This window comes from Panthera uncia, chromosome D1 (assembly GCF_023721935.1).
Source record: "Panthera uncia isolate 11264 chromosome D1, Puncia_PCG_1.0, whole genome shotgun sequence".
In the NCBI taxonomy this organism is placed as follows: domain Eukaryota; kingdom Metazoa; phylum Chordata; class Mammalia; order Carnivora; family Felidae; genus Panthera; species Panthera uncia.
In genome coordinates, this window is record NC_064808.1 from 92,076,568 (window position 1) to 92,207,014 (window position 130,447).

At 43.4% G+C, this 130,447-nt stretch overlaps 1 long non-coding RNA gene and 1 other non-coding gene across 3 annotated transcripts; one reads left to right on the forward strand and one right to left on the reverse strand.

Annotated features, from left to right (window-relative positions):
• Positions 1–9,168: 9,168 nt before the first annotated feature.
• LOC125917831 (U1 spliceosomal RNA) lies at positions 9,169–9,330 on the reverse strand. The gene has a single exon (XR_007456310.1). It is a non-coding gene; the product is annotated as a U1 spliceosomal RNA (small nuclear RNA).
• Positions 9,331–60,145: 50,815 nt separating this feature from the next.
• Positions 60,146–110,761, forward strand: LOC125915173 (uncharacterized). 2 transcript variants are annotated; one of them, XR_007455597.1, is made up of 3 exons: positions 60,146–60,916; positions 109,251–109,282; positions 110,308–110,761. It is a non-coding gene; the product is annotated as an uncharacterized LOC125915173 (long non-coding RNA). The 2 variants fall into 2 exon arrangements; XR_007455596.1 differs by lacking the exon at positions 60,146–60,916 and adding an exon at positions 77,367–78,615.
• The last annotated feature ends 19,686 nt before the right edge of the window (positions 110,762–130,447 follow it).

Below are 130,447 nucleotides of genomic sequence, written 5' to 3' on the forward strand. Positions count from 1 at the left end.
TATTGTACTTCTTGTATATTAATTATTTCCCCTCCAATGTCATCTCCTCGAAAATAAACAGCTTCGCCTGTAATTACATAGAGGAACTTGGTTTTTTCTTTTTTTTTAAAGACTGAATGTAATGGTATCTTCATACACCAAGGGCAAGACAAGACCCCTAGACTAAGGGGTAACAGGAATCTGTTTCTGCTTCTGTCTTATATAGGCTTGTATTAGGGTCTGCTAAAACTTGGGACCCCTGTGTCTAGTCCAAATCATAATTCGATTATTTAAATCACAATGAGGACATCAAAATATAGTGTCAAGAAATGCCTCTACATTCTGTGCACCATTCCTGCCCTCTTTCTGCAGGTGGATGTCTTTGATCACCCAAATGGCTCAGGGCCCCAGAATAGGTACAATTTACTTGGTCTTTGAAGGCAGATGACAGATGAGATGGGTGTTATATTTGCAGCCACGTCCCTGCCATTATAACCAGGGTCCACCTGGAAGGAGGGAAGCGTTGTGACCCCTTTTATTGGGCTTCTCAGTGCAGAAATTGTAGGATAGTTGTGTTATTCAAACATAAGTCTCTTACATAATTTGAAGCAGATTTTACAGGGTCATCACATCCCAACTTGCTTTTTAAAAACGTCGTTTGGACACTGAGACATTTTTCTTCCCGATTCTTTAACAAAAGCTTCAGAAAACACAGTCGTATAATTTCTGGGCAAAGATGTACTCTTCACAGGAAATTTACAAACATGATATGTTCTTGTCTTTGTTGCAAAGCTACAGCTTCTCTTCTGGGAAGCATTCACAGATCCTTCTAGTACTTTACTTATGAACGATAGACAATTGTTAGAGTCTGTTAACCTGGACTAATTCCCATAAGAATGTACAACCGTCATATGATGATATCGATGAGTCTTCAAGGCTTCCTTCTAGTTGGTTTTTCATGGTAATAGAGGGCATGATCACGTAGGGTGCTGGGTCTTGATTCAACATGACTGGTATCCTTAAAGAAGGTGAAATTTGGATACAGACCTGTGGGTCCAGGGAGGAAAGGCCATGTGAGGACATAGTAAGTAAGAAGACACACATCTGCAAGCCAAGGAGGACAGCTTGGAAGAAACTAACCCCGATGACACTTCGATCTTGGATGCCTGGTCTCCAGAACTGTGAGAAGTCCATTGTTGTTGCTCAAGCCACCCAGTTTGTGGTCTTTTGTCACGGTGGCTCCGGCCGACTGAGACAGTCTCTAACATGTTCTTAGGCTGTTAGATTTTTTAAATTATAAAAATAAAGTGATCACATGGTGAAGTGTTAAAGACTAGATTGAAACGAATTTACCGCGGGATTCATACCTATTCAACAAACTACAGATAAGAAAATGTGACTCATAGGGCTTGCCTGCATTGTAGTGATCAGAGGTGGCCCTGTGGTGGAGTAGAAAATAGCCAGCTCTTGTAGACATTCAGATCCTGGTCAGAATCCTATATCCGCACTTACCACCCGTGTGGTTTTGGGTCAGATGTCTAAACCTTTCCGAATGTTATGCTTTTCGTTTGCGCGTCGGGGGAAAATAGTATTTGTGGGCAAAGGCTCCATGAAAATAAAGATTGTAAAGGCGAAACGTGTAACTCTCTTTCTGGCCGTAGAACGCGCTTAACAATCACTGGACATAGCGGCCATGGCAAAGACAGCATCCTCAACCGATTCTGGCCGATACCTCCTCGCTAGGATATTCATGAAGCTCTTGGTCAGGGGAATGGCTGGGGAATGTCTTGTTTCGATTTTGGCCGAAATTCTCTCCTCCTTCCCCGCCTTTTTGTGATCATCCTCTGAACTTCCTCTGTGTGCCGCCCAACAGTACCCATCACACGTTTAGCATCAGGTCTGGACACACCAATTGCAAAGGGTCTTGGTTATTTACCCTGGAACTGCTTCAAGTCCACCACCTGGATTTGCATTTCTCTAGACGTTTCTGCTCTTCTCGCATCCCAACCCTCTGAGGATGTGAATTCGGGGGATTTTTAGATTGTTCGACATTTGGCAGGGGAAGAACAACTTCCCGGCTCAATTATTCCTGAGATTTTTTCATCCTACAACGAGAAACTCTTTGCCCCGCCTCTGCTGCCTATATATCCCTCTTAAATATCTGTCCCTCTGAAGCAGCTGGGCTTCAGAAATTTAATTTCTCATTAGTGTCTTGTGGTCTAACTATCTCATGGGCGCATATGTGCAGAGGACACGTGGACGTGAATCGTCTCTCCAGGAGTCAGGGTGTGTTTCTGCTGTCCCTTTCATGCTCGCTGCTAAAGACTCTAGCTATTTGCACACTTACTTCTTCCCTGCTAATAAATCCCTTCTGTCCAAGGCAGAAATGTGCACAGCCTCAGATTAGATCATCACTTTTCCAACCTCTCCTGCAGGTGTTAGTGGCCGGGGAACGCAGATCTGGGCAACAAATTATATAAGTGGAAATCTTTCCTATAAAGTATTTGCTTTCTATGAGGAAAAAGGATAGACATTATTCGTCTCCTTCCCGACTTGAGAATTGCTAGCATGCCTGCAGCTGGTACATTCATCTTGCCGCCCAGAAGCACTGGGCACGAGAGAGAGAGAGAGAGAGAGAGAGAGAGAGACAAGGGTCCTAGAGAATTTGACCCTGACATCACTAAGCTCCTGAACCAGTGCTGACAGCTACTCCCCTTCAGATTTTTGTTGTCAAGAAATTGAACCTATGCTTTTATTTAACCATTAAAATACGAGTTTCCTGTTATTTGTAGGTGAATACTTCCTGCACAAGATTCCTCCTCTCTTCTGGCCCCCCAAAGGATTTACTAAATCATCAAGAATTTACAAGTTGGATGTAAATGGCATATATATATTATATATATTATTATAAGTGTAATATATTATATATAATATATATATATATTACCCAATTATGTTTCTTGGAATAGCATTATATTATGAAATGTGGGGCACCTGGGTGGCTCTGTCAGTTAAGCATCCGACTCTTGGTTTTGGCTCAAGTCATGATCTCACGATTCATGAGCCCGAGCTCTGCACCTGCTCCGTGCTGGCAGCGCAGAGCCTGCTTGGGATTTTCTCTCTCCCTCTCTCTCTGCCCCTCTCCTGCTTGCGCACATGATCTCTCTCTCTCCCAAAATAAATAAACGTTAAAATATACATATTATGAAATGTTGATAGGTATTCCATAATGCAAGGGTTTGATAGCCGAGCAAGTCTGGAACACTGAGATCAACAAGGTTTAATGGGTTTTCTTGACAAAAAGTCTTCTTTTTCTTCTTCTTTAAAATTAGCACCTCGGGGCGCCTTTGGGGGCTCAGTCTTGGTTGAGCATCCGACTTCATCTCAGGTCGTGATCTCACTGTCCGTGAGTTGGAGCCCCACGTCGGGCTCTGGGCTGACAGCTCCGAGCCTGGAGCCTGCTTTGGATTCTGTCTCCCTCTCTCTCTGCCCCTCTCCCACTCGTGTGCTGTCTCTCTTTCTCTCTCCCCCAAATAAATAAACATCAAAAAAAAAAATAAAATAAAATTAACACCTCAATGTTCTTTTTGAATCTGCAAAAGAAGCACATGGTTTAGAATATTTCCCGAATTCATTTGACCATACAGCCCACATGGGTTACCTATTGCTGGGCAACAAATCACCCACAACGTCACAGCTGCAAACCGTGAGCCTTTATTATCTCGCGAGTTCTGTGGGTCAGGGATCCGAGAGGGGCTTAGTCACGTTGTCCTGTCCCAGGGTCTCTCACCAGGCTGCAAGCCTGGTGTCGGCCAGGACCACAGTCGTCCATGGCTAGGCTGATGGCTTGCTCGTGTGGCCGTCGACAGGCCTGTGGACTCCCACATCTCAGCCCGGTCACGTGATTGCTGTCAGGCGATGATTTTTTGCCATGTGGGCCTTTGCACAGGGCAGCTGGCTTCCCCCAGGGTGAGCGATGAGAAGAAGAGAGAGGCCAAGATGGAAGAAGACACAGTGTGTGTTTTTCTTTTTAAGTTACTTTTTATTATGGGGAAAAATATATAACATAAATGTACTGTTTTAACCATTTTAAACGTACAGTTCAGTGGCTTACAAATTTTTTTTAATGTTTATTTTTGAGAGAGAGAGAGAGAGAGAGGCAAAGCATGAGCAGGGGAGGGGCAGAGAGAGGGAGACACAGAACAAGAAGCAGCCTCTAGGCTCCTAGCTGTCAGCACAGAGCCCCACATGGGGCTTGAACCGTGAGATCATGACCTGAGCCGAAGTTGGACGCTTAACCGACTGAGTCGCCCAGGCGCCCCACCATATTCTACTTAATAGAGGCCAGTCAATAAGTCAAGCCTGCCCTCATGGGGGAGGGGATTGCATAGGATGTGAATACCCAAGGTAGCAATCATTGGGGTCATTCCAGAGACTGTCTACCACAAAACCTTTCTTTCATTACAGAACATCTACTAACCCTTCAGGAGACAATACTGTTCTGTCACTCATAATTTGAGAAACCATGGAGCAGGGACACCCTAGGCAGCCCCAGAAGGACCATAGCATTAGCTTTTTGGTTTCCTCATTGCCCTACCCAAATCAGCTAGCCAGGGTGCCTGGAAATGGTGGGCAGTGGACAAAAACGATGACAGCTTTCTTGGAGGGAACAATGGCAAACGACACATAAGAAGAGTATTGATTGGAAAAAAAAAAACCAAACCCAACTCAACAAATATTCACCAAGTGCCAGCTAGCTGCCTAGCATTTTGCCAGGTGCCAGACTTATCGGGGACACATTCATTCATCCATAAGCGAGTCTCAGTATGCTGAGAAGCCCAATAAGGCGGGTGAGGCCACGCACAGACGTCACCTTGCTAAAGTGGCCTGTGAAAACCTTTGTAACAGAAGGGCGTGGGGAAAATGTTACGGGCAAGGAAAGTATCTCAGCGAGAGACATTTTGCCAACACCCCGGGGTAGGAAGTAATCTGTGTGCAGAAAAGAGCCTATTCACCTGGCTGAAGCGGGGAGCCTGTAGAAGAATGGAGGCTGTGTGGAGGCCATCAGAGAGGCTTGAAAGCCTCGCACACATTGATATTCTAAGCAGAGGGAGCCGGCTCAGTCCAAGGCTCCGGGGACCTGACCTCCCCAGGCACGAAGCAGGACATCTCCTTTGACTGCCAGAATAACAGATAACCTGGGCCACCTGTCCTGTTTCAAATGAATGCTTGAAACATTTCATTAGTTTCTATATTTAGCAAAGTGCTACGGGTCTGTAGTTAAAAATCAAATGATTCGAAAAAGCTTATGTCAAAAGACCAGCTCTGACAAGAGAAAGAAAGAAAGAAAGAAAGAAAGAAAGAAAGAAAGAAAGAAAGACCATCCACTCCACACAAGCAGCTCATTGTAATCGGTCAGCTGATTCTTAGGTTATTTCCATCCCTATTTCTAAGTAATATGCCTATACAGCTATTTCTTTTATATCGTATCCATTTGTTATTTATTTATCTTAATTTTGACAGAATTCCCCTGGAAACCCCCCAGAGTCAGTTTCATCCCTAAAAGACATTTTTGCTGGATATGGAACTCTGGGTTTTCTAGGGCCTTCTGAAGTGTTTACGTAGTTTGCACTGCCTTATAGCCATCAGGGTAAACGCTGCACCTGTGTGGTTTGTTCATGTAGTTTTCTCTCTCCCAGAAATTTCTTCCACCTGTTCTTACAGAATGACTCCTCTTTTAAATTATCTTGAATGGGAATACTGGAGCCATTCTCTAAAGAATTTTTAAGCCCTGAAGTCTGGAAAATGTGAATGAGGTCTTTGAGCCACCTATGTGAGATGGTGATCATTAGAAAGGAGGAGAGGTGGGGCGCCTGGGTGGCTCAGTCGGTGAAGCGTCTGACTTCGGCTCAGGTCATGATCTCACAGTTCATGAGTTCGAGCCCCGTGTTGGGTTCTGTGCCGACAGCTCAGAGCCTGGAGCCTGCTTTGGATTCTGTGTCTCTGTCTGTCTCTGCCCCTTCCCCACTTGTGCTCTTTCTCTCTCTCAAAACCAAATAAACATTAAAATAAAATAAATAGAAAAGGGGAGAGGAAAAGGCAATGGTACTTGGGAAGTGGACAATGGGGAAAAGCCAAGGAAAATATTCAGGATTAGAACCTCAGAATCGGTGTAGAATCCTGGCAATAATCTGGGCAGAGATCAGTACACCGAATCTATTTTGTTCCCGTCTGGGCTCTTCTGTGAAATACTCTGGGGCTTGGTCTGTCCATCCACTTGACATCGTCAAGATTCAGTAGCATCATTTGGAGAATATGGGATTTAGGGGCGCCTGGGTGGCGCAGTCGGTTAAGCGTCCGACTTCAGCCAGGTCACGATCTCGTGGTCCGTGAGTTCGAGCCCCGCGTCAGGCTCTGGGCTGATGGCTCGGAGCCTGGAGCCTGTTTCCGATTCTGTGTCTCCCTCTCTCTCTGCCCCTCCCCCGTTCATGCTCTGTCTCTCTCTGTCCCCAAAAAAAAAAAAAAAAAAAAAAAGAATATGGGATTTGGACCAGATGACAGGTGCCATCCCTCTTCCAAAACTTCCTGCAGTTCTAGAATTCCAACAGAGCATTATATAACTCTAGGAGGGAAAGGTCATTTTCACATTATTGTAAATTAATTCAATGAGCTTTCTCAGAAACTGGCATATCCCGACACTGAAGAGAGAGGAGTTTTGATTAGAAAGCAGGAATAGAGTGTGTGATTTGGAAACATGGCGGGGGCGGGGGGGGGGGGGGGGGGGGGGGGGGGGGGGTAGGTGATAGGAGAGGTTAGACTGAGGATGAAGCCCCACAAGAGGGCGCTGGTGAGGTTCTGTTAGCTTCATCTGCTGCAAGAGAAGGTCAAATAACGTGGGTAATGTCATCCAGCTAGCAGGAGAGGTAGTCTGAATTTTAACCCCAGTTTGCCAAATTCCAAAGTGTAGTAGAGAAGGGCTTTGGGGAGTGAAAGTAGAAGGCGGAAGGAGGGAAAGAGGATGAAAATGTCTCTTGTCCAAATTGAAGTAGGAGGAAGCACAGTGCCTTGTTTTTTCCTTCGTGTGCACCCGGAGAGGGCCCTGGGTCCTTTCCCGGGCTCTGCTCTCCTGGCTTAGGACAAGGAGGTGATTTCCCAAGATGCTCTCAGGACGACTTGGGACTTTTTCTGCAGGCAGTCATTTTCTGCTAAGACAAAGCATTTGAGGGAGAATAGCAGATGTACTCAGGTTTTCTGAAATGGGGGGTTTTAGGGAACGCTGAACACATATGATGGTTAGGCATCTCTTGCCCTAGGGTGATGCTTTGGGTCTTAGGGTGCATGGACAGTCAGCTGTGATATTACCTGAAATTGCAAAACGCTAAGTCCAGAGACCGAGTAAGTCCTCACCAGCCCCTCATTCAGACAAGCCTGCGACTGGATGGTCAAGGTCTACGAATAGACTGACCACTGGGTTCACGCCTCACACCTGCATCAGGTGCTGGCTGGTGACAGAAGAGTGGTGGGGACCGTGGCCTTGGACACCCATCCCCAGCCGAATGGGAAGATCTTCTTTGCATCAGTCTGGAAAGAAACAGTTCACACCACTGGGTGGCAGTATAGCGTTCTTCTTTGTTTCTCCTAAGTAGCTGTATTTTCCGGGACCTAAGGAATTCTATTCCCTCTGATCAACCCAACTGCCCTTTCCTGCCTTCGTCCCCCTCTTGCCTTATGTCCGTGTCTCTACACATAATGAGCCTCAGCTGTGTGTGTGTGTGTGTGTGTGTGTGTGATAGTGCATCAGAATGATGAACGTTAGGATCCATCCCGTCCCGTCCCTCCCTGATTCACATTGTCTTTCTAGATCTCTGCAAATGCTCCATTAGGTCTTTGTTTTATTAACAGAGGTTTATAATAGAGAGAGAGAGAGAGAGAGAGAGAGAGAGAGACAGGGCAAGCCTAAACATAATACCGTAGGGGAAATTCATTTCTAGGCTGAGATGTAAAATGCTTCTGGTCACAATATTTGTTGGGGGCAAATATTTAAAAGAGAAACTAAGATATTATTCGGAAGATAAGCTCATGATGCTTGCCAAGGGCCAGCAGGCAGAGGTAGCACAGGTGGAGCCTTAGGAAGTTATGTGTAGAGCTGCTCTGCCATCTGGTGGACAGAGATGCACCTGCAGTTTGTAATCTGTAGTCTCGGGTTCCCAGACTTTGAGATTCTTATGAGTTATGAAACAAGAAACAAAAAAATCAAGCGCAAAAAAAAAATCCCTACCCACAAAAATGCTGAATAAATAAAGCCAAGACATGGTTGCCAACTTTTTATTTTTCCAAGTAATATTTAAAAAAAAAATCTAGCATCTGTGGTTACTATCATCTTAGTTAAAAAAAATTTTTTTTTAAGTTTATTTATTTTGAGAGAGAGAGATGGCAGAGGGTGCGAGCAGGGGACAGGCAGAGAGAGATGGAGAGAGAGCATCCCAAGCAGGCTCCAGGCTATCAGCACAGAGACTGACGTAGGGCTCGAACCCACGAACTGCGACATCATGACCTGACCCAAAAATCAAGAGCTGAATGCTCAACTGACTGAGCCACCCAGGTGCCCCACTATCATCTTAGTTTTAAAGGGAAATAACCCCCACCCTCCCCTAAAAAAGGTGTTTTCACCTTCTCAAAAACAAAAGACAGCCCTTTAATTAAATATTTAGATTAATGGAAAGATCATTACATTTTCTGGTTTTGTTTTATAATTCAGTTACAAAGGGGTGAAAATTTTATCAAGCTTCAGCACTGTCTAAGGATTGATGTTTGGGAATCATCAGTCCAAAACACTTCATACAATTAAATTTTTTTTTAACATTTATTCATTTTTAAGAGACAGAGACAAAGCACGAGTGGGGGAAGGCAGAGAGAGAGGGGGAGACATAGAATCCGAGGCAGGCTCCAGGCTCTGAGCTGTCAGCACAGAGCCCGACGTGGGGCTCGAACCCATGAACTGTGAGATCATGACCTGAGCTGAAGTCAGATGCTTAGCCAACTGAGCCACCCAGGAGCCCCTCATATAATTACTTTAAATCATTTATAATAAATAAATATGATTATCACTCAAATCTTTTCACATAGACACTTGGAGTTAACCACCATATTCATAATTGTCTTTAGTGGCTATTTTTTTTTTTTCTTTTCAGGGGAAAGCGCAAATGCAGTCCCCACTACCACAAATTACATGGTCGAGTTTCCCACATTTGGGGGAATCGCAGGGGTCAGCACATCCGCAGTGCAATGGATAAGCCTGGCCCTGGGAAAATCGCCTTCGTGATTATGGTGTCTCCCCTGCCAGGTAAGTATTTTAGTGGCTATCTTTAACAAAACAAACAAAACAAAATTGTCCTCATTTCAGTTTCTGAGTCTCTGAGATTCCTTTGGGTTTCTTCCATTGGTTCTATCTTTTCATGGTTTAGGAATAAATTGCCTGAATCTAAGAGTATCGCGGTTGCTTACTGGTGGTAACATGGTGCTTCTCTGACGCACTTGTGTCTAAATTTTGATTGTGAAAATAATCTTTCAATACCTACCGATTGTTATGTGTGTATTTATTTTATGAAGCTCATAATGTGCTGTTAGGCACAAAGCATGTTATAAAGCATCCACAGAACACAAAATGTTAAAAAAAAACCACGAAATAAAAAATTCAAGCAGAAGTTCCCATTCTATCTCCAAACCCTCCCATGCTCCCCAATCTCCATCCGCTCTGTGTGTACTGTTCTCTCGTCACTCCTCTGCTCAAAACGCGTCCATAGCTTCCCTGTGTGGAGATCTGATTCTGCAGCATGGCATTTCAAACCTTCTACAACCTTCTACTGAAATCAGTGAACTAAATAAGCATTTGTCTAGCCCTCTCAGGTCCAGTCCTGACCCACCAACCCTCTCCCCTCCCGTTGGGCACGTCTTCCTTCAAGATTCGTTTCAACTGCCCCCTCTGCTGGGAAGGGACTTCTGGAGCCCCAAAACACCTCTTGGGATCTCTCCTTTGAATTTGGATGGAGTTTTTGGTCAACACTGTTGCTTAAGGAAAAGCAGGCACAAGTAGAGAAGAAAAATGAAGCATAACAGCGGGAAAAGAGGCAATAAGATAATCTTCATTGGGGTAGAAAATGTTTGTTCGCTTTGAAGTTGCAAGAAAATCCATGGAAAAATTATTAGAGATAATAGTTAGTAAAGGGACTGTATACCGAATATATATATAATCCAGTGATCTTCATATACACCTGTGATAATTATTTAAAACTATAAGATAATCTCGATCACACTACAATGCCCAAACTGAAGTATCTCGGAATAAAATTGATAAGCAGTGCGCAAGACCCATTTGAAAACAACAGTAACATTTTTACTGAAAGAGAATACTTAAGATGTGGATTCTGTACCGGATTTCTTGGGTTTGAGACCCAACCATGTGACCTTGGGCAAGTAATTAGCCTTCATGTACCTGTTGTACAATAAAGATTTTGACTAGGGGCGCCTGGGTGGCTCAGTCAGTTGAGTGTCTGACTTCGGCTCGGGTCATGATCTCGTGGTTCATGAGTTCGAGCCCAGCGTCGGGCTCTGTGCTGACAGCTCAGAGCCTGGAACCTGCTTCGGATTCTGTGACTCCCCCTCTCTCTGCCCCTCCCCTGCCCATGCTCCCTTGCTCTCTGTCTCTCTCTGTGTCTCAAAAATAAACAACAACAAAAAAAGAATTTGACTTACTTTTGTTCTTGGTTCCTGAGAAGACTCGAAATGCTTGGAATTCTTTCTCTTTTTTAAGTTTATTTAGAGAGAGAGAGAAAGTGCGTGCACAAGCGGGGTGGAGGTGGCAGAGAGAAAGGGAGAGAGAGAACCCAAGCAGGCTCCACACCCAGCCCAGCATGGAGCCTGATGGGCCCCATGAGACCACGACCTGAGCTGAAATCAAGAGTCAGATGCTCGGGGCGCCTGGGTGGCTCAGTCGGTTAAGTGGTCGACTTCGGCTCAGGTCATGATCTCTCGGTCCGTGAGTTCGAGCCCCGCGTCGGGCTCTGTGCTGACAGCTCGGAGGCTGGAGCCTGTTTCAGATTCTGTGTCTCCCTCTCTCTGACCCTCCCCTGTTCATGCTCTGTCTCTCCCTGTCTCAAAAATAAAACGTTAAAAAAAAAAAAAATTAAAAAAAAAAAAAGAGTCAGATGCTCAACTGACTGAGCCACCCACGTGACCCAATCCTTGGAATTTTCTAAGCTTTGTTATTCCTGGTGGTCCCTTGGACCACACCTGAATTTATGCTAATGAGGTGGCTCGGGGGAAGGGGGCTGGTCCTGCCAGAAACACCACCCGTGTGATGAGTACCATGTGACTTCTTCTGGGGAGGAAAGGAGACTGAAGAATTAGCTCAGTCTTATCACCAATGATTCGGTAAATCATGCCTACGTAGTGAAACCCCAGTGAAAAGCTCAGTGGAGCTTCGTGGCTGGTGGACACACTGTTGGGCCTGGCTCCCCAAACCTCGCCCTCTGGTCTCTTTGTTTGATTGGTCCTGATCCTTCATAATGAAACTGCGATCATAGATACAATGTGTTCCTGAGTTCTGTGAGTCTGTCCAATGGATTACGAGACCTAAGGAGATCAGGAGACTCCCTGAATTTGTATCCAGCTGGCCACAAGTGCAGGTGACCTGGGGCCCCCAACTTGGGGCTGGCGTTTCAAGTGAGGGCCGTCTTTCTGGGGGCTGGGCCTGTGGGGTCTTTGACAACTCAGGGTAGTCGGTATCAGAATTGAATGGGTGCTGACTTGCGTAGCTGGAGGAGGGGGCCCCCTGAACAGAAACAGGAGAAAAAGGAGGCGCTACTATTGGAAACAGATGAAGAGCTCAGTGGTAGCCGTGATTTGAGTCGCCAGAGAAATACTCAGCTGGGTAGAATCCAAGGGAGAGCTGGAGCAGGGCTGGGGTCTGATCCGGGCCATGACTCAGGGATGCCTGCAGCATCTGGGTGTGTGGACAGTGCCCGATCCTGGAAGCAAGAGGAGGGAGGGGAACAGCGACTGACCTAGTTGACAAGGTCTGCCTGGCTCTGCTGAGCACTTCTACCGGGATTGTGTTTCAGGAACATCAAGAGAATCACGTAAGACCACGCAATGAAGTACATTTCGCCCTGCCATACGCCTGGGGGTGTGGCTTCTGTTATTGAGACCGAGTTAACGAATAAGAGAAGAATCTGCAGAAGGCTGTGTGGGGAGAAGGGACTTTCAAAGACGCCGACTGGAAAAAGCCTTGATTGACACAGGGCTCCAACGTGCAACATCACCAGGGCCACTGAGAGGCTCCCTGGCCAGTGCTCTATGCCCCGTCTCCCAGAAAGATTTACCAAGTGCTTACTGTGTTTTCCAGTTGTGCTGTTCCAATCCTGATGGGGGAGAGTGGGGATGTCTGGTATCTTGTCACTGTTACATCACCCCAGGAGTAACCAATCTTCTTGGTGGTGTTCTAATTTGTTAATTAAAAGCATTTCTTTTTCTTGTTCTAGAATGTTCGCTTGGGATCAAGCAGAGCCTCTCTCATAATTCGGTGTTCTTGGAGATGTCAGAAGTAGGAAAAGCCTTTGTTTCGAGGGGGCACATGCACCCCAATGTTTATGGTGGCACTATCAACAATAGCCAAAGCATGGAAAGAGCCCAAATGTCTGTCGATGGATGAATGGATAAAGAAGATGTGGGATATATATACAATGGAGTATTACTCGGCAATCCAAAAGAATGAAATCTTGCCATTTGCGATTACGTGGATGGAACTGGAGGGTGTTACGCTAAGCGAAATTAGTCAGAGAAAGACAAATATCATATGACTTCGCTCATATGAGGACTTTAAGAGACAAAACAGGTGAACATAAGGGAAGGGAAACAAAAAGAATATAAAAACAGGGAGGGGGACAAAACAGAAGAGACTCTTAAACATGGAGAACAAACAGAGGGTTACGGGAGGGGTTGGGGGAGGGGGGGATGGGCTACAGGGGTCAGGGGCATTAAGGAATCTACTCCTGAAATCATCGATGCACTAGATGCTAACTTGGATGTAAATTAAAAAAAAAATAAATTTAAAAAAGCTAAACAAAAAAAAAAGTAGGAAAAGCCTTGATTGACACGGTGCTCCAACATGCAGCATCACCAGGGCCACTGAGAGGCTCCCTGGCCAGTGCTCTACGTCCCGTCTCCCAGAAAGATTTACCAAGTGCTCACTGTGCGCTCGACCCTGCAGTACACTGGGCACACAGAGATGGGCAGGCCACTGTCCTTCCTCCTGTGGGAGCTGGTGGGTTAGTGCCCAGGGCACGGAAACCAGTTGCTGTAAAATACATGTGCTCCCAGCCCACAGAGGAGGGACTTGTAACTTGTCCCGAGGTGGGGGAGGTGGTGACATCTGAGATGGGTCTTGAAGTTTGAGTTGGTGTTACCAAGTGAAGGGAGAGGTCAGCAGGAAGGCACTCCCGGGAGAGGAAGAAGGTGCAGAGAAGCACCAAAGTATACGTGACCCTGGCACGCTCAGGATAGGAAGCAACTGGCATGGCTACATTGTAGTGTGGTGTGGTATGGGGGTGGGTGTGTATGCGGCTGGCTGGTGGAAGATGAAGCCGGAAAGGTAGTTTGAGGTAAGCACGGGAAAGGCCTTAGGATTCTACGGGTCTTAGAAACTTCTGGGGGTTTTGAGTTTGAATTCATTTTGTTTTCTTTAGAGAGAGAGAGAGAGAGCGCGCGCGCAGGGGAGAGGGGCAGAGAGGGGGAGAGGAACCCCAAGCAGGCTCTATGCTCAGCACAGAGCCCGACGTGGGGCTCAAACCCACGACCCTGGGATCAGGACCTGAGCCAAAAGCAAGAGTCGGACACTCAACAGATTGAGCCGCCCGGGCACCCGTGAGCACGTGTATTCAGGAACCTGACTCAGGGAATGGATACAGAGCGCCTGCCATTTGGACTCAAGGAAGGCACGGGTTCATCTCCACGTTCAAACTCCCTCAGGATAAACTCACCTGTTACAGTGGAACGGGTCTCAGGGTACAAACCCAGGTGCGCCAAGCGTATCAGGTTTCTTAATTTCCTTTAAATCAGATTGCCTCCGACTCGAGAATCTCCAATCAGCTCGCTGGCAGGAAATTACACCTCAGTCGTTACTGGAGTCCCTCGCTCCAGGAACACGCGAAGGTCCAAAGGTCACCCGGTGCTCAACACTGGGGAGGCCTTTCTGGTTGATGGCTGGCGTCTCTGTGAGTGTGTCCCTTGCTGACCCGTGTTCGTCCCTGCTGTCGCCATACTGCAGGCGCAACACAGGGAGAGCTTACAAGACTTTCGACCTCCCTGTCTGAAGCCCAACTGCGTTAGGTATTCTGCAGAGGAGGCACATTAAGAGAAGCATCCAATACAGAGTCGGAGATCACAGACGGCTTCTTGGAGGAAAGAAAGAAGGCTTCTTTCTGCCAAAGCATTCTGAATCATTTGTTCTTCTCCTTCTGGTGAACCTTCTAGTTAGATAATGTTTTCACTTTTGTCCTCCTCATCCTGCCCCACCTGTTCTGGTCCCTCTAGAATGGCCTTGTTCATCATCTTGCTCTCTTTCCTGCAGATACCATAACTACCCAAGCAAGGCAAAACTGTACAATTTCCAACGGTAAGAGGTGTTAGGAAGCGCTGAGGAAGGAGCGTAAATATAGGTCCTTGTTTTTAAGGCTCTCTGAGTATATGACCTTCTTCTTATTGGTCTTAGGTATCCATCTGCCTAGAAGTAGATCGGGAGTCTTCTACAAGGAACGCGAAGAAGAAAAAGGGAATGAGGGAGGAAGAAGAGAAAGGGCTGACTCCCCCTTTTCATTTTCTCCCTCCCTTCTGAGGCTGAGACATCCAAGACTTTGAGTCTTTGCGTGCCCCATGGGGTCCAGCAAGCCACCCCCTGCCTCCCCACACTCCTTTGGATGCTGCTGCAGAGCAGAGCTGGGAGGCAGGCAGGAGACAGAGGAACCTGAGGGCACAGGCATTCAGTTTTTCATATAGAGATGAAGTATTTTCCAGAGGGACGATTTCGATTGCCGTACTGAGTTCCACTAAATCTAGGTAGACTCGCCTTCCTTCTAAACCATTGCGTTGGGGCTGATGAGGAACACTGGATCTGGTAAGACACGAAATAAATAAGCTTCATCTTCTCTCACAGGTGACTGTATCGTGAGATCTCCAACCTCATATGCCATACAGAGGAGGGTCATGGGATAGATCTCCAACCTCGTATGCCATACAGAGGAGGGTTATGGGATAGGGGGAGGGAATTTTAGAGGCTGTAGAAAAAGGCAGAGACAAGTAAGTTTGGGGGGATGTTTGGAGGATAGTGTGTAACCCAGTTTGGTGGAAATGTTGGGCATATATTGGGCCACGATGGAATGTAGATCCAGAAATTTGGGGCTAATTTGCACCCTGGAGGGAGAATCTGTAGCTGTATCAGTGAGCAATGAGCATTAATCATCAAAGAAATTTAGAAGAGGGGATGTTATTATGGGACAACTGCCCACCTATTAGGCTGAATATTTGGACATCTTTGATGTATAAAAATATGTTCTTACATGGTTCCACCTAACATTGAAGGCAACTATCTTGAGTTCCCATGACAATAAGGCTAATCTTCATCTGTTGGCTCAGGATCCACCAACAGGAACCTCCTGATGGACGAATCTTCATTAAACTGATTCTTTGGAGCCTTAAAACTTTGAAGAGTTCATGATTCCATACTATGAGGCAAATTCATGTAATTCTCAGACACTCAATTTCAAGAAGAAAGCTACACATTATTTATTTTGTAAGTAAGAAATTTTTAAGTAAGGAATCGGTAATGGAGGGGCTAAGGGTAGACCGCCTCAAAATGTACCACTTTGGCAGAGTGATTATTTAAAAAAAAATTTTTTTTAATGTTTATTTTTGAGAGAGAGAGAAAGAGACAGAATGCGAGTGGTGGAGGGGGCAGAGAGAGAGGGAGACACAGAATCTGGAGCAGGCTCCAGGCTCTGAGCTGTCAGCACAGAACCCAATGCGGGACTCGTACTCACGAACCAGGAGATCAGGACCCTAGCTGAAGTCAGATGTCCAATTGACTGAGCCACCCAGGTGCCCCTGGCATAGTGAGTATTTTAAATAAAAGTTACTTAGTAAACAGCTGGTGCAGAACACTCATACCCTCCTCTGTCTCCCCCCCCTCCAAAGAGGAAATACATCTTCCATTTGAAAGATACCCTCCTCTTACTAAGAAGTTAAAAAGACATCCTTATCACCAGAGACAGAGACTTTAAAGCTGAGAAAGGTGTGGAGACAAACGTTGTTACTTTTTTTTTTCTTTTGTAATTTACTAACTCGGCCCAAATTCCACTTCATAATTCCTTGCTAATTAAAGCTCCCAAACATCTATTTTCTTTATCCTGTCAATTACTCACCAATTTGTTATCTCTTTTTTTCCGAAAAGCATAAAAACTGCTTCGGTGTTTCTTTGGGTCTCAATTGCATTATTAGGCCTCCACGTGCACTGAATAAAACCTAGTTTTTTTTCCTCCTATTCATGTGTCCCGTGTAGATTTAATTCTTAGTCCACCTGGAAGACCTCATCTGAGTTTCATTCCAGCCAAATATTGGAACTGTGGTATACTGTGTGCTTGTAATAATTACAGTCTCTAGGTGATGATGTTGTGGAAGAAGGTTCCAAAATGAAGTGAGCGTTGCAAAGAGAGTCATTCAAAACAGGGTCTGGAGGATACTGAAGCCGCGCCTATGCACCTGTCCTGTTGCAATTCTCAGCACGAGGTGAACTTTTGACTTTAATCAATTACATCTTGTCAATTGCACGCCCACCACCTCCTGGAACACAGATTCCGGTTCAGGTTCTGTCTTCACTCATAGCTGAGGGGAGCCTTCTGTCTTCACCCATTCTGAGTTGGAGAGCCGGGTTTCAGGTTCTCGGTGAGTACTGTTATGGGAAATAATTCTTCTAAGGGGACTTCTGATAGCTTCCTGCTGGAACTCCTGCCGGATGTAGGTTTGAGGAATATGGCCCTTCATGCTGTAAAATTTTGGTCCCGTCGGACACATTATCTGAGATGAGTTAGAACTCCATTCGCCAAAACGGGACAGTTTTGATATCCCCAAATTAGTTAATTTGTGTGCATAACTGGAAAAGCGTTAGAAGACCAAACAAAATGAGGGGGAAGCTTATTTTAATGGGTATCTGGAGGCCTCCAAAAGAAACACTGCGTGGGAAGTTTTACTTTCCTTTGGGTGGTTAATTCCAAACTCGAGGAAGCTGATTCAGACCTTCCCGGGAGCCTCTCAAATTTAGAAACGTTGGCTGAAGCCTCTCAACCCCTTCCTCCTCCTCCTCCCCACCTCTCACCATTGTTCCTACCCTGTCTCTACCACCTTCTTCTCTGTAGTCTTCCTTACCGGAACACCCCTTCTCCTCCTGAGACCCTGATAGCCTTCCGATCCTACAGGACAAACTGACTGCTATAACCCACTAACAAGACCTCTCCAAGCGGAGAGCCACTGATAGAACAGACGCCCCTAAAGTGGGAAAAAGACTCTAAAATATACCTAAGACTTTCCCCAAATCTTTTTTTTTTTTTTTAATGTTTATTTATTTTTGAGACAGAGACACAGCATGAGCAGGGAAGGGGCAGAGAGAGAGGGAGACACAGAATGGGAAGCAGGCTCCAGGCTCTGAGCTGTCAGCACAGAGCCCGACGCGGGGCTTGAACTCACGAACTGTGAGATCATGACCTGAGCCGAAGTCGGACGGTTAACCGACTGAGCCACCCAGGCGCCCCTTTCCCCAAATCTTTTGATTGGGAAGATTCAGTAAGGTATTCAAAGGCCTGATGAATCTGATTGTAACTGACTAGAGACCGTCCTTGCCAAAACTCTGGCCTTCTGCCATCCATACAGCCAGCTATACCGTTTTACTTTTGAGAGTGTGAGCAGGAGAGGGCAGAGGGCGAGAGAATCTCTGGCAGGCTCCATGCCACGACCCTACGATCATGCCTTGAGCTGCAAACAATAGTTGGCACTTAACCAACGGAACCACCCAGACACCCCTATACTATTTTTAATTATACCTTTGCTGATGGCTTAGACGAAGAACTATTGTTACTTGTTAAGCAGACTATGCAAACTCCTGATCTCATTAACCTAGCTAATCCAGGAGTATTACTGGAGTTGGGTTCTTGCACCTGAAATGGGGCTGGACCCAGAAGTCAACAGCACAGTCAAGGCTTTATTGGGGCTACAGCTAGAGCTGAAAGGAGACACAACACCAACACGGAGTAAACTAACCTCCACAAACACAGGCGAGGCGCCGCTTAGTTCAAGTTCCTGCTCAGGTGCGCATGGCGATTTCCACTGGGTTTCACTATGCTAATGAGGGAAAAGAAAAAAAAAGTGCCCCATCCTGATTGGTTGAAAAGAGCTTCGTCCTGATTGGTCAATATCGGCAGGCAACTCTGGCAGCTCATTGGTGCTTTTTGGAGCCAGGGTCCTCTTTTTAAGTCCAGCTTGTAGAAGGGCCCAATTTGGTTCCGCCTCGTAATTGAAGGGGTTACGCGAGAGCAGCCAACACGAGGCACACTGGGTGCATAATGTGTTTCACTGGCGCAGTCCCACGGTTCCTGTCGCACTGGCTTGAAATAACCAAAACAGTGAAAAGAAAGCCACGCACATCATTAGCCTTCAACTTGCAACAGCTAACTGTAAATCAAAGCAAACCCCTATTTCAGGGCTCTGCTGCTACTCCAAAGGGTACCTGTTATGACCGCAAAAAGTCTGGGCGTTTTTAAAAAATTTAAAAGGACTGTCTGAAACTAAAAAGATTGGCCCAAGGCAAGGATAGTCAATCTCCTCAATCTCTCTCTCTTTTTTTAATGTTTATTTTTGAGAGAGAGAGAGAGAGAGAGAGAATGCGCTCGCGAGGGGGTGGGGGCAGAGAGAGAGAGGGGGAGACACACAAGTGGAAGCAGGCTCCAGGCTCTGAGCTGTCAGCACACAGCCGACCTGGGGCTGGAACCCGTGATATCATGACGTGATCTGAAGTCGGATGCTTAACCCAGGCACCCCAATCTCCTCAATCTCTTAAGGAAAGGGTCCCTTTCAGCCATTCTCCCCAATACGGCTGCTACGAAGATTTACAGGGGATCTCCCCTTTCTTCCAGACCCATTCTTTGGGACGAATTGACCTAACGTTAGGAGGAGGGATACGTAGGCCCTGATGGAGACAAGAGCAACATTATCGTTTAAAACCTAACCAGCCTCTCCCATCCCCTTTCTCAAGAGTACTCAAACTCTGGAAATGGTTTGGGTTCTTATGGCCCTATGACTTCCCCATCCGGTTCCGACTGGGACCTAGTCAGGGACATTATCTGTTCCTGCTGGTCCCTTTGGCTCCTATGCATATATTGGGTCCAAATTTTCTTAAAACCCATCAGGATGTTCTTCTTTTCCCAAAAGGGGTAAATGTTTTTGAATACCAACTCCCCAAATCCAAAGCTTCAAGAAAATCTTGGCACCTTAATATCGATCCCTGTTTTTTCTGTAAAATACTGTAACACTGAACCCCTCTTGGCTTTTATTCATGAGACTCTTTGGTCCAAGAAATGCCACCTATATTGGGTGTATTTATTCTGTACTGCCCACTAAAATCCAAATGGGTAAAAGAAAGCCTCTGGCCAGTATCAAACAATACCCTTTAAATGCTGAGGTAATCCAAGGAATCAAGCCTATCCTTGATGGTTATTCACACGTTATTCTGTGAGTGGCTCCTATAACACTCACATCCTCCCAGTCCCTGAGCCACATGGACGGAGGAATGGGATTTGTACAGGCTCTTAGGGCAATTAATACTGTATTTTCTTAAAAAGCTACAGTACCTCAAAATTAATTACTGAGCACAGGCTTACCTGTGCTACTGCTTTGGGTTTCTTAGTTTAGAGAAATTAAAAATATTTGGGTCTTTTAGTAAACATAATGAACATTTTATGCCACATTGAGAAAGCATGTATTTATACATTTGCCAGTCCACACTTGCTTACTTCCTTTTTCTTTAATTTTTTTTTAACGCTTATTTATTTTTGAGAGAGAGAGGGAGAGAGCGAGCATGAGTAGCGGAGGGGCAGAGAGAGAGGGAGACACAGAATCCCAAGCAGGCTCCAGGCTCTGAGCTGTCAGCACAGACACCAGCACGGGGTTTGAACTCATGAAATGCGAGATCATGACCTGAGCCAAAGTCGGACTCAGCCACCCAGGCGCCCCACAATTGCTTGCTTCTTAGTTTTTGCTGGGAATTAAGGATTCCAAAGGTAAAGAATTCTAATTAACGTGTAAAAAAATAAAACTACTAAAAACAATAAACATGAAAGGAAACGGACTATATATGAAAACATGCAAGGAAACAGGATGTGTGTTTTTGATAAAAGAAGATACGAGGAATTGAAATGCATTTTGTTGGGGGAAAAATGAAAGCGATTTTGTCCTAAAGTCCCATTTTGGAAATGAGAAGAACGAGGGACAAACTAAAATGGGCATAGGAAGTTGTAGAAAGTTGGGGGAAAAGGAGGTTTATGTTGTATGGTCAAAGCTAAGATTGAATTGACTTATTTATAGGGTTAAAAAAAAATTAGCTCAATAGTGCACTGATACCAAATTAGTGTTTGGTTTCTTTCTGTTAAAACAACAACATTTTCTTAGATTGTTGGTCTGTTCTCGATAAGAAATTGTAAACAAAATTTCTTTAGCATGAATGTAATCTGCCTGGGAAACAAAGATCCTGTGTTTTGTCTTCTGTGTTTTTGTTTTTTCATCACGTATTTAATTACTTAGAAAAACTGAGACTTCTCTATTCAAAAGGAGCTGAGACTTCTGGAGCTACATAATTTTATATATTTGTCCTGGAAATCTTTTTTTTTTTTTAAGTGTATTTTATTTTGAGAGGGACCGAGACAGCATTAGTAGGGGAGGGGCAGAGAGAGAGGGAGACAGAAAATCTCAAGCAGGTTCCGCACTATCCGCGCAGAGCCTGATGTGGGGCTCGAACTCATGGACCTGTGAGATCATGACCTGAGCCCAAACCTAGAGTCAGACGCTTAACAAACTGAGCCATCCAGGTGCCCCTGCCCTTGAAATCTTTTTGTTACTTTGGTTAAGTAAATAAGTATTGTTATAAAATTTTCCGTGATCTTATTTAGCCAACCGTCCAAGCCTTTTGATGTTTTTGACAAACTTCCCAAGTCGAAGTCTTGGGGAGTGAAGTCATTTCAATCTGGAAGAAACTTTGGGATTTTTTTCCAGAGGGCCCTTGGAACATTCCAAAGGATCTATTGAACTACTTAGGCTTATTTACTATGTGAAATCATATAGGGAGCATTGTCAAATAAGTAATACTAAACCTTTTTAATATTGTATTTACATAGGTGTCTGTTAATGTAAGTGTTCCAAAATTTATATGAAATTCCTAAAATTCTGATAGACATTCAATAAGAATCTGTTCTCCTTGTAGCGGATGCCTGATGCACCTGACCCCTGCTTCCTTGGATCTACAGGTGACAAAAGGGGACATACTTCAGTTTTGCAAAAGCTGGATGAAATCCATAGAGAATAACCATACTTTGGTAGAACAGTCTTCCCATGGTATGTTCCTAGGAAATGAAGACATCGAACGTCACAGCCTTCAACCCAGAGACCTGGTTTATTAGAAAAGACCCCTCCACAAAGACTTCCTCTAGCCTTGCCAGAAGGGACCGTATCAGGTATTGCTAACCAGTCCTTGCATTGCTAAACTAGAAGGCATTGACTCATGGATCCATGTTTCTCATAAAAAAAAAAAAAAAGCCCCTCATTTCCCCAGGGGCACCTGGCTGGCTTAGTCACAACAACTCTTGATCTCAGTGTCATGAGTTCGAGCCCCAAGTTGGGTGTAGAGATTACTAAAAAAAAAAAATAAGAATAAAAAAGGTTCCAAAATCCCAACTGGATTACTAAACCAATGTAGACCTTAAACTGACCATACCCTGGAAAAAGAAGCAGACATTTGAGTAGAATGCCTTCCCGAGTCACGACCAGGCCAGTACAATAACTCTTTCATATCTGTCGGACACTTAGTGGAAACTCAAAAACTACTGAGATCTTTGGTCTACAGTTTCTCTGTGGGGGACTTCTGACGTGTTTCTGTTTTATATTCAGTAGGACTTCTTCACTGGTGATTACCAAATCCCAAAGCTTTCTGTATACCTATTGTTCCCTTCTTTTGTTTTTCCCTTCTTTACCTAGATCTCCAGCATTATGAAGGCTATTCATCTTGGGGCGTCTGGGTGGCTCAGTTGGTTAAACATCCATCTTCGACTTAGGTCATGATCTCGCAGTTTGTGGGTTCGAGCCCTGCGATGGGCTCTGTCCCTGCTCCGAGCCTGGAGCCTGCTTTGGATTCTGTGTCTCCCTCTCTCTCTCTCTCTCTCAATGCCCCTCCCCTGCTCCCACTCTGTCTGTCTCTCTCTTAAAAATAAATAAATCTTAAAATTTTTTTTAAATCCTATCAGTTTTTCTCCCTCCTCTTTTCTCCTCCCAAACCTGGAAGGATAATGTTTTGTTCAAATGTCCCCATCCTCAGCCTCATCTGGCTGCCTATTCAATAGATGGGTTTGCCATCATTTCCCCACTGAAAGTTTTGCAAAAAAAACAATAGCCCAATACATGTGCCTATCTCTAATTTTTAAAAGTATTCCCAACTTCACTGTAACTTTTTAAAATTAATTAATTATTTAATTTACATCCAAGTTAGTTAGCATATAGTGCAACGATGATTTCAGGAGTAGATTCCTTAGTGCCCCTTACCCATTTAGCCCATCCCTCCTCCCACCACCCCTCCAGCAGCCTTCTGTTTGTTTTCCATATTTAAGAGTCTCTTATGTTTTGTCCCCCTCCTTGTTTTTATATTATTTTTGTTTCCCTTCCCTTATGTTCATCTGTTTTGTCTCTTAAAATTCTCATATGAGGGAAGTCCTATATTTGTCTTTCTCTGACTGACTGATTTAACTCAGCATAAGTTCCATCCTGTGGTTCCATCCATGTAGTTGCAAATGGCAAGATTTCATTCTTTTTGATTGCCAAGTAATACTCCATTGTATATATATACCACATCTTCTTTATCCATTCATCCGTCGATGAGCATTTGGGCTCTTTCCATACTTTGGCTATTGTTGATATTGCTGCTATAAACATTGGGGTGCATGCGCCCCTTTGAAACAGCATACCTGTATCCCTTGGATAGATACTTAGTGCAATTGCTGGGTTGTAAGGTAGTTTGATTTTTAATTAAAAACATTTTTTTAACATTTTATTTTATTTTTTGAGAGACAGAGAGAGGCAGAGCATTAGTAGGGGGTGCGGGGCAGAGAGAGAAGAAGACAGAGAATCAGAAGCAGGTTCCAGGCTCTGAACTGTCAGCACAGGGGCTGATGTGGGGCTCGAACCCACAAACACGAGATCATGACCTGGGCCAAAGTCGGATGCTCAACTGACTGAGCCACCCAGGCACCCTTCTATTTTTAATTTTTTGAGGAACCTCCATACTGTTTCCCAAAGTGACTGCACCAGCTTGCATTCCCACCAGCAGTGCAAAAGGGATCCTCTTTCTCCGCATCCTCGCCAACATCTGTGGTTGCCTGAGTCGTTCATGTTAGCCATTCTGACAGGTGTGAGGTGGTATCTCATTGTGGTTTTGGTTTGTATTTCCCTGGTGATGAGTGATGTGGAGCATTTTTTCCTCTGTCGGTTGGCCATCTGGATGTCTTCTTTGGAGAAGTGTCTATTCATGTCTTTTGCCCATTTCTTCACTGGATGACTTGTTTTGTGGGTGTTGAGTTTGATAAGTTCTTTACAGATTCTGGATACTAACCCTTTATCTGATATGTCATTTGCAAATATCTTTTCCCATTCTGTCGGTTGCCTTTTAGTTTTGCTGATTGTTTCCTTTGCTGTGCAGAAGCTTTTTATTTTGATGAGGTCCCGATAGTTCATTTTTGTGTTTGTTTCCCTTGCCTTCGGAGACATGTCAAGTAGGAAGTTGCAGCCTAAGTCAAAGAGGTGTTTGCCTGCTTTCTCTGCTAGGATTTTGATGGCTTCCTGTCTTACGTTTAGATCTTTCATCCATTGTGAGTTTCTTTTTTGTGTCTGGTGTAAGAAAGTGGTCCAGGTTCATTCTTCTGCGTGTCGCTGTCCAGTTTTCCCAGGACCGCTTGCTGAAGAGACTGTCTTTATTTCATTGGATATTCTTTCCTGCTTTGTCAAAGATTAGTTGGCCATACATTTGTGGGTTCATTTCTCGGTTCTCTATTCTGTTCCCTGGATCTGAGTGTCTGTTTTTGTGCCATACCATACTGTCTTGATGATTACAGCTTTGTAATACATGTTAAAGTCCCGGGTTGTGATGCCTCCAGCTTTGGTTTTCTTTTTCAAGATTGCTTTGGCTATTCGGGGTCTTTTCTGATTCCACACAAATTTTAGGATTGTTTGTTCTCGCTCTGTGAAGAATGCTGGTGTTATTTTGATAGGGATTGCTCACTGTAACTTTTGATAAGAGGCCTTCCGCTATACCCACCAAGTCCAAGTTTTCAGCCCCCAAACTCTCATCCCATGCTTTATCTGGATACCATTCACCATGTCCACCTTCCCCCCTATAACAAACTCCTGGAAGGGGGGTTTCCAGGCTCTTACTTGTACTTGTAGTGCAAGTTCAGGGACCCACCTTTCCTAACAAGAATTCACCAATCTGTGAGACTTCCTTTTATTTTTATTTTTATTACTTATAAATTTTTAAAAAAACGTTTTATTTATTTTTGAGAAAGAGACAGAGTCTGATCGGGGGAGGGGCAAAGAGAGACAGAGAGACACAGAATCTGAAGCGGGCTCCAGGCTCTGAGCTGTCAGCACAGAGCCTGATGTGGGGCTCGAACCCGTGAACCGCAAGATCATGACCTGAGCTGAAGTCGGAGGCTTAACTGACTGAGCCACCCAGGCATCCCTGTAAGACTTTCTCATGCAATCCTTTCCCCTTGACCATCCTTCCCCAAGCTTGCCAACTTAATGAAACTTTTGCGCACCTCCCCAAAACTGACCCCTGGCTTGAGCTTGCTTTTTCTTCATTGCCTGCTAAATAATCTATACTGTCAACCTGTCTGGTTTGCTCTGCCTGCCTAAAGGATATATTATTATTTGTGGATATGATCATCAATCTTGGGCATATGAAGATCTTGATAATTGGAGGGGCTTTGGGGGCCCATATTTTCGGGGGTCTTTGAATATCTCCCTTTTATTTATTCTCAAAATGGCTACAGCCACTACTCCCTAATTTCACCGAGAAGAAAAAGGGCCTTATCAATTGTAGATGATTACCCTGGTAAGGGCCCTTCTGAATATGAAGACAACTGCTGTGGCCACAGTGAAGGGTGTGACCTTCTTGCCGGACCTTCTAGGGATCAGTTTTACCAATACGTTAGAAGTCTAGGTTCATGGCTTGGAGTGAGCACAGCAGGCTTAGAAGTTAGCATGAGAAATCTTACCAGAACTGGTAACAGAGTGGCGCCTGGGTGGCTCAGTCGGTTAAGCTTCCAACTCTTGGTTTTGGCTCTGGTCATGATCTTACAGTTCATAAGACTGAGCCCTGCATCGGGCTCTGTGCTGACAGTGTGGAGCCTGCTTGGGATTCTCTCTCTCCCTCCCTCTCTCTCTCTGGCCCTCCCCCACCTGTACTTTCTGTCTCAAAATCTATGAACTTAAAAAAAAAAGACATGGTAACAGAAAACCGCTCGCTCCACCATGAGAACCATCAGAACCCAGCAAGGATCTTTAGATTCCCTATAGTCCTTGACAACAGGATTGCTGTAGATTTCTTGCTCACAGCCGAAGGAGGGATTTGTGCCACAGCCAATATATCTTGTTGTATTTATGTAAACACCTCACAATAAGTGAAGTAGAAACCACTGAGTTACTCAGACTAGCCACATCCTTAGAAGGACATTCGAGTTTTATCCAGGGTTGGTTTAATTTTAAGTTTTCTGATATTTTTAGCCGGCTTCCTTCAGGAACGTAAGAGCTCTCTTAGGTTATGTTCAGGCTTACAAATTATTATTGAATATTATGTTAATTTGTGCCCTCTCTGCTATTTCCCACCTGCTCATTTTGTGTATTGTTTGTTGCCATACCACTACTTAAAATGTCAAAGCCATGATTGCTCCAAGACTTAAGGCCATTCATCAGATGTTCGCTTTGACTAAAAGAAACGAGAACCTAGCTGACGTCTAGACCTCATTTCCCCAAACCGCCTTGTTACCCAAAAGTGGCCGTAAGACCGTCACCTAGCATGCTTGTTGAACATCTCAAATCCCAACCAGCTGTGAAACTGCCCCCTCTGAGGGGCATGATGGCCCGAGAGCAGGTTGCCAACCATTCCAGCAATGGGATGGATACACGGTCATGAAATTGATCAGCGCCACTCTCCTGCCAGAAATATCTTGATCAAAAAGGGGGGGAATGTGAAAGCAGGTTCCAAAGTGAAGCAAAGACAGTCATTCAAAATGGGGTCGGAAGGATATGGAGGAAGCAGGGCCCACGTACCTCTCCTTTTTTAATTCTTAGAACTTTGGTCAGTTACAGTTTGTCACTGCCGTTCTACCACCTGCTGGGAGAATACAGCTCTGGACTGAAATAATGTGACACCTGTTAGCTAAATAGCCAGCCTTGTATTAGTTAGTGTAACTGCCAGCACCAATCATAATTCTTCCCAAACAACTTATGTAACCTTTGGTTTTTGGCTTGAAAAGCTTGCACAGCCCGCTGCTAATAGAAATTCAGGCTCAGTTGTGCACCATGTATGCCTCTGAGTTCTGGAGAAATAAGAACTAAAACGTCAAGATGGGGAAATGGGGTAACTTCTGTAGGAGTGAATAGATACATAATTGGATACTGTCTCATCAGTCAGTGCGGCTTCGGCTTCGGGCCCACAGCACAGGCTAGCGGATCAGAAGTCTCAGGCTTAAATTCTGGCTCTGTTAATTTACTGGCTGTGTGTTCTTGCACAGATTATTTAATCTCTGTGTGCCGTGGGTCTTCACCGATAAAATTCAGAGACAGATTTTCCCCCGGTCTGCCTTCCAAGTGGGCGATTATGAGTACCACCTGGAATAATGTATTTTCAAGCATTTATAAGCATCAGGACACCAATGAATAAAATGAAGCTTTCTTTTTATATTTGAAGTTACGCGTTTGAAAAAGTTATCAGCCAGCACTCTCCTGGGTCTCGTGTTTTAGTTGCCCAGGAAACTTAAAGCCAAAAGGTTGAAGGTATATAATTAGGAAATTAAGTCTGTTCCAAAGAATTCCGCTGTGTCACAAAGTCCCATCAGTAGGACTGTGGCAAAGCATTGTGTGTCACAGTAGCCTTTTCAAGAAATGTATATAGTTTCTCACATGTTTTTTCTCTTTTCTCCTTTTTTTTTAAATTTTTTTTTAATGTTTCTATTTATTTTTGAGAGAGAGAGAGAGAGACTGAGCACGAGCAGGGGAGGGACAGAGAGAGAGAGGGAGACACAGAACCCGAAGCAGGCTCCAGGCTCCGAGCTGTCAGCACAGAGCCCGATGCAGGGTTTGAACTCATAAACCACAAGATCATGACCCGAGCCGAAGTTGGATGCTCAACCGACTGAGCCACCCAGGGGCCCCTCTCTTTTCTTCTAAAGCAGTGGGGTTCTTTAAAAATTCTTTTAATGCTTATTTATTTTGAGAGCGAGCACAAGCAGGGGAGGGACAGAGAGCGGGAGACACAGAATCCAAAAGCAGGCTCTGGACTCCGAGCTGTCAGCACAGAGCCAGATGTGGGGCTCAAACTCATGAACCTTGAGATCATGACCTGAGCTGAAGTCGGACGCTTAACCAACTGAGCCACCCAGACGCCCCTTAGCAGTGGGGTTCTTAAAGTGTGGTTCCTGCGGTAACAGCATCACCTGGGAATTTGTTAGAAATGCAAGTTCTTGGATCCAGGCTAACCATTTTAGACGTTTTGGGAGTTTCTATGTTTTAACAAGCTCTTTAGGTAATTCGGCTGCTTGCTAAAATTTGAGAATAATTATTCTAGAGAAATCTGAAATTACATGATGCGGGCTCCTAAGCAAATGTAATCTTTAATGATTTCAAGTAAAAATTAATGTATTTACTAACTACTAAATGCCAGGACTTTCTGTTTGATGCTTTCTATTTAGTTTTCTGACATGTGGGTTACTACCGTCATTTTAGAGATGTTTATTTTATGAAATTATAGATGTATAGATTTTAGAAATATAGATGTATAGATAGAAATGTATAGATGTATAGATTTTGTAGATGTCCATTTTCTGAAATTAAAGTTCAGAAAGTATGTAACTTAGGGCTGTGTCCACTATCCTAAGATTTATAAAATACAAAAAATATCTAATTAATAAAGGTCATGCTAATGTTGTTTAGAAATAACATATCTGTTGTTGCTGCTATCTTCATTTGAAACAAAATGTATGCACTGTTGTAAGTTTTGGAGTCTGTCACTATTACTGGGGTTGGTTGAGTTTTTTTGTTTGTTGTTGGGTTTTTTTTTTTTTTTTTTTTTTTTGCCTTGACTGCATAATAAGCTGACTGGCACATTTAATTAACAAAACCTATCCTGTGAAAGGTGTAGATACAATTAAACACAGGTTGACATGTCAATGCACTTAGGTAATGGAAAGATGAATGGGACCTTGTGTACGAATAAATCTATAGAAATACGGTACGCATTTTGCGAGCTGCTTCTATATAAAATCTTGCTAATGAAACTGGTCTGTGGACCAGCTACATTGGAATCACCTGGGAAATAGAAATGACGGCTCTTAGGCCCTATCCCACACCTACTGAATCAGAATCTACGTGTTAAGAATAAATTCAGGTGACTCACGTGTGTATTAAAGTTTGGAAATCCCTCTTCTTTTTTGGGGGGGGGTGGAGTGGGGAATCTCTGTTCTGAATAGTAGTTTCCTGAGAGGTAATGCTAGTTTTCTTTTTTTTCAATTTTTTTTTAACGTTTATTTATTTTTGAGACCGAGAGAGACAGAGCATGAATGGGGGAGGGGCAGAGAGAGAGGGAGACACAGAATCGGAAGCAGGCTCCAGGCTCCGAGCCATCAGCCCAGAGCCCGACGCGGGGCTCGAACTCACGGACAGTGAGATCGTGACCTGAGCTGAAGTCGGGTGCTCAACCGACTGAGCCACCCAGGCGCCCCTAATATTAGTTTTCCGTAGGACGAGGGTACCTTTGTCAAGCTTGGGAACACCTGCATTTAACAGGTGGATTTGACTAAAGTCAAACAGGCATCCTATCCTGCGTTATAAAGCTCTGATAGAAGGTTATAGTAGGGAGTAGTGTTTCTCAAGGTCGCTTTAAGGTCTCATACTTTCTATGGTTCCCTAACCTGTAAGATAAATATCCCCAGGAGCAAGTCTACCTTTCCAATTCCATCTTCTCTTTGTTTTGATAGATAGACACTGCAGCATAATTTTATTGCACAGTTACTCCATCAAGGCACTGGATGTCGCAGTGAACAGAGACCATGCCGTTTATTGCACAAAGGACTTATAAATACTACTCTTCTACAGGTATGTAAATGGAAGCACAGAGATGTTGATTAATGGGTTCAAGATCACACAGATTATAACTGGCGTGTGATAACTGGTAAAGAAAAGTAAATCGTAACAAAAGTTCTTAAAAGCTTGAAAAGCATTTGATTTTTTTAAAAAATATTTTTTAATGTTTATTTATTTTGGAGAGAGAGAAACAGAGTGTGAGCAGGGGAGGGGCAGAGAGAGGGAGTCACAGAATCCGAAGCAGGCTCCAGGCCCTGAGCTGTCAGCACAGAGCCCGATGCGGGGCTCGAACTCACGGACTGCAAGATCATGACCTGAGCTAAAGTCCGACGCTCAACCGACTGAACCACCCAGGTGCCCCGAAAAGCATTTGACTTTTATATAGCGAATAAACCGTATTTTAAAAGCAATATGTACTTTTTGAGTGGTTAATGCGCTCATATGGTTCAAGAATCAAAACACAGAAAGCAGGTATCTGGTGCAACGTCTTTTTCCACCTCTGTCCCCCAGCCATCCAGGTCCCCTTTCTGGAAGCAAACAGTGTTATCCATCTCTTGGGTATTGTTCCTCAAACATTTTAGCAAATGCCTGTATGTGTATGTTTATATCTATTTCCTCTTCCTACTTTTTGAGACAAATAGTAGAAGGCTACAAGTATGTTTTGCACGATGTGCGTTTAATTAACGATATATCTTGAAAGCACAGCCGACATCCGTGCACAGAGGGCTTCCTCACGCTGATGGATGCTTAATATGTTGGATGTGCGTACGATAATTTAATCACCTCTCTTGCTGGACTGGTTGTTTGCAATATTTTGCTGTTTCAAAGCTACTGTACTATATATGTGCATATTTTGCGTGTTCAGAAGTAAGTACGTAGAATGATGTGCTCTTCAGGTGTATTTTAAAATTTGCATCCTCAGTTATATGCAATTCTTGTTTCTTGGGTATTTGAGTTCTGCTTCCCAAGTATTTTAGGTCTCTATTGCTACTCCTTCAGCAAAACTTCTAATGTTTGTATTTCTGAGTGTGAATCTGACCTATTTTTACATCTAAAACCAAATATGTGGGTTTTTTTCCACACCAAAAACCAATTCTCTAACTCTCCAGACCCAACTGAGTGAATGATTCAAGTCAATTTTTAAAGATTTTTTTTCTCTATTTTTATGTTATGTTAGAGCATGTGCAAGCAGGGGAGAGGGGCAGAGGGAGAAGGAAAGAGAGGGAGGGAATCTCAAGCAGGCTCCATACTCAGTGTGGAGCCCAACGTGGGGCTTGATCCCATGACCCTGGGATCATGACCTGAGCTGAAATCAAGAGTTGGATGCTCAACCAGCTGAGCCACCCACATGCCCCTCAAGTCAATTCTGATGCTAACTACCCAGAGTTAGCTACCCATCTGTCCTCGCTTCAGATGTCAGTTACATCTGGGGGGGAGGTCCCTCATACTTCTGGCTGACTGGCTATAAATTGGGGTTTCCCCATGACTTCCTCCTCCAGTTCAGTAATTTGCTGCAATGGCTCACAGAACTCGGTGAAAAGAGCTCCCTCACCATTACTGTCTTATTATGAAGGATATTACAAAGGACAGGTACATGGGGCAAGACCAAGCTGAAGAGGTGCATAGGACAAGGCTAATGGTGTGGGAGGTGTGGAGCTCCCAAACCCTCTGCGGGAACATCTTGCCACCATTTTGATGCGTTCACCAATCTGGAAGCCCTTTGAATCTCATCATTTAGGGATTTTTATGGAGGTTCCATTACACAGACAAGATTGATTAAGTCATCAGCCATTGGTGATTAGCTCAATCTCCGTCTGGGTCCTCTGTCTTGAATTTAGGGCTGACAATTCCAACCAAATAATCACATGGTTGGTTCCTCTGGCAACCAGCCCCCACCCTCAAGCTATCTAGGGGCCCACCAAGAGTCACCTCATTAGCATAAACTCAGGTTTGGTTGAGAGGGGCTTATTTTGAATAACAAAAGATGCTCCCCTCACCCTTATCACTCAGAGTTTTAGAAGTTCTTGTGTCAGGAACCCAGATGAAGATCAAATATCTATTTCTTTTTCTTTTTTTTTTTTTTTAATGTTTTTAGTTTTTGTTTATTTTTGAGAGAGAGAGAGAGACAGAGCACAAGTAGGGGAGGGGCAGAGAGAGGGAGACACAGAATCTGAAGTGGGCTCCAGGCTCTAAGCTGTCAGCACAGAGCCTGATGTGGGGCATGAACTCACGGACCGCAAGATCATGACTTGAGCCGAAGTCGGACGCTTAACCGACTGAGCCACCCAGGTGCCCCTCAAATATCTATTTCTTAATTATATCACAGTATTACAGCTATGGATTTCTGTACTCCCAATTAGGTACCCATCTGTTTTTCTGAATTTCCTTTTTGTTTATTAGTTTTATTTATTAGTTTTGTAGTTGATTCTTTTGGGCTTTTCAGATTTATAGGGTACAATTTGCAAACAATAATTTATCTCTTCCTTTCTAATATTTATACTTTTTACTTTCTTTTTCTAAATAAGTGTTGGCTGGAAACTCTAAAACAGAGGTCAGCAAATGATAGCCTGTTGGCTAAATCCAGGCTGCCACCTGTGTTTGTAAGTCAGGTTCTATAGAATCCCACCCACACCCATTCATTTACATATTATCTGTGGCCTTTTCTCTAGAGCTGAGTAGTTTTGACAGAAACAATCTGGCCTGAGAAGCCTTAAATACTGTCCAAACTTTTATTGAAAAAATTTGCTCATCTCTATGCTAGAACGATGTCAAATACTAAATCATAATTAACAGTGGGCATTCTTTTTTTTTTAATATGAAATTTATTGTCAAATTGGTTTCCATACAACACCCAGTGCTCATCCCAACAGGTGCCCCCCTCAATGCCCATCACCCAACAGTGGGCATTCTTTTTTTTTTTTTTAATTTTTTTTTTTTTAACGTTTATTTATTTTTGAGACAGAGAGAGGCAGAGCATGAACAGGGGAGGGGCAGAGAGAGAGGGAGACACAGAATCTGAAACAGGCTCCAGGCTCTGAGCTGTCAGCACAGAGCCCGACGCGGGGCTCGAACTCACAGACCGTGAGATCATGCCCTGAGCTGAAGTCGGACGCTTAACTGACCAAGCCACCCAGGCGCCCCTGGGCATTCTTGTTTTGTTTTGGACTTCCACGGAATGCTTCTGGTGTCTCCCATTTAAGTATGATACTATGATTTTTTTTTTTTTAAGTTTATTTATATTTGAAGGGGAGAGAGACAGAGCATGAGCGGGGTAAGAGCAGAGAGAGAGGGAGACAGAGAATCTGAAGCAGCCTCCAAGCTCTGAACTGTCAGCACAGAGTCCGACGCGGGGCTCGAACTCATGAACGGCGAGATCATGACCTGAGCTGAAGTCAGATGTTTAACCGACTCAGCCACCCAGGCGCCCCGATAAGAAAAACTGTGATTTTCTTAAAACGTATCTATAAATTTTGGGGACTCTCTCCTAGTGGCGGAGTCTATGTCACGTCTCCTTAAACTAGGATAGGACTTGATGGCTGTTTCAGTAGCCACAAAGCACAGCAACATTGCCTATTGGTTTTCCCAGCAAGGCTAGAGAGGACTAGGTCTGTTTTTCTCTCCTGGAACGCTCACTTTGGGGACCTTCAGCAGCCATTTAAAAAAATCTAGCTCCCCTGACGTCTCTACTTGGAGGTCTCACATAGAGAGATGCCTGAGGAACATGCCAGCTATTTCTGTCTTCACGGTCTGTGCACTAGGCATTGACATGAAGAAGTCTTGGAGAAGGCCTAGCCCCAGATGTGTCTGACCACATCCCGGACAGACTTTGGCAAGAGCTGCCTAGTTTAGCCCGGGGAACCCTCGGCTTTGTGAGCAAAATAAGTAATTATTATGGTGTTAAGGCTACTGTTTTTGATTGGCTTGTTCCACAGCAATAGATAACCAGAACACTGGCTTTTTAGTAAAATTAGATGTAGCTTTTTCACATTAAAGAAGAATCCACCTATTCTTAATTAGTTTTTTAAATAAAAAAACTGAATTTTGGGGCATCTAGGTGGCTCAGTCGGTTAAGCATCTGACTTTGGCTCGCCATCATCTCACGGTTTGTGGATTTGAGCCCAGCATCAGGCTCTGTGCTGACAGCTCAGAGCCTCGAGCCTGCTTTGGATTCTGTGTCCCCCTCTCTGTCTGCCCCTCCCCTGCTTACACTCTGTCTCTGTCTCTCAAAAAATAAATAAATGTTAAAAAAAAATGAATAGTATATTTTAACTCATAGCTTTTCAGCAGCTATGAAGATACACGATTTTTCTCCATAGAGATACTATCATGATAAATGATATTAGTGGATTCCTGATACGAGACGATCCTTGCATTTCTGAAATAAAACTCAGTCATAATTTTATATGTAGCTGAGTTCTTTTGTGTGTGTGTGTGTGTGTTTCAAGTTATTTATGTATTTTAAATTTTAGTTTTTTAAATTTACATCCAAGTCAGTTAGCATATAGTGCAACAATGATTTCAGGAGTAGATTCCTTAGTGCCCCTTCCCCATCTAGCCTATCCCTCCCTCCCACAACCCCTCCAATAACCCTCAGTTTGTTCTCCATATTTATGAGTCTCTTCTGTTTGTCCCCCTCCCTGTTTTTATATTATTTTTGCTTCCCTTCCCTTATGTTCATCTGTTCTCTGTCTTAAAGTCCTCATATGAGTGAAGTCATATGATACTTGTCTTTCCCTGACTAATTTCTCTTAGCATAATACCCTCCAGTTCCATCCATGTCACAAATGGCAAGATTTCATTCTTTTTGATTGCTGAGTAATACTCCATTGTGTATATATACCACATATTTTTTACCCATTCATCTATCGATGGACATTTGGGCTCTTTCCATACTTTGGCTATTGTGGATAGTGCTGCTATAAACATTGGGGTGCATGTGCCCCTTCAATGGATGCTGTATCCCTTGGATAAATACCTAGTAGTGCAATTGCTGGGTCGTAGGGTAGTTCGATTTTTAAATTTTTGAGGAACCTCCATACTGTTTTCCAGAGTAGCTGCCCCAGTTTGCATTCCCACCAGCAGCGCAAAAGGGATCCTCTTTCTCCGCATCCTCGCCAACATCTGTTGTTGCCTGGGTTGTTCATGTTAGCCATTCTGACAGGTGTGAGGTGGTGTCTCATTGTGGTTTTGGTTTGTATTTCCCTGATGATGAGTGATGTGGAGCATTTTTTCATGTGTCGGTCAGCCATCTGGATGTCTTTCCAGAAGTGTCTATTCATGTCTTTAGCCCGTTTCTTCACTGGATGATTTGCTTTTTGGGTGTTGAGTTTGATAAGTTCTTTATAGATTTTGGACACCAACCCTTTATCTGATAGGTCATTTGCAAATCTCTTCTCCCACTCTGTCGGTTGCCTTTTAGTTTTGCTGATTGTTTCCTTTGCTGTGCAGAAACTTTTTATTTCGATGAGGTCCCAATAGTTCATTTTTGTGTTTGTTTCCCTTGCCTCTGGAGACGTGTTGAGTAAGAAGTTACTGTGGCCGAGATCAAAGCGGTTTTTGCCTGCTTTCTCCTCGAGGATTTTGATGGCTTCCTGTCTTACATTTAGGTCTATCATCTATTTTGAGTTTCTTTTTGTATGTTGTGTAAGAAAGTGGTCCAGGTTCATTCTTCCACATGTTGCTGTCCAGTTTTCCCAGCACCACTTGCTGAAGAGACTGTCTTTATTCCATTGGATATTCTTTCCTGCTTTGTCAAAGAGTAGTTGGCCATACACTTGTGGGTCCCTTTCTGGGTTCTCGATTCAGTTCCATGGATCTGAGTGTCTGTTTTTGTGCCAGTACCATACTGTCTTGATGATTACAGCTTGGTAATACAAAGTCCATATTTGAAGTCTGTGTAGCTGAGTTCTAGTACAATTAGTTCTAAAATACAATTTTATTTAGTATTATTTGTATTGATATTCATAAGCGAAACTGTACTGTGGTTTTCTTATTTCTGTGCTATTTTGATTGGGTGTTGATTTCAGCAGGGGCAGACCTAGGTTTTAAGAGGTGTGAAGCTTGTACAATTTGGGAGGCACTCTAAGAAAAAGAATAGAAAACTATGAACATAAATTTTGCAGCAGTGTTTTGGAAGGAGCCTTTGTTAGTGAGGGATTCTGAAATTTAAGCCTTAGCTTCATTTTGTGTCTGTCTCCAGGTGTTAGTGTTATTCTTACTTTATAAAAATGTTGGAAGCATGTCTTCTTTCTTTTTGGGTGGGGCCAGAGGGAATAATATTTTAGATCACAAAACGAAGCACCTGAATCACTTCTATCATCATTGTACAAAACACTTTTTATCTCTTATGCTCTGTTATGGTCCTGATATTTACAGAGCCTTTTCAAAAAACATAGTTCACTCATTTATTTACTCATTTATTTATTTACTGAATGTTAAAGACATTGCACCAGGGACCATGAACTTGGTGGTTAAGGAGAGCAGTGGTGGTGGCAGACAGGCTCACGCTATGACACGGTGGGACAGGGGGTACCTCACTGGAAGGTGGAGGGCATCATGGAGGTACATGTGATTGTACATAATTCCAGACCAGGGAAGGAGTTGGAGAAGGAAGGAGCATTCAAAGAAGGCTTCCCAGAGGGACCAGCATCTAAGTTCAATCACGGTGAAGAAATGCTTTCTTAATTCACTTCCTCCACTGAGCTCAAGGTCACGGTGGACTCTCATGACCTTTGAGTGATACTAAAAGTCCTTCCAGAAGGCTTGGTTGTTTAGCTTGTAGGAGGCCTAGGAAATGTCTACTAGGGCATGAGCTGGGTTTGGAGGCAGGTCAGACAGCAGGTCGCTCAATGTTATGGGTGTGCTGAGAACCCCGGGGACAAAGCCAGGGCAGAGGCAGAAACATGGAGTAGTCTGGGGGCAAAGGACGTGAAGGGCTGCTCCCAGGTCTGGAAGCAAGATATTTCCATCTCAGGCCTCCTTATTCCTCTACAGTTGTAAGGCCATAGGGCTGATACTTTGTTTTATGCGAACATGGGATGGGAGTGGGGTATAATTTCACTGGGCCAGACTCCTCCTGGGGAGAGCGGGTTTCTTGGGACTGTCTGATTGAGGCCATGTAGGGTCCTTATTGAATACCTCTCTGTGTCTCCAGGGGTTTCTCCAGGATTCCTGCGGACCAAATGTTGGCTTTTCCTGGTTACTTTCCTGTCCTGGGATTCCTTCATACCCATGACTCCACACACAGAGGCAGTGCTCGCCGACTTGGTTGGAAGCTATCACGTGAAGCAGAGATTTTGAGTAAGGAACCCTTCAGTGCCCTTGGGTGAGACCGTTGCCTCACCTGCAGTATTACACACAGTTAGAGGATGATTTTAGGATTAGGTCAGAGCACACGTTCTAAAATACTGCGCGAAGAGCCCTTCTTCTTAGAGCTTAGAGTTTCTTAGTTGTAGAGCTTAGGGAAGTGAGGGTTCGGCAAAGTTCTGAAAGGGGCATCAAGCCCAGAGAGACACATTGGGCTCCACCAGTTGACCAAATGGCAGGAGCTTGGGTTTTACCTTTACCTAGGCTGCAGAACACGTAGGGAACGGACTCAAACACAGACGCGTGGAGGCGCAGGCAGTTGTCACCCGGCCTTGGACAAAGCACGCTACGTGTATTTTAGCAGGCATTTGTAGTGACACTCCTCTAAGTTCTCGGTGTCCTTCGGGAAAGCAGAACCCACAGCGAAGGTAGTTTCCAGGAGATGACAGAGAACCAGATAACGATGAGGGGGTGGGCGGGCTGATGCCATGGCAGTGTTGGCCATCAGCCTGGCCAAATAAATGTCCAGTGATTGTCTAGGAACTTCTCATTTTCAGTTTCCCCTGGGTTGGTTTTAGGAATCGATGCATCTGGCTTTGACCCTGATTACACATTATCGGTGTAATAATGATCCCACCAATAATCCCTGCTACCTTCCAACCATTTTAAGGTTACCAAACCCTTAGACATACATTACCCACGTGATTATGGTGGCACTGGGTGAGGTCACTTCCATATTCAATGACCACACTGTGGCTGCGCATTTGTCTGAGAAAGAAGTGACCGTATGCCAGGCACTGCACCAGGCCTGGGGATACACTGTGCGACTTAATCCTCTCACCAACACCACGAGAGAGGAATTTAATCATGGCCTGACGGTCGAGAAAGTAAAATTGCAGAGAGATTAAGGAAGCCAGATAAAGTCACACAGCTGTCCCAAGCAAGTGGCAGATCAGCGGTTGGGATGGAGGTCAGTCTTCTGACTCAAAGTCCTGTGTTCTTTCCACCTTCCTCTTTAAAAAAAAAAAAGAGGAACTCTGTCTTACCTCCAATTGTTTCCAAATGGAAGCATATGTTTGGGTTGGTTGTTGAGTCTGAAATAAATAGCTTCTTTTAGACTGTTGAGACAGCCAAATGCTTTCAATATGCTCCCAAGGCCAGTGATTGGGTCTGAATAGAAGCCAGATGTCCTGGATTCCAGAGCTATTTCCTTGTTGTACGCTTCCCCTATCCCCCAAACCCCCATTAAATGGAGGAAGGGAAGGTGGGCCCAGACTGACGGATTTTTTTTTTTTTTTTTTTTTTTTTTTTTTGCTTTTCACATATTTCTCTTTGGAAGGAGGAGGTGAGGGAGAGCTGAGGTCACAGTTGGGCTGGAGCAGGCTGTGGGCTGGGGGTGGGATGTGGACGGGGAAGAAAAATAGCCAGGAAGAATGTGCAATCGCTTATCCCAGGCCTGTAGAACCCCTTTGCCGCCTGACCTTTCTGTATTCCTTCACAGTTGACAGCCCAGACTGGGATTCCCACTAGGAGGAAGTGCCCTGCAGTCAGTCGGCTGATTGCTAAAACAGAACCATCATAACACTTGTCAGCTCGGCTTCCTCCACGCACTTTGGCGGATTTTTTTTTTTTCTTTCCAGTTACTTGTTTTATTACTGTTTGTCAGACCGGGGAGCCTTTGAAGTTCTTTACAGATCTGACTTTTATCAGAGCACGTAGGAGTCGGGGGGTGGGAAGTGCGCTGGATGCAACCATCAAAATATTCTATTCGGCGCCCAGCTCACTCACCCCCCCCCCCCCCCGCCCCGTCTTTGTCTGAAAAGGTTTTTGACATGGTGTTTCTATACGTGGCCTGCCTTCCAGATGAGAGAGTGACATCTATTGTCGTAATATAGGGAGGAAATTATGATTACTTAATGATAGGATGTCACAGCTTGTCACTGCTTTATTTTCCTTTTAAATACTTGCTGTCACAGCAACACACAGTTGGCCTTCCATCCTGGGGCTGGGTGGGACCTCGTGCGGTACAAGGTGACGCGAGGATGACTTCTTGGTAAAGCGGGAGAGTCGGAGTGAACCGGGAAGTGTTTGTGGGTGCCTGGCCCGGCCCCCCGTTCTTCCTACCTGGAGACGAAGCGGAGGCTTGTCCCTGGGTACCGGCCCTGGGAACACCACAGCCAGCTCAGTCACGTCTCGTGCATCCTTAGTCCCTCCAGATCCGAATGATCCTTCCTTGTCGGGTTCACGCCCAGCATCTGGAGGGCACTGTTTCTGGAAACAGGAAGCGAAAGGTGAAAGTGGGGGCCGGGTCTCAACCGGTTGCCCTCAGCTCGTGCATTCTCCGCCATGCCTCGACTTAGCTGCCTGATAGCAGCGATGACAACAGTCGTTTCAATCCGGTTGTGTGATCTACTGTGGATCCCCATTTTTGCTAGGACAACAAAACGCAGAATCCTCATTCCATCATGCAGTGTCTTCCTCAGTCTGGCCCAGACCAACCCAAATCTACTTCTTGCCCATTTCCTATCCTTTGCCCCAGCCGTGTACCTTTCTTCGTTCCCTGAAAAATTAATTTTAATCCCGGAATGTTCCAAGCGTAGGAAAAAGCCAGAAAACCCGTCGAACTTGTGTGTCTCTCATATGTGGGTACATGTAAAAACATGTTTGAGCTTATTCCTTAAACATGTTGAGTGTAGAAAGTTGAAAAATACATAACAGGAAAATATTATTTACGAAGGCTTTTCGAGCACTCGAAGCCTGTGCTGTCTTCACCTGGCAAGCGTCTACTGTCCTTTATGACACAGTTGACAGATCACCCTGCTTCTCAAGTCCCTGACTTGCTTGCTGTGTAGAATCGTTGTTCCTCCTCCGTGACTTCCCGCCAGTCGTTCATCCAGGTCTCCACTGCGTGTTCAGACTCCCTGAATTATAGTTTCCCTTTGCACATGGGTCTCCTGCATTCACTGTGAGCCCCCGAAGGACGGCGACTCAGTTGCTTTCTTCTTTGTACACTCGGGCTATGAACTTGGAAGGTTAGTGAGACTAAAAGACCATTACGTGACACAGGAGCTTGATGTTAACTGTGGGCACAATAGAGAACAATTTAAAGCGGGGTCCCTAATGTTAATAGCAATGGCTGTCTTTTACCGTGGACAAGATGCTTTCAAGTTCACAAGCTCCACTTTGTTATAACTCTTTAGGATAAACAGTGCAGGCATGATTTCCATTCAGCAGAAGAGGAAACTATGACTCAGAGAGGTTAGGTGACTTGTTTGTGGTCACACAGCGTGTAGGTGATGGGGCTGCCTCTGGTACTAGGACTTCTTGAATTGGAGTAACTCCATGACTCAATCCCTCCCCCCTCGCTGCTTTCCTTTCTATTGTCTTCCCTCTTTCCCTTCGTTTGGTCATGAGTTGTGTAACAAATAGTAATTGCGTCGTCTCCACGCACAGTGTTAGTCTCTGGGGATAAAATCATAAGCAAAACCAGTCTTGGCCATGGCCCCTCCGGAGGGAACAGTCCTTTGGGGAACTTGAAGTCCTCCTAAACAATATCCAGCATGCAGGCTGGTGAATGTTTGGTAACTCCTTGCAAGGCTGTGTTAGGCTGGAAGGGTGATCGGGAGATTAAATGCTTCCTGGTGCTTTGACAGAGTTCTGAGCACTTTGAGATTTTTCTGAAGCTAATTGGGAGGTGGGGGATTTAATTCACTTTGTTTAGCTCTGAAGAGCTCTTCCCTCTATAGTGAATTGCTTAATGGTGGAGGCTTTGATGCTGGCAGGTACTTTTAGTGGAATATGACTTTTGTTGCCCTCTCTTACAACCTGCACGGTTGTGTGGGCTGAAACCAATTAGACCTAAATTAATTAGCAAGAAAATGATGGGCCCACTTGCTGAGCCATTCACAATACCATGTGAAGAAAGAGGAACAGTGTTTGAAGGATGCGGTGTGTTTCTGCTCAACCCTAATGATTGAAGTATTTCCAAATATGGAAATATCCAGCCATTTCTCCATCAAGTGGTACACTTCTTTTAACCCATGAAAGTCCTTTATTCAAAGGCAAATTAGGAAACTAAAGAACTCCTATGGGTCCTAGGACCTTTGATGAGCTTTGGGATGAATTGAGAAGATATGTGGAGTCATTACATAATTAGACTTCCTAAGACCCAAAGCAGATGAGGAAATTGATGGCAGAGAAATGTACGAGGATCGATATCCCAAAGCACTCTGTGCTACAGGCAAGAAGGCTTTCTTCTGAAAGACCAGCTCTGTTCTTCCTGCTCTCAGTTTCTTTAGAGTCTCCTTTGCTGAAACTTCTTCCACTGCTTATTCCTTAAATGAGAGTAACCCTGGGGCTCTGATTTCAGCTAATATGCGGCCATCTCGTCTTCTCCTCTGATGGTAACCACCATATCTGCACTGACTACTTCCAAGGCTAGCTGCTATCCCGATGCCTTCTTGGGCATGCCCCCTGGATGCCATACTTCTTCTGCTGGATATCCCACTAGCACCTTAAACAATTAATTCTCGAATCTAGCCTCCTCTTACTTTTGCAGAGCAGCCAACTGGTCACCCAAGCTACAAACCCGGGAGTCATTCCTGACTCCTTCCTTCTTCCCCCTTAGTTCCCCCATCCAGGATATTGGGGAGCTCTGTTCATTTTACACCTTATGTATAATTCTCGATTCTGTTTTGTGCACTCCTTTCCAACCCTCATTTGGCCCAAGCCCCTGCTTCTCTGCCCCCTGACTTATTTTTCTGAACACCCTCAAGGGCTCCCAGTCCCAAGCCATCCCTTAAATGTTAGTTTTTCCTAGGCGTTTGCTGCCAGGATCCTTCTCTTTGAACACAGACCTACGTGCGGGTGACTTTTTATTCGTTTCATTTTCATGCTGAAGCCACCTGAATATGTTTCTGGCTACAAAGCATCTCCTGAGCTCCAAGTCCGCACATCTAGGGCAGGCACCACCGCATGGGATTCCACCCTCAGTGTGTCCACGAGCAAGTTCATGATCTTCTCCCCTAAACCTGTTCCCCTCCTTTCAATAGTGTCCCTATCCATTCAGTCACACAAACTGGCAATCTAAATGCCATCAGGGACTCCCAGCTCTCTCCCTCACTTCCGTTACACCCTTAGCCTTGTTTCCAAGGATAGTTGGATCCAAATTTTATTTTATTTTATTTTTATTTTATTTTATTTTATTTTATTTTATTTTATTTATTTATTTTATTTTATTTTATTTTATTTTATTTATTTTATTTATTTTATTTTATTTTATTTATTTTATTTTATTTTATTTATTTTTTGAAAGAGACAGGGAGAGCCCAAGTGGGGGAGGGGCAGAGAGGGAGAGAGAGAGAATCCCAAGCAGTCTCCAGGCTGTCAGCACAGAGCCGGATGCGGAGTTTAAACTCACAACACCATGAAAATGAACCATTTGACCAGAGCCAGAACCAAGAGTCAGAGGCTTAACCGACTGAGCCATCAGGTGCCCCAAGCTCCAAATGTTAAGACTCTCAAATGTGTCCATTTCTTATCATTCCCGTTGCCACCATTTCAGGAATGGTGCCACCGTCTCTTCTCTGAATTACTGCAAAGCCCCTTTTATCATGATCTTGCATATTACTCTGTGATTTCCTACTCCACATCCTGCATAGCCAGATTGATCTTTTTGTTTTTTTTAATCTTTACCTATTTTTGAGAGAGAGAGAGACAGAGACAGAGACAGAGACAGAGACACAGAGTACAAGCGGGGAAGGAACAGAGGGAGAGAGCGAGCCACAATTCGAAGCAGGCTCCAGGCTCCGAGCTGGCAGCACAGAGCCCGATGCGGGGCTTGAACTCAGGAACCGCAAGATCATGACCTGAGCTGAGGTTCGGAAGCTTAACTGACTGAGCCACCCAGGCACCCCAGGATCGATCATTTTTACGTGCTGAGTGGGTAACACCACTCCGAAACGTTAAAATGCTCATGGTTCTGCAGCCTTCAGGATGATGCCCAGTGCCTTACTTTGTCTTTGCTAGGCCTTTCACGATCTGGCCTTCTGATAGAATCTGGCCTCATGCCCTTCTGCTTCCCTATTGGAACTTCATGCTCTCTGGCTATATTACACTTAGTACTTTTCCAAATGTGCAGTGTTTCCACTTGACTCTGGTTATAAGAACTGTCAATGCCTATTTATCTTTCAGACCTTAGCTTAGATGGTCCTTCCTGTACACCAGGAAGCCTTCCCATGATTACGTGTAACGTGAATGCTGGCTTTGTCTGTCTTTCTCATTAAACTGGAACCTTCTTGAAGACTGGGACTATGCCTTGTTCATTGTTTTGCCTCGGGGCATAGGTTTGCTCTCTGTCTGCAGACAGAGAAGAAAGGTGATCCATTGTTAGTTGAAGATTTTGAATTTGAGTGATGTCCTGTGTGTTCTCCTCTTGGCCTCAACCTTTCTAGGGTGTTTTCCACACTGCTCCAGGATGCTCTTTCTGAAATGCAAATCTGTCCGTGCTGCTTTCCCAGAATCCTTCAGCAGCGCCTTACTGCTACTGGACAGAATATGAGTTATGCTTTTTTGTCGTGGGCTCCCATTGTCTTTGCTACCCATGATGTATTAGCAGCACTTTTGGTAGAATTACAGTAATTTCCCCTCGATCTCAGATTCTAGAACTGCAGTGAGGTTGACTTTATCCTAGCCTTCAGGGTAGAGCATGTGACCCGGGCCGAAAGCAATCATAATGAATCATTCTCTTGTACACAGTGACTGGTTTGGGGATGGGCATATTAGTCAGGGACAATGAGAGTTCTGCTAGGAATTGTGGGAAAATGAGTCTTCCCAGGTCTTCCTGTCATGTGGAACCCAGGCCAAAACAATGGAGAGGATAGGCTAGCTATAGAGACAACCTGAGCCTGATTATTTCATCCTTGAGCCCAGTGGTAACTGAAGATGGCCTTTCCCTATGGTTTTAGCTTGCATAAGCCAATACATTTCCTCACTTGTTTAAGCCAGATGTTCCTTACACAAATATTCATTGAGTTCTTGCCTTGTTCTGAGTGCTCTTGTTGACGTTAGGGATACAGCAGTGAACAAGGCAGGCAAGGGGGTATTGCAAGAGACCTCACTGACACCTCACAAAAGAATGCCACAATTTCCAGAATCTGGCTTACCCTTCCCTCTCCAGCTGAAGCTGCTAAATTCAGTCTTGACCCTGCTGAACCGGAACTTCCATGTTCCTTAATCACAGTATCCCTCCATCTCTGGAATCAGAGACTTCACATGCTATTCGCTAACCACTCTTCCCTCTTCTTGGCACCTCCTTCCTCCTCCCTATCAAGATGTCTGATCTTGTTTTCCTTTTTTTAAGATGCTTTTTATTTTTGAGAGAGAGACAGAGACAGAGAAGTGAGCAGGGGAGGGGCCGAGAGCGAGGGAGACAGAAGATCTCATGTGGGCTCTGTGCTGACAGCTGAGAGCCTGATGCGGGGCTCAGACTCACGAACCGTGAGACCGTGACCCGAGCGGAAGTTGGACGCTTAACCAACTGAGCTACCCAGGCGCCCCAAGATGTCTGATCTTTCACCTCCTTTTTAACCTCTTCATCACACACCTGTTGACCATCCGGGCTCTACATTTCCCCGCGAGACCGACCTAGGTGCTGAGCAGATCGTTCCAGTCGCTCCTCCAGTTGCCTCAACCCCCTTGCCATGTTCGTCTCTCCCTGCCCTGCCCTCAAAACCACAGGGCGGTGTCAACCTGACCACCCACCATCTGTGGATCCACATCTGCTTCGCAGAGCGTGACTCGGGGGTGGGGTGGGAGACACGGAATCATGGAGATCAGTGCCACTGTACGTTAATGCACTCCAGACTCTTCTACTCCAGTCTTCAGCATTGCCTGGGATCTTTGTTTGCTAGTCACCAGGTTTCTCTATTCCTTCCAGCTGCTATTTCGGTCTCTCGCTTGCGTACCCAGAACCTCCACAGGATCCTCTGACTCTAATCTTAACCCGTACGTTATTGAATAAATACATGTTGAGGGCTTGCTACATAGTAGGCTATTATATTGGAATCACACTGATGAATGGGGTGGACGGTGATTTCAAACGCAGCGAGCGTTTGGAAGGGGAAGCAGGTGGCAGGCAGGGTGCCGTGGCGGGGGGTGGGGGGGGATACAGAACCTGGAAACGTGGACTGTTGGGAGGGAGGTCGGAGGCGGCTTTCCTCCAGCAGGGACCCTTGGTGGCAAAGGGAACATTCAGCCAATGGGAGCAGCATGTGTTGGGAGGCTCTGAGGTGAGAAATTGGCAAAGTCCAGTATGGTTTGGACCTTGAGCTCGAGCGGAACACGGCATGAGGTAAAACTCGGAGGGCCATCTTCTCATTCATTCACCGGTTACACTCTTCATTCAGATATCTTTGGAGAGCCATGTACCCGGCACGATTTTCTGTGCGAGCGATTTGAGATCTACGGTGGGTGCTGTGAGGGGCCTGTTCCGTTGAACCTCCTATTTCTGTGGGCTCTGTCCCACCTTCGCTTCCATTTACTGCCACTTGGTTTCTTTGCCGGGGGGCTCTCTCTGGCTGCTGGAGTTATTCTTCTTACATCTAGGGTGGCCCACGCATGCTGGGAAATTAAAGCTCTCTTCCCCCAGCCCCCAGATTTCCTCAAGTAGGCGGATGGACACCCCGTCCCCTTGGCCCCTGGGTGGGAAATCTCTGGTGCGTCTATTTCCCGCAGACCGACAAAGGTTCCTGGTACAATTACACATCAGTTGCCCACGGCAGTAACTGACTTAAATCCTCACTCTTTACTGTCTTCCTTCTCCACTCCCTTCCTCGCATTTTTTTTTTTTTTTGGATTCCCTCCCATCTCATCTCCTTGCATTCCCGTCCCAGTCTCAGGGTCTGCTTTTGTGAAACCCAAATGAAGATAGTGGCGAATGCGCTGTACCAGATTCCTGCCTTCGCGGCCCGTACGTTCTGTAAAGGGTTGCGGACAAGGCAGACAGCGACACAGTATTTTCAGCTAGACTTTATGGGGTGCATCAAGTAAAATGGGGTAGTAGAAAGTGACTGGCAAATCAGGGAGGCAGATGTGGGGAGGGCGGGCAGCATAGATGGAGAGGTCAGGGCAGACAGGGTGGGTGAGGCTCTCAGTGGTTTTCCACTTACTGCTGCTTTTTGCGTGGCCGTGCTGTGCCATTTCTTTCCTCCTGGCCTCGCTGTGTTCTCTGGGCTCCAATGATACTCGTCTCCTATGGTTTTTCTTCCAGCCTTTCTGGTGATTACAACCCAAGTCCCTCGATGACCTTCTCTCCATCCGTCTAAAATCCTACATGTCAGATTTTTCCGGAGGCCTTTCCTGTTCCTCTTTTACTCTCCCTTTGATGGCTTCAGCCAACACCTCGTGGGGACGATTCTCAAATTTATATCTATTGTAGACCTCTTTCCTGAATTCCAAGTCCAGATGTCTGATGTTTATTGCGTATCTCTTCCTAGATGTTTCACAGACATCCTAAACTGAAAATGTCCAAACTCTACATAATCTCTTCTCTCCCCAGACTGGTCTTCGTCTGAAATTCCTTAAAGAGTTGTGTTGGGGAATGGCATCACCCAGGTGCAATTAGACAGCAGTCCTTTTTCTTTGTTGACTTTTGTCCCTACATCTCCAGTTGCATTACTGATCAATGTTCAGACATCATTCAGACCACTTCCTGGATTACTATGATACCTCTGAACAAACCTCTGCTCTCCCCCACCCCCCCCCCCCAAGACGGTAGCCCCAGTAATAGTTCTAAAATTCAAATTTGTCGATGTCACTGCTATGCTTAAGAGTCATCATGGGCTCCCATCTACTTCAGATAAAGTTCATACTCCTTCATGTTAATGATCAAGATGCTGCAAGGTCTTGGTCTCATCTCCCTTTCCAGCATCATCTTTGTGGCTCTTCCCCTCACACTGTTTGGTGCCTCTGTGTCACTGCATATGTTGCCTCTCCCACGCTTCGGTGCCTGGTTTATTCTAGAGCATTCTGCAGGATTCAGCAAAAGCATTACGCCTTTTAGTAAAGATGTCTTGACCATCCTGAACAGGAAGAGATTTTTCCCCTCTGAGCTCCCTTCGCTCCCTCTGTACGGGATTATCTATATATCCATAGAGCATTTTCATGGTTGGCTCTTTGCCTTACCTCCAGGCTCCTTAAAAGCAGGTAATGGCTTATTTGTGTCTGTATCAGTGCCCAGTATGTGCAGATGTGCAGTTAACCTTTGTCAGATAGAGCTTACTCCATGTATAGGTCCAGGACAACATATGGGCTTGAATCTCTCCCCTAAATCATACTGTGAAAAATTCTGTTCCATATAGAGATGCAAATTGTTAAAAAAAAAAAAAAAAAAAAGATCCCTCGCCCTCTTCCTTAAACCACCTGGACCTTTGCTTCCGATGACGGTGCTTCAAGAACAAAGATATCTTTACATTGACCGGCCCATTCCCTGCAGTTACCCTAGTTTATAACAGAGGGCGCTGTGGTTCAGTCTTAGAATTCCTGTTATTTTTGTTCCATTTATGTGCTTATCGTCTTAGACAACAGGACGGAGAGGATGGGTTATTCAGTAATTCTTAGCTATGTTGTTTTTGAAACACGCTTTTGTTCTCCCTATCTCTATGCAAACCAATCCTCGGAGGCGGCCCGTGAAAAACAAATTGGAAAAAAAAAAAAAAAAAGCAGATTTGATAAATTTCTGCTCAACTTCCTATTTTCATTTACTTTGGATCTATGTTGGCAAGGCCTCTCGCACATTGTTCCCTCTCATACAAAGCATTGCCCGTCTCCGCAGTCAGCCCTTTATTTATGCATTTTCTGTGTTCAAAGTGCAGAAATAAGCACCTTACATCTATTATCTTATTGAATCGGCCCAAACAAACTTCGGGAGGCTTAGCACGTGGAAACATCTGGAGGCCGAGAGAAAACACGATAAATTTGGGGAACCGATAGCAGTTCTGTGTTGCTTTTAGCACAGAGATGGTGAGGGTGGAGGAGGGGTGTGGGGAAAGGTGGTGAAGTTCTAGGGAAGCAGAGGCTACATCTTACGGTCCTTGTACCACCATGTCCAGGGGACTGGGCTTGATTCCCAGAGTAATGGAGTATGAGTGGTGGCGACCTTACCAGATCCGTGCTTTACAAAGCTAGCTGTGGCTCCAGAGTAGACAGTGGACTGAAGGACCATAAGACTGAAGGGAGAGAGACCAGTTATGATAACCCAGTGTTCTAAGTACAGTTGACCCTTACACAACACACAAGTTTGAACTGCATGGGTCCACTTATGTGTGGATTAAAAAAAATAAATGCATACAGTACAGTACTGTATTTTCTCTACCTTGTGTTTTTCTCAATAACGTTTTCTTTCCTCTAGCTTCCTTTATTGCAAGAACACAATGTATAATACGTATCACCTAAAAATGTGTGTTGATCGACTGTTTATGTTATCGCTGAGGCTTCTGGTCAACGGCAGGCTATTAGTCGAGTTTTGGGGGAGGCAAAAGTTGTACACAGATTTTCAACTGGTCAGGCGGTTGGTGCCCCGAATCCCCGTGTTGTTCAACGGTCAACTGTAAATCATGACAGTGGCCTGAACAGGTGTGGTGGGATTATTGAGGGAACAGACAGTAAGGAAGTAGGAATGTAGTATAGGAAGCCAAACAGCCCTCGATGCGAATCTCTCTGCCACGTATTAAAGTGACCTGGCACATTTTAGGCACCTTTGCCAAATCTATTTTCTCGTCTGTAAAATGGAGTAATAGTAGCCATCTCAGGGTTCTTGAGAAGATTATGAGATAATGCATGTTTTGGTAGCGAGAATACTGGCCCTCCAGTCCCAATCCCCAGAATTTGTGACTATGTTACCTTCTATGGCAAAAGAGACTTTGTAGGTGTGATGAAAAAGTAAGAGCCCTCGGGTGCGGAGATTATCCTGGAGTATCCAAGTGACCTCAGTCTAATCACATATGTCCTTAAGAGTGGAGAGCCTTTCCTGGCTGTGGTCAGAAAAGGGTGTGAAATGGAGATAGGCCAGAGGGATGTCTTGTTGGTGGCTTTGAAGATGGACGAAGAAGGGGCCATGAGCCAAGGAATGTGAGTGGTTTCTAGAAGCTGGAAAAGGCAAAGAAATGGATTCTCCGCTAAAGCTTCCAGAAAGGAATGCCAGTACTTTGATGGTACTCTGGTGAGATTGGTGTTGGATTTTTGACCTGTAGAACCGTAAGGTAAGTTGCGTGTGTCTTATTAAACCTTTAAATTTGCAGTAATTTGTCACAGCTGCAATAGAAAAATAATGCCTATGCAGAGAGCTCAGCCCAGTGCTGCCTATAGCAGGCACGGAAAATAGTCAATTAGTCGGACATGGTGACTGATTAGACATTGGGGAAGAATGGAGGATCAAGAAAGGTGCTTGGGAATCCATGCTGTTGCCATGGTTTAACGTGGGAAAAGCTGTTTTAGCAATATGAGTGATCTCTGAGTGGACATGTTCACTAGGTGGTTGGATATCGGGTCTGGACATTAGAAGAGAAGTCTGGGCTGTGGATTCACATTTGAGAATTAACATTGCAAAATGAATGAGATAGCTTCCCTTCATACCCAGTGGATAGTCGGGGGGACATTTATCCCTCTCCTGCCCTCTGATTCCTCAGATTGATTTCTAGGGCCTTCCATTCCGGATCGCCTAAGACCATAGGGGGCATACCTATATCTTGGTCAGCCATTTTTGATTGAAACCAATGTCATAAATGTAGCCATTTGACCCAGGAAGAGTCTGAAGTTGGGTGTTACTCTCCCTGAAGGAACGAAAGCCAACCGAGGAGTTAGTTCGTATGTGAAAAGCAGCGCCAGGCCCCGGATTGTGGTGCCCCTAACTGAAGGTGGCTGATAGCCGGTGGTTGCTCTGACCGATTTTTAAGGTATTTGAACATCTCTGTGGTGTCGTTATTTTCCCTACTGCCTTCTCTTATCACCTGTAGTCCCGAGAGCTAGTTCTGTGGTGCTGTTGCTTTGTCTTGGGTGTCAGAATACTTGTGTAACCCTCGCAAGTGATTCACTGTCAAGGATTTCCTGGCATACCTTCTCTAAGTCTAGCAACAACAGACTGACATATGAGACAGTGACGCTTCCATACTGACATGATTTCACGACTCAGAACAGAAAAGCCCCTTGGGGGGCCTGGGTGGTTCAGTCGGTTGAGCATCTGACTCTTGATCGTGGCTCAGGTCATGATCTCGGGGTCCTGGGATCAAGCCCCGCGTGGGGCTCCAGGCTGGGTGTGGGTCCTGCTTAAGATTTTCTGTCTCCCTCTCCCTCTGCCCCTCCCCACCGCTCAAAATAAAAATGGGGCGCCTGGGTGACTCCGTCGGTGGAGTGTCCGACTTCCGCTCAGGTCACGATCTCAGGGTGTGTGAGTTTGAGCCCCACGTCGGGCTCTGTGCTGATGGCTCAGGGCCTGGAGCCTGCTTTGAATTCTGGGTTTCCCTCTCTCTTGGCCCTTCCCTCGCTCATGCTCTGTCTCTCTCTCTGAAAATAAATAAACGTTAAAAAAAATCTTAAAAAAAAAAAGAATAGAAAAGTCCCTATTATTGTCAGGCTGTTACGTGTACAAGCAGACACCTGTATGTCTCCACCATGCCGTCATGGACACGAGCCCTCCAGTTGTGCCATGGAAGTGTCTCCACTTCCCACGTCCTGCAGCAAAAGTGTCGGTCGGATGAGGCTCTTCACTAAGGCTTCGGGGGTTGTGTCCGTTCAAGGTCTGTCGCAAGAGGAGACGCCGTATCGTAGTCCTAGCAGATACCGTTGGCCAGAAGTCTACACTTTGCCTCATCCTGCGCTGGGGGGCATCTTACATGGACGGTTTCTTATTCTGACCACGGTTTAGCAAGAAGGGTATTCATGAGGACTGTCTTTGTAACTTCATAACCAACGTTCCCCATCCCAGGTTTGCTTATTTATTTATTTTTAAATTCTAGACAGTATTTATGGAGTGCCATCTGTGCTAGGCCCTGTGCTAGTTGAGGAAGATGTGTTTGTTGCCCCTCAAAGAGCTTGTTTTCTTTTTTGCGGGGGAGGAAGAGAGAGAGAGCTGCACACATGAGGTAGTGAGGGAGGGAGGGAGGGAGGGAGGGAGGGAGGGAGGGAGAGAGATTCTTAAGCAGGCTCTACGCCCAGCCCAGAGCCTGACACAGGGCCCTGTCTTACAACCCTGAGATCAGGAAGTCAAGAGCTGGATGGACATTCAACTTACTGAGCCACCCAGGCGCCCCCAAGAGCTTCTTTTCTAATGGGACAAATAGATAAGTAAACAGATACGTACTCTTTCCTGTGGTAAGTGTCACAACGGAAGGAGGCAGCTCACTATGGGGACGTGGATGGAGAACCATAATGTCCTCTTCGTCTTCATCATGGTATTTGCCTTTCCCTGGGGAGGCCTTGTTCTAGATTGATTGTGGTTCTTCCTCTGTGTGCGAGAGGTCTTTGGGAGACACACATATGGAAAGGCAGATACAGTCTCCGATTTCACTGTCTCCCACCTCATCGACCACTTAGTTTCCTGCCCTGGATGTCAAAGGACAGCTGTCTTCCCCCATTCAGGACAGAAGGAACAGAGGGACAATACCAAACCCTGTAACAGTCAGTATCTATTACCTGGAGGCCAAGGGACAGGCCCACAACCCTGTCGTCTCCCAGACACGGATTCGAGCCAAGAGTTGATCTCCGTTGGCCCCTTGGGAACAGGTCCTCCAGAGTCTCTGAACTGGACCTTTTAGGGTAGATTTATCAGACCCCTTGCCTTGCCATTCAAGGCCCCAGCCCTTTCAAGATGCTGTTCATGAGAAAAAAGTGGGACTTCTGTCTGTTTCCACCTGGATATCCCATTCTCTGAAACCTTGGCCTTGGTTCCTATTCACAGCTACACTTTGCTTGATTTCCCTTGTGTTTTAAAGTCTTCTTCTTTGATGTCCTGTGCCCCACCTGTCCTTTTACCCACTCACTGACTTTGCCATAAGTCTCTCAGACTGGATTTGACTGACACCCGCAGTGTGACTGTCAATAATTAGCAAAAACCTGATTTTGATCTCTTTTTTGCCAGTGCCCACAGGCTCTGGCTACTTTTGCCAAATTCTTCTTCCCAAATATCACCTTAATTCAAGAACCTTCAAAGATTACTCATTGCCACAGCAAATATTTTATTTTATTTATTTATCAAAAAAAATTTTTTTTTAATGTTTATTTTTGGAGAGAGACAGAGGCAGAGCGTGAGCAGGGGAGGAGCAGAGAAAAAGGGAGACAGAATCTGGAACAGGCTCCGAGCTATCAGCACAGAGCCCGACGTGGGGCTCGAACTCACAAACTGAGAGATCACGACCTGAGCCGAAGCTGGACGCTTAACCGACCGAGCCACCCTGGCGCCCATACTGCAGCAAATATTTTAAATCCTTGATCCTGCCTTCTGAAGCCAGCCTGTATTTTGGCCCCATATCCCTCTACTGCACAGTACTCCAGCCGATGCGGACCCCTTCCTGGCCTCGGCCCATTCCAGCTTCTGTGTCAGTTACTTCATGCCCCAAATATGCTTCATTCATTGTTTTCCTTCTGAAAATTCCCACATCTGCCTGGCTAACTCTTCAGACTCAGTCAAGGCCTCTCACTACGGGGGTGCGGTCATTAATTGCCTTTTCACAGGCTGAAGTAATGACCTCTGTTCTTCTTCTTTTTTTTTAATATGTATTTTAAGTTTATTTATTTATTTTGAGAGAGACAGGGACAGCGCAAGTTGGGGAGCGGCAGAGAAAGAGGGAGAGAGAGAAAATGGTAGAGCGACATGGGATTAGACTCATTTGGTGCATAACTCAGAGGTTGTTGGGTTGCTTTTTTAAGATGCTGCGCGTAGCTTTTCCAGAAGGTGGTTCCAAAAAGAAGTTGTTGTCCTGCATGCCAGCCTCCCGGAAAGATAGGGTTGCCCTCAGAAGGGAGGCGGGCATTGTCCTTCCGGCCCAGCCAGCCGCTGGAGGTCACTGTTGTACCACAGATGTGTGCGCAAGGCGCGGCGAGGCCCTTTCCAAGTTGGCGTCTGGGAAACGGTGAATCCGACATCCCCGGGGCAGGTCGGAAACTCCCTGGTGAAGGCATCTTGCTGTCCTGATGGAGGCCTGGCCTGCTGACCTGAAAAATGGGGCCGGGGAAGAGCTGTGTCTGAGGCAAGAGGGACAGAGGCTGGTGCAGGGGGGGGCTTCTGCAGTAATCAGATACGGGGAATTTCGTGTGGTCTGGAGTGCATTATCCTCCGTCTGGCGTGGGAGGGGCTGGATGCCCCTTTGGGTCAAGGCGACTTTTCTCCTGCTGCTTTTCTGGTTTGAATCTGGTTGAGGTTAGGGAAGGTTATTATTGTTCTACGGGTCCGTAGAGGCCAGGGGACGCTAAATGAGGGGGGGGGGGGGGGTCTCAGACTCCACCCTAGGGGAGTCTGGGGATTGGAGGAGACCTTCCTTATCCTTCTGGGCTGTAACACCAGAGCCGCCAGGTAGAGGAGGGGAATGGAAACTGAGGCCTACTACTTAGACACCCTCCACCAATGGACCTCAGTTGTGGTGTCCAGGAGAACAGCAGAGAAAGGAAAGAATGGGTATTTCTGGTGAGAAACTCTGGGCCAGGTCTTTGTATATATTTTCTCACTTAATTCTCATAATAAATGTGTTTCGTGGGTATTATTTTGCCCATTGATTACTTGACGGGATCGAGGTTTAGGGCAAACATGTGAACCCATATTTCTTTTTTTTTTTTTAAGTTTTTAAAAATTTATTTATTTTGAGAGAGAGAGAGAGAGAGAGAGAGAGAGAGAGAGAGAGAGAGAGAGAGAGAAAGCATGCGTGCACATGCATGAGAGGAGTCAGGGCAGAAAGAGGGAGAGACAGAATCCCAAGCAGGCTCCATGCTGCCAGTGCAGAGCCAGAAGCAGGGCTCGAACTCATGAACCATGAGATCATGACCTGAGCCAAGACCAAGAGTCTGACACTTAACCGACTGAGCCACCCAGCACCCCAAACCCATGTTTCTTGGTCTATAAAAGGCGGAGATGATAAAGCGATTACTTGTGGGCACCTTGTGAGGATTAATCCAAGCTTGAAAACTTTGGGTCACGCGGGGGAACAGGGTCTCTGGCAGTAAGTTTTGACAATAACTCCCTTCCGCATTGGTTGAGAGTAACTTCTGCTAGGAGTTGAGTATCTTCCTGATAAGTCATCGTTTGTTTATAACTTTACCCAGGCACTTCTACACATATTAACTAATTTGATCCTTATAATATCCCCATTTTTGTGGATGAAGAATCTGCAACCTGAGATCTGAAGGCTTTGATTTGCCTAAGATCACATAGTGATAGCTATGGGATTCAAACTCAGATCTTTTTATGCCGAATGGAGCACTCTTTCTACCACACTGTTATTATACTCCTGGGTACACTTTGATGATGGGAAAATATTATACCATAGCCTAGTTGGCCACAGATGTCCCTTACAGGTCGTGGGGCACAACCCTTTGTTTTTAGAGATGACGGAATTTCAACCCGGAAAGATCAAGTGCCTTGCCCCAGTTCATATAGCTCTGGGGTGAAAAATGTTATCTTCCTAAGTTTGGGTTCCCAGGTTTAGGCACTAAAAATACAGGATTTCTAGTGTCGATGAGATGGGTATACTAGTCCTTAAAAATTATTCATGACTTATCTGAAATTCAGATTTAACTGGACGTCCTGTATTTTATCTGGCAACCTTATCCTGAGTCCAAAGAGGGAAAGCTAAGCTTGCTTTGAATTTTGGAAACGAAAATATTCTGCAAAGAGCACCCGAGTACCCTAAGAAAGTAGAAAGACTCTCTATGGTTATGTTCTGGCCTTGCCAACCACAACCACTGTGAGCTGAGCTTGCCCATATCACATCATCTGATGGGTTCATTTTTAAGGATATCTATGGAAAAGAAAAAAAAAACAATTACAAATCAGTTTGAAAATATAAAGGGCTTCAGGACAATTATAAAAGAAACCAGCCCCGTTAATCATACCAACTACTCAAGGGAAACCAAATCATGGAAAGAAATCCCCAAGGGGCATTGAGTGGCATACCCTTCCTAGGCACACCTGTAATCAAGATTCAAAAGGAAGACTGCTAGTTCCCTTTGGAAACTATTCTGTAATGAAATCAACCCTTTTTTGTACTTCCAGGCTAATTACTGGATTCATTCTTCTTACTCAGTTTATTTCTAGGTATTTGGATATTTTTCATTGATGCTCTTTGTTACTTTACCAAAACACACAACAATAAATCGTCATAATGATTTGACCTGACCAGGTGTGGGTGCCGATTTTAGAACTGATAGTAAGGATATAAATATTAAGGGAGCGTCATGCTTCTTAAATATTTTTATATTTAACTGGAAAGAGACTGTGTGTATCAGCATAGGGCTTGTAATGCTAAAGCTCTGTGTCTATATGGTGATCTTCCCCTTTTCTGGACAGAAAAAATTGTCGGTTCTTTTTTGTGGTTTTGTTTTAAAGTTTGTTTAGTTATATCGAGAGAGAGCGAAAGAGTGCATGCGCAAGTAGGGGAGGGGCAGAGAGAGACGGAGAGAGAAAATCCCAAGCAGGCTCTGAGCTATCAGCATGGAACCCAGTGGGGGGGCTCGATCCCGGGGACAGTGAGATCATGATCTGAGCCGAAACCAAGTGTCAGATGCTTAAGCAACTGAGCCACAGAGGCACCCCAAATTTGCTGGTTCTACGGTTACATGGTGATAGGGGAAACATCCACGTGTTGTTGTGCAGCCTAACACGGTGTAAACATTGGCAATTTGAACTTTTTGCTTCCACATCAGAGCGGTGTCTTTTACCTCTCACCACCTTTCCCATTCATCCGCCATTTGTATTTCCTTCTCATCACTCATTATTTCAATGAATATTTTGTGCGCACCAACTGTGAAGCATACGCTGTGGTAGGAGCTGGGGAAACGTGGGTGAAAGCCACAACCCTGTTCTCAACATGCTCACTGGCTATCAGAGGAAGAAGGCCTGTAAACAGTGAAGCTGAGCAGAGTAAATCTGAAAACAAAGAGGAGAGGGCAGTTTATTCTTCCTTTGGGGGGGGGGGGGGGGGGTGGGGGGTAGGACAGGAGCAGAAACGTCAGAGAAGAACATTTACAAGGCGTGGGCGTTTGGAAGGACCTAACATGTTCAGTGAATGACAAGAAGTTTACAATGGCAGGGAGGAAAAGAAGGCTGAGTAGACAGTGGGGGTCCATGTCAGAAAGATCTTTGTTCAGGAAACGAAGGGGTTTGGATTTAATGGGAAGTCATTGGACACCTTTAGCGGGAGAGTGACAGCAGCTTGGTTTTAAAGGAAAAGACCTGTGAGAGACAAGTCTAGGATAAACGGGAGTGGGGAGAGATCAACAGAGAGGCCAGTTAGGATGTCACTGCATCCAAAGGGGTGATTTGGAACTGGTGAAGAGCTTGGGCTAGAAGACCTGGAAAGGAGGAGAATAGACTCTCTTTGATTGTAATCCTTTTTTTTTTTTTTTTGACTCTTCTTATCTTCAAGTCCTGCAAAACTCAAAGCAGTAGTTGAAGTGGATGATGCTAAGTATGCTCCAATTAGAGGAAGTGTTGCCAGACTTGGGAAGGGTCCACAGAGAGCTCACAAGGAATGTTATTATGAGGATATTTCTGGAAATGTTGGTCCAGGCCCAGCTTTTCAATTATTTTTGTATTAATGGCTTGAAGATGGAAACCTTGGTCAAGGTTGTAGATGCTAGAGAGTTGAAAGTTGATAGTTAATACACTGAATGAAAAGAATTGAATTCCAAACAGATAACTAAAATATCCAGAGATCAGCTAAAATCTAAAAAGATGAAATGTAATAGGGGTAAATGTGAGGTGCTGAAGTTGGATCAAAGAAATTAATGCATAATTACAGAATGGAGAAAATCTTCATTTAAAAATATTTTTTTTAGTGTTTATTTTTGAGAGAGAGAGAGAGAGAGAGAGAGACAGAGAATGAGCAGGGGAGGGGCAGAGAGAGAGAGGGGGAGACACAGAATCTGAAGCAGGCTCCAGTCTCTGAGCTGTCAGCACAAAGCTGACGCGGGGCTCGAGCCCACGAACTGTGAGATCATGACCTGAGCTGAAGTCGGGCGCTTAACCGACTGAGCCACCCAGGCACCCCGAAAATCTTCGTTTATGAAGATGTGGAATTAAAAAAAATTTTTTTTAATGTTTATTTATTTTTGGAGGAGAGAAAGACAGAGTGTGAGTTGGGGGAGAGGGGCAGAGAGAGAGGGAGACACAGAATCTGAAGCAGGCTCCAGGCTCTGAGCTGTCAGCACAGAGCCCGACACGGGGCTCGAACCCACAAACCGCGAGATCATGACCTGAGCCGAAGTCAGCTGCTCAACCAACTGAGCCACCCAGGCTCCCCAATAAAGATGTAGAATTTTAAATGACGACTCATTGATATGATGTCCCTCCTTTCAAAATTAATGGTTTCTTATGCTATTGCAAAAGGTGTATGGTGTTATGGCAGGAGCTACTGTAAAAAAAACAGATCCCTAAATCTCAGTGGTATAATATAATTGAAATTCAATTCTTGCTCAGTTAACTAACTGTCCAAGTCAGATATTCTGTGTCCTGTGTTACTTCCCTCCACATGGAGACCCACATCCTGGGGTCCTTCCATCTGGTGAACTCAGCAACTCTCTAACTTTGGCCTCAATGTCATTTGCATCTAGCTTGAAGAAGAGAGTAGAGAGGGGACCTCTGATTCATAAAAACCTTGGCCCAGAGGCATCATAGGTCATTTCCCCTCATATTTCATTAGCAGGGGAGACTAGCAAATACAGTTCCTGGATGGGCAGCTGTTTCGAGTGACAAATCTATGGTATGGAAGTAGGAAGACACTCGTGCCATCCAGAATGGAGATATTTTTAGCTTTGGCCAGTTTCCAATTCTTGCATTAGTGTCCATTGAGAATGTCCTGTTTTAGGAAGGAAATTGGCAAAATGAAATATTTGGAGGCAACTGAATAGAAGACACAAAGATCTGTGAATGTTTCTTGTAGGAAAGAGAAGACCCAGGAGGAACTCCATGGCTATCACCAGCTATTGGAAATTTTCTATTGGAAATGTTACTGTTCCCCTACGTTCTGTGTTTACGCTTCTCCTTTCTGTACCTGGTTCTGTTCTGTAACTGGATGATCGATATAGTCTTAAGCTCATATTATTCGTTGAGATGCTGGGCTTATTTCTCCAACTCGGTCTTTCCTCTGAGTTGACTTGTGTCCAATTACTAACCATTCGTCTTAACTGGCGTTTTAAAGTGACATCAACAAATCCGCATCTTCACCTCACCCTGACACCTCCAACTTGGTGGACCAGCAATTGGCTGACCAACAGGCATTCAGTTACTCAAGTTAGAAGCCAAAGAATCATCGTGGAAGTGCCACCTCTCTTTTACCGTTTTCATCAAATTAATTTTCCAGGGGCATCTGGGTAGCTCAGTCAGTTAAGTGTTTGACTCCTGATTTTGGGTCAAGGCATGATCTCATGGTCATGATCTCATGGTCGTGAGATCAAGCCCGGTATCGGGCTCCGTGCTGGGCATAGAGCCTTCTGAAGATTCTCCCTCTCTTTCTGCCCCTCCCCCACTTACGCTCTCTCTGTAAAAAAGAAAAAGAAAAGTAGTTTTCTGGGCGTGTCAGTTTGATTTCATAAATATTTCTGAACTGTATCCACATTAGCACAGAGTCAGTTCAGGTTTTCATCATTTTTCACCTGGATAACTGAAATAACTTCTTAAATGGTTTTGCCTCTTCTACCCTTGTTTCTCTATACCGCCACGAGAATGATCTAACAAAGAGGTAAATCTGATGTTATTATTCTCTTTTTTAAACCATATCACAGCCTCTAGGTATGACATACAGGTAAGTCTCTATCAGGTTCTTGCCTATGCCTAACCCCATTGTATGCCACTCCTTCCTTATAGCATTCTACTTGTAGTTCCTTGAATATACCATACTATTTCCCATTTCTGTTTCACTTTTCCTGAAAATTTTCCCTTTAGAAAATTACTTCCTTGGCTAACTCTTATTTGTCTTTACAAATTCCCTTAAGACTTTCTTTAACTTCCCAAATCGGGATCAAGCGCCCCTTTCTATGCATCCGAACACAGAGTATACTGGTACATATCTGCCTCCCCACTACAATGTAATTATCTCTAGAGCAAGGACCCTGCCTCATTCATTCATTCATTCATTCACTCATTCATTGATTCATTATCTAGTACCCATCACAATGCCTGGCACACATTCAAAAATGTCTGTTGACTTGAATTGTCATGCGCAAGAGAGAACAGATTTATTTGGTCTCTGTTATCTCAAAATTCAAAACTGCAAAGCTACATGATAGCAGATTTTGGCTTCTATTAGGTGGTAAAGCATAAAATTGGTAGGTGGCTTTGGAAAATAGTATATTTCTTCTTGTGGTGTTCGAGTAGAGGCTGGAAGGCTCACTCGATAAGGAATCATGGTAGGGATTGAAGCAGCCAATGGAGGTTGGTAACATGCCGGTACACTGTAACATTTTATAATTTTGATTCACGTTTGATTTTTTCTATAAAACACATGTATTTTAATTATCTGAAGTGTGTTATGGAATGTAATCCGTGGTTTGGGAAAATGCTTTAAAGAGAAACCAGTGCAGAGATCTGTAGAAACCTGTAGAAAACCTGTAGATCTGTAGGAGACCTGGTCTAAATAATATATATTTTAATGAGCTTTGGAAAAATAGAATTTTTTTTTTGAGTCAGACTCCTCCAGCTCACTTTTCTTATGTTCATGCATATTATAATAGCCGGGCCAAAAAGGGGGCTAAGACCTATAATTGATATGCTTTAATGAGTGATGTTTATTTTGTTATGTTACCTTCTGTACCCCAAATATCTATATATTTAGTTACTCATAAAGGATTCAACAGAGAAAATGACTAATTGCTCAAGAGTCCACGAATACATTCAAGGCTCTGAACTATCGCACCGATTTGATTTAGAATAATCGGACCCTTAATACTGTGACCTCGAATTGCAAGTCATTTGGTCTAGCTTTTCTGGATGGCGACATTTAGAAAGGAAACAGCATTAGGCAAATAAAGTAAACATTTTCTTTTTCCAGGAAAGAGCTTTCTTTTATCTCCTGGGCCACCTATGCCTTCGGAAGCTGAAACTCCAGGAGAAATGTAGCTTTTCATTATCTGGCCTTTAAGCCTGCCAGTAAATTTTATTTTCCTAATGTTCAGGACGTTTATTTTTCTATCAGTCTTTGAGGAAGATGAACCCATTCTTCTCACAGTATGGATGAACATGCGCTTTTATACTTTCCTTGCATGAAAACAGTGTTTGGTTTTTTTTGTTTCGGGTTTTCGTTTTGAACACATGTAAGCTCTTTGAGGGGAGGCATATTGCCATTATTTAAGAAAGAGCTGGGTGTGGTGGGACGAGCACTCGATCTGGAGTTAGGACCCCAGTTTTAACTCCGGCTGGCTGTTATCTGGAAGCTCTGCTCCCACTCACAGAATGACGTCATTGGACCAAACAGCCTTTAAGCTCCCAGCTGCTCTAACATTCTGTGTTCTGAGATTTCCCATGGCACCTCCCTGATGCTTACTCACTGGGTCTGACCAACTTAAGTGAAGAAAATGACGTAAAGCTGGTGTTCAAACCCAAGGTCCTCAATTACATTTTTCACAGAATACACTCCCAAGAAAGAATGACGCCATTGACCGTGGATTCCCTTTCATGGACACCCCCTGCCTGCGTACTGGGATGGTTTATCAGTGATTATTAAAGGTAGGCATGGGATTCTGTTTATAACAATTACTTCCAAATTTGCCTCTCTTTCACTGGTAGCTTCCCACTCCAGTTTATCCTACAAACTACTACAAACTTAATTTTCCTACTAATTTCCTTTCATTTACCTGCTCAAAAATGCATGTGAGCTCTTGATTGTTTATGGGAAAAAAACCCGCCATATTCCTAAGTATGTAGTTCAAGGCTCCATACTATGGCCCCAGTCTGTCTTTCCAAATTTATCACTGAACATACTCTAGGCTTTAAACCTCTGTTCCAAGCAGAACTGAAAACTTTATTGTCGTTTCAGGGTGGGGAGATGGGAGGCCTTCCTACCTGCATGCCTTTGTTATGGAAGGCAGTCTCCCTGCTCAGACATCCCCATTCTTACTGTTTAGAAATCAATGGAAATTTCTTTAGAAATGTAATTTAAATATTTCAATTAAAATTCAATATAAAATTTAAATAGAAATACTTCCCATTTTTTTTTTACAGTCCGTTCAAATCCATTCCACTCTCTTGTTGCTGATCCCCAAAGCCCGCCATGATCGTGCTCAGTTACTATGTAGGGTCACCATCAACGTTTAGCCCTCAGCGTATTTTGGATAATTATACGTTTTGCATTTTAGCAGGAACTGCCTACCAGTGCTAAGGTGTGTGTTTCTTGTTTTCTCACTGGATTAAAATCTCCTTGAAAGCAAGAGTAGAGTCTTAACCCATATTTGGATCCTCTGTGCTTACTAGTCTGTATTCCCATATTATCTCATTCAAATCACCAGTAAGGTATTGATTATATGACTTAGTGGCTATTTACATTTCTGTCTTCGTAGGTAAGCTACGATTTTTTCTATTGCAAGAGCAACACCACCTGTGTTTTCTCCCTAGTGGTGAGCCCCAGTGCCTGGCACATGGTAGATGTTCAATAAATGTTTGTTGAAAGAATGAGTGCAGTCAGATTTGACTTTGCCAGAAAGAGCTGACTTTGTAAGAAGTTGATAAACTGAGCTGCTTTATGATCAGTCTAAAACGTAGAAGGTGATTGCCTCTGAAAATGGGATGCATCTTTTCTTTGTTTCTTGGCATTTTTCCTATTAGGAGTAGAACTTGAGCAGAGTAAATAGGACTCAATCTCGAATTCACAAATGACACCAAGCCTGAAATGATGCTGAGTTTGGAAGCGATTTAGTTCACTTGAATTTTATTTGGGGGATAATGTTTTCCTTCTGGGAAGAGAAATGCTAATGAAAAAATCGCCTCCCGACTACAACGCAGAAGTAATAGGAATCTGGCCAGAAATATGATCTTATGAAAATTCTCCAAGCAAAGCATCTTATACTCATGTCTGTGCCTTTGGATTGACATTCTGATGTTTGCCTTTCTCTGGTTTCCAGAGCTCAGGGTGGAGAGAGGCGCCAGGGTAACAAGCCAAATAGGTCTATTATGGGATGTCATGCTCACTGGGCATGAGTGCTGTCTCCTAGGACATTTATAGCGTTCATTACTCAGTCCAACTTTAATAACACATGGACAAGCCTGGGGCAATTTGTAAAGGATCTGAGAGTTTTTTGTTATGAAAGTCTATATTATAGAATTAGCGGGTCTCGGGATTGGACTCGATTGGAAAGATGATCTCATCAAAGGACCCATAGCTCTCTACTGGAGAAGAACTGCTTTCAATAACCCTGACATTCTAAATGGCCATGGGTATTGGGGGACCATTTGTAGGACTAAGTTAACAGATGGTGACTGTTATGTTGTAAGTTAGGATATGGGCAAAATGGCAAATGCTGACTCTACTTTTTCCCTGCAGCCAAGGGAGCTGTGAAGAGGTGGGACAGGGAGTGGCCAGCCATCCTAACCTTCCTGCTATAAACCCTAGAGGGGAGAACATGAGGGGGATCAGTGATGTAAGTCATCCAAGAGAGATTCTGGTGTCTTCTAGATTAGTGTTTCTGACCTGTTCACCAGCTTACTCGGAAGACTCGATAAAATTCAAATTCAGATTCAGGAGTTCTGCGGTAGGGTCTGAGATTCTGTATTTCTAACAAGGTTCCAGGTGGTGCCAATGCTGCTGATACATGAGCCACATTTTGAGTAGCAAGATTCTAGAATCTGCCAGCCTGATCAGTCTGTTGGATACTGAGCCCCACGTTAACCACCTCAAATAGAGAAGAAGTAGACTCCAAGCAAATAAGGATGAAAAGATTACTGAATTATAGGTGATCAAAATTAAAAAAAAAAATCTTGAAGATGATCCAGTTCATTGGTTTCCAATTTTTTTATTGTTTCTTTTTTTAATTTCTTTTTGAAAATCAAAGTTATATGCGGAATCTCAATGTATGAAATGGCTCAAAGCTTTGGTGTTTCGATTAAATCTGGAACAGAAGCTTGGAGTCAACCCCTCCTCCTATGAGTCTCCTCAAAGACTCCTAGTCTGTAGAACCCTAGGACTCTGAGTAGCACTGTTTGGAAACGACTGACCTTATTTATTGAATGCATTAGGAAATAATAAAATGGAACCCATATCCAAATCCTGATTGCTAGTCTGATGTTCTCTCTAATATGTAAGGGCAGCATAACTTATTACCTTGGCTTAGAAGCTAATTATCATCGATATGGGTTGTCTTTGACTATCTGAGCTCTGGTCGGTCTCTGACACAATACTTGGTACTTGCTACATCACCCTTAGCTAACTGTGTGGGCTGGGGGAAGTCGCGTAGCCTTTTGGAGCCCCCATTTCTGATCTATAGATTGAAAAAAACCCCAAAACCTCCTGTGAACTTCTCTACATATATCACCAGCATAGAGTATCCAGAATCTTGGAAGGACTAAAGAAACATGCAGTGAATGCAAATGAAATGAGGGCAACAATTGTACTTGTCTTATCTACCATCGTAACCCCTTTGAATGCCTTTGCCTGTCAGAAGCAGACACTCTATAAATATTTGCTAAACAAATGAAGGATGATGATGTCATAGGCAGGAAACTATCTTATAACTTATAAGTGTTATATGTAAATTTAAGGGACCATTAAGATTATCATCATTATCAAATAAGCTCGAAACTGAGGTGCTCTGCTGGGTGTTGACAAAAGGGAGCCACATTCTCTCTGTCTCTGGCATCTGGTGACGCACAACCTCTGACAAACAACAAGGACTGGGATATAAGGGGCTCAGCGAGAGTTGGAGGGAGCCCCAATCCTTTAAAAAGGGATGATTAAGACGATTTTACATAATACGCAGATAATGGAAACGCATCGCACACTGAGGAACAAGGGCAAATATATTTCGGGTGGAAAGTAGTCACAGATAATTTTACTTTCGCACTAGGCCGCGCAAGAGATTTTGCTAGCCTTCCTCTGAGAAACTGGAGAAGGCATCATGAAAGAAGTGGCTTTTTCAGCATCTTGCAATTCCCAATTCTTTTGGCAACAGGGTAAAGCATTTGTCAGAGCGGAAGTCAGACTATCATCTGGCGCGCTTCTGGGTAGAGGCCAGTCTAGAAAGCAATTGCACTTTATGTAAAGAATTGCATAGCAGACAAGTACAAACTCTGCTCCTCGTCCCGGTCTTGTTTGTTTTCCTGGGGAGCAAGACACTGGGGACACAGTGCCCAGATGGATGGCTTGGGGCTGGGCTGTGGAACGACACTCTGCAGCAGGCATGTGCACTTTAGACAACCGCCCAGGATCAATTTATCTTCTTTTCTGATTTGCAAAAGCCTTGACGGAGAATATCCGCTGGTTCTGTTGGAGGAAAGAGACTTCCTGAGACATGATGTAATTTTTGCAAAGGGGAAACACATGTCGGGTCCTGCAGTACAAAACAATACCGAGGTGCTGATAGCCCTTCTGTCAGTCACATGACAGGATACAGGGTGGGTTGGGTACTGCTACCCAGGAGCCTTTGGAGCAGGGGGCTGGGGGATGGGAAAGGCAAAAGAAAAGGCTCCGAGGCTTTTTAAGTACAGGGACTCCATTAAGTTTATGAGAGTCAGAGAGGAATACTTTTCTGTTTTTTGTTAGAATGATCTTTGTCTTTGGCACAGAGCATCTCACACGTGTGCTGCTTTTTTTTCCTCCTGATACACAGGTACTTACAGTGTTTGCACAAAGAAAAAGTGTCAGTAGATCCACATTTTGTTTATTTCTATTGCAAAAACATTTCTTAAGTTGATTTATTTTGAGAGGGAGAGAGAGCGCGCACAAGCAGGGGAGGTACAGAGAGAGGGAGAGACAGAACCCCAAGCAGGCTCCAGGCCATCCGTGCAGAACCCGATGTGGGGCTCCTGAGCTGTGAGATCATGACCTGAGCCGAGGTCAAGAGTGGGATGCCGAACTGACTGAGCCACCCAAGCGCAGCCTGCTAAATCTGTATTTTAAAATTCAGCAAAATAAGTGACCATTTTATCAGCATTATCATTCTTTTTAAAAATTTTATTTATTTATTTTGAGGGCGAGAGAGAGAGAGAGAGCAGGGGAGGGACAGAGACAGAGGGAGACCCGGAATCCAAAGCAGACTCCAGGCTCTGAGCTGTCAGCAGAGAGCCCGACATGGGGCTTGAACTCGTGAGCTGTGAGATCATGACCTCAGATGAAGTCAGATGCTTAACCCGTCGAGCCACCCTGGCACTGCTCAGCGGTATCGTTCTTGCTGAAATTTTCATGATCTTATGTAACTCTTGTAGCTCTTACAGAATAGTGGGTGACCCACTGGGATGAGGACTTAAAGTACACTTTAGGTTTTACCCCGCCCCCCCTACCCCCCAACACTTGAAGATTAAATACGTATCCATAAGCGGCAGGGAGAAGTCAGGGCTTGCGTAGGAAGCAGAAGATTGACTAAGGTAATACCTGTGTATGTTCGTTTCAGCCTCTCTCTGTAGCTGGTATCGACTTGTTGCATAGCTCTGTTGTATTTCGGTGCTGTGTACTGACAAAAGGGAAAGTCCCTCACTTTTCTTCTTTACACAGTTATTTTTCTAGCTGTTGAGAAGGTAGACACACAAGCCCTTGCTACTCCAAAGTGGATTCCTCTCAGACCAGCAGCACCGACAGCCCCTGGGGGCTTGTCGAAGTGCAGAGATCAGATTCCACTCTGGGGGGCTCACACACACAGTCAACCTGAGAAACACTGGTGTAAGTAGTATATCGTGCCGGGGGCGCCTGGGTGGCTCCGTCGGTTGAGTGTCCGACTTCGGCTCAGGTCATGATCTCGCGGTCCGTGAGTTCGAGCCCCGCGTCGGGCTCTGTGTTGACAGCTCGGAGCCTGAAGCCCGTTTCAGATTCTGGGTCTCCCTCTCTCTCTCCGCCCCTCCCCCACTCATGCTCTGTCTCTCTCTGTCTCAGAAATAAGTCAACATTAAAAAAAATATCTATATCGTGAGAACATAGAAGATGAAGACATTGCTTCTGGAAGGATGATAGTGGAAGACTGAGATGGGTCTTGAAAAATGGATACCTGGAAGCACGCGCAAAGCCTTGGAAGTGAGAAAACAGTGGCTTAGAGAACAGGGATCATCCAGTAGGCAAACATATTATAGGGAAGATAGGAGGTGAAAGGTGAAACTAATACATCCTTTAGGGATGAATCCCATGCTAGAAGTTTGGGCTTTTGCAGTACAGATAAAAAAATGCAATCGCCTCATGCTTACACAGCAATACTTCTCATAGGAATAGTAACACTGACAACAATATTATATTATTAAAATTAAAGTTATAGCATGTAAATTTCTATTCAGAGAGGTTTTTTTTTTTTTTAAATAAGAGCTGTTATTTCATTAAGTTTTTACAGAAACTGTGCATCACAGGGGCTATTCCTATATTCGTTGAGGGGCAGATTTGTGAAGAGGTGAAGAAAATCTTTTTTTTCCCAGCACTTTGAAGGTATAGTTCCATTGTCTTCTGGCTTGCATTATTCCTGGCAAGAAGTCTATGGGATTATGTGGCTCTGGTAATGTAATGTGCATTTTTTTTCTCTGTATGCTTCTGAGCTTTTTTCTTTATTACTGTTTTTTTTTTTTTTTTTTTTTTGGCAATTTGATAGTGATGTGAGTTGTTGTATTTAAAAAATCAAATTTGGAAAATTTAGCCGTGACTTCTCTGCTTTTTCTCTCTCTAACTACACATGTAGTAGATATTTGAGGTTGTTCTATAGGTCACCAGGACTGTCCATTTAATTCCTGGTTCCTTTTTCCCTGTTACGCTCTAGTCTAGATAGTTTTTATTACTATGCTTTCAAGTTTACTGATATTTCTTTTAATATGCCGTACTCCCATAAACTTTCCAGTTTGGATATTGTAGTTTTCATTTCTAGAAAATCCATATTTTTAATGTGTGTATTATATCTTCCATTTCCTTCCACATTTTGTTGATATTTTCTTCTAAATTAAGGGTTAGTCAGCTGTGGCCTGGGGGCCAAATCCAACTGATGACCTATGAGCTGAGAATGGGTTTTACATTATAAACGATTATTTAAAAAAATAAAAATTTTCCGCAGAGAGCATATGCGGTCCACAAAGCTTAGCGTATTTGTTATGTGGCCCTTTACAGAAAAAGCTTACCGCTCCATCTTTAAGTCCCTGATTTAAATCATAGAGCAGCTGTATTAAAGTCCATGTGCTAATTTTGTTACCTCTGTCATTTCTGGGTCCGTTTCTATTGACTCATATGTTTCTCCTCGGGTGCGGCTTCTTGACAAGTCTAGTAATTTTTATTGGAAGTTGGGCATTGTGAAAGTTATGTGTTGACTGTTTGAATTTTGGTGTCTTTCTTTCAAAATGTTGTGGTTAAAAATAAATAAAGAAAAATGTTGAGGTTAGTTTGGCAGGCCGTCAAATTCCTTGTAGATCAACTTGATACCTTTGAGGCTTTATTTTGGGACTAGTTTAGCCATACTACCAAGGTGAGACTTTTCTGGTGTCTTTCCTCCCTCCCTCCCTCCCTCCCTCCCTCCCTCCCTCCCTCCCTCCCTTCCTTCCTTCCTTCCTTCCTTCCTTCCTTCCTTCCTATGTTTGTTTATTTTTGAGGAAGGGAGGGAGAGAGACAGACAGCGAGACAGCAGTTGTGGAAGGGAAGAGAGAGAGGGAGGCCCGGAATCTGAAGCAGGATCCAGGCTCCGAGTTGTCAGCTCAGAGCCTCACGTGGGGCTCAAACCCATGAGCTGTGAGATCATGACCTGAGGTCAAGTCAGATGCATAACCAACTGAGAGACCCAGGTGTCCCCTGGTGTCTTTTCTTAATGCTCTGCCTATTCAACAAGGTCTCTTCATTCTGGTTGATGGTTACTAGAAAACACCTGGGCATGTGTGAGCTCAGGGCGTCACTCATCTTCTAGCTCCCTGGAAGTGAGTCAGTTTTTGTCCTTATAGAGTTCCTTCCTGGACTTTCATAGATTAGCGTTTGGCCAAAGACTTGAAGGAACTGTTACGTAGATTTCTGGATCTCTTTCTTTGCGTAGGTTTTTCCTTTCCCGCACTCTTCCCTACAAGTCCCATCTTCCTTATTGTACCTGAACTGTTATTTCTGAGTCTTCAGCTCAGTTAAACCCTGGGGCTACGCGTGGGTTGCCACCCGGCACAGTAGCCTACACGTTGCATCCAGAGAGAAAGATGGGGCATCATCGAACTCGCTTGGCCATTGCCCTTCGCTCATGGATTGCACTCCCGTGCTGCCTGTAGTCCAATCTCTGAAAAGAGTTGCTCTGGGTAATTCGTTTAGCTTCTAGTTTACAGAGGGAGAGCAAGTCTTGTGCTAGTTACTCTTTCAGGGGTAGAAGCCAAGAGCATGGGCATTTGACTGGGGCAGACTTACTCTCTAGTTCTGACCCTGCACTTCCCATCTGTAAGCATCTGATTCCTATTTGTAGAACAGGGATAATAATAGGACATTTGTGAGGGTTAGATGGAGGCAGTGCGTATCAAGAATTAACAAAGTGCCTAGAAGATACTAACGGAGAATAAACACATGATGTGGTTATTATTCGCCATCTTACTTTTTGGGGGGAGAGGGGCAGAGACACGAAGTCACTTGTTAAATATCCTGTAATTAGCAGTTGAATGGCTCTCCCTCCCAGGAACTAGGGCTCCAAAGCCCCTGTTTTCTGTCCGTGCTGACCATGTCTAACTCCCAAAGAGATGGATGAACCACAGAGACCAAAGAGTCAAAAAGTCCAAGAAAGGGCCATCTTTGTGCAGAGTGTCATGTGCGAAATGAAAGGTTCCGAATTGGGATCGGGTCTGAATGGAGGCTCAGCCTGAGACATGGGTTTGCCACGTGCTCGGGGCACGCTCTGCCCAGTGGGGACGCGGACGCTAACGTTTCGCGTGAGGAGGTTTCTTCCTTTCTGAGCATCGGATTACGTTGTAGTCTTCTACTTGCTGATTCAACCAGTATGGTTCTAATTGTTCCTACTTCCCGTTTCCTTCCTCCCCCCACGTTCCTGGGGTGCTTCAGTTAGACCAACTCTACCTGTTGCAGCTGTCTACCGCCCCCCCCAGCGACCTGTGTGACGTATCACTGTAGTGCAGGGAACTCCTGCACAGATGCGCAGAATGTGAATCTTGGTAAAAGTTTGAGTTGGATGCTCAGCTCAGCTCTGCGATTTCCTAGCTGGGTCACAGCGGGCATGCCACTTGACCTCTTTCGGCTCCTGGTCTGGGAAGTGCTGAAAACGGGTACTCGCTGAGATTAAATAAGATAATATGTGTCACACACCTCAAACATAGACATAGCAAGAGTTGAGAAAAATAAGAACATTTTCCCCCAAATAATAAGGGTCTAGCCACAGAAATCTAACTTTTCCTGTCAGATGTTCATTCCACTTGATCTCCTCCCAGATTCCTGGACAGCCAGGAGCCCGGAGCCTGTGCTAATGTCGCTCTGAGAACCACTTTTGTTCACAGACACAACCCTGAACGGGGTTTAATCTGGAAAACAGAGACCATCCGCGTTATTAAACGCAGAGGGGTTAATGTTAGGAATCTGTTAAACAGCTTTTGGAAGAACGAAAAGGCAAAGAAGGAGCACCGAGGTGACACGGAGATAGGACGTGCGGGAAGAACCCCCTTCCTGGCACTGTTCCCCTGGGGCTGCAAAGAGGCAAGTGAGGGGTGTTAGGTCCCCAGGCTTCGAGGCATCGCTCATGATACTGGGACTAGGAGGAGGGCATTCTAACCTTGCTGGTGCCCCGGGAGCTCCGTTTAGGGATCCTGGGGAGCTGGGAGTCAGGCATCTGGAGAAGGGGTACCGCACACTGGTGCTGGTATCTCTGGGGGGATCCTGTGATAAGGGAGGGTGAAAAACCCAGGCACCGAACCAGTTGGTCCTGGAACTGAGTGCCACCGCTGAGATGAAACGCTTACTGGGCACTGCTTACAGAAACGGCAAGTAAACGGGAAGAAAAAGCCCTCTGTCCCTCCTCTAGCCTTGCAGTGTATTGACCGAGCCCAACAGGGATCTGGCTGGCAAAGGAGCAGCGACGATTTCCGAGTCTCTGCCCAGCGTCAGGAAGCAGAGTCCAGAGGGGTGGGTTCGGAGCTAAGAAACAATAGCCGAAAAACCCAGCGCAACTTGCTTTGTTCGCTGATCCCTGGCCTTTTCCTGATCTCCTTGGCTCCTGGCTCCCAGATTCGCTTCCTGTTTACAAGCTTGCCTCCATGTAGAACTTGATATTTCATCCCATTTATGCAGCTCCAATCATTGGGATTCTCTCCTTGATTAGGATTTGTATTAGTTAAGAGTCTTTTGGGTACAAGACGCAGAAGAGCAACTTGACCTAGCTTAAATACTTTTGTTTGGCGCCTATATTGGATGACATCACCAGGAAGGACTAGGTGCCGCTTGGGGACAATTCAGACAAGGACACAGCACTGCGGGTGGGCCTCCTCCATCCCTGGTCTGATTTTCTCGACATGTTGGCCGGTTCTCTCCCCTTGGAGGCAGACTTTCTCAATGGATGGTACATGGTCGCCTTAGCTCTGGGCTCAAGACTCATCACTGTATAGAAAGAAAAGAGTTTTCACTCTCCCGCCTCAAGGGTGAACAATTCCAGGAGTTCTGATTGGCTGGCTTTGGTCTTAGGTCCTCCTCTTGGACCAGGGGAGGAGGTATTAAGTTGGTTGCTTAGCTGAAGTCTTATGCCCACCCCTGTGAATTAGTGTGACTGGAAAAAATGCAGGAGAGTGTTGGGAAAGCAAGATCAGCAGGTGTCCATGATGATTTTTATTTAATTATAGACAAGAAGTTCTTCATCATCCAGATGAAGATGATGTTTTATACGTCATCATCCAGATGAAGATGTTTTATACAATGACAGACAATTGTATAAAACAATGACAGATGGAGATTGTGCCCTGATAGATCTGGGCAGCACCTTGGTTATATTGTTATATCTACTTACACTAGGTAGTCAAGAGTCTAGATGGGATTCTTACAGGGTTGCTAGGAACCATATTGTTGGATAATGGGACACTCAATAAATAACAGCCCCCTCTTATTTAAGTCCGAGTTCTGAAACAATTGGAGAAAGTCATAGGATCCCCTTGATCTGTGACCATAAAGACATGTAATTGGTCTCAGTAAGCCTTTCATCTACTACCTTTCTTAAAAGATGGGTCAAAAGAACGGAAGTAAGGAAATGTATTGATAGGTTTCCAAGGAAGGAATCAGTGAAGTAACCAATATATTCCAATTTAGGGGCAATGCGCCAGGTGTCATGGAAGATTTCAAAAGAAATCCGGAATATTCAGGCTTGGCCCCTAGTGATGTAATTGTATAAACGGGGAGACAGGATGAACACACAGCTTATGTTTTATTTATTGGGGACTCTCTCAGCGGCTGTCCCCAAAGAATCCCATCCTTCCCAGGTTCTCAGTACCTCTTCCCCATTCTTTCTCTTTCCCTCTCTCCTTTCTCCCTCTCCTTTCCTGCCTGTTTTACGGCATAAATGAAGACCACTGCATTCGTCAGGGCTGAGCAGAGAAACAGATTGGTAGGAGGTATATGGTAAGACATTTATTACAGGGGTGCCTAGGTGACTCAGTTGATTAAGTGTCCGACTCTTGATTTTGACTCAGGTCATGATCTCACAGTTTGTGAGTTTGAGCCCCACGTTGGGCTCTGTGCTGACAGCGCAGAGCCTGCTAGGGATCCTCTTTCTCTTTCCCTCTCTGCCCCTCCCCAACTTGTTCTCTCTCCCCCCACCTCTCTCTCCAAAAAATAGATAAATAAACTTAAAGAAAAAGAAGTTTATTGCAAGGAATTGGTGTACTTGATTGTGGGGGCTAGCCAGGCAAGTCTGAAATCCATAGGGCAGGCTGTGAGGATCGTATACAATTGAATTGAGTCAGTTTTTCCTCATTTACTTTGCCCTCCTAATCATTTTTCTTCTGAATTATTCTTTTAGGCTTCCAAGCTTAAGCCCTGGAACTGCTTTTGATTTTTCCCCACTTCCCTATATCCTGTACCATTTATTAAAGACAGCGATTCTTTCTTGCTGGTAATTCTGTTTTTTTTTTATTTTTTAATTTTTTTATGTTTATTTATTTTTGAGAGAAAGAGAGAGAATGAGAGTGGAGGAGGGGTAGAGAGAGAGGGAGACCCAGAATCCAAAGCAGGCTCCAGGCTCTGACCTATCAGCACAGAGCCTGACGTGGGGCTTGAACCCACAGACAGTGAGATCATGACCTGAGCTGAATTTGGACACTTAACCCAACTGAGCCACCTGGACACCTCCCTTTCTTGTTTTTTTTTTTTTTTTTTTTTTTTTTTTAATGTTTGATTTTATTTTTGAGAGAGAGAGAGAGAGACAGAGTGCGAGCAGGGAGGGGCAGAGGGAGAGGGAGACAGAATCTGAAGCAGGCTCCAGGCTCTGAGCTATCAGCACAGAGCTCGACCTGGGGCTCGAATTCATGGACCAGGAGACCATGACCTGAGCTGAAGTCAGACGCTTAACCATCTGAGCCACTCAGGTGCCCCTCTTCCTGATAATTCTTACTGACGTTGGTCCGTTTCTTCCTATCCATATTGCCACCTCTCTAGTTGGAGAACTTGATTCTCGTTTCTGAATTATTTTGTTAGACTTCTATTAAGAGATCTTTGACCTTTTTGTTCTTCAATTCCTCCTACATAACACCACCATATTATTAGTCTCAAAATACAATTTTTAGTATGCCACGCCTCTAACACAATTTTTCTGTGAGTTAGAACTATGTGCATTGACCTAGAGGGATGTCCACGGTAAATTGTTAGATCCAAATGGCAAGTATTGGATATACTGTGCATAGTAATATGCTATTTGTTGATTGGCCCAAACTATATATTAGAATGTGTTTGTATATGATCGTATGAGCATAGAAGAAAGGGTGGGAGAGGTCAAACACCAAACTGTTAACACAAATTCATTGATTATCCAGGGCAGTCATTTTTAAATGTGACTTCATAGTGAAACTTTAAAAACTACAGAGATTTAATTAGACTAAGGTCTGGTATGGGCATCAGAATTTTTTTTAATTCACTGTTTTTTAGAATTCAAGTATAATGAACATACAGTGTTATGTTAGTTTCAGGTGGGCGTCAAAATTTTTAAAACTTCTTTATGTGAACCTAATATGTTGAGAACCATTGGTCTAGAGGATCAGCTTGGCTGGAGTGATTTAAAATATGTTTCTACAGGAACCCTCTTGCACTGTTGGTGGGAATGCAAACTGGTGCAGCCACTCTGGAAAACAGTGTGGAGGCTCCTCAAAAAATTAAAAATAGACCTACCCTATGACCCAGCAGTAGCACTGCTAGGAATTTACCCAAGGGATACAGGAGTACTGATGCATAGGGGCACTTGTACCCCAATGTTTATAGCAGCACTCTGAACAATAGCCAAATTATGGAAAGAGCCTAAATGTCCATCAACTGATGAATGGGTAAAGAAATTGTGGTTTATATACACAATGGAGTACTACGTGGCAATGAGAAAGAACGAAATATGGCCTTTTGTAGCAACGTGGATGGAACTGGAGAGTGTGATGTTAAGTGAAATAAGCCATACAGAGAAAGATAGATACCATATGGTTTCACTCTTATGTGGATCCTGAGAAACTTAACAGGAACCCATGGGGGAGGGGAAGGAAAAAAAAAAGAGAGAGAGGTTAGAGTGGGAGAAAGCCAAAGCATAAGAGACTCTTAAAAAATGAGAACAAACTGAGGGCTGATGGGGGGTGGGAAGGGGGGGGAGGGGGGGTGATGGGTATTGAAGAGGGCATCTTTTGGGATGGGCACTGGGTGTTGTATGGAAACCAATTTGACAATAAATTTCATATATTGAAAAAAATATGTTTCTACACATATGAGTACATATATTCAGCACTCAGTCAAGACTTCCATAATTGGGGCGCCTGGGTGGCTGTCGGTTGAGTGTCGGACTTCGGCTCAGGTCAGGATCTCGCAGTCTGAGTTCGAAACCTGCATCAGGCTCTGTGCTGACAGCTCAGAGCCTGGAGCCTGCTTCCAATTCTGTGTCTCCCTCTCTCTTTGCCCCTCCCCCGCTCATGCTCTGTCTCTCTCTCTCTTTCAAAAATAAATAAACATTAAAAAAATTAAAAAAAAAAGACTTCCATAATCAAAAATGCACTTTGACCTGGCTTAGTCACATGAGAGAAAAGACAGCTTGGCTTAAAAATATACCATACATGATCTATAAAAGTGAGTGAATAAAAATTTCACATATATACTTCCTATGTTACATTGCTACACACATATATACATACATATATATATATTTATTTGACATTTGATTATGGATTCCTATGTCCTCTTCCTATGAAGAGACTACATTATTATTTTGGAAACCAGACATTTAAGTGTTTTTGTTTGTATTCTGTTTCTTTTCTTTTTTCATAAGACATCAACAGCAGGAGAAGGTTTCCTGGTGCAGTCCTGGTATTTGACACCAGAGGGATCTGATACAAAAACAGTGTTTATGGAGCTTTGATAAAAGGGATATGGGTGGATGTTATCTGATCATCACTAATTAGGATTCCAGGTTCCCTTTCCCTTTCCTGCGGAATATCTAGTTTACTTGTTGTTTCTCAAAGCCAAACAACCCAAAATAGACATGGGACTGTGAATAGACGAACTTGAATTAGGTTTCATAAGGGGCAGGTTAACTGAGGAACTTAGGTAAGTGAGCCAGGAAGTCCTTGGTCTTGTCCTAGAAACCCTGGAAACCGTGGGTTAGGACCTAAGTTTGCTCAAACCTAGAGAGCAGTTTAGGCTAAGGGACTGATGGCGTATTCCTTCCCCCATTCCAAGTTTGGAAACTTCGCTTATTACTTCTCTGCTTTGATCTGGATTCTGTTTAGTTAGAGTCTGATTTGGTGATTCAACGGCGTATGAAACATTGAGGTTGGGAGCCCACACCTGCACAAGATCTACACAACGATTTGAGTGATAGCAAGTATTGGCAGAGGGTAAATGTTCTGTATGGGAAAGGGGCAGGCTAGTCCCTTCAGTTTCTGGGACACTCCCTCACTATCTGATTTTCACAGCCCTTCAGGTGTGCAATGTTACTAAGAAGTGGATGGGCACTCGGCAACAAAGCTGAGATGTATTCAGTGATGTGCTGGGCTGGCTCCTAAGAGATGACAGTTAACATTTTCAAGGGTTTGGCTTGTTTTGTTTTCAATTTTGTTTTCAAATTAAAAAAATTTTTAGTGTTTATTTATTTTTGAGAGAGAGAGAGAGAGAGAGACAGAGCAGGGAGACATAGAATCTGAAGCGGTTCCAGGCTCTGAGCTGTGAGCACAGAGCCTGACGCGGAGCTCGAACTTGCGAACTGCGAGATCATGACCTGAGCTGAAGTCGGACGCTTAACCTACCGAGCCACCCAAGCGCCTCAGTATTTTGCTTGTTGATTGTCAGATGTGGACATTCTTACCAATTATGTAAACTTGCAACTGATTATATGAATTAAATCATACTGAATTATATTAAAAACAAAAACAGTAAGTACTATTCCTTGTCACTTAATGATTTTACTGTGTTTGCCTATTAGCTGTGTGTCTATTGTGTCTGCATTATAGAAATACTATATAATGGTGTAACACTCACCTTTTCCTAACTGTATTCAGTGACATCGTGTCGGTAGCTTGAAACTGGCTACTCGGAGCCATAAGGCAACAGGAAGGCCACCTGGAGGCTATGCAAGCCAGTCCCTCCCTCCCCAAATTCATACTATGGACCCTCTTCACCTACTTAATTGCCTGTAACTGACTACAAGAATGGCTCCGTGTCAGAAGATGGTTAGGTCATATGATTTGGCTTACTCAACACGGACACCTAGGAATGTCTGGAGCCCAGAATGGACTGCCTCTCCTAACAGCCATGGGTACAAGAGCTCAGCAAAAATCAGTGAAAACGTACTGAGAGTGAAAACGGACTCTCAGAGTATTATATATTCTGTCATCTGTAAATTCTACACTACGCATCTTTTGATCCAATAAACTCTTAATAAACACACACACACACACACATACACATACACACATTTCTTTAGAGAGCTGTCAGCAGTTACTAGCATACCACTGGATGCCTTCCATTATAGAGTTTCTTCTTAACATAACCTGGGCTTAGAGGTAAGGGTTCAGGAACAACATGGGAAGGAGGGAATTGCTCAAGGGTTTCTGGATCACAAACCTTGAAGAATTCAGAGGAAAATGATCTTCGTAAGTGAGGCCGAGGCCCAACACGGGCAATAGAAGATCCTATTAGTATGTAGGAAGGCAATCTGAGATGTGTAAATTTCCCAACTTTGATATCCCTCAACGGATAGGGGGTCTCTTGGAGACATTAGCATAGATAGCACTCTGAAAGCCAGAGCTGCCTGCAGTCATAGCCACAGGAGAGAAGCAGGGGGGCTGGATGAAAGAAAGTGGAGTCTCCCTTAATTTCCCTCCCTTTCCTTTCCTGCAAAATATCTAATTTACTTGTTAAAGCCAACCTCACATTGTTTATCCAGGCTGTCTATTTTTTGGTCCTAATTGATACTCATTAAAATCAAAATAAAATTACAACTGCAAAACTTGGCTGGGGTTTTGATTCGCTGCCAGCATGCCCGCAACCAATAAGACTTACTATATTAATGCTCGCGTTTTGAAACTCCAGGTATTTTAATAGTGAGCGAATGTGAAAAAAAGAAAAAATGGTGCCCTTGTTCTAAAATTTCTCTCCAGCTTCTATTATGGAACATAACAAAAATAGAGCCTAGTTCTTTTTTTAAATTTTTTTAATGTTTACTTATTTTTGAGAGAAAGAGCGTGAGCAGGGGAGGGGCAGAGAGAGAGGGAGGCACAGAATCCGAAGCAGGCTCCAGGCCCCGAGCCGTCAGCACAGAGCCCGGTGTGGGGCTCGAACTCACCGACTGTGAGATCATGACCTGAGCCAAAGTCGGGCACTCAACTGACTGAGCCACCCAGGCGCCACAAACAGAGCCTAATTCTTAATCGAGACTGAAGCTCTTTCATTAACAATCAAAAAATTAACTTGGTATGGGTGAATAACGGATACGAACTTGGAATGGCTAAAACAATTGTTTAGCATTTGGTGCTAATGAGGCTAGACTCCTGGGTTCTGTCCCCCTGTAGACTGGTTACCTTTACCTGGATGAAAACTCTGATCCACAATTAGGAAGGCCATCTTGCAGGTGCAATAATTGGACACTGGGGACGGGGCAAGAGTTTGTGAATGGGTCAAGGCAGATCAACCACCACCACTCCTAGAAAATAATTCAAAAGTACATCTTTTACTGAGAGTAGGTCATTAACGTACACACCCTTCCGTTTGCCATCATACACCCAGCTGTGTCACTGAATTGAGCGAAAAGCTAAGTCTTAAATCTCATCCAAAGCAGATTGTTGGAAGAATCGAAAGTTCATGAGGTGGGGTAGAAAGAACATATTACTTTGATGTGGATGTGGGGCTTCTGCCATCGATGAGTTCGTGTTTGTTACTATATACTGGACGTAATACTAAGTGCCTTCCATTTTCTCATTTAATCTTAAAAATCCTATGATGTAGATGCTTCTGCAGCTCCATTTCCTGGACAAGAAAAAGGTAAGCAGGGCACCTGCTATCCCACGGGTGAACTGGCGTTTGAACCCAAGTCTGTAGAGTTTCCAAACCCGCAGCCTTACCCATTCTACGATGCTATTTCCACACCAGCTACCTTGTGTTTAAGGGAGAGTTGATTAATGTCTCCCAGGTCTTGGTTTTCTCTCTTTTATAAAGGTGATAATAATGCCTGTGCTTCCACGGGAAGGGTACTAGGATCACGAGATAATGTAGATGCTTTGTAAAAAGTTACACAAGTGTGAAGTATTATAATTCTAACTTTGGCACGAATCCTAAAGAGAACATTAGATAGCAAGACTATCATTTAAGTGCAATGTAGATAACTGTCAGCATGTATCCTGGGCCAGTGTTTCTGATTTATTCATCTGTTCGGTTTTTTTGAACAGGTGTCGATTGGGCCACTAAGTAAGAGAAAAAGACTTGGCTTTGGGGTCGATCAGTTTGGAGATTGTGGGAATCAACTCTTAACTGTCTCTTGGTTGCTGTCAGAACTTGTCAGACAGATCACTCAAACTCTCAGAGCCTGAAGGACAACAGCGACTTCAGAGGGCTGTGGCCAGGATTCATCAAGATGATCTAGGTGCTCAATACACGTAGGTTTCTTTGCCTACCCCTAACTCTTGCTAAATGAGGGTAATATGAAGTTTACAAAGTAAATAAATGACCAAGCCCAGTATGATTTTAGAACTAGAGGAGAATTAGAACTCACCTAGTCCAGATTTCTCTTTTTGCCGGTGTAGAAGATGAGGGGGAGAGGGTCTGATTCAAGATTACCTAGCCGGCGAGTGACAGAAATAGGACCGGAGTCCACGCCTTCTAACTCCTAACTTTCAATTGAGTAAAAATACCCTGGCAACTGAGTGCCTCTGAATAATGACAGTGTGTGGTCTTCCTGTCCAAGCTTTAGAGGAACGGACGCGTAACAGTTTTACAAATGCGGTTTGGAGATGCAGTTGTGAATCGGGCTTTGCTGAATCTGGACAGATGACTTCACAGCCATTTTCCCATTTTATAATTGAGGTGCCACACGTGAACCATTCCCCTTGCAAAATGTCCTCGTGTTTATCGTATGAGCGTGCAAGATCTCAACCTGGCTCTTGTCCTCTTTGGCTTGTGGACACCAAAGGTGGACACGTACAAAAGTTGAAGGAGGTAGAAACGTAACCTAGAATTACTCCGCGGTGAGTGATACAGAGAATGACAAAAGCATTTCAAAGAGAAGGCTGTTTTTTGGTTCTAGAAATGTCTCGGGGGAGATTGTGAATGTCCATTTGAGTATAATGAAAAGGACGGACATCCTAGGCAGAGATCAAAATGTGAGCAAAGGTCTGGGTGGAGGAACCTGCAGGGCGCATTTAATTAGTAATTAGTCTAGCCGAGTGCTAGGGGCCAGTTGAAGACCTCGGGGAGATTAGGTTGGAAAGAAAGATTGGCATGGCACAGAGGGTCTTGAATGTCATATTAAGAGCTTGAATTTTATCCTACAGAGGACGGTGACCATCTGAAGCATTGGTAGCAGGGGAGTGCCATGAACGCAGAGGCGAGATTTATCTGTGGTGTGATAACAAGGAGAAAGACTGGAGCTAGGATACTAGTTAAAAGTTTATTTCAATAAGCTGATAGGATGATGGCCAAAAGGACATAAATCAGAGGTAACGAAAGAGGTAGGATAGAACGTTTTGGTGAGTTAGAGACAGGAAAACTCAAAGATGATTTTTCAAGTGGGTAGCAGTTAGATTAGTGGTAATATGACAAAAATGGAACAATAATGAAATGGAATTGGGGGAGGGAACTAGTAGGGTACTTTGAGATCGTGAACTTGCTTCTAGACTTAAGATTTTTCATGTAATGGTAGGGCACCTGGGTGGCTCGGTCAGTTGAGCCTCTGACTCTTGGTTTTGACTCAGGCCATGATCTCATGGACCGTGAGATAGAGTCCCCCCATTGGGTTCTGTGGTGGCAGCTCAGAGGCTGCGTGGGATTCTCTGTTTCCCCCTCTCTCTGCCACTCCCCAGCTCACACACACTCGTTCTCAAAATAAATAAATAAACATTCAAAACATAAAGGTGGCAAGTAGAGAAATCTGAATTATGGTGGTGTTTAAGACCCTTGTGTGCCAGCTTGAAACTGTGAAGCTATGAGATTCTGAATAATTTAGACCCCAAACCCTCTAAAATATAAAAGCTAACCTGTCACTAAATTCTTCAGATTTGATTTTATTATCTTAATGAACGGGAGAAGGAATTTAATGTCTCATGTAAGGAAAAATAACGGTTTTTAAAAATCAGTAATGATCTCTGAACTTACCTGGTACGATTTTATAAAACTGAGGAATAATTCACATCCTGTAAAAATCTAATGATGAATTTTTGTGCGCACACTCCCCCCCCATCCACACCCACACGACCGCCAAGATCAAGCTCACAGAACATTTCCAGCATTGCAAAACTGCTCTAGAAAGCTCTTTTCCAGACCATAACCAAGGATGACCACTGTTTTGACCCGATCCACATGGATTATTTTTGCCTGTTTTGAACTTCATAATAATTGGATCATAATCTACACACACACACACACACACACACACACACACACATTTAAATATTGTATTATTTATTTATAATTTTTTAAAATGTTTATTTTTGAGAGAGACAGAGTGTGAGCAGGAGAGGGGCAGAGAGAGAGGGAGACACAGAATCCGAAACAGGCTCCAGGCTCTGAGCTGTCAGCACAGGGCCTGACTTGGGGCTCAAACCCACGAACTGTGAGGTCATGACCTGAGCCGAAGTCGGACGCTTAACTGACTGAGTCACCCAGGAACCCCTAAAGATTTTATTTTTAAATAATCTCTACTCCCATTGTGGGGCTTGAACTTACAACCCCAAGGTCAACAGCCACACGTTCCAGTGACTGAGCCAGGCATATATATATATATACATATATATATGTATACGTATACATGTATATGTATACATACATGTATATGTATATGTATATATATATGTATATATATACATATATATGTGTATATATATGTATATATATTTAATATTTACATACTTTTGTTTAATATTTTATATTTATACACGTGTGTGCGTGCGTGTGTGTGTGTGTGTGTGTGTGTATTCTTTTTCTTTTGTCCAAATACATTTCCCCAACATTTTATTAACAGAAATTTAAAATATACACCAGAGTGGAAATAATTTTCCAATGTACATCCATATGCTTACACCCAAATTCTACCATTAACATTTTATTATAGTGTGTACTCTTTGAGGTTTAAATTTATCATCTTGCTTTTTGTTCTTTATTCATATCATCTCCTCTTTCATACTTTTTCTCTTCTCTGCTAGTGTTTTTGATTATTCTTTATGATTTTGTTTTACATTTTATTTCTATTATTGACTTATCACCTATACTTCCCTTTCTATTAGTTTTCCCACAGTGTATTTTCTTTTATTTTTGTTTATTTTTTTTAACATTTATTTATTTTTGAGAGACAGAGAGAGAATGTGAGCTGGGGAGGGGCCGAGGGAGAGGGAGTCACAGAATCCAAAGCAGGCTCCAGGCTCTGAGCTGTCAGCACAGAGCCCAATGCGGGGCTTGAACCCGTGAGCCATGAGATCGTGACCCGAAAGGCTCAACCAACTGAGCCACCCAGGTGCCCCTCTACAGTGTATTTTAATATTTAATTTACTAAGTCTACTTTTTTTTTTTTAACGTTTATTTATTTTTGAGACAGAGAGAGACAGAGCATGAACGGGGGAGGGTCAGAGAGAGGGAGACACAGAATCTGAAACAGGCTCCAGGCTCTGAGCGGTCAGCACAGAGCCCGACGCCAGGCTCGAACTCACGGACCGCGAGATCATGACCTGAGCCGAAGTAGGCCGCTTAACCAACTGAGCCACCCAGGCGCCCCAACTTTTAAATAACATTAAACTAGTTCGTGTATAATATAAAACCCTTAGTCCAGTATGCTTCAATTTCTCCTCCTATTCTTTGTGGTATTGGTGTTACACATTTTACTTCTGACAATGTTATAAACCCCTTAATATGTTGTTATTATTTTTACTTTACGATCAGTTATCTTTTAAAAAAGTTTAGAAAATGATTTTTAAATGTGTCTTTTTTATTTGCAGACATACTTAACCATTTGTGCTGTCTTCTGTTCCTTTGTGTATAGAGCCCAATTTCTGTCTGGTATTGTTTTCCTTCTGCCCAAAGAATTTCTACCGAAATTTCTTGTAATGCAGGTCTGCGGGCAATGAATTAACTCGGTTTTGTTTGTTTGAAAAAGTTTTTATTTTGTCTTCATTTATGAATGGTAGTTTTGCCAAAAATAGACTTTTATTTATTTTATTTTATTTTTTTAACATTTATTAATTTTTGAAAGAGAGACAGAAAGTGAGTGGGGGAGGGAGAGAGAGAGAGAGAGAGAGAGAGACAGAATCTGAGATAGGCTCCAGGCTCTAAGCTGTCAGTACAGAGTCCAACATGGGGCTCGAACTCACAGACTGAGATCATGACCTGAGTCGAAGTCGGACGCTTAACCAACTGAGCCACCCAGGCACCCCCCAAAATAGAATTTTAGATGAATAGTTCTTTTCATTCAGTATTTTATTTTATTTTATTTTTTCCATTTTTAAAATTTGTTTATTATTTAAAAAAAAATTTTTTTTTTAACGTTTATTTATTTTTGAGACAGAGACAGAGCATGAACAGGGGAGGGTCAGAGAGAGAGGGAGGCACAGAATCCGAAACAGGCTCCAGGCTCCGAGCTGTCAGCACAGAGCCCGACGCGGGGCTCGAACTCACGGACCGCGAGATCATGACCTGAGCCGAAGTCGGCCGCTCAACCAACTGAGCCACCCAGGCGCCCCTAAAATTTGTTTATTTTTTAATTTATATCCAAGTTAGTTACTATATAGTGCAATAATGATTTCAGGAGTAGATCCCAGTGATTCATCCCCTATATATAACACCCAGTGCTTATCTCAACAAGTGTCTTCCTTAATGCACCTTACCCATTTAGCCCATCCCCCCTCCCACAACCTCTCCAGCGACCCTCAGTTTAGTCTCTGTATTTAAGAGTCTCTTATGGTTTGTCCCCCTCCTTGTTTTTATATTATTTTTGCTTCCCTTCCCTTATGTTCATCTGTTTTGTATCTTAAATTCCTCATATGAGTGAAGTCATAAGGTATTTGTCTTTCTTCGACTAATTTTGCTTAGCATAATACCCTCCAGTTCCATCCACGTAGTTGCATATGGCCAGATTTCATTCTTTTTGATTGCTGAGTAATACTCCATTGTATATATGTACCACGTCTTCTTTATCCATTCATCTGTTGATGGACATTTGGGCTCTTTCCATACTTTGGCTATTGTTGATAGCGCTTCTATAAACATTGGGGTTCATGTGCCCCCCTGGAAACAGCACACTTGTATCCCTTGTATAAATACCTAGTAGTGCAATTGCTGGGTCGTAGGGCAGTTCTATTTTTCATTTTTTGAGGAACCTCCATGCTGTTTTCCAGAGTGGCTGCCCCAGTTTGCATTCTCACCAGCAGTGCAAAAGGGATCCTCTTTTTCCTCATCCTCGCCAACATCTGTTGTTGCCTGGGTTGTTCATGTTAGCCATTCTGACAGGTGTGAGGTGGTATCTCATTGTGGTTTCGATTTGTATTTCCCTGGTGATGAGTGATGTTGAACATTTTTTCCTGTGTCGGTTGGCCATCTGGATGTCGTCTTTGGAGAAGTGTCTATTCGTGACTTTTGCCCATTTCTTCACTAGATTATTTGTTTTTTGGGTGTTGAGTTTGGTAAGTTCTTTATAGATTTTGGATACTAACCCTTTATCTGATATGTCGTTTGCAAACATCTCCCATTCTGTCGGTTGCCTTTTAGTTTTGCCGATTGTTTCCTTCGCTGTGCAAAAGCTTTTTATCTTGATGAGGTCCCAGGAGTTCATTTTTGCCTAAATGTAAGGTCTTTCCTCCATTTTGAGTTTCTTTTTGTGTATGGTGTAAGAAAGTGGTCCAGGTTCATTTTTCTGCATGTCGCTGTCCGGTTTTCCCAGGACCACTTGCTGAAGAGACTGTCTTTATTCCATTGGATATCCTCTCCTGCTTTGTGAAAGATTAGTTGGCCATACGTTTCTGGGTCCATTTCTGGGTTCTCTATTCTGTTCCATGGATCTGAGTGTCTGTTTTTGTGCCGGTACCATACTGTCTTGATGATTACGGCTTTGTAATACATCTTGAAGTCTGGGATTGTGATGTCTGCAGCTTTGGTTTTCTTTTTCAAGATTGCTTTGGCTACTCAGGGTCTTTTCTAGTTCCATACAACTTTTAGGATTGTTTGTTCTCGCTCTGTGAAGAATGCTGGTGTTATTTTGATAGGGATTGCGTTGAATATGTAGATTGCTTTGGGTAGTATAAACATTTTAACAGTATTTGTTCCATTCTGTGAGCATGGGATATTTTTCCATTTTTTGTGTCTTCTTCAATTTCTTCCTTAAGCTTTCATAAGCTGGATTTTGTTGTATTCCTTTAAAGATTGAGGCTTTGCTCTAAGATGCATATAAATTACTTGGAATCAGGTAGGAATGATTTTAAGTTTTGTTAGGGCAGGTTCTAAGGAGTCACATGTTTAGGCTAATCTGACCCCACTACTGAGGCAACATCCTTTTGAGGATTCTCCTTGTTGCTCTGGTATTAGGAGTTCTTTTCCCTTGGGCTAGTTGGAAAATAAACTATTTCCAGTCTCATATGAGCTTTAAGAATTGTTCTGCCTGGGGCGCCTGGGTGGCGCAGTCGGTTAAGCGTCCGACTTCAGCCAGGTCACGATCTCGCGGTCCGTGAGTTCGAGCCCCGCGTCAGGCTCTGGGCTGACGGCTCGGAGCCTGCAGCCTGTTTCCGATTCTGTGTCTCCCTCTCTCTCTGCCCCTCCCCCGTTCATGCTCTGTCTCTCTCTGTCCCAAAACTAAATAAAAAACGTTGAAAAAAAAAATTAAAAAAAAAAAGAATTGTTCTGCCTACTGATTTCTGGTTCTTCATTTGGCCTCCGGCAGTTTCCTCCCTCATGTTTGCAGATCGGCACTCAGAGACTTGCGTGTGCCCCTCTTTAGGTCTTCAGTGATCCCTAATCATTTTTCTAATTGTTTAAGGGGGGAGGGTAAATTTAATCTCTGTCATTCCATTATGGTTTTACCTGTAGTATATCCCCTTCAGGTTTGAATACTTTCACTCGATACTGTGTCTGTGAGATTCTTTTCTCTTTCTTTATTCTTCCTTTTTTTGAGAGTCTAGAGAACTTTTATGTTTTATTTCTATTATTTTTATTTTATTTTGTGAACCTGATTGACACACAATATTGCGTTAGTTTCAGATGTATAGTTTGGTGATTTGACAAGTTTATGCATTATGCTGTGTTCATCACAACATCTGCCATCTGTCCCGTTATGTTGATATTGAAGTGTCATTGACTATATTCTTTATGCTGTGCCTTTTATTCCCGTGACTTACTCCAGAACTAGAAGCCTGTATCTTCCCTTCACCCATTTTTCTTAGCCCTCCACCTCTCTTCCCCTTGGCAACCATTAGTTTGTTCCCTGCATTTACAGTTCAGACTCTGCTTTTTGTTTATTTATTTGTTTTAGATTCCACTTATGAGTGAAATTATATGGTATTTGTCTTTCTCAGCCTGACTTATTTCATTCAGCATGATACTCTCCAGGTCAATCCATGTTGTCACAAATGGCACGATCTCATGCTTTTTTTTTTTTTTTTTTTTAAGGTTGCAATGGTAATCTTCGATTGTGTATATATGTATCACATTTTCTTTTTCCATACTTCTATTGATGGGCACTTAGGTTGCTTCCCTATCTTGGCTATTGTAAATAATGTTGCAATAAACATAGGGGTGCATGCATTTTTGTGAATTACTGTTTTCCTTTTCTTTGGGTGAATACCCAATAGTGGCATTATTAGATCATACAGTATTTATATTTTTAACTTTGTGAGGAACCTCCATATTGCTTTCCCACAGTGGCGGTACCAATTTACGTCCTCACCAACAGTGCATGAGGGTTCCTTTTTCTCCAGCATCCTCGCCAACACTTGTGAATTTCTTGTCATTTTGATTTTCGCCCTTCTAACTGGTGTATGATGATACTTCATTGTGGTTTCGATTTGTATTTCCCTGACGATTAATGACGTTGAGCATCTTTTCATATGTCTGTTGGCCGTGAGATTCATTTTTATTGTTGCACACATCAGGAGCATTTTTTTATTGTGTGATATTTCATTGTATAAATACCCCACACTTTTAATTTCCTTATTTTTTCCACTGTTGATGGATGTTGGCGTTGTTTCCAGGTTTTGACTACTACAAACAAATCTGTTATAAACATTCTTATACATGTCTTTGGTGGACACAAACACAAGATCTGTTTTTGAAAAGTAATTTCTGGAATCCGTTGGAAGACTGTGTTCCGTCAGTCCTTAATACGTATGTGTTTTTACCAGTGAAGAACCTTCTGCAGAAATAATGACTTTCTCAATGGTTGGTAGGAATGAAGGAAGACCATTCATCAAATATATTTCTGTATGTTGTACTAGGATGTCTGTGTACTTCTATAAAACCATCCTTAAAGCTCAAAGGTAATACAACTAAAGATAAGGTCTCTGCCCATCTTATTTGAAAGATTACACGAACACATGCTCATCACCACAAAGGAATGTGCACATGTTCAGAATCCATTCAGAGGCACAGAATACTATATAGAATAGCAGGACTTTGATATAGTTAAGATTTGTTGGGGTGCCCGGGTGGCTCAGTCGGTTAAGCGTCCGACTTTGGCTCAGGTCATGATCTCAGGGTTCATGAGTTTGAGCCCCGTGTCGGGCTCTGTGCTGGCAGCTCAGAGCTTGGAGCCTGCTTCAGATTCTGTGTCTCCCTCTCTCTCTGCCCTTCCCCCATTCTCTCTCTCTCTCTCTCTCTCTCTCTCTCTCTAAAATAAACAGAAAAGAAAAATTTATTTTAAAAAAATGATTTGCTTGTGAACCCTTTTCTGGATCTTTCTAACTGCTTGTCCTTAAGCAAGTGACTCAACTCCTTGCCTTAATTTTCATAACTGGAGAATAGTGAGATTCTTACACATATTATAGATGCGGAGACTGGATGAGATAGCACAGGTCAGGCACCCAAAATAGTGACTTTTCTTGGGGGACTTGCTGAGTTCTTTAAGGAAGGTCAGCACACAAAAGCTATAGACCAGAAAGGAAGCATTCTGCCTAAGGAGTGTGTGTGTAAGCAAAGGCGTGGAAATGGCAATTCATTTGACACCTTCCTAAATGAAATATTGCCGAGTTTGGCTAGAGCGGCGTGTTTATGAAAAGTAGTTGTTATTGAAAGATTTGGGTGGAGAGGCAGGTTGGGAGCAGATTGAAACATTACTGCATGTCAGGATGAACCATTCAACCTTATCGTGCAGGGAAGTGATTTTTTTTTTTTTTTTATAGGGAAGGAAAATGCATAAGTGTTTGGGGGTAAAGCAGCTTGGCCATGTTGAAAAGCTTGAAAAGAGGGGAGATTGGAGGCATTGAAAATCTGTGCTTTTCATGGACGAATGGCCTCTGTGGGACACGGCTACATTTTCCAAGAGAAGATTCCCATTCAGCCAGTCAGACAGACCTGTTCACTGTTCTCTTCTGGGTCCCTTGCTTTAGATGATTGCTTTCCATTTTCTCTCTGCCAACTCATGTTCCAATCTCCCTTCAGAATTTGGCTCAAGGTTCACCTCCATCAGGAGACCTATTTGGTGTCTGGTCTATAACTGATTTTTAATTTGGGTCAATGATCCATTAAAGAAAAATGGTTCCCTACTCTGAACTATATGACCGACTGCTGTGAGATATGCCAAGGTTTTGTAGACAGGATTGAGAAACTGGACCAGTAAGAGTCAGTCAGTGGCTCTGTAGAAGAAAGCAGATAGTGGATCGGATGGAAATGAAGTCAAGCCCTCATTATATTTCCCTCTTTGTGTACTTTTCTGGGATGATGCCCACGTCTGGAAAGAGGAGAATGAATATAGCTCCGAATAGGTTAGCCGTGAGTAAGCATCTGTGTTCTTGGATCTCTTAGTTTAGGGAGCAGGAGGAGGTCAGCTCGCTTAGGAGGGAAGGGAAGGATTTTAATTAATGCACAGATATGCCCAGCATGCAGGGCTATGTAAAATGGAAAGTTTTGCAACAAATTAACTTCTGAAAAATGTGTGAGGTTGCTCTGATACGTGCTTTTATTTTGTGACCAGAGAGGAGAAATGAATAGATCTTTAACAGTATTTAAGTTTGTATCTGGCTCAAATACATTTCCAGCTTATTGCTTGGTTATTTCAGGCCGTCTGTTTTTAAGTCAATTTTATTGAAGTACAATTTACATAAAATAAAACTCGCTCTTTTTAAGTATACAGTTAAATGAGTTTTGACACGTTTACGGTTATGTAACCATCATCACAGCTAAGATACAGAACATTTCCAAATCCCCTAAAAGTTTCCTTATTCTCCTTTGCAGTAAATCTCCTGCTTCCATTCCTGTCCCCAGTCCATGACCTCAGTGCTATCACTTTAGTCTTGTATTTTCCAAAATGTTATAGAAATCAAATCTGGCTTCTTTCCCATAACCTATGCTTTCGAGATTTATTCATATTGTTTCATGTCTTGGTAATTTGCTTCTTTTTATTGCTGGGTGGTATTCCATTGTATGAAAATACAATACAGTTGACCCTTGAACAACCTAGGGGTCGGGGGACCAACCCCTGCAAAGTCAAGAATCTGGGTATAAATTTTGACTCCCCAAACCTTAACTACTAATAGCCTACCATTGACCGGAAGCCTTACTGAGAACAGAAACAGTTAATTGACACATATTTTGTATGCTATATGTATTATATACTGTATTCTTACAATAAAATAAGATCGGGAAAATGTACTGTTAAAAAAATCACAAGGAGAGGCACGTGGGTGGCTCAGCCGGTTAAGCGTCTGACTCTTGGTTTTGGCTCAGGTCATGATCTCACAGTTGGTGAGATGGAGCCCCGCGTTGGGCTCAGTGCTGACAGCGCTGAGCCTGGTTAGGATTCTCTCTCTTCATCTCTCCCCTGCTCGTGTGCTTGCTCTCGCAAAAGATAAACAAACATTAAAAAAAGAGAAAATCATAAGGAAGAGAAAGTACATTTACAGTAAAAAAAACCTGCATGTAAGTAGAGCTGTGCAGTTCAAACTTGTGTTGCTCAAGGGTCAGCTGTAGTTTTATGTTTTTGTTTTGCGCGCGCGCGCGTGTGTGCGTGTGTGTGTGTGTGTGTTTTATCAGTTCGCTAGTTGATGAACATGTGGGTTGTTTCCAAGTTTTGCTAATTAAGAATAAAGTTGCTGTAAACATTTGCATGCAGGTCTTTATATAGATGCATATTTTTATTCTCTGGGGTAAATACCCAGGCATGGGTTGGATGGATCATATGGGAAGTGTGTGTTTAGCTTTATAGCAAAGTGCTAGACTATTTTCCAAGGTGGTTATACCATTTTGCACTTCCATCAGCAAAGTGTAAAAATTCGAATTGCTCTGTATCCTTGCCATTACTTGATATTGTCAATCTTTTAAGTTTTAGCCATTTAGTGGTTGTTTAGTGGAATCTTATTATGGTTTTTATTTGAATTTCCGTAGTGATTAAAAATATCGAGCCTCTTTTCATGTGCTTGTTGGCATATATTTTCTTTGGTGAAATATGACTTCTGATATTTTTTTCCTTTTTATTAATGGCTTGTTTGTCTTCTTATTGGATTTTGAGACTTCTTTATATATTCTAAATATAAGTTCTTTATCAGATAGAAGTTTTGCAAGTATTTCCCCAATATGTATCTTATCCATTAATTTCTAAGGGTTGTTTTTTGAAAAGTAGAAGTTTTATAAACCATAAGAGACTCTTTTTTTTCCTCTCATTTTTGCTTTATTTAGTGGAAATAATATATGTGTATGGGTTTGCACAGACAGATGTATAGCCTACCATTCCTCTCGTCTTTTTTTTTTCTGCTTCCTTTTTTAAATTTAATTTATTTTTTAAATTTATATCCAAGTGAGTTAGCATATAGTGCAACAATGATTTCAGGAGTAGATACCTTAATGCCCCTGACCCATTTAGCCCATCCCCCCTTCCACAGTCCCTCCACTAACCCTCTCTTTGTTCTCCATATTTAAGAGTCTCTTATATTTTTGTCCCCCTCTCTGTTTTTATATTATTTTTGCTTCCCTTCCCTTGTGTTCATCTGTTCTGTGTCTTAAATTCCTCATACGAGTGAAGTCATATGATATTTGTCTTTCTCTGACTAATTTTGCTTAGCATAATACCCTCTAGTTCCATCCACGTAGTTGCATCAGGCCAGATTTTATTCTTTTTGATTGCCGAGTAACGTTCCATTGTATATATACCACATCTTCTTTATCCATTCATCTGTTGATGGACATTTGGGCTCTTTCCATACTTTGGCTATTGTTGATAGCGCTTCTATAAACATTGGGGTTCATGTGCCCCCTTGAAACAGCACACTTGTATCCCTTGTATAAATACCTAGTAGTGCAACTGCTGGGTCGTAGGGTAGTTCTATTTTTCATTTTTTGAGGAACCTCCATACTGTTTTCCAAAGTGACTGCACCAGCTTGCATTCCCACCAGCAGTGCAAAAGAGATCCTCTTTTTCCGCGTCCTCGCCAACATCTGTTGTTGCCTGGGTTGTTCATGTTAGCCATTCTGACAGGTGTGAGGTGGTGTCTCATTGTGGTTTTGATTTCTATTTCCCTGAGGATGAGTGATGTGGAGCATTTTTTCATGTATCAGTTGGCCATCTGGATGTCTTCTTTGGAGAAGTGTCTATTCGTGTCTTTTGCCCATTTCTTCACTAGATTATTTGTTTTTTGGGTGTTGAGTTTGGTAAGTTCTTTATAGATTTTGGATACTAACCCTTTATCTGATATGTCGTTTGCAAACATCTCCCATTCTGTCGGTTGCCTTTTAGTTTTGCTGATTGTTTCCTTCACTGTGCAGAAGCTTTTTATCTTGATGAGGTCCCAGTAGTTCATTTTTGCTTTTGTTTCCCTGGCCTCCAGAGATGTGTTGAGTAAGAAGTTACTGCGGCCAAGGTCAAAGAGGTTTTTGCTTGCTTTCCCATCAAGTATTTTGATGGCTTCCCGTCTTACATTTAGGTCTTTCCTCCATTTTGAGTTTCTTTTTGTGTATGGTGTAAGAAAGTGGTCCAGGTTCATTTTTCTGCATGTCGCTGTCCGGTTTTCCCAGGACCACTTGCTGAAGAGACTGTCTTTATTCCATTGGATATCCTCTCCTGCTTTGTGAAAGATTAGTTGGCCATACGTTGGTGGGTCCATTTCTGGGTTCTCTATTCTGTTCCATGGATCTGAGTGTCTGTTTTTGTGCTGGTACCATACTGTCTTGATGATTACGGCTTTGTAATACATCTTGAAGTCTGGGATTGTGATGCCTCCAGCTTTGGTTTTCTTTTTCAGGATTGCTTTGGCTATTTGAGGTTTTTTCTGGTTCCATACAAATTTTAGGATTGTTTATTTTTGCTCTGTGAAGAATACAAACCATAAGAGACTCTTAATGATAGAGAACAATCTGAGGGTTGATGGAGGGTGGTGGGTGGGGGATGGGCTAGGTGGGTGATGTGTATTAAGAAGGGTACTTGTTGTGATGAGCACTGGGTGTTGTACGTAAGTGATGAATCCCTGAATTCTACTTCTGAAACCAATATTGCACTGTATGTTAACTAACTAGAATTTAAATTAAAAAAAAAAATAAAAGCATAAGTTTTGAATCTGGATGAATTTCAAGTTAGCAATTTTTCTCTTTTATGGTTCGTGCTTTTTTGTCCTTAATATACAGAATCTTTGCCTGACTCAAGATTGCAAAGATTTTGTCCTTTGTTTTATTTTGCTCTAGCATACTTTGTTTCTTAAAAAAAATTTTTTTGTGTTTATTTACTTTAGAGAGAGAGAGAGGTGTGAGGCAGGGGAGGGGCAGAGAGAGAGAAAGAGACAGAATCCGAAGCAGGCTTCAGGCTCTGAGCTGTTGGCACAGAGCCTGATGTGGGGCTTGAACTCAAAGATCACGAGATCATGACCTGAGCTAAAGTCAGACGCTTAGCCAACTGAACCACCCAGGTGGCCATGTTTTAGCACACTTTGACTTTAAAAGGCTATCCCTACTTATAAAGCTTATCTCCATTAAAATTTTTTGGTCCCTTCAGTGAAAAGGGACCAATTTCAATTGATCACATATGCATTAGGCCTATTTCCTGTTCTATATGACTATCTTTATGCCAACCTATGCCAATCGACTACTGTAAATTTGTAGTAACTTTTGAGATTAGTGTAATTCTTCCAAAGTGTTTTTCTTTTCCAAAATTGTCTAGTCTATCCTAGGTCCTTTGTATTTCCATGTAACTTTTAGAGTCAGCCTGTATATTTCTAAAAGCTTGCTGGGGATTTTGCAGGGGATTGTGTTAAATCTGTAGATCAGTTTATAGGGAATTGCCATTTTAACAATACTGGGCCTTCTGATCTATGTACCCAGAATGTCTCTCCATTGACTTCAATCCTCTTTAAGACGTTTTAGCAACGTGTTGTAGTTTTCGGTGTATGAATACAGTATATGAATTTTGCACGTGTATGCTCATCTGTGTGCACATGTGAATGAGGGAGGGGGAGAGAGGGAGAGAGAGAACCCCAAGCCGGCTCCACACTGTCAGGGCAGAGCCTGACGCAGGACTTGATCTCACGAACTGTGAGATCAGGACCTGAGCCAAAATCAAGAGCTAGATGCTTACTTAACCCACTGAGCCACCCAGGCGCCCCAGCAAAGAAAAATGTTTCAAGTAGATAGGCAGCGCTGAGACAGGGAGGTGGAGGCAGGCTTGGCTGTCTAAGATCTTTCCAGGTTCACGTTTCCAGTTCCTTTTTTAGACCTAGCCCTATCCTGGTTTCTGAATTCTATTACCACCATGTCATTTATATAACAAATACCCCTGACCCTACTTTTTTCTTAAGCTACCTCCAACTTGTTTCCATTATTTGTAGTTGGCTAATATGCCTTTTCCAGTTTCCCAAATTAGATGCTTTATCCCCCTTGGTTCCCTAAGGAAACTTCCCAAACTGTTCTTTCCAATTCTGTTGCTGCTTAATGAAATCCTTCCTTCAAGTAATATGGAGACTCCCTTTCTGCTTTTCGCTCTCTTCCCCTTCTTTCTTTTGCATGCTTCCTTGCTGTTCCGGACACTGACATTTTTCCCAAGGGTGATTCTTCCATTATATTCTGTTTCTTCTCAGCACATTTTTGGTCTATCGCAAATAGTAGCATTTTTTAAGTGTCCGTATTGCATGGAAAGTAAAGAAGTCAGATTTCTTCTGATATTGTCTACCCTGTTCACTTTGCAAGCTCCAGTTTTGAGCTCATTTCTACTATGAGCCCCTGTCTCACCATTTTCTTTCCTTCTGCTCCAGAAAGAATATAGGTAGCTCTTTGTGTATGAATCTATTATATCCCCTCAAGGCAAGGGATCATATCTTACTCATCTGCCTTACCAGTACTTTGCATTATGAGCACTTAAGCTATAGTGGTCATCAGCAGGTAGGTGTTGAATGAATGAGTGAATGAATGCAAGGCTATCTAGTTTGCTCCGTAGGAGACTGGAGAAAAAGCCTGGTGATCACACGTATCCCTTGGCCATGGTGTTCCTCAGAAGGGCTCTGTTCATCCTTTCTCTTCCCACTTTCCCCTGTTTCTCTGCATGATCTTGGTTACCTCCAGGATGTCACTTGCCACCTGCCATATGTCAGTCCCTCCAGAGTCTGTATTTTTAGTCTCGATCTGTTTCCTTAGAGCCCAACTCATGATTTCAGCTAACTTAGTAGGCTCTTCCAGTGGGTGTTTCTGAAGCCACTTCAGACTCAGTTTAGTCTGCTGAATCTTTATTCATTAACTTCTCCACCTCCTCCATCCCACCTTCCTTCTCTTCCTTCTTTTCCTCCTCTTCCTCTGATGCTTTAAACAGTGAATGGCAACACTGTGTAGTCAACTAAAGAAACCTGATGTGTCCCCAGTGCGTAGCACATTGCTCGGTCCTGGTGGCCACTCGGTATTTGCTGAATAAATAAATGCCATTCACTAAGATGGCCAAATCAATTAAAAATGATAAATCTGGTGGTTACGTTGAGAAATGGTCTCAGACTCAACAGTAAAAAGCTAGAACGGGGGCGGGCTTTTCCACATTTCGCTTTTGGTGTCTTAGAACATCAAACAAGCCAATGTCACTCATGAGGTCTTAGTTTAAAATCAGACCTGGAGGTTAATTACTCGTCATCCTCCATGAAACTGTCTGGAATGTTTTCCTCTAGGCCCGTGGGACTTTGTCTTGATGTCCTCTCATGGCCGGGACATGGACTTCTCTAGACAAGTCCCAAGTTAAGTTTTTCCGTCTCCTAGAGATTGGGGATATTTTGTGTTAGTAGCACATTGGGAACAGGGCTCAGCACTAAGTTTTCACTCTTCCTTCTTCGGTTAATATTAGAGGCATTGAATGAAATGGAAGAGGAGGGGCTTTGGGGGTCACACTGATAGGAGTTTGAATTCTGGCTCCTTCATTTACTAATAGCTTTGTGACTTTGGACAAGCTACTTAAGTTCCTCGAATCTCCGTCTCATCATCTGTAAAATGGAGACACGATTAGGCACAGCATAGGGTTATCTGAAAGTTATGTGTAACAAGCTAAGCACAGTCTCTAAAACAGGGGAGTCTCAATAGGCCTGGGCTTCCTTCCATTCTTCTGTTAGAGGAGTGGTGTTCTCTCAGTTACGTATGTTGATTGCGTGTCTGTTTCCTCATCAGTGAATAAAACGATACTTACCAACAGGATCGTTGTGAGGACTAAATTAGTTATGTTCACGTGGAGTGCATGATTATTTAAGAAATATTCGATGCCTTCCTTTCTTCCCTTCTTATAAGACACATGGGAAATGGCTGAGTGTATTTCAAGTCTGTCAGAACCTCTAGTCAACCTTCAGGCTCTTGTTATACTAGGAGACCCAGGAAGATATCAACATGGAGGAACATTACTGCTTTGCTCATTTATATGATTCGGCGCTGCTCAACAGCAGTGGTTATGAGAGGAAACCTGCCGTCTTCTCTGTGACAGCAGCATGCCCCAGCCTACCTTACCAGATTTGCCTTGGCGGGGTCTTTCCTCCTGGTACATTTAAGCAAAAGAAAGTGACTAATGCCCTGAGAGCTCTCACAGATTACTTGTGGGTACCTACATTGGCTGATTGGTCTAAGCATCAGCCAATCCTTCTCCTTATCCAGTTCGGTTATTAATTAGGCAGTTAATGCCTTCAGCTACAGCAAGGTATATTTCCCAACCATCTGGACTACTGTCTATTTCCTCCTCCTCGGTTCTGCAAAATGCACCCCTCTTCACTCTCCGCCCTACATATAAACTGATGGTAGTCCATTCTCTTCAAAGACCCAGAAAATTCTCTTCTTGCAGCTCACAACTCCAACGAAAGTAGTAACGGCACAACAACTATTTGTATTTCTCTAGAAACATGTAACTGTAGTGATGAGGGAACGGATAGCACTTGAGTGGGTATGTTTGTGTAATGGTGTGAGTTGGGTCTGCGGAGGGCATACGGAGGCAAGGTTTTTCTAGCAGGTGCCACACACTGATGTAAAGATTACGAAGAACTATTTTCCAGGATGGGTTGATAAATGGATGACTGTCACCAAATCTCTGCCTTTACTGTGACAAATTCTGTCACCCACCAGCCTACTTAACTAACTTAAAAGCCTCTTGGTTTGAATTTCTGTGGGTGTGGCAGGAGGGGAAGCCGGTAGAGGGAGTTTGACTAGTAAGAAGAGGGAGCAGAGCAGAGGCCACGGGGATGGGAATTTCCATGTGGGAGACTTTTGGAATCTGGAAGCAAACAATTTATTACCCCAAACCTATCATTCCCCTTGATAGATTGCTCTTGGCATTGGCGTTGTTAAAAAAAAAAAAAAAAGTCCTTGTTTCTTAGAAAAAATTAGCGAGGCAAATACAGGACATTCAAATGCAGCAGTGGGAAGGAAAAGAAGGGAAAAATGCACTTGGCAAGAATTCAGAGGCAGCCAATTGTCTTTATTGAAATGGCATTGAATTAAAAACTCAAAGGAGTTAGTGGCATCTTCTTTAGGAGAGAGATTTAAAAGAAAAAAACAACCACCAGGCCAACTCTACTCAGTAAACATTGTAGACAAAAAAATGTATGCAAGGTTTCTTTTCTTTCTTTCTTCTTCTTCTTTCTTTTTTTTCGTTATCTCCAAACAAAGAGATCAGTGCTTGCTACTGAAACGAGGCAAACATACTGCCCATATACCCTGGCGGTTCTAAGAGTCTCTCAGTACGGCGACAGGGCTGTCACCCCACCCCCAACACCACGTCCCCTCCATTCCTGGCCCGGAGTCCTGTCCCTCTGCCTGGTCCCGAAGCCCCCCGTTCACTCGGGCTTGTTTCCAGAACACGGACTTTCTCAATAACGCGCGCAGCATTTCTCCCACCACCGATGAACGGTCAAAAATGAGGTTGGGGGGGCGGGGGGGGGGCGGGAAACAATTAGAAACTGTAATGATTCTCCGGACATCTCACAATATAAGCCGCATTCTTATTTTTCTAAGGAATTAGCTACAGATTGGGCAGCATTTGTCATGCGTTGAGACATTTCCTGTGTCTTTCTGGCAGGGCGACGTTCGCGTTAGAATGCGGGAGCTTCTCGTCTTCCCGCTTCCTCTCCCCGGCTTGCTCGCTCTCCCCCCTCTTTTTGGCTTGCCAGTTCCAGCACCTTCACATACATTACCCCGTCCTTTCATCTCCAAGATGACCTGAAGTGACCTTTTGCTTGGCACGAGACGTGATTCAACTGATAATAAAAGAGCTGGGGGAGGGGGTGGGAGGCTCTGCGGCTGTCTGCGCAGGGCTGCAGCCGGGAGGGGCGCCCAGAGGGGGGGAGGGGGGGACCGCATCAATTTAAAGACAAATGCCGCCGCTTTTTTGCTGTGCCATTTCCTGTAATTAATTTTCCACATATCACCTATTACACGAAGGAAAAATATTTTTTTTTTTTTTTTTGAAGGCATACCACTCTCTTTGTTTAAATGGAGATCCTTTCGGGTTTGGCGGAGGCTGGGAAAGGGGGGCGGGCGGGGAGGCTGGGGAAGGAGGGGAGGCTGGAGTGGAGGGTCAAGGAGGTGGGGGGTAGGGGAGGCTGGAGGGGGGCTGGTGTTGGCCGCAGAGAACGGGGTGGGGGGGGTAGGCGTTGCAGGGGAGGAGGGGAGGTCGGGCAGGGGAAGAGGGGAAGCAGGGGTGGGGGGTGGGCTGGCACCCCGCCCCCAGCGGGCAGGCCAAGCCCTCTGCCGGAATGTGGGGTCAGCCGCCCTGCAGCTTTCTTTCTTTCTGCCCGAGTGTTTGCTGCTGGGAGCCTCTCTCCAAAGCAACGGCTCCCGCTGAGGTTCCAGTACTCGGTTCCCTTCCATTTTACAAGCGTCTGCCTCGGAGGGGCGTGGGTTTTTTTCCGGAGGCTTGCTTTCTTTGTTGTTTTAGGAAACTAATTTTTCACTAACTCCAGAACTCCAAATAGATGCCCATGGCAAGTCTCATCGATCCTGTCTCTGTCTCTTACTTAGGGAGGGAAGAAAAAGAACAAACTATTTATTTGGATACTCAGCTGAGGGTGCAGAAGTTGCCACAGCAACAGCCCTGAACCTTGCACTGCCGAAGGCTCTTATTGTAGTCTGGTCCGCCTTCCAAAAGACCTCCTCTTTAAAGAGACACGCTAGCGATACTCTGTCGCTTGGGGGTGTGTGTGTGTCCATTGACATATCATCGACACCATTGGAAGAGACAAAGGCAAGGGTTTTCTTGGTGGTTCGCGGGATATTTTTAGCCAAGCTTGACTAGATGAGATGTCAGACGAGAAACATTGGGCTCCGGAAGTCACTGGGTACCTGAGATCAGGCAACTTCTTGTCTAAAGGCTTGTGAAATGCCTAGAACACACCATAAAGGTGTCCTGGCCCTCTTGAGGTTGTGGACAGCTTTCATGTATAAGCCGACTGGGGTGATTCTGCAGCTCACGCAACACCCTCTCCTCTCTCTTGCCAAAGGAGAGGGGCTGGAGGTGCTCTGAGCTCAGGCAGGTGAAACTCCTCCTCTTGGGTCTGGGAAGATTCCTCTTCCTGAAGGACCCCATTGGCTGAAAGTAACATGCAAGGCAAGGGGTTTGCTTCACATTCCGTTTTCTAGTTTCACCCCTTCTGGTTTTCCTTGGCAACCATTCATTTATTCATCACGGACATCTTGAATATTTGCTCGTAGGCACTATAGACATAGGTTGGGAAAGTGAAAGAGTGTTCTTCGCCCTTGCCCTCCAGAAGCTTACCATCGAGAAGTGGAAAGAAACAAGTAAATGGATAGTTAGATTCAGGGGCGATAAAGGGCTTGTAGGGTGCTGCCATTTCAGGGAAGGAGTAACTATGTGATGCGGCCGGATCCATTACAGCTGCCGGTGTGATTCCCATTAGTTCTTTAACTGAAGGACATACAGCCTGTGAAATGCCTGATGGAATGCTTTCCCCTCTCCTCTCTGCCAATCAATATTCCTCTTCTATCCTTCTTCACAAGTGCCTTCTTAGAGGAAAAGAATTGCCATTCTGGAACACATGAGTGCCTGGAAGCTGACCTCAAGGATCACAGTGTGGACGAGCACTGCCGTTGTCTCTGATGAGAACCTCAGCTCACTTTCTTTCTAACCTGCTGGAGAGAGGCAAAGAAACCAGCACCTTCCATGGGCCATACATTATGCTGATTATTTATTTATTGCATCTACATTCTATTGAGTCCTCGTGCAGTCTTTCTCACCTGGTATCTGGTTGTATCTGAACCACAGAATATAGAAAATAATTTGAGTTTGACTGTGTTCTTAATGGTCCCAATGGATGATAAGTAACTAGTAACATTCTATAATTTTATTAATTAAAAAAAAATTTTTTTAACGTTTATTTATTTTTGAGACAGAGAGAGACAGAGCATGAACAGGGGAGGGTCATAGAGAGAGGGAGACACAGAATCCGAAGCAGGTTCCAGGCTCCGAGCTGTCAGCACAGATCCCAACGCGGGACTCGAACTCACGGACTGTGAGATCATGACCTGAGCCGAAGTCAGACGCTCAACCGACTGAGCCACCCAGGCGCCCCAATTTTATTAATTTTTTAATGTTTATTTATTTTTGAGAGAGAGTGCAAGCAGGGGAGGGGCAGAGAGAGAGAGAGAGAGAGAGAGAGAGAGACAGAGAGGGAGACACAGAATCGAAAGCAGGCTCCAGGCTCTGAGCTGTCAGCACAGGGCCCGACGTGGGGCTCAAACTCAAGAACTGCAAGATCATGACCCAAGCGGAAGTTGGACGCTCAACCAACTGAACCACCCAGGCGCTCTGTAACTAGTACCATTCTAGATGCATGGAGAGAAATCGATTCATTGTATACAATGGATGCTTGAAGACATTAGGCTTAATTCTCTCCCAGACCTTCCCTTGTGAAAATTACAAGGTATCCTTATTTGATAGACGAGGAGACTGAGGCTCAGGGAAGTTGCTCAAGACCACACAGCCAACAGTGATGGAACTAGGGATGAGAATCTTTCCTTTTTGACCCCCTAATTTACCATCTTTCAAGATGGCTTGAGTAGTTTGCACCGTGAAAAAGAATTGGCTACAACCCAGCACGTGCCTATTAAAAAGAAAAAAGAATGGAATGTTAAGGTTAAAATTTTCAGTGACTTAAAGTCGTAACTGACTTACAGCATTGGCTTGATTGGAAGCTCTACAAAGACCAAAATTGAGTCTTGTCTTTCTCTAACAAGATCTCTCTTGGAATTGTCTTTCAAGTTTAGGCCAAGGATCTCGCCCAGAAAGACACCGCTCAAAGCGACAGGAACACCTTGTTTTTAACTCAGACCATTACCCCGTAGCCTGATCACTCAGGAGACCTGACCTCACATGACTTGTCAAATTGAATACCCCCTCAAAGGCTGGAGACCTTGTCATCAAAATCAATGACTAACCCTCTAGCTCTCGGGCCATTCCGGGAAAAGAGCTAGATAACTCTCGTCATTGATACAGGCATGTGTGGCAAAAGGGAACACTTTTAAAGGGGTAATGGTGATTTGCAGGTGTTTTTCTATGACCTTCCTTCTTCATGCAGTAGGTTCTCAGGTTATGCAACCTTGGGCAAGTTACTCAAGCCCTCTGTTGCTTACTTTGGTCTAAAAAGTGAAGTAATAGTATTTGTCACATAGGATCATGGTGAGGGTCACCCTGAGATTGAGCATACAAAGCAGTTAGCACAGTGCCAGACCCACATGAAGTGCTATTTATTACACTAGCTATTATGTTAATTATCATCATCACTTTTATTTGTATTAGAATTGATTGATTCAAGTGGATAGTTGGCATTTTTTTTTTTCCCATGCCTACGGGTGGACTTAAGCCACATTATGAGGCTGATAAATCTTTTTCTTTCTGAATTCTTTGTTCCCCCCCTCACCATGACACCACTTCTCGTGGTTTTAAACATCCATTTATCCCCGCACTCCTCCCTTCTTCCATCCTTAGCCCTCTCGAACAAAACAAAAACTCTTGCTTCTAAAATAGCTCTCTTGTAAATCATTTACACCAGGGATCAGCATTTTTTTTTCCCCCTGGAAAGAGCCAGGTAGTGTTTTCGACTTTGCAGGCTATATGATGTCTGTTGTGGCTGTTCAACTCTATAGTTGTAGTGCAAAAGCAGCCACAGATAATAGGTGAATGAACGCGTGCAGGTGTTCCGATAAAACTTTATCGATGAACAGTGAAATTTGGATTTCACGTGTCATGAAATATTATTATTCTTTTACTTTTTTTCAACCATTCATAACTGTGAAAACCAGCTATAACTCCTGAGCCCCGTAAAAATAGGCAGTGGGCCCATGGTTTGCCGTCCCCAACTCATACTTTAACTAACGTGAGTTTCCGTCACTGTGGTACTGTTAGGAATATTGGCATTTTCTTTCTTTTTTTTTTCAAGTTCTAGAATAATGTACAGAAAACACATCTTGGAGGGGCAATGACTTGCATGGGGTACCCACATAATGGCAGCTTACCACCCTTGGTTCTCTATGGGAAAGATGGCGGGCACGGTGAGGGGCATAGCTTGGCCAGCTCAAGGTATTCATATACGGGAAAATGTCAAAGCGTCCGGGAAGAGGCCGTAAAAGGGCGTTCGCCATCATGTCACATTTGGCTTCAACCAAATTTGGCTTCAACTACCCTTAGTGGTATTCTGATTTGGGCGAATCTCTTTAAAGTCTTTGAACTTCATTTTTCCTTTCCACCTTCCGCAAAAGTGGAAATGATGATGCCTACTCTAAAGAGTTCTTAATGAGACTAAGTTAGGTGCTCCCTGTGAAAGTATATAACAGGACGATGCGGACTGGAACGTGGTCGATATTCCATAAATGTTTGAACAGCGTATTAGCAGGCACTCAGCTCATGTTTTCTTCTGTCAGTCATCATGGGGGCAGAAGGAGTCAACCTTGGCTGTTGTGATGTGAAATATAAGAGGAGTAGTACTCGGTGGTATACTGGTATTTAAAAAGAGGTCTTCTGTGGGGCACCTGGATGACCCAGTCAGTCGCGCATCTGACTCTCGATTTTAGCTCCTGACTCTTGATTTTGGCCCAGGTCACGATCCCAGGGTGTGGGATCGAGCCTCCCATCAAGCTCCACACTGAGCATGGAGCCTGCTTAGGATTCTCTCTCTGTCTCTGTCTCTCCCCTCCCCCATCCTATGTCCCCTCACCCGCTTTCTCTCTCTCTCTCTCTCTCTCTTTTTCAAAAAAATAAATAAGAGGTCTTCTGACTTTTTTTTTTTTTTTAAAGTGTCAATACAGGGGCTGGTGAGAAGGCAGATTTGGGACATTCTTGGCAAAGAAAAAAAAAATAGATCATTTGAAATGAGTGAAACCCAAGCTTGCAGAAGTGGCTGTTATCATCAGGTTAGGACTTAGCTCGAGATGCCACTGGTTTCTGAGAGAACAGTCAAGGCGTCAGGGCCATTTCTGGAACGGCGTCTTCAGGCAGGGGAGCCATCTCTGCCTCGTTCCCACGTGAATCAGGCTCTTTGAAAGGAGAAGCAGGGCTGTTTGAGAGAGCGTGTTTACACAGTCAGGATCTAAATCACTGATTAGGGATGTGTGTATGTGCATGCATGCGTGTGTGAGAGAAAGAGGGAATGAGAGAGACGGAGAGACACGGAGAGAGAGTGAAACAAGCACACACACAGGGGCTGGGGGTTATCTTTGTACTCACCGAGGGTAAGCCTTGCTGGTGGAGAAAAACACGAGAGAGGTGGCCTAGGAGGGGGGAAACAGTGCAGACTCTTCCTCGTATGGAAAGAGCTCTCCACTCAGCCTGAGGTTCTGAACTGAGGGACAGGGATCTCTTCTGTCCCGAGAGAGTTTACAGGTGTACTTTTCGCGTATATGATTCTAGAGATTAGTTCCTATTAAAAGGAATGTATGTCATATTCCTGATAAATTGATACCTCTTAGATTTTGGAGATTGAACTTCAGCTTCAGAACCATTCTGTTTCATCTCCCTGGTTTTAGCAACATGTAAATGTAATATTAGCCCACTATTTTACTTAAGACGAAGTTTGGATTCCATTTCTCACGATTTAAGGTTTTCTGAAGGTTCAAACACTCCTACCTAAATTCTACGGGTTCAGGACGTTATCAAAATTACAAGAACATATTGGGGCGCGTGACTGGTTGAGTTGGTAGAATGTGCAACTCTTGATCTCGGGGTTGTAAGTTCGAGCCCCATGTTGGGTGTAGAGATGTTACTTAAAAATAAAATCTTAAAAAAATAAAATGAGATTGCAAGAATATAGGATCATATTTAATTGTGTGAACTTGTACAGGTGAGAAGAGTTGATCTTGCGAATTCTTGTAATGCTCCAAATCATATGGACATAATGTATTAGCTTAAATTGTAATTTCTAGATCTTTAGTCAACCTTAGACTAATATTAATTCAGTTAATACATAAACTTTGGAGATGTGGGCAATTTTTAAGTAAGAAGATGCAGATATTAGTCACTAAATATAGTTTTAATTCCCTTTGTTCTTTACTTTATGTGTAAATGACAGTACCTTAACAGGATATGCAAATGTCTTTAAGTGATGTAATGTATATGCTTTTTCTTTTTTTATGACAATTTTGATAAGTATTAACATTTTTTTTAATGTTTATTTTTGAGAGAGAGCGAGAGAGAGTGAGACAGAGCATAAGCAGGGGAGGGGCAGAGGGAGAGGGAGACACAGAATCCGAGGCAGGCTCCAGGCTCTGAGCCATCAGCACAGAGCCTGACATGGGGCTCGAACCCAGGATCCATAAGATCATGACCTGAGGCGAAGTCAGACGCTCAACCCACTGAGCCACCCAGGTGCCTCTATACTTATTGTTTGATCTTAAAATTCATCAGTGATATAAAATGTGTGTGAAAAAATTAGCTAGACTGTTTTTGGTTCCTGCCTTCCAGTTTTCTCTTAGGTCTGAAAAACAAAAGATGCTTACTATAGTAAGGAAGTAATTAATATAAATTGTTGAGGTAATACGAGGTACAATAATTTTAGAGACACATAAATGTATTGCAAAATAATAAATATGGTTTGTTTGTCTTTTAAGGAGATAGTTATAGTTTATTAGGATGATAAATTCAATTATACATACGCAAATATACATATGCATAGTTTTATTTTATATGCTGATGAAGTAAAAAGGTTTAATTAAAATAGTCTATTGTCATGTTTATATAATTGTATATGTCTAAATACAAATAAAAGCATATTAAGATTAAGTTAAAAAGTTTAGGGGTGCCTGGGTGGCTCAGTCGGTTGAGTGTCTGACTTGGACTTAGGTCATGATCTCGCGGTTTGTGAGTTCAAGCCCCGTGTCGGGCTCTGTGCTGACAGCTCAGAGCCTGGAGCCTGCTTTGGATTCTGCGTCTCCCACTGTCTCTGCCCCACTTCTGCTCACGCTCTTTCTCTCTTTCTCTCTCAAAAAATGAATAAAACATTAAAAAAATAAAAAATAAAAATATTACTTGTAACTATTTTTTTGCCTTTAGATATGATGGTTTATCTTCCTATTCTTTTTCCTCTAATACCTCTTCTTGATTTTTAGCTTTCCAAGGTACAGTTCCCAAATCAGAAGAATCACGCTGTTAAGGTACCTTTTAAACAAAATCTATGTTTGGATTTCCCGGTATGGCCATTAAGCAGCCCAGAGATGAACTCCTTCAATAGAAAATTAGGATGTTTTCGTATGAATCTGCCTTTGTCATCATGCTTTCTTAGAAATAGCGCTTGGGAATGATTTAGGGAACAGTGGTATATTTTCGGACACTTCCATTTTTTTCTGGACCTTGTAAGGAAAGTTCGTTTCCTACACTGAACCCCAAGTTCTTTTGATTGAGTCATACCTAATGATCTCTGAACTGCAGATATCAACTCCTGGTGCTGAATGGTCCAACACTGTCTCAGACTATTTGATAACCCCACTAGAGTATTTTTTCCTGTAAAGAGATCATTGGATGGCCCCTAATCCCTGCTACTACCTTGGCCGTATAAATTTTTTTTTTTTTTCCAACGTTTATTTATTTTTGGGACAGAGAGAGACAGAGCATGAACGGGGGAAGGGGCAGAGAGAGAGGGAGACACAGAATCGGAAACAGGCTCCAGGCTCTGAGCCGTCAGCCCAGAGCCTGACGCGGGGCTCGAACTCACGGACCACGAGATCGTGACCTGGCTGAAGTCGGACGCTTAACCGACTGCGCCACCCAGGCGCCCCTACCTTGGCCGTATAAAAGTCTGTTGACCGCTACCCACAGATGGGACGTGCATCTGTCATCTTGATCAACTTTTGCTTGAGTTCAAGACAGTCTCTGATACCATCCAGGATTTATCTTGGGCCATAAATTTTTTTTTTTCTCAGAAAAAGAGATCTTCAGATAATTTAAGGAGAAAAACGAGGTCTCATTTAGCGTTCAAAGGCTTTAGCACCCGAAGGGGTACTTTGGAAAGCTGCATCCAAAATAGGTACATTTTTAAATCCCTGGAAGGGATTTTACTGATCATGCTGACGTTCCAAAAGACCACCCCCAAAATTAATGGATCTAGCACAGCTATGTTTACTTAGATAGGTAGCAGCTTTCCAATTCCAGGTAGATATGTGATCGAAGCAGGTCTTTACAGAGTGGCCAGAGGTGGAGAGCTGAGTTCCTGCTCTCCAGGAGAGGGGACAGAAGAAGATCAGGTGTGGCCAAAGGCCCCATGTTTAATATGTCTTCAGCTATTTTGGTGGCCAAATAAGGAATAAAGAATTCTCGTCTCAGGAATTACACAGACATGTCAGGGGGTAAGGCAAAAGCCCAGAAAAGTTAATGTCTGAAGCTCGCTCTGGATATAAGAGGCCAGGCTTATAGAGGAATCAGGAATCAGTTTCAGACCAATTCTGTTGGGAAAGAAGGATATAAAACTATTAATCTACTTATGGTCTTGATCTGGTTTGAGTCAAAAAATAGTGCCAAGGGGCACCTGGGTGGCTCAGTCAGTTAAGAGTCCCTCTCTTGGTTTTGGCTCAGGTCATGATCTCACAGGTTCATGGGATCAAGCCCTGTATCTGGTTCTGTGCCGACAGTGCAGAGCCTGCTTGGGATTCTCTACCCTCCTCTCTCTGCTTGCTCTCTCTTTCTCTCTCTCTCTCTCTCTCTCTCAGAATGAATAAATAAACATTAAAAAAAATAGTGCCAAGGGGCGCGTGGGTGGCTCAGTTGGTTAAGTATCTGACTTCTACTCAGGTCGTTATCTCACCATTCCCAAGTTTGAGCCCCACGTCCAGCTCTGTGCTGACAGCTCACAGCCTGGAACCTGTTTCAGATTCTGTGTCTCCCTCTCTGTCTCTGCCCCTCCCCCACTCATGCTCTGTCTCTCTCAAAATAAATAAACATTAAAAAAAATAGTGCCAAGCCTATACATTAAGAGATACAATACCTTAGATGACTAGGATTGATTTTTATAAAATTACGCGTGTGTGTGTGTGGTCTGGAATGATGTATTAGGTATCTATTGCTGTATGAATAAAATTACCCCCAAACCTACTGGCTTGAAACCACACACATTTGTTATGTTACAGGTTTGTGGGGGAAGGACCTGGACTCGTCTTAGCTCATCTCACAGGATCTGTCACAGGCTGACATCAAGGTGTAGGTTGGGCTCAACTTGAGAAGTTCTGCTTTCAAGTTCAGGCAGCTCTTGATAGGACACAGTTCTTCGTGTGTGTGTGTGTGTGTGTGTGTGTGTGTGTGTGTGTTGGACCGAGGGCCTCAGTTTCCCACGGGATGTTGTTTGTAGGCAACCCTCAGTTCCTTGCCACGTGAGTCACTCCCACATTCATCAAAGAATGCAGACTGAGAAGTCAGTAGAATCTAGCAAGACAGAAATTCGTCTTTTGTAACCTGATCATGAAGGCTACAGTCTACCACTGTTGATGTATTCTGTGGATTAGAATCAAGTCACTGGGTCTGTCCCACATGCGAAGGGATGGGATTCCGCAAGGGTATGAATACCAGTGGACATCATTTGACTGCTACCTATGAAAACTGCTTCCCACAGGTAATACTCATAAGTAAATTAAACAATACATCCCCTTGACCTCAGAAGCTCGACCATTAGAGTGAAGTTGTTTTTCTTTGGGGTAAAGTGAAGTGTGAAATACCACAAGTAAATGGGAACTCTCAAGATATTTTATCTTGAAGTTCTGTAAGAGGCTAAACACTTAATGCACACGTTGGTTTTTAAGGTTCCAGACCTGTGTGAACATATTATTGCCCTTTTCCCAGACGAAGTGCCAGATGGTTTTGAATGAGGAGTGTCCGCAAAGTCATGGTGCTTTGCGAGTATTTACTGTTTCTCTTGAAAACTACAAGGCCTGTGTTGTCATCAGCCTTATTCCAGTTAATTACCTGGGTTTGCAGGCCTCTCCTTCGAGCAGCGCCGCTGAGTAAGTCAAAGGTTTTACACTTAGTGAAGCATCTCGGAACATGGGTAATTGTGGTGTTTGCTTCAGAAACAGGAGGGGGTATTGCTCTTTTTTTTTTTTTTTTCCCATCCGAACTTGTCTAACTGTAGAAACAGAAATTTGGTTTGACCATATCTGGTAGATTGTCAACAGGTATTAATTCATTCTCTTGGAAATGGAAATCTTTGATGAGTACAAAGTGTTTTCCGATGGATTAAGAATTAGATAAACATTTAAGAGATGAGTCATAGAAGGAACAATTCTTGGCTATATCTGGAATGGCCTTTAAAACAACCTTTCCATTTTACCTTTGAAGAAATCGAGGCACGGAGAGCTGAGTTGTTTACCTAAGAAGATTTACCTAACTAGCTCTTAAGGGGATATTTTCAGATTGGTATCGGGTCTACTCTTTTTTTTTTTTTTTTTTTTAAACGTTTATTTATTTTTGAGACAGAGAGAGACAGAGCATGAACGGGGGAGGGTCAGAGAGAGAGGGAGACAGAATCCGAAGACAGAATCTGACCCATCAGCCCAGAGCCCGACGCGGGGCTCGAACTCACAGACCGTGAGATCGTGACCTGAGTTGAAGTCGGACGCTTAACCGACTGAGCCACCCAGGTGCCCCTATCGGGTCTACTCTTGATCTAGTTCAACTCCACACTACGAGCACTGTAGTGGAAAGGGCACCGGACTGAGACCAAAGAATCAAATCCCATAGGCTTTGTCCATTTTGTTCCCCACTGTATCCTTACCAGAAACTGGAAACCTATACCTGAAACTGTAATAAAGTATATATCACTGGTACTTGTGGAACATGTAAATGGATGAATGAATGAATGAATGAATGGAATCCTAGTTCTGTGATGTACTGGTTGAGTGACTGTGGACAATTTGTGTTCTGTCTCTGGCTTTGAGCTTCCTCATATCTGAAGTGAGGCTTTCGGTCTGGTTAATCTTTACAATTCCTTTCAGTTCTAAATGTCCATGATTTAAGGATGATAAGAAGTAACATTTCCTGGGTACTCTTTCTATCCTGTACTACTGTTTACACAATAATGCCATTTGAATTCTTAAAACCGCTCTGTGATACAACAAGCCTCTGAGGAAAATCACGAATAGCTAACAGTTGTATTGACTCTGAGCCAGACACTATTATTAACTCATTTTAATCCTCCTCTCTTCCCTATGAGGTACAAGAGAGGTTGAATTTGTCCAAGGTCCCATAATGGTAAGGGGTGGAGCCAGAACTTGAACTCCCGTGGTCCAATTTAGAGCCTACCTGCTTAAATATGTTGTTATACTGCATCGTAACATTGTAAGGTCAGAGGCTGTGGTTCATTCTGTTCAGTTAAACCCGAGTTCAAGCTTCCTTGTGGCTACCAACTTCTTTTTCTATTTCCCGTTCATAAACATGATCTGCATGCAAATACATCAGCCTTTACATTTCTTTAGCAACTCAAGGCTTCCGTTGCTAAATAAGCTGCTGATTCAATAAATTTGTATCATTACCCAGTTATTTAAATGGTGGGCAGAAGTTCCTGTAACCAGCACTCCTCCTATTCAAAGACTGGAAACGAAGAAATATTTTCTGAAGTCATGTCTGGGGTATGGTGGGTGGATGTTTGGCTTGTTCTGAGAAGTGTAGCTGAAAACTCCAGAATTACTCAAATGTTTGCACTGGTGAGGCTTACTGTGCCGGCCAACTGGCCGCAGAAAGACATCAATCAAACCAGCTGAGAATGAGGAAGATGAGGTTCAGATGGTGTGGATTCATTTGTTTTGTTTTTGTTTTAATCTCTTTAGACCATCAGTCAAGAACTCTGTGCTCGCATTCCTGAACACCTATTATGACTAAGATTATATTAGCTATGTATCTGCATGAGAAATTTACAGTAAAATTAGGGGTCATTTTTAAAAAATAATTCATTTTTTTTTTTTTTCCTTTAGGAAAATTGCGATGTTCCTGATGATCTGGAAAGGTAGGTATTTTGAGATCATTGTCTACTCTGATGGAATCCACCGAGCGTCTTATTAGTGTTTGCTTCTATTCAGCCAGACTGTGATTCACGGCCACATGAATGTGAATGGTATTGTATGGGGTAATGTTAAAGAAAAAAATGCCAGGAGACCAAAGATTGAGTGCTTAGTAGGAACAGTGATTTTATCAAGCAGGGTACTCAATCTAATACAGGGTTTAGACTCTCGGGGGGATGAGATTTTGGAGAGAAGAGTGAAATGGGTCCTTTAAAGGTAAAAGATGTCAATGGTCTCTGTCTCATAGTAGGAGAGCAATGTCTTTGAGTGATGCTGATTGATTGGTGATGCCTGGGCTTGTCCCTTAGGTAAGTGGAGGCGAGGTGAAGGTACTCTTCTGCATATCAGGGTGCCTGCCTCAAGATAATGGTGGCCAGCTGCCTCTGCTCTGTATGTGACATATTGCGATCACATTATGCCACCTGCTTAGTGTCAGCGGTGGCCAGTGGCCAGGTCAAACTTACCAGGAGTGAGCCTGTGGAGCCTAATCTAGATTTAAGAAGTCCTGGGTTCTAGTCTTGGTAATGCCATTGACTCAGCTGTGTGACCTTGGACTCCCAAGAGAATTCTCTAGGCCTTAGTTTGCTGATTTGTAAAAAAAAAGACAAGGTGGGCCTAGATCTGTGAAAACGACTTCACGTTCTACTAGAGGTTCTGCTGAAGGATTTCAAGAGTGACCACAGTGCCCTAACTTGCCCCCACCCAACTCCCACCCGACAAGAGAATCTCTACGCATCGCCTATTTTACGTAGGGGACTTCTTCCGCATTTCTTTAAAGAGCAGTTCTCGTTCTTAAAAATAAAAAATGATCTTTAAGGGATCTTGCAACTCAAACATTCGATAACATCTAGTTCAAAACTATTTGACCTAATTATTATTTTTTAATCAATTACATTCTGACTGAAAACCTCATTTAAGAGGATGCTGAATGGAAGGGTGGAAGAATTAGGGTTTCTTTTTTTCCTTCCAGGCTTTTAAGATTGGCTTGTTGACACGACACCGTGCATATTTGGGCGTCCGGGATTATGTATGAATTCACGTTTGTGAATCTCAAGTTTAGCCTGGGAAATGTAAATGTATGGAAGACATCCTGTTCACACAAAGAAAATAGCTTCGCATATGATTTCCTTTGGTAAATATTTTAAAGAAAGATGGCATCATGTCCTCCGAAAGGTCTCTCTTCTTCATTTCTCAGAGTGAATTTCTACTGAGCTCCTTGGAAAAAGATAAAAAAAGAAAGTGAAAGAAAATCATAAAGCGTATACCCATTTAATGTACCAAATGTCCCATCCGAGGTTTCAGGGAGGTGTAAATACTCCTACACTACGCAGCGCATCCCCAAGATCTCTGCCCACAGCCAAGGTCAATGGTGCTGTTAGCATATCTGTGTTTTATTAAGGCAACTAAGTGGAATTTGTGTGCGTCGGGCGACTCGTGATTTGGCAGGAAATATCATGTATGGTGTAAAAGTCATCGACTATATTTCATGGAAACTAAAGTGAAAGTCTACTTTTCTGCCCAAATGCTTCATCCTTACGTAGGTAAATCCCATTGAGATGAATGTTCTCCGTATGCATTCTCCTGATGTCTTAACCTCACTAGACTCTCCTTTGAGGCTCTCTCTGGTGGGTTTGTTTGTATCTCCACAGCTCTAAAGGGGGCCTTCACAATTCTAGCTAAAGACCAGAGGGGCACTCCTCCAAATGGGATGCAAATCGGTATCGCATCAAGATGGCGTCATTCAGCTTCGTGCTGTCTTGGGTGAGTGCTGGCCTCTGTTTTCAGCGACTCTCTCCTGACAGGCACAATATTTGTTGGGCAATGAAGAGTGTCTGGGCACCTGTGAAACTCCATATTCAACGATCGTGGGGAAAAAGATGAGTTAGGCACTGTCTCCCCTTCAAGGGTCTTGTATGGATACTCTTGTTTTCTCGTGCTGCATACCTTGGTGACTTAAAACGATGATGATGATCGTCATTTATTTTGCTATAGCTCTGCAATTTGGGCAGTTTGGTGGAATCTCCTGGGCCTCCTCTCTGCCTCCCATAATGTCTGGGCGCCTCCACCAGGATGACACGAATAGCTAGGGGCTTGAAACAGCTCAGGCTGAATGGGCATCTCCACTTTATGTAACCTCGAAGTCTTCCTACATAGTCTCTTTAGCAAGCGCTCTCAAGGTAGTTGAACTTCTTATATGGTAGCTCAAGGCTTCCAGAGCTGCAGCTCCACAAGGCCTGCATTGAAGCTAAAAAACTTATGACCTGGCCTTGGAGGTCTGTTCTTAAAGGCAAGTCACTAAGCCCAGACCATGTTCAAGGGGAAGAGAACCAGTCTCTGGCTCTCAACAGTATCCAGCATATCATGTGATATTATCACATGTATTCCCACCCCCCACCCTTGCCCCCGCCCGTGTTCACAGCTACCCCAGGATGAAAATGTAACAGATGAGAAATTCAGGTTTTGCTCAGGTAGCAAATGGCGAGTCAGGATCCAAACCTTGGATTCTGGTCTTGCTAGAGGAGAACCTCTCAGGTCTTTTATTCAGTCTGGGAGAAATGAACAAACAAAAAACAACTGAGGTCCAAAGAAAGGAAAGGAAGCCCGTTTGGCATCACACATGTTATCAGCAGAATTAGGAAAACCAATGCCTAGCAGGCTAAGCCAAGGATTGTGGCCTCACGATTCTAGGCCACTTAGCAGGACTCCGAGGGAGGGGCTTTGAAGAGTTAATGGAGGCCAGTCTTTCAAAGCCGAGTGACAGTACGTTGGCTGTTTTTAGATGAGGCAATGCTGTAGATGGGCAACAGACACCGGTGTTATTGGCTCCCCCAACCCTGGCAATTCCAGAAAACGAGAGGAACACTGGGAACAGATGTCCAGATGACTCTGATCTCAGGTTGAGGTACTTGGGGTGAAATTATTTTGTATTGTGGTCTAAAAATCTGTTATGTTGAAATGTATTTTATGTATGTATCTTCTAAAGTTTATTTATTTACTTTGAGACAGTGTGTGTGTGAGCAGGGGAGGGGCAGAGAGAAGGAGAGAGAGAGAGAATCCCAGGCAGGCTCCACACTGTCAGCATGGAGCCTGATGCGGGGTTCGAACTCGTGAACCGTGAGATTATGACCTGAGCTGAAGTCAAGAGTCGGACGCTCAACTGACTGAGCGACCCAGGTGCCTCTTCAATGTATTTTTAAATGAGTGCATTAACTGGGATTTGAAATTCAAAATGGGTAGTATCTCTTTAAAAGAAGGAAGTTTTATCCTGTCTCGTGTTAGAGAAGGTTGCTAAGGATGCCACTGTATTTAAGTTTTTTTTTTTTTCTTTTTTAAAGTTTATTTGTTTTTAAGACAGAGAGAGAGCATGAACGGGGGAGGGTCAGAGAGAGGGAGACACAGAATCTGAAACAGGCTCCAGGCTCTGAGAGCCCGACGCGGGGCTCGAACTCACGGACCGTGAGATCATGACCTGAGCCGAAGTCGGCCACCCAACCGACTGAGCCACCCAGGCGCCCCCACTGTATTTAGATTCATCAGCTCCCAACCATTGGGTGGGAGGAAAGGAATCTCTCTTCTAAAGGAGAATTAAGCTTTTTGATTGCAAAAGATGGACTGGCGTCATTCTGTTGGTAGATAGGATACACTGTGGGTCTACGGTCCTTCTCTTTTTGCAAGTGAATGATGAAGAAAAGCAATTTCTTCCTTTCAAAGAAGGAAAGTAGAAGACTAGACAGTGTGTGTGGGTACTGCAGGCAGAGAGATAAAGAGAGAAGAGAGAGAACCAGCCTCTGGTATCAAGTTACTTTTTTTGTGAGAGAGAGAGTGTGAGCAAGGGAGGGGCAGAGAGAGAGGGGGAGAGAGAGAATTCCAAGCAGGCTCCACGCTGCCATCGTGGAGCCTGACGCAGGGCTTGAGCCCATGAACCGTAAGATCACGACCTGAGCCCAAATCAAGAGTCGGATGCTTAACCAACTGAGCCACGTAGGCACCCCAAATGACTTCTTTTTAGGAGAAAAATCTATAACAGGAAAGATAACCCCAGAGTTTTCACACCTTATGAAGTTGTCGAAAACTCCAGTAACACAGACCATTGGGGAGATCCAATCTCAGATAAAGAAATGTATTTGTAATTATTGTGTAAACATGGGGAAAATTTGGGATAGGTTAATCAGTATTTGTAAGACTTATGAATTAGTGCATAAGATGTTCAAATGTGTGAAGGGGCTTTGTGGTGAGTGGGTAAAGGTGTATATGTATATTGCAGCGTGTGTATTTCTTCCTATCTACCTTAAACTGTTGTTAATCTATTTTTTTTTTTAAATAATTGATGATACTACTTAGTTTTTTTTCCATTTTTTCAACAAAATGCCAGTTAAGAAAAAGGATAAACAAGGAGGAAAGTAACCTGGTTGTCTTTAATCTCAGTGGGAAACCACAAAATTTGAACCCCAAACCCCAAGCTAATACATGGCTGGAGACCTGTGGTTGCCTACTCTCATTAGAGGCCACGTACATAAGAATAAATAGGCAACTACACAAAGCAAGCCCATGAAGAAATGATTATCGTCCTGGTTTTTTATAGGTCAGTCCCCATATTTATGTAACCCCAGAACACAGTCTCAGGAGATCGGTTACCTGCTTTAGGTGGGGCCTCTGAAGAGGGCAGGGGTGGAAAGGGGTCCAGAAGAAGAAGATAAATGAGTCAGGTGTGAGATGACTACATGGAGAAAATTCACCTTGGTTCATATGACTTCTGGTAGCCAAGATAATTTTCTTTACTCTTTAGGAGAATCTGCACATCATTAGCGCTTGTAAGACTTCAGACTCTCTAGAAGACTCTTTGGAAGGTCTTCCTTTTGAAAACTGAGTTAACCTTTTCCTTCAGCTCCAACCTAAGGCGCTGCCCAGTTACAAAGTTGGGACACACTAAAATCTCTGGGGGACTGCAGATTTGTGGGTGTCTCCTGTTCTAGATATGGACGGGGCCATCTCAGGTTGTAGGAAACTGCGTGGCCCAAGGCAGGGCACCATTCTCAGCCAAACCTGACTTGGATGTCGGTTTCTTCGGCTCTTTTTCTGAGGGTGAGGTGCCTTCTGCCTTCCTCCATGGCCTACCTTGCCCCTCCCCCAACAGACGCATACACTCTGCCAACATTCCGGCTTGGAAAACTATCGAACAAGCAATGTTATGAAACCAGATAACTGTTCTCACTGAACATTAGAAGAATTCTACAAAGACAACATTTTCATTATGTTTCTCCTTCTGTTTCTAAACACGGTGTATTCTGATGCGCCTGGAGGCAGGAGGTAGAGGAGGCGGGCACAATTTGATTTTCTGCTGTTTCATTCACAATTTTCATGCACATCCTTTTCCAGCACATTTGAATTTGGTTGGGCAGATATTCTCCCTTCATTTCCTTGTGTGAATCGTGAGCTATTCTTGTTCCTCCTTTGACCTTGAGATCCTCCTGGCCCTTAATGCCTTAGCAGGAATGAGAGAGGAAGGGTTAGGGCAGGAATTGATCTCTAGACTGTTGAATTTTGCTGGGAATTTCACCTGCCTTCCCCCACGGAAGGTGTTTTCTTTTTCACCTATCTTTGAAAAGGCTGGGGAGCTTTTACTCTGTGCTTTGAGAGCTACAATCTCTGCTTTTCAAAAAAACCTAATATCCAACAGGAAGCTCCCATCCACATTATTATAGGTGTATTTGTTTTTGCCTCTGGGGACAACACATCCTTTCCTTATGTCTTATTCATGTATAATCCCGAAGTTTCCAGCAGTTGGTTCTCCCTTCTTCTGGTACCCAGAGCAGTGCCTTGAACATGAGTATTTATTATTCCTGGAGGAAAGAGATAATAGGAGTTTTGTACATTTTCCAATAGTTACTGAGCTGTTGACCCTCATTGTCTCCAGATGACCATTTAAGGCAGTGCTTGTACTCTGGGAATTAGGAAGGGGGGGGGTCTGTAATGCTTTCCCATTACCACATCTGCCAGGCAGTTTGTTGTTAGCTGTTTCTATAGTGTCTTCTAAGAAGCCAGCCAGATTACCCTCTACAGTGTCCCCAAAGGCTGCTGGGGTGGGGGACACAAGGAAACGTGAGCTGGTGGGAACTTTGTACCTCTCTCCTGCTTCAATCAGAGAAGACCTCCTTTATGTATTTATATATTTATTTGGAAAAAAAGAGGTTAGCTGTTTTTTTTTTTAAGTTCAGAAACTATTGGAATATGAAATAAGTTTGGAATTCACAGCCCCTTGTCCCAAGGCTATGAGACACAGAATGGGAATGTCCCATGTGTCCCCTTCCCCAACAGCTTCATGACCAGTTTCTATCGGAATACGAGGAAAGTTATCTACTGCCTGTTACATTACTTCTTGCCCCTTCCAGTCTCTTCTGACCCTATGTCTGCCTCTGTTGCTTCCATACTCCCTCCAGTCATGATGGGTAAGTATGTTAACCAGGTTCTGAGAATTTCTGGAACAGCTAAAAAGTGATTAGGAAGGATTTTACTGCAGTCAACTAATCATATAAAAAGAATTCATTCCGACCAGAGTTAAATGATGTGCCTCTGTCCTAGGGCCTTATGTGTCCCTTCAGTCAGTGTTGCTTTAGGAGGAACCTGTTAACTGAATTCCATTCCTTGTAAGACTTTGAATCCTATACATTATTTAAGGGCATCCAGGATGGAAGAACACTTTGATCTAATTCCCCTTTTCCAGACATTCTAGTCAGTTTGTTCCTGATGGGCTTGACTAGGACACAATGGGTATTGCTGGATTAAAACAAACAAACAAACAAACAAACAAACAAAAACAAATGATACATCTGTCTCCTCTGTTGGGTAATTGGATAGTTAGATGGTAAAAATTTCATCTCTGAGGTTTCTTTTCCCCTCCAAATGTATAATGTGAAGAGGCAGTTTAATGGATAGGGATTCTCTAAATTTCACGTGTAGCCCATGCCAAGAATTTAGCATCAAGCTGGACAGATCTTCTCAAGACAATATGAATTAAGAATTTCCTTTCTTGCAATATGTTTCTTTACCTCCTAGCCTCTCCAGAAGCCAGAAATCATCTTTGGCTACAGTCTACTTTGTCCCTTTTCTAATCGCATTATGTTTCCTTCCTTTTCCCCTACTTTCCATCAAGGGCCTGGCTAATGGCTAGGTGGCAGATTTCTGTGGATGTGTCAGCATGTAACTCACTGAGGGCAGCAGGTGTGAGGAAAACTCTGGGTACCACCAGGGTGAGCCATGTCCCAGTGATGCGCTTTCCTGGCCGGTTTTGGACCAAGAATCTGGCTATATCTGGAAGAGAAATGCCTTTGAAGAGAAATACTAACTTCTACGTCTACGAGAGAGCAACATAGTTTAACCTGAAATCTTTTCAAACCTTTGACTGAATCTGTACTCCGTTCGAAGGAGGCCAAGAGGCTTCCTAAAGGCCAAGTCAGTTTTCTTAACAAACAGATCTGTAGCAGAACTTCTCCTATCCATTCTCCAGTTACCTGACTAGGCAGATTAGAGAATGTCTCCTGTACCACACACTGCATAGTATCGATGCAAATCTAACAGCACAGTCAGCTCATATCTCCATCAGTTGAGTACCCAAGAGCCAGAGGTCTCTGTTCCCATGTTTCTTCCCGTCTTACTTGTTACCCAAATAGATATCACGTGTTTGCACATGACGTGAGATGTTTTTTCTGTGAAAACTGAGTTGCATGCTTTGGAAAGAATTGGGAAGAGAGTCACTAGAAATTGGCTCTTAAATTAAGTATGGTAAAGGGGCGCATGCGTGGCTCAGTCGGTCAAGTGCCTGACTTAATTTTGGCTCAGGTCATGACCTCACGGTTCACGAGTTCAAGCTCTACTGGGAGCTCTGGGCTGATGGCGCAGAGCCGGCTTGGGATTCTCTCTCTCCCCCTCTCTCTGCCCCTCCCCCGTGCTCTCTCTCTCAAAATAAATAAACTCTTAAAAAAATTAAGTGCGGTAAAGACAACTACGAAAAGTAGGGGAAATGTCCGAAATATCTACAACAATTCCAGGTACTTTTAACAATTACTCCAGGGCAAAAACTTTGAACCAGGACTGTCCTGTGTAAATTGGGACATAATTGATTTATCAGACCAGGCATGTAGAGACTGAAGGAGTAAAGATGCGAAAGGGATGTGTGTGTGCAAGCACACGGGTGTGTGTATAAATTTGCATTGGTGTTATAGTTGATAAAAAGTCATTGCAGATTATTGCATTCTAGGAGAAATACATGTACTTTGTTTAAACATTTTACTAAAGTACAATCAATATAGAAAAGGACACAGATCTTAAGCGTAGAGCCTAATGAACTTTCACCAAATGAATATAAACATGAAGCCAGGCCTCAGAATAAGAGACAGAATATTGCTAGTATGTCCAAAGTCCGTCTTGGCGCCATAACCAGTCAATATCCCCCAAAGGGAAGGCACTATCCTGAATCCAAACATTATAGATTAGTTCTGTTTTTGCATTCTATGTAAATTGAATTTTGTAGAATGCATCCTTTTTGTGTTGGCTGCCTTCATTCAACATCATTTTTCTGAGATATATCCATGTAGTTGCATGTAGTTGTATTTCGTTCATACTTGTTGCTGGTTAGTATTTCATAGTATGATTACACAAGAATGTATTTATTCGATTAGCTTCTTGCTGAGTCTTTGGGTTGCTTTCCGGCTTTGTATATTACAAATACAGTTGACTCTTGAACAACACAGGGGGTTAGAGGCACTGCCTCCGTGCAGGTGAAAATTGGTATATAACTTTTGATGCCCCACGAACTTAATTACTAATAGCCTACTGTTGACCGGAAACCTTACCAGTAACGTTAAACAGGTGATTAGCACATATTTTGTATGTTAAATGTATTATATACTGTATCCTTACAATAAAGTAATCTAGAGAGAAGAAAATGTTATTAAGAAAATCATAAGGAAGAGAAGATATATTTATAATGGTGTACTGTATTTATAAAAAAAAAAAATCCATGTCTGAGTGAACCCATGTAGTTCAAACCCATGTTGTTCCAGAGTCAACTATAATGTCAAATGAATGTTCTGGAATATCTCTTATTGAATATATACACATTTGTTAGGTCTGTACGCAGGGATAGCAATTACAGGTCGTAGGGGATATGTATGGGTAACTTTAGCTTGATATGGCAAACAGTTTTCCCCAAATGGTTGCACTGATTTGCATCCCCGTCGGTAGGTTTTAGAGTTCTAGTGGCTCCGTTTCTGCACCATCACTTGGTATTTTCTGTCTTTTTTATTTGGCCTTTCTGGTAGGGTGTGCAATAGCAATTCATTGTAGTTTTAATGTTTATTTTCTCAAAAATGAGTGAAAATTAAGTATGTGTTCATGGATTTACTGGTCATTTGGATATCTGCCTTCAAGAAATTTAAATTTTTGTTCATTTTCTATTGGACACGTAGATCTTTTTTTTTTTTTTTTCCTGATTTGAGTAACCCTTTTTTGCTGTTAAACATTTCTATGCTGAAATAATTTTGTATCTACCAAAAACTTGCAAAAATGGTACAGAGTTCCCATATAACATTCATCTAGCTTCCTCTAATATTAAGATCACCTAACCGTGATCTAATAATTCAAACCAAAAAATTAACATGTGTGCAATACTATTAACTAACCTACAGACTTTATTAGAATTTTAGGAATCAGGGTTTTTCAGTCTTCACCTTGTGATTCATTAGTGAAATGATTCTCAGCTTTGGCTACCATTGTTATCAATAGGAGCTATTTATTTGTTTACTAAAATTGTATATATTTAAGTTGTACCCCATGACTTGACATACATGTACATAGTTAAATGATTACTACCATAAATATAATGAACATATCTTCTTCCATGGCTGCCGTTTTATGTGTGTATATGTTGAGGGCACCTGAAATCTACTCTCTTAGCAAACTTCTGCTATGCTACTAACTATAGTCAGCATGCTGTATGTGAGATCTCTAGATGTGTTCATTCTGCATAACCGCGAATTTGTAGCCTTTGATCAACATCTCCCCATTTTCTCCACCTCCTTGTCTCTGGTAACTACCATTCTATTCTCTACTCCTTTTTTTTTTCCTTTTTCCTACTCTCTGCTTCTATGTATTTGGCTTTTTTAGATACCAGGTATAAGTGAGATCATGCATTCTTTTTCTTCCTGCGTCTGGCTCATTTCGCTGAGCATAATGTTGAGGAATTCTTTCTGTATTCCGATTCTGATTCCTTTATCTGGTATGTGTGTTTTGTATGTAGCCACTCTGTGACTTGCCTTTTCAGAAACTCTCTTAATGCTTCTTTTCATGGGCATAAGTTCTCGATTTTAAGGTTGTTCAACTTACCATACGTTTCCTTTTTGGTCCCTCTGTTTAAAACCTTTGCTTATCCCAAGATATTATTTTGGGTCTACTTCTTATGTATCCTTTCTTCTGTTTTAAAAGCATACTGAGGGAAAGACAGGATTTTAAGTAGATCGAGGTGGCTTATGAGTGCAGGGTGGCTTGGGAGGAGAGGTTGGGAACAGAAAGACTAGCCAGGAGGCTGTGGCATCCACCTAGACACCAGGTATAAAATAAGCCGAGACTAGGAGAACAAAGATGAAAAGAGAAGGGGAAGAATAGAATCAAGGGCTCTGTTGATCTGTTGGGGAAGATCTTCTTGCCTGAATGGATGAGAGCAGAATGGATAGCTCGGAGGCTTGCTTGGATACTGAGAGAGTGTAGACATTCTGCCCTTTCAGGATCAGTCTTTCCAGAAATATGCTTTGTGGAGATACCATGGCCTCTGTTACAATGAAGAAGATGTCGAGTGAGTATTTGCCATGGGCAGAGAACACAACAAGTAGGAATACCTTCCCGTTTAGGAAGTAGAATCCTGGAACAACAAAGGACTGGCGAAGCCTCCTGGGGGAGATGGTTGGACTTGATCTGAGAAACGTTATTTAAGAGGAACCAGCCGGCCATCTCTTGGTGGAGAGTAGGTAACGTGCTGACTGGGGCAGGGAGTTGACACAAATGACCTCGTGAGCTCTCTGACAGCTTTAGTGAATCGTTGCCTGCCTTTCAACTCAAGGCTGAGTCACGGAGGCCATTTACCATTGTGAAGGCAACATCTGTTTAATGCCAAGAAGGGCTGGATTTGCCAAGTTTACTTTTCCGAAGCAGTACGGTAATTAGTAGATTTTGTTGAAAGTCCCTCTCCTTCTCTCTTTGCTAAAATACAGATGTCGCATTTGAATGGCTTATGCCTTGGGAACTCTCTAATTACGCAGACTTCAACACAATCACGTCACAAGGGAAAGATCTGTGTAAACTTTTGAGAGAATGGAGCCCGGAGTTTAGATTTTTTTGTTACTACTTCATTTTCACTGTGTTCCAGCAGAAGATGTGTTTCTATGATTTAGGTAAACAGTTTTCTCCATCTGATTGGAGATTGAGGCAAAGGCACCCTGTTCTTTGCTAGGTCGGGATGTTGGGGCAGATTAAAAATTTCCGCTAATTTCTACTAGCATTTTGTTCTGAGAAAGCAAAGGCATGAGTAGAGCATTAGATGTGCAGAGACTCTGCTTTTTAAAAATCCTAGCATCCCTTCTGATTCCCTCATCCTTGGGTGTGCTTACCTGCCTTTGTTCCTGATATGTCCTCACAGGACTGATGAGGAATTGGGTTCCTTTTGCAGAAGAGTCTAGTCTAGTGGAGCTTTATTTATGGGTTCATATATTAGCTCTGTGGCACATCCTAAACCATCTCTCTGGGTTATGACCTTCTGGAGAAGTCCTTGCCTTATTCTTTACACTCCCTACATATCCTGGTACATTGCCTTACTTATAGAAAATACTTGGGACTCCTGGGTGGCTCAGTCGGTTAAGTGTCCGACTTTGGCTCAGGTCATGATCTCGCCGTTGGTGAGTTCGAGCCCCGCGTTGGACTCTGTGCTGACAGCTCGGAGCCTGGAGCCTGCTTCAGATTCTGTGTTGCCCTCTCTCTCTGGTCACCCCCTCTCCCCACTCCTGCTCTCTCTCTCTCTCTCTCTCTCAAAAATAAAAATTAAAAAAAGAAAAAAAAAAGGAAATGCTTAATAAACAATATTGGAAAAATCAGTTGAATAGAACAGGGAAATAACGGTGAGAGATGTAGGTAATTGAATCTTTGGGTATACGGCCCAAACTTACATATATCTGTCCTCATCTCTGACCGCAGACTGTCGTATAGCCTGTCCTTTAGCCCCCATGGCCAAGTTGCCATTTCTTGAACGTTTCTTCTGTATATACCTCTAGTGAACACCTGTAAGTGTACCCGAAAGTAGAGAGAGATTGGTTTAGAAAAAAATATTTGAAATAACGATGGCCAAAAATGGTCCAAATGTGATTAAAAAAATACAAACTGAAGTTCCAAGAAGGTCAGTGGACCCCAAGTGAAAGAAGTATGGAGAAAACCACATTTCTTACCTCCGTGATTTGACACATTTCTGCTTCTTCAGCTTGGCTGAACTGTTCCCTTCAAAGCAAAAGCCGCCAGTAGGGGCTTCACCAAAAAGATATCCAAATGACTATTGATAAGCGTATGAAAAAAGTGCTCTGCGTTACTATTCACTGAGAAGCACAAGTTAAAATCATAAGGAGATGCCACTCTACCTCCACAAAATGGCTAAAATTAACAAAATGACAATACTTAGTGTTAGTGAGAATGTCAAGTAAACGGAGCTCTGAGGCACTGTTGGTAAGTAAGTCGATACAATGGCTTTGAGAAAACTGGCGGTGTCTAATAAAGCTGAACACATGTCTTCTGTGATTCACTAGTGAATATACACCCAAGAGAAATGAGTGTTTATGTCTATCCATGGACAGTTACAAGAATGTTCACATAGTCAAACGCTGGAAACAGTTCAAGTATCTATCAGTAGTTGAATGTTGGAGTGTGCTCTGGGTACTCTCAGAACGATGGATTCCAAACTCTTGTGTTCTAGTGCATTCCGTGCTGAGGTGGAAATACGCAGAGGAAGTGCACCTGGGCCCACTGTGTGTTCTTGATCCAGGAAAGAGAGTTGGAAAGCCTTTGACCCTCTCCCTGTGATTTTATTTGAATCAGATAATGAATGATAAATCACATTGCGGGAAAGTGATAAGGGTCGGAGCTGGAGTGGGGGCTCCAAATGGATGGTCAAGGCAATGTTACCTGGGTTAACCGAGGGGACGTCATAGTAATCAATTACTGCGTCTATTTGGTCCCCATGACAGAGAACTTGGCAGAGAACCGGTGGCGTGGATCTCTGAAAACCACTCACCCTCCTAATTTCTATAAGACAATAACCTCATTTGCTCTCCCACCATCTTTGGTGACTAAATAGCGCTTTGGGCGCGTCGTGAGCTCGCCATGTATGTGGAGGAAGCGTCAGAGTCCCGACCCTGCTAGCTGCAGAGTGGAGAATCCCCTATGCCTCTATCTCCATTCTGTCTCTTCTACCCGGGCTCAACTTACAGCCTGGGCCTGGCAAGACTGCTCCACAGTCTGCAAAATTCCACGGAGTGAGGTCTGAATTCTCTTCGAGGGTTCCTGGAACCGTGAGAAAGAAGCCAGGAAGGTGGATGGCCAAATGTAAAATAATTAAGAAGACAAGGTCTATGCATTTCACTAACTCACTTTCCTTCTCCCCATGCCCTTCCCTGAAATGGAGGCGGGAATGCTTTCCAACTGGAATGAGAACCTGTCTCCATTCTGAGCCAAGGCAGAGTTAAATAAGCCATTGTGCCATGTGCTTATGGGTAATTAGGCATGAAAAGAATCTGCAGTCAGCTCCCTCCATTGTTCCTCGCAAGCTGTCCTTTTGCCATGTGCCCGAGCCCCGGGGTCTCGGTGCTGGCACCACTACAGAGATATGGATGTCGTTGTCATGGCAACTCCTCTGTGCTAAGCAACTTTATGGTCTAATATTATTAAGAGGGCAGGGGTCAAAAGCCACTGAGGGACTTTGTCTCTGAAGCCCAGGATCACTGTGTCAGGGATGGGGCAGGACTGCACGCTCATGGGAGAAGAGGGGAGCTCAGGAAGCACCAGATTGCCCCCACCACAGAGCCCTTTGTGGCGGTGAGATGGCCACACTGTGAGGCCAATAAAATACGTCTCTGAGGCTTCTAAGTTTCTGTCTCCCGTGGCTCTGTCTCCGTGGCTGGCTCTCCCTCTTGGGAAAGGACGTGCTTGCAGTAGTCTTCATCCGAATGTGAATTCTAGAATGCCACTTCTGTTTGTATTTGTGTTTCCAGTCTGACTGCCAACTGTGAAATGAAAAGCATTGACCAGGAGGTGGTAGAAAATATTTGGGGGGTGGGGGACAGATCCCTTTCCCTCGAACCCTACGCTTGCATACTGAAGGAGCTGCCTCTTCTTTCTGGTTTAACTTTTTATTAGACAGGAGTTCAAACGTTGACAAAAGTAGGGAGACTAGTATAATGAGCCCCCATGTTACCATCACCCCAGTTGCTTTCTCTCTATAGTTGTTCGCCTCGCCTGGCAGATCAATATGGAGCAGAAGGGGGTCCCTTATACCTCGCTCCCCTCCACCTCAGCCTTAGCCGGGGAGGCTCTGGCTCAACAAGCTAGGATAAAAGATTTCTTCAAGAGTGACACAGAGGAAAATGTGTTGGGCCCTTCCCAGGCTCTTTTAGAACATTGCGTTAGATGCTGAATGTCAGGGCTTTCGTGGTGCCGCTGTCAGCCAGTCACAAGACCTAGGAATGCGTGGAGCACCCCCATAGCCAGCCAATCGGAGGCCAAAGGTGGCTGGCCTCTTAGCTATTACCTAAAAGACTGTTCCCTGCCTTTCCTGGGACGAGCTTCACAGACTGCGCCAACCAGTCATCCAAATCAGCAGATTGCCTCTCAGTGTTGACCAAGAGGAGGGTTCAAAAAAGGCTCCCCATCTTTGACTCATGCTGTGCCTTTCCATATGAAGTGGCAAAATGTATCCACTGTTCTAACAGAATCAGTAAACCCTGCTAGCACTGCAGAGGGAGTCACAGTACCCTGAGCCCCCTTCTGAATCCGTTCTCGGCCTCAGTGGGCAGGGAAGAGGGGGCCATGCTGTACATGAGACTGTGTTATAATAGGGTTATTCTGATCTGTCTGGTAGTGAAGTAGATTTATGATGTTAACAAATCCTACTGAAAGGTGACATGGCATGAAAAAACTCAGGCTTAAAAAAATGATGCAAAAGGGTTGAAGAGGGGGAAGCATTTTCGTTCTACTCTACTCGGCTCTTTGGCTGGTCTCAGAATCAGATCGATGATAAGAGCGACTAAAAGGACAACACCAAAATTAATTTCCTATATAATTTTCCATAAAATTATGAGGCCCCAAAAGGCAGCCAGGTAATTGAAACTTTGTATCATCCTGACCTAAGGAAAGGGGTAGGGGTCAGGGAATGCAGAGGGGAGACAGGCCTTTTAGAGGAAGGCAGAGACAGTGTTTGGAAAACAAAGTTTGCCCGGGTATGCGGGTCAGTTTCTTAGATTAAAAAGATACCTGATAGCAGCTGTCTTCCTGGAAGAGACCCCCTTTCCAATATAACTTTAGGGGAAGTCATTTGAGGCAAGGTAAAGAGCTTCTTCCAAATCTGTTGCGTTTGGATTTCAGCGCAGAAGAAAGAATCCTTACGCCCAGTAGACATATTTTGCAGGAGTAAGATCTGTTTCCCTTCAGTCCCATCTTTGAAACTTCGGATAAGAAGTTTCATAATTTGGAAGCTGAGCTGGTAGTTTGCTTCGTCCCCTGCTTCATGGGATCAGCCTCGGTCATGAGACTAGGTTAGTTCAGTTAAACAGTTGGGTCTCGTTTTGGGAGGTCGGTAAGGTAAGTGTAAGTCAGAGTTAGGCCTATATTGTGTAAGGAAGCAACCAGGCATTTATTTATTTATTAAAAATATTTATTTATTTTTGAGAGAGTGAGAGGGAGCACGCACGTGTGTGTGAGCAGGGGAGGGGCAGAGAGAGAGAGAGAGGGAGGGAAAAAGAGAATCGTAAGCAGGCTTCTCCCTGGGGCATGAACCCACGGACCGTGACATCATGACCCCACCAAAGTCAGACGCTTAACCAACTAAGCCAACCAGGTGCTTAACCAGGTATTTAATAAGAGCATATCTATTTTAACAACAAGAAAAACAATGCTTAATGATCTGAGCGACTATAATCTTAGTTTCTGAGTTCTGAAGGTAGCCCGTCAATGAAATTTCTAGATGTCAGGCTCAAAGCATCTTCAGTTAGAGTGAGGGCAGGCAGTGGCAATCTGACAGATCCTCTTGGTTCGCAGTCTGAATGTCTCTGGTGATCTTTCTGAGTGGCCCACACAGCGACAGGCACGCATATTGTTTAAACACGAGCCATGGTGGCAGTTTCTCTGAAGTTTCTATCAAATAGCTCACATTCAGTTTGCAGGGCTTCGGGGAAGAGGGCAGCTTTTGTTCTTCATGATTCCAAGTCAAAATGGGAGAAAAACTGGAAATGTTAATTTGGAGGGTCATAGCTAGATATGAGGAAACTAGAAGAATTTAGGATCCAGGCCAATTTACGGGTAGAAAACAAAATCTCAAAGATAATAAACAGCACTAGGATCTAATATCCACAAAGGTGTGCTACCAGCACCTAATGTTTTCTCCCTAAAATCACCCTCATTTCGGGGCGCCTGGGTGGCTCAGTCGGTTAAGCGGCCGACTTCAGCTCAGGTCATGATCTCGCGGTCCGTGAGTTCGAGCCCCACGTCAGGCTCTGTGCTGACAGTTTGGAGCCTGGAGCCTGTTTCAGATTCTGTGTCTCCCTCTCTCTGACCCTCCCCCATTCATGCTCTGTCTCTCTCTGTCTCAAAAATAAATAAACATTAAAAAAAAAAATTAAAATCACCCTCATTTCTACCAGAGATGGCCAAATTAAGACTAATTGATTTGGAGAATGTGTCTAGTCTTAGCAAATTTGGCCTGATTATTTACCTAAGCGCAGAAAGAATAGTGATGGACCGTATAGGCTCTTTTAAATCTGCTTTGGTGGAACTTTTCGTAAGGAACCTCAGATTGAACCTTTAAAAACCTCTCAAGGCTGAGAAGCCAAGCCAAGGACTCCCCATCAGACTTTGCCTGCAAGACATATAGGCTTGGTGAACTCGTCTGTTCTGGAGGTTCCCCAAAATATCCCGAATTTCCTGTGCCTGCTCAAGAGGGGCTCTTCCTTCTTCATCCGGAAGGCTGTTGGGAACCCTGTAAGCAAGGTACCGGGCTGTTTTCCCAAAGGGCTTTATTGGCTCCATAAAGTCAACCTTGGTTCCTGAACGCTGACTGGCATATCTATCTGATCCTATGTACATTCTCGAACCTAGCATTCCAGTCAGAGCCTTGATAATATAATCAGTGTTTTCAATTGTGTTCTGTTACAAGGAGAACAGATTTTTACTGAACTTATACAAATAAACATATTGGCATAAAAAATATTCACCAAGTGTCTAAATTCCGGAGGGATTAGGTAGGGGGAAAAAGTAATTGTTTTATTCCCATTCACAAAGGTATATCTTACCCAATTGCTCTAAGATAAAAGTAGTTTAGGGGCACCTGGGTGGCTCAGTGGGTTGAGCGTCTGACTTTGGCCCAGGTCATGATCTCACAGGTCATCAGTTCCTGAGTTCGAGCCCCGTGTCAGGCTCTGTGCTGACAGCTCAGAGCCTGGAACCTGTTTCAGATTCTGTGTCTCCCTCTCTCTCTGCCCCTCCCCCACTTGTGCTCTCTCTCTCTCTCCCCTCTCTCTCTCAACAATAAATAAACACTAAAACAAGTAGTTTAAAAGAAAAAGGTTAGGTCTATAAAAACAAAACATTAAGGAACTAACAATGTTTTAAACAAAAATCATAAAAATTATAATCATCCTCATCAGTTCATTCAGTCTCATGTAATTAATTCTTGTTCTGCTTGAATCCAGTTTTACCATTAGTTCTGGAAAATTTTTACCCAGTGTAGTTTCCTGATCTTAAAGTCATCAGAAGCCTGTTCCTGCCAGAGTTCTTTACATGAATCTCCTTGAAGATGAGTCACTTTTTCAGGAATGCTTTTGCAAAAGGATCGGAATAGAACAGTAGCTGTAAATGACGAGACTTAAAATGGCCATAGTCAAATATCTGATGAGAGTTCATTGTAATGCAGTTGATAAGCAAATTTGGTTATTTCTGACACACATTTTAAGATAATGACTAGATTTATGACTCATTGACATTATCCCAGGACATAGCAGAATTTAAGAGTTGTATAGAGTTTTTGGAACATGAATAAACCTATATAAATACAACACAAGCAAGGCTTGCTGTTAACTTCTTATTTGACAATGCAGTAAAACCTTGGCTTGTGAGCACAGTTTGTTCTGTAATCCATGCTTGTAATCCAAAGCACTTGTATATCAAAGCGAATTTCAAGAACCATTGGCTCAGTTCTGATCATGTGACATTCGGCATCGTGTACTACTCATATTGCAAGACATCGCTCGTTGATCAAGGTAAAATTTATTAGAAATATTTGCTCGTTTTACAGAACACTTGCAGAACAAGTTACTCACAATCCACGCTTTTGCTACTTTCTATGTAATTTAACATGCCAAATAAGCTCAATTACTTTAATAGCTCTGCTTTTATAGAGAGAGAACAAATCTTTTGAGAAGTTCCAAGGACCCTCTACAAAATCCCAAAGCTAGTTCGAGATCAAAAAAACTTCATTTAGAATTTGATTTTGGGAAGTTTGTCAAAAATATCAAAAGGTGTAGACACTTGACTAAAAAGGATCTTAGACCATTATGAAACAATACTTAATTATCTATTTTACTAAAGTGGCAATAAAAGGTTTCAAATGCAAATACAGAAAGTTACATAGCTTTGAGTAAAACTTAACTCTTTATTTATTTATTTATTTATTTATTTATTTATTTATTTAAAGTTTATTTTTGAGAGAGAGAGAGTGAGGCAGAGAGAGAGGAAGAGAGAGAATCTCAAGCAGGCTCCGCACCATCAGCTTGGAGCCTGACATGGGGCTCGAACTCAAAAACTGTGAGATCATGACCTGAGCCAAAATCAAGAGTTGGACACTTAACTGAGTGAGCTGCCCGGGTGCCCCAAAACTTAACTCTTTTAATATTAAGATTCAAAATTACTCAAGATTTGGTTTTCTTAAGGAATTGAAGATCTGATAATGAAGATAACATTAGGCATAGGAAATTATTTTAATGAAACAAAAATCTTTGCTTTTTAGGCAGATTACTTAAAAGGTAAAGAAAAACTTTCACAGTCTTTTATCAGGAACAGACCAACAGTCCAAGAAAACTTTGTCGTTTTAGCACATGAAAGAAAATTAGTTCCCATTCAACGTAAGTTCACTATTGATATTAAAGCTTATTTTATTTTATTAAAAAAAATTTTTTTTAACGTTTATTTATTTCTGAGACAGAGAGAGACAGAGCATGAACGGGGGAGGGTCACAGAGAGAAGGAGACACAGAATCTGAAACAGGCTCCAGGCTCTGAGCTGTCAGCACAGAGCGCGACGCGGGGCTCGAACCCACGGACCGTGAGATCATGCCCTGAGCCGAAGTCGGACGCTTAACCGACTGAGCCACCCAGGCGCCCCTAAAGCTTATTTTTAAAATCTTTATAACAACAATCCAATTTTAGCCAGCTTGATTATCCAAGGTAAAATTCTTTTTTTTCCTCTTTCTTTCTTCCCAACTCGGTATAACATTTTGCCCTTTATTTTTCTCTTTCCTGTTCTGAAATAACCAGTTTTGCTTTAGGGCAAAATCACTTTCATTTCCCTCAACAAAAATTCATCTCCATACCTCATATCTTTCCCTAGTCAAAAACACATTCTATATTCCTTGCATGCAGATTTGTCTCCCTTCTTATTTCCTGTAGCTTCAATTACATATATTAATTAGAACGCTTAACTCTTAGAAACATCAATTTCTAGTGAAAACCAAGAAGTAAGAAATTGTGAACCGTTGCACCGGCATTTAGATTGACAAATTTATGAATACATTTCATAATTTCTGGAGACATATGCTTCTTCAGAGTAGTCTTTCAACAGCACAAGACGTGTTTACCAACAGACCCAAATTTATCTTTTAGTTCCTCTGTAATAGGAAACCAAAAGTAGATAAACCTATATTCAGTAATTATTATTTCAACATTTTATTTTATGTCACAATGATCTAGATATTAAATGAATTTCCATCATTTAACTTAACTTCGTAAGAAATGCTAAGATTTCTGGCTACCGGAAATATTTGGGAAACTATTTTTCTAATGTTTGTTTATTTTTGAGCAAGAGCACAAGTGGAAGAGGAGTAGAGAGAGGGGGCACAGAAGATCTAAAGTGAGCTCTGTGCTGACAGCGGTGAGCCCAATGCAGGGATTGAGCTTACGAACCCACGAGATCAGGACCTGAGCCACAGTTGGACACTCAACTGACTGAGCCACGCAGGTGCTCCAGGAAACTATTTTTAAATATGCATGCTACAAAACATTATTATTGCTAGAAAAAAGTTCACTTAAAAAACTGTTACCCCATTTACATCAATCTAAATCACTTGCCCCTTAAAGTAACGTTTAGAGTACCCAGGAAAACTTCATGATACGTTAAGCAAAGTTGGCCATCATCCCAAGCTACTTTTCTTGCTAAGGACATTTTTTTTAAAAATTTTTTTAATGTTTATTTATTTTTGAGAGAGACAGAGACAGAATGCGAGTGGGTTGGGGCAGAGAGAGAGAGAGGGAGGCACAGAATCTGAAGCAGGCCCCAGGGCTCCGAGCTGTCAGCACAGAGCCTGACGCGGGGCTCGAACCCACGAGCTGTGAGATCATGACCTGAGCTGAAGTCGGACGCTCAACTGACTGAACCACCCAGGCGCCCCAGGAAATTTTTAAGAGATAACATGAATTTATCAGAGTTAAACCCAGGTTGAATAAACGTTGCATGTCTGTATTTAATCTTGATAACTCCAAAGACATGCCTATTTCCTTCTTTTCTTTTCTTTTCTTTTCTTTTCTTTTCTTTTCTTTTCTTTT